General features: G+C 37.7%; 4 protein-coding genes across 9 annotated transcripts; 2 read left to right on the top strand and 2 right to left on the bottom strand.

Moving 5' to 3' along the window:
* The first annotated feature begins 5,299 nt into the window (after nucleotides 1–5,299).
* Nucleotides 5,300–22,813, top strand: degs1 (delta(4)-desaturase, sphingolipid 1). The gene is made up of 3 exons (XM_065249742.2): nucleotides 5,300–5,517; nucleotides 15,538–16,280; nucleotides 21,932–22,813. Exons 1-3 carry the CDS (start codon nucleotides 5,436–5,438, stop codon nucleotides 22,076–22,078), a joined length of 972 nt encoding a protein of 323 aa, XP_065105814.1. The 5' UTR covers nucleotides 5,300–5,435; the 3' UTR covers nucleotides 22,079–22,813.
* A 2,545-nt stretch (nucleotides 22,814–25,358) lies between these two features.
* Nucleotides 25,359–40,144, bottom strand: nvl (nuclear VCP like). 2 transcript variants are annotated; one of them, XM_065249732.1, is made up of 23 exons: nucleotides 39,937–40,144; nucleotides 38,874–38,944; nucleotides 38,740–38,792; nucleotides 38,554–38,641; nucleotides 38,396–38,456; nucleotides 38,104–38,277; nucleotides 37,911–38,031; nucleotides 37,537–37,613; nucleotides 37,312–37,446; nucleotides 34,451–34,552; nucleotides 31,507–31,624; nucleotides 31,270–31,414; nucleotides 28,818–29,001; nucleotides 27,992–28,210; nucleotides 27,756–27,860; nucleotides 27,607–27,669; nucleotides 27,391–27,510; nucleotides 27,193–27,292; nucleotides 27,006–27,112; nucleotides 26,851–26,927; nucleotides 26,671–26,759; nucleotides 26,506–26,585; nucleotides 25,359–25,474 (listed from the first exon to the last, which is right to left on the bottom strand). In XM_065249732.1, exons 1-23 carry the CDS (start codon nucleotides 39,994–39,996, stop codon nucleotides 25,430–25,432), a joined length of 2,394 nt encoding a protein of 797 aa, XP_065105804.1. In that variant the 5' UTR covers nucleotides 39,997–40,144; the 3' UTR covers nucleotides 25,359–25,429. The 2 variants fall into 2 exon arrangements, with proteins under 2 accessions (XP_065105804.1, XP_065105802.1); XM_065249730.1 differs by having other exon boundaries at nucleotides 27,992–28,213.
* Nucleotides 40,145–43,184: 3,040 nt separating this feature from the next.
* On the top strand, nucleotides 43,185–60,769 carry LOC135731808 (uncharacterized). Of its 5 annotated transcripts, none has more exons than XM_065249709.2 (7): nucleotides 43,185–43,317; nucleotides 45,518–45,583; nucleotides 50,325–50,404; nucleotides 53,589–53,721; nucleotides 54,695–54,979; nucleotides 55,062–55,164; nucleotides 55,282–60,769. In XM_065249709.2, exons 1-7 carry the CDS (start codon nucleotides 43,221–43,223, stop codon nucleotides 59,510–59,512), a joined length of 4,995 nt encoding a protein of 1,664 aa, XP_065105781.1. In that variant the 5' UTR covers nucleotides 43,185–43,220; the 3' UTR covers nucleotides 59,513–60,769. The 5 variants fall into 5 exon arrangements, with proteins under 5 accessions (XP_065105781.1, XP_065105787.1, XP_065105783.1 ...); XM_065249715.2 differs by having other exon boundaries at nucleotides 43,215–43,313; nucleotides 54,808–54,979; XM_065249711.2 differs by lacking the exon at nucleotides 50,325–50,404 and having other exon boundaries at nucleotides 43,215–43,313.
* Nucleotides 60,770–60,846: 77 nt separating this feature from the next.
* Nucleotides 60,847–121,120, bottom strand: slit1a (slit homolog 1a (Drosophila)). The gene is made up of 37 exons (XM_065249725.2): nucleotides 120,707–121,120; nucleotides 110,970–111,041; nucleotides 110,481–110,552; nucleotides 110,065–110,136; nucleotides 92,501–92,572; nucleotides 92,341–92,412; nucleotides 92,146–92,217; nucleotides 90,989–91,152; nucleotides 90,683–90,830; nucleotides 87,898–87,969; nucleotides 87,181–87,252; nucleotides 86,845–86,916; nucleotides 86,570–86,713; nucleotides 84,114–84,277; nucleotides 83,623–83,646; nucleotides 82,899–83,043; nucleotides 80,941–81,015; nucleotides 80,247–80,390; nucleotides 80,017–80,160; nucleotides 76,435–76,601; nucleotides 76,225–76,357; nucleotides 74,724–74,792; nucleotides 74,574–74,645; nucleotides 74,418–74,489; nucleotides 71,450–71,521; nucleotides 70,921–71,084; nucleotides 67,534–67,658; nucleotides 67,355–67,452; nucleotides 67,031–67,170; nucleotides 66,863–66,956; nucleotides 66,591–66,728; nucleotides 65,926–66,154; nucleotides 64,172–64,302; nucleotides 63,894–64,048; nucleotides 63,531–63,819; nucleotides 63,237–63,448; nucleotides 60,847–63,077 (listed from the first exon to the last, which is right to left on the bottom strand). Exons 1-37 carry the CDS (start codon nucleotides 120,886–120,888, stop codon nucleotides 62,839–62,841), a joined length of 4,581 nt encoding a protein of 1,526 aa, XP_065105797.1. The 5' UTR covers nucleotides 120,889–121,120; the 3' UTR covers nucleotides 60,847–62,838.
* Between the last annotated feature and the right edge of the window lie 12,248 nt (nucleotides 121,121–133,368).

Genomic DNA, 133,368 nt, shown 5'->3' on the forward strand with positions numbered 1-133,368 from the left:
TAAAGGAGACATGCGATACAACAGATGCAGAGCTGTGGATCCACTGGGACAAGATTGAAAACCACTGATCTAAAGAAATAAAGAAGGGCCAAGACGATCCCCTCCACTCTTTGTTGACCTTAAATAGACAAGAATGCAAGCATGCCCTCCACTGAAGCTGCATTCTTCATGCTTTTTGTGGTTGTCTTTCTCTACAGTGGAAAAATGCATAAATGTTTACAGATCATTGTGGAAAAAAAATTCTACTATGAGTATGTTGCTTCTTAAGCACCGAAAAGATTCTTTACCCTAAGTTAATCTTGCATATTTAAAAACCCTTAGTGGCGCAAATCCCTTATGTGGTGCAAATAGCCTATAATTTGAAGGTGATGTAACTCTGGCATTTTTTGGTCTAGAAGCCTAATCTTGGTCTTGTTTTAAAGATGACACTTTAGGGTTATTCATAGAAGTGTCTGGAGGTAATTTTTTTTAAAAAATCTCTTTTAAAATCACTAAAAATTTGGTTTGTGTCATACTTTTATTGGTTTTACCAACAACTGCCAACGGGATGCCGCATGCTCTTGTTACAAATGAATAAATTACTCTCACTGCATTATTATTATTGCAAAAAGGTTTTAAAATATGAAAACTACATTCTTAGAGCTTTCCGATGATAGATAGTTTGTCAACATTTTTGAAGAGTTATAATAGGATATAATGTTATGGATAAAATAATAATTAATATGCATTCTTATGGGGAGGAGGTTGTTTAACAAAAAACTGTCACTACATAATTTCTATCATCAGATGACCTTGAATATGAAAACTACTTTCTAAGGGCTTTTCGGTGATATATAGTTTGTCGTGATTTTTTAGATTTAGAGTAGGGTCTTCGTGTTATATATTTAGGGGTGGTTTTCCTTGCAGACTAAAGTAAATGTAAGAGCTGCCCAAACTGAAAACAACTTGCACTGACATATCTTCAAATACATCAGTGCCCTTTGTTTTGCCTCAAACTGCACACAAGTTATGTTTATAGTAATGCATGTTTGTTAAAACTAGTTATATTTCATAATTAAACTAAGGCCTAGTCCTGGCTTAAGGAAGCCACCCCCTAGTGTTAAACAAATGTGGCCTACCTGTGGGCCTGTTACCTTTTTGAAACTGACTCTGACTACGTCATAATTCTCCCAAAATGGGGATGCAATAAGAAAACTGCACTCTTCGAGCTCTTAAATTATATATAGTTTGTAGATTTTTAGGTTTGGTATAGTGTTACAAATGTATAATAACAAAGTGAGCCCACCCATGGCATTTTAGAAAATGGCTCTTCCTGTGTCATTCCTTTACCAAACTGGTGATGATAAATGAAATCTACACTCTTAGAGCTTTCAAACGATATACAGTTTGTCATGATTGTGTAGAATTCACAGGCAAAACACTGAAGTAAACGCAGGTGTCCTGCTGGCAAGACAGTGACATTTCGCAGGATATAAATGTTTTGAGGGTCACTCTTTTTAAAATAAATGATCCAATTTCCCTCCCTATTCTAGAGGCTTAGACCTTTCCAATACATAGTTATATAGATAAAAATTTACATGCAAAATATTGAAGTAAACTCAGGTGTCCCGCTTAGGGGACAGCGTCACTCAAACTTTTTGTTGCAAGTGTTATCAGAAGTGATTATTTACACAGACACACACACAACCTATGAAGATGATGATGATATTAGGGTTATTTTAGGAGTTAATTCCATATGGGGCAGCCCCTTTAAAATGAAAACAGTGCTTTAATGATCTTAAACAACATATGAATGAAACTATGAGCTAATCAGCCCTTCATTCAATCAGCATAACATAGCACTCAAAACACTTCATTATCATAAATATAAAGAAGACTTCAGGCTTGGCATTTACACTTAAATTAAGTCACTCACAGCGGGCATCAAGATCCATCACGACAAACTGATGTCATGTTTAGTCTCAATGCCAAAACGTACACATGTAGGTTACGGTTATGTCATAACTACTGGGTGTACAACAGCTCTCCAGGGTCATGTGTCTTTAGGGGCCCTGTAACAGGAGTGGTTTAGGATGATTGTTTACATTAGTGCATTTTCGTTTTAAAACCCATTACTTCTGCTATGGTTACACCTGGCATCCACACTACTTTGCAACTTTGTGGACCCTGTCGAAAACTCTGGGGTTGCACTGCAGTGTAGAGATTTTTGTTTTAGCTGCAGTGTAGGCTGTTACTATATCAGGTTAAGTATACCACATATGGGTACAATTAATGATTGACAGAATGACTTTTATCTTCAGATTAAAATTCATGATTTCTCTGATAATGTAAATCTATTTTAGGCTCTCTGACAGATGATATAGATCAGAGTTGGATAGTTCCAAGGTGCAGTTACTGTTTCTTAAGTTATGAACAAAGACATCGCCAGGACCTGATGGCATTTCTGATGGGAGTATATAAACTCTTTCAACATTCACTGAAAGCATACAGAGTCCCTGCACTTTGAAAAACATCTGTCATCTGTCATTTCTCCACTTTCAAAAAAGCCCCATCTGTCTGAGGAAAAAAAATTATAGTATCACCTATTTAGTCTCTAAACATTTGAAGGACTGAAAGGAATATGCACACCTTTTTATTGATTTAACACTTTACAATCATATTGATTATGGTATAAAATGAAACAGATGGATGTTAATCATTTTATTATAAAATCTTACATTTCTTATTTAATGGATAAGCAGGTTAAAGTTATAAAGATGATGTCTGTTTCTCATCAGTAGCCTACAGAAGCCAGTGTTGATAACTTGTGTACATGGTTACAACAGAGATTGTATTTCAGGGGCCGTATTCACAAAGCATTTTATCTTATTACTAAGAGTACTCCTAAATCGCACTAAAAGATTTTAGCTAGGAGTTTTCTCTTAAAAGTTATTCACAACGCCTTTCAGACCTACTTTTAGTAAGGAAAAATGATAACTCCTAAACTAAGAGTGAGTCTTCGTTGCTACGGATGACGTCAATTCTCATGCACGAGCTGCCTCGCAATGACCACGGTGATTGGTTGTTAGATGACAGGGCTGTCATGCGGAACATAACACAGACGCACCAAATCATGGAATTACAATATCGAAATATGTCTGTGTCCTATACAAAATAATAATTATAGTAATGCCATCGAAATGCATATATAAAAGAAAAGTCGTGAATTAAATTAAATTTAATCAAGCCTAATACAAATGAAAACCGCCAATTGCCTAATAATAAAACGACATTACATGAACACTTGCTTGATTAATGTACATCCTATTAGCCTAAATAGACTACTTAAAGCAAGGAAATGTTGCCCATATTAAAGAAGCCTGCCTAATGTAATAAATAAATGATGGTGGAACTCGCCAAAACGAAAAAGAAAGCCCAAATGGATGCAGGATCAGTTACTGCTACTGGCCCAGTTGGTGCTGGAAAAAGAAACATAATAAAAGGGAAATTCGGCACTGAGATATCAAGCAAAACTAAGCGTGAGACATGCAAGAAAGTGATGCGCGGGTCAATGTACAAAACAACTGGCACCCGACCAACGTTTTCAACTAACCCGCCCGCAACTCGGACCGCAAAAAATAAAAAATAAATAGTGTACCCGACCCGCTCCCTGGCCAGCATTTTTTTTGCAAATATACATTGTTTAATAGTTAATTGCCATCTTTATTTTAAACGACCCGACCGAACGCGACCCGAATATCAGAAAAAATATTTTTGGATGACTCGTGACCGCGGGTGACCGCATGCATCCGCTCATTTCGGATCAACCCGGGGAGAGGATTTGTTGCAGATCAATGCAGCATTCCCGCTTATGTCGCGGACCCCGGACGAATGCGAGAGGTGGTATGCATTACAATCGCAGTAGAGGGTTGAGATTGCAGCCTTTAAACAGACTAGCATGGCAACAGGTATGTCTATAATATTAAATATTTAATATCATTATTGTTTCATGTAATTCTAAAAAACTTCCTGCTTGTCATGAATGTAATGAATTATGAAACAAATGTTATAAACAATATGCTTACATTAAAGTGTGCTTTTAAGTATGTGCAATGCTTTTGAGTTGGTGAAACTGTCCATGTTAAGGAGGATCAGCACCTAAGACATTTTAAGATCTTTTGTGAATAGGTCTTAGTGAGTTAGGAGTCCTCTCGACTTCTTTTAAGCTGTCCCAGACTTAGGTGCTACTTTTAGGGCTAAAATGCTTTGTGAATTACTTTTAGTGAAAAAAATTAGGAGTCCTAAATTTAGGAGTGACACGCCCATTATTTTTAGGAGTTGCTCCTAAATTCGCCAGTTAGGAGCTACTTTTAGCCTTAAAATTCTTTGTGAATACGGCCCCAGATGTTATATGATTATGATGTTGTTTTATTAAGCTGTAAGCCTACAGGGGAATGTGATTAGATACCAAATATAGTGGAAAGCTTGCACATATATAGGCCATAAAAATGATTGGCAGAAAATAACCTTTAAATGTCCACACCTTGTATATAAATTTTATGCTAAAGGAGGCATGTAAGATTCTGAATGACACAACACACATCTTCAATTTTGAGTTTAAAACATTACCATCAGGTTAAGAATGCCTTGAGTTTTGATTAGATTTAAGGGTTTTGGCAGAGCGCCCCCTGGAGGATTTAATATTGATAGTATTTTCCCACTTTTCTGTTTATTATTTCCCTATCAGTTTGACCTGCCAATCGGTACATTGTGGTTTAGTAGTTCATTGTACAGTTTTCAGAAATGTATCTTTGTTATGTTAAAAATGTATTGTTTGGCATAGCATGTTCCACGCGTACGTTTTCCTTAACACTTATTATTTGTTAATATCTATCCATTTGTCTGCACGATTCCAGCATAATGCACCAAAATTTTTACTGTACTGTCCATATCAGCGAGAAACTATTATTTATATAGACCGGCACATATAATAGAGCTCAAATAAGATTACCATTTTTACAGTTATATACATTGCCTTTTTAGCACTTCTCCCCTGTCAATCTGTCGACAGAAATTTGAAACTCTTTTCCACACATTGTAACAATGACAAAACATGTAAACAATATGAATCACAAACGGCAAATAATTGTGTCAAATGATGTGTTTGTTGTGAATACAAGTCTTCAATTTTTCGTTTTTAATGGTGAAAGCTAATCTAATAAGCTAAAAGAATTTCTGTTTTAAAATAATAAAAAAAATCCCACGCTGCGTCGTGCGCAGTGACGTAGCCACACTGGCCCCGCCCATGTTTGCGTCGCGTCAGTCTTTGGAAACCGAAAGATCAGTTCACTATCGGAAGCTGCGATCGCTGACAGAAGATGTGGGAGAGTCGTGCGAAATAACCGCTGTCGTTCCCACACTCACATCCCGACGAATTTAGGTAAAGATCAAATAAAATGGGCAATCGAGTAGCGCGCGAAGACTTCGAGTGGGTTTATACAGACCAGCCCCACGCGGACCGGAGGAAAGAAATTTTGGGTGAGTCTTTTACTGCGCCACGGAAAATGTCTCTCTTTCTCTCTGATTAATAATTATCATAATATAACCATATATATAACGTGCACATATCCGCGTAATGTGTTGTTTTCGGTTTATGCAAGTTACTTTTGTTTGGGATTCTGTTATGTAAAATTTTTCCTACCGAGAGTTAAAGTTTAGTGGTTATTTATTTTCACTAATGCATGTTTAATGTGTAACGTTGCTGTCCGCGATCGAATAAAACATTATAATTTTATAATTTAAAGGTTTTGTCTCCATAGATTTTGAGTAGGAGTAAAGCATGACCGTTATATGTGAGCCACTCCCAGACATTTCCTTAACTGACCTGTACTGTACCATACTACACGACAAAAACACTCCACATGACCCTAAATACTTACTGGTACATGCGTTTTATGTCATAGTATGTCGGAAATTAAAACATATTAAGATATATCAGCTAATTATTAACGTTAGCCGGCTAACTGTCCCGTTTTAGCATTTACTGCTAACTATTTTCCCGACGCTTTACCCTAGTAGAAATACGTCCAACTTCGTTGTTAAATAGATTGATTTTAATGATTATTTATTGATAATCTGTATTATAGTGGTCTATAAATGGTAAAATGGTGAGACTGGTGGTAACGTGAGAGTCCGCGTCACATGAGAAGGGTTACGTAGGTTATCTCGCGATCTGTCTGTCTTCACAATGGATCTCTTCATCCGTTCTGAAAGATCGCCTTTAAAGTGCAGAAATCTGAATCTGTGTGCAGGAGTAATAGTGTGGACCTACCAAAGTTTAAATGCCATCCTCTAAAACAGATAAAATACGGCAGTGGGGATTTACACAATCGCATTGTGTAAGTTATATAAGGGCCTTGCTTTGCATAGAGCAACAATAGAAGATGCAAATCCAGAGCACGGAGGCAATACAGCAATAGAATACAAGCTGAAATGTTTTTCTGATGTGAATAAATGAAGATATAGGGGTGGTTTCCTGGACAGGGATTAGTTTAAGACAGGACTAGGTCTTAGTTTAATTAGGAAATATAACTAGTTTTAACAAACATGCCTTACTTAAAACATTACCTGTGTGCATTTTGAGGCAAAACAAAGGGCACTGATGTATTTTAAGATATGTCTGTGCAAGTTGTTTTCAGTTTGAACAGCTCTTACATTTATTTTAGTCTAGGACTAATCTAATCCCTGTCCGCAAAACTGCCCCATAAAATGAATCATGATCAAATAATGAAATCGCTGATGAATCAGTATATGCAAATTTTATTTCTGTAAACTTTACATTTGGGGTGTCAAACTCATCTTAGGCCACATCAGCATTGCGGTTGCTCTCAAAGGGCCTGTTGTATTTGTAAGACGCATGTGAGTTTTAACTCTCTTACTACTTTGCATAATTACTTCTGCAATTCTTTACTACTGGTGATTAACTCAATTAAAGGGGACATATCATAAAAATCTGACTTTTTCCATGTTTAAGTGCTATAATTGGGTCCCCAGCAGAGGTCGACCGATGTGGTTTTTCTCTAGTCGATGCCGATTCCGATATTTAGACATCAGGGCAGCTGATGGCCGATATATGATGCCGATTTTCTGGACCGATATGTTTGGTGAAGTTGTGTGCTAATCCAGGTTGAGCAGCGCAAAACTGTAAACAAAGTGTTACTGTAACAACATAAAAAACATTTCCTCGCTGGATCTGATTTGGTCTTCTGACCTTTCGCAATCGACCTATTAATCGGCCTAATTTTGCAGCAAAAACGGCCAAAGCCAATGTTTTTAAATATGCCACAAATCAGCCAAATTATCGTCCCAGCCGATAAACCGGTCCACCTCTAGTCCCCAGTGCTTCTAAAATGTAAAAAAGAACAACCCAGTAACTTAGTTTTGGTAAACCATTCTCGGCAAGCATTTTAAAAAATAGGTCATTGAAATTTGGCTCCCCTTGTGATGTCAGAAGGAGATAATACAGCCCCTTAATGTGCACTATCTAACCATGACACTGTCATTTAGTGCAGAGATCAGCTCATTTGCATTTAAAAGGACACATTCAAAACAGCACATTTTTGCTCACACCTACAAAGTGGGAATTTTAACATGCTGTAATAAATGATCTATATGATATTTTGAGCTAAAACTTCACAATCGTACTCTGGAGACAACAAAGATTTATTTGACATCTTAAAAAGTCTTGTGAAATCTCCCTTTAATACCTACCATTAAAAGTATAAGTCCAGGACAAACCATTTCAAAGTGTATTCAAGTGTACAACTACTGTATAGATTAAAAACAATTGGTAATGTGTTGTATGTGAGCACACGTTAAGATTTCGATATGAACCTTTCATTGGTCTAACTATGGTCTTTCTGATGGGTTTTACAACCTCCTCAACATTATCGGCCATGCAGTTATCAGACACAGATACCGGTCAATCTTACAGTCATCATTTCTTACCCTCTGTAATTTTTTACCTAGCTTTCATTGCTTTGTGGGATAAACTCCTTAATTGGTAGACCCAGGCTTTGAAATGAACTTTTTTAGTTTGTAGCACTGGGCCCGGTTGGCATCTTTAGGGCGCACTCACACTAACCAAACCGCGCTTGGGCGCGTTTGACCCCCAAAGCCTGGTTTGTTTGACTAGTGTGATCGCTCTGTTGGTTAATCGCGCCGCGGCCGGGTTGCAGAGGTGGGCCGGAGCACGGTTCACTTGGGCTCAGGCGCGGAAGGCTGTGGTGTGAGCACAATCGCGCCTGAGCGCGATTCAAAAGGTGAAGACTTAAAGGAACAGTATGTAAGAAGTTTATATCAATTACTCATAAAATGACCCTGATATGTCACTAGACATTAAGAAAACATTTTCATTTCAAATACTTATATCACTGACAACAGCAGTCCGGCCAGGATATTGTCATTTAAAAAGTAGAGTTGCAGCCCTCAACTGATGTTTATGTTGTCATGTTGTGTATTGGCCACCAGTTGGGTGATTGCAGTACCAGTTTTAGCCACAAGTTTTGTTGTTGCAATACCAATTTTGGCCACAATCCTACATACTGTTCCTTTAAGTTGCGCGACCACTCACGTTCATCTGCCTCCGTATAAACCTTTTGATGCGAGCAGCGGGGTTACATAAATGTCCAAGCTGCACATGTGACAGATCAACTAAGCAATATGATGACATATGAGAGGGCTGTCTGTAATCGCGCACCAAACGACTCCAAATAAAAAACACAGACTTATCATTACGGTGGGTTCCAGTGTTAAGAGAGCACTTTACTAAATCCTGCTTTTTTCAAAACAATCACATCTTAATGACGAAAGCGCGCCCGGACTCGGATCGTTAAAAAGTACAGTGTGAGTGCGTGCACCTGGGGGAGTAGGGAGAGGTGACAATCGCGCTGGGGCATGGTTTGGATAATGTGAGTGCGCCCTTAGTGTAATTTTCCCCCTTTAAGTTCACCCTTATGTGCCCGTTAAACTTAAGGGTGTTGCAGAAAAAACTTGTTTATTCTGTTGCATCTCCATGGCAACAATGTTTCAGTTTACATCAGACCGCTAGATAGCATTCTTCTAATCTCTAAACTTGGAAGTAAAGAAGAAGGGGAAGAAAGAACAACATACTTAATGTGAGCCATGCCTCACCAAAAAGAGCTTTCAGAGGAGCTACGATCAAGAATTGTTAATTTACGTAAAGCTGAAAAAGGTTCAAAAAAATGTACTTCAAAGACTTTAGAAATTCGCTAGTCTACAAATTCAACAATCTACAAATGGAGACGCTTTGGGACTGTTGCTACTCTACCAAGAAGTGGGCGCCCAGTCAAAATGACACCAAGAGCACAACGAAGCCTCATCAATGAGGGAAAGACACAACCCCGAATGAAAGCCAAAGATTTAAAGCGTCATTTGAACTTGCTAACATCTCTGTTTATGAGTCTACAATATGTAAAACACTGAACAAGCAGGGTATCCATGGCAGGACACCATAAAGGCTTACTAAAAAGAAGATTGCTACAGACCTGAAGTTTGTAGAAGAGCATATTGACACTCCATGGCATTATTGCCTATGTAAATAAAGTTATTTACACATTTAAAAATAAAACAAACGATTTTTCAGTTGGCGAGCTTCAGAAAAGGTCACGTGATTTCTGATAAGGGAACATAGGAGCATCACTGCTTACTGGTTTTTGCGTTGCACTGTGGGAATTTTTAGGGAATAAACGTTAGGGCTGGGCCGGTTTGGATTTTTTCTTACCGTGGTCGGTAATCAACAAATTCCCGCGGTTTTTCGGTTTATTGGCAAGACAACCAGTTAAATAACATGCATGATTTATTTATCTTCAATACAAAACACGTGCAAATTACTTAAGGAACATGTAAAGTGAATATTATTTCCTTCCACATTTCTTCAATTTCAACATTCAACAACTTGAACAATTAATTATTATCAGTTAAAAAAATTGTTGCAGTCCGCGTCTGTCCTACCATAAACATCGAGAAAGAAGACGCAAAAGCAAAACTTTTTGAAATGTGTCCTGCTCTAGACATGGCTACTATGGTAAGCTAGATGAAAAAGAGAAATCTAACCTCTTTGGATATTAATCCTCGGACTGATCGCGTGCTCTTTATGTTGCGTGACAATTTAATAATGTATGAAACCTGATTCTGTTGTTGATCTGTTGCGGCTGTTTGCACGTTCAAATTAAATAAAAAGTTTGTATTGCTTTTACGGAGTCATAGACAACGTCATCTGTAATTCTACTCAAAGACAATTTAATATTAAAAATCATATCAGTTAACTATTAATGTTCAGTTAACAAGCTGTGGTTGTTTACAAGCTGCGTGTTTAACATCCCCACATATACACAAGTGCAAGCCAATGTTTCAAGTGTTATTTTTTGTTTTGTTTTTTTTGCGGTTATGATGGTGAGGAGCTCAGACCCGCGGCATGGGGTCACGTGACCGCGGTATGGCGGTAATTCGGTTACCGCCCCAGGCCTAATAAACGTTCCAGTGCACTGAAAGGATTTTGCGATTGAGACAGCCCTTAAAATGGTAGACTCCCCAATCAGTGCCCTTACTACTGAACAAGGGAGCTGATTGAGACCCAGCCTTAGTGTCCTTCTGTAGAGTTCAACTCCAACCCAAATCAAACACACCTGAATCAGCTAATCAAGATCTTTAGGATCACTGTGTGTGAACTAAACTTTGCAGGACAGTAGCAAGGTTAAAGATCTCTGTTCTAGTATACAGTACTGTTATCTAGGATATTAGTGTTGAGCAAAATCTCTATTCATGCTTGTTCATGTTTGTCTGCTTTGAAGATGTTACAGTGCACATACCTGTACAGACATGTATCCAATCACTGTCATATAAACCCAGCATGCGGAAGAAATCATCAGGTTCAGATTGGGTCCTTTTGAAACTGGCTGCAAACATTTGTTTGTTTGCATTTGTTTTTATTAAACAAAGGGACCAATGAGAGATGATCTTTTAGTAATGTTTATTGTACTGCTGTTGCTCAGTCCAACATGCTGGTTTTGCTGACATTGTCTAAGGTTACAAATACATTTTTAGGATTGTGTTAATAAGTAAGCTAAGATTGTGAATTTGCCTAAGAGCCTGTGGATACAGTCAGCAAAACCTTGGGTAATGATTGCTAAATTGGAGGTATAGTTTTATCAACATTAGTAATTTGTGGACACAAACTGTTCAAATGAAAAAAAAAAGTTGACAAATCTAGATAAATAAAGATAAAGTAAAATAAGTTAATCTGTGAGCAGAGTTTATAAACTGATGAAAAACTGATAACCAAATGGATGCAGTTGCATTAGAAATTAATTAATTAGAATTTTGATGGACAGGGTTGTAAAATATGTGTCATAATGAATTATTACCACTAATTTCATATTTGAATGACAAAGACATGTAATAGCTTTTGTTTCTGTTCAAATGTTCATTTTTAATCATGAACTTACCTGACAAGCATATAAGCTTGAAGATGTGTTCGTATATTTATACAGAGGAACACAGACTGTTATGTCACTTCACATGTTCAACAACACATGAATCAAATAAAAAATGTTTGTTTTTCAGCAGTGTCCGAGTAAAACACGCTACCTTTGCCCCTGAACAGGCAAATATAAAGAACACAATATGACGAAATATGATTTAAAAAGTGAACACCTATGATATTTATAAGCATGTGTAGATGTTACTATTTAACACTTTGTTAAAGATTAAGTTCCACAGCTTGGGACTATAATAAATAAAAACATACTCAACGTTTAACCAGGTGGTTACAGCAGGAGAATATTAACGTATTGCATAGGTAAGTTGAAGTAACACCACCGTGACATTGCAGAATAAAGAAGTATTATTTAAATTTTTGTGGTGGTGAAATCATTTGAACTGAAACAGGAAGTCAGTACGGAACTATCAAGAAGACCCTCCCTCTTTTTTAAATGACCAACAGCATTAAGTTTATGGCACAGTCCAGAAAAGACAGCTTGTGAGCGCCACAGTTGTATTAAAGTAAAGTCTAATAGAGAAGCAGTATAATTTGAAACTGTTATTACAAGATAAATAATGATAATAGCATTGATGTGTAATTTATTTATTTATTTTGTGTTTGCAGCTGTGTTTGTCTTCTCTTCTACTTGTCGGCTGTGTTCTTAACGTAAAATCATACATATATATATATATATATATATATATATATATATCCTTAAGCCTGTTTAGTATGGGTTTTGTGGACTTATTTCATTGACTTTTTCAATAACTAACCATTTTTCTCTTAAAAATACAAACATGTACATACATGTTGCTCAGATATTATGGTAGCCCAGTTTGTGCTGAATAGTGTAGAGATTTTTGCCATCATTATGTTTCTAAGCAACTGAACAAAGGACAAATGTCAAAAATTCTTCAGGGCACCAAAACCCGTTCAGACCTAAGAGGGTTAAGACGTGGAGGAGTTTTGGTATAAATAGCATTCATATAGCTGTGTCTTTAACTTTTTTGTAAATGTTTAATGAGGCTCCTAGTAAACCAGCCAGAACAGTACTGCAATAGGCAAGGATGCGTAACAGACATGTAAATGAGTTTCTCACTTTCAGTAGGTTAAAAATGCATTAGAGCATCCAGGATTTAAAGTTAAGGATTTTTTCTGCTGGGCCGGTGATTCAGATTTTTCTTTCCACTGTCCACATTTTCACTGACTCAAACACAAAAAGTATAAATAAAATAAATTAGGACTAATTATTAGGAATGCTCCGATCAAGATTTTTTGATATCTTGTCAATTTTTTTGATGTCTTGACCGATTTCTTGTCGCCATAATCAGCCAATATCAATCCAGATTCTTCAAGATGATGTTTGTATGTGTTTTTGTGCAGGCGCCGCACACATGTGCATGACCTTGCTTTTTCGACCATCATTAAGTTTTATCTATTTAATTCTTATCGACAATTAATTGAAGATATATTAATTGTTAACATCCCTAATGGATACTGTCAACTGTGTGCTTAAAGGAAAACACCATCGTTTTACAATATTTTACTATGTTATTACCTCAGCTTAAGCACTATTCGGACGGGATTAGTTTTCCAAACGACGTTTGAGTTTCAGCGTGTCCCCCAGGACGTCTGTGATTTTATGTACCGATTCGGACGGGATTAAAATGATGCAGTCTATTCCAGAGATGGGAGTGTCTGTTTCTTCATTTGGGCGTTGCAGTAGCACGTGCTCTGGATACGCGTGTTTGTAATGTTTAATATTTTGCTTTAAATGTAAAATCATGACAGAACATGTAATTTATTAATTTAATTTTAACAAATCAAAATAAAATATACAAATCCTACTAAAGTAACATTAGCCTACGTGTTTTATATAACTGTCTGCTTATAACAAACACAAAATAATGAAGAAATAATGATTAATACAATTTAATATATTTATTAATTAACATTACCATTCCGGAGTTAAACAACTTTGAACGGAGTTTCTTATAATGTTAATGATATATCAGTGTTTAGTCTTAACAGTGTTTGATATTCAGCTCGTTTTGATTTAATTATTTTATTTTGCCGAATGCGAAAAAACATTCATATCTGAATGAATGGGACTCAGGAAATACAATATACGCGCATTAGTAAGACCTTACGGCAGATCAAGTTGGCCAAAACACGAAATGAACCGCGTTTTCAAAAGATATTGCGGGCAAACACAGACATTTGCATCCGGACGGGATTAAATTTCTCAGAGGACCTCTGAGTTCGGCGAAAAACAGTAGGTAAATTGCTCTGGAATTTTTACGGAGGTCGTCAGAGAAAAACACAGACATGGCCGATTCGGACGGGATTAAAAACACAGAGGACCTCTGAGAAGCACGATTTTCTCAGAGGTCCCCCTGTAAAACTAATCCCGTCCGAATAGGGCTTTAGATGAATTAAAACATACCTATCTTTTTTCAATGCATGCACTTAAAATTTTTTACAGCGCTTTAGCATTCAGCCCAGACCCATTCATTCATATGGCTCCAAACAAAAGTTTTATTTTGTGCCAACATACTTACTCGTGTTACTACTCATGTAACAGTCTTTAAATAGGGAAAACATAAAAGTCTTTGGTGGAATAGTCCTGCAACGAGTCGGGTACCCGCGGATACCCGCATAAAGTGTCTAAAATGGGTGGATTGTGACATTCCTAAAATTCACGGGCAGGGATGCAAGGGGATAATTTACTCCGTGCGGGCGAGTAATGAGTAATAGCCGGGTGTGCCTCATAAATCTTGAAAAGTGAAGCCTCTGGCTCTTTGATCGCCCCTGGTGGCTGGCTGCAGTACAAGTCATAAACCCCGCCCCCTCCATTCAAACGAATGGGAGTAAAATTATTTACTCTTCCAATAAAAAAGATGGTTTTGGTCCTTTCAGGTAGTTGTTATTACGCTGACATATGTTCAAGTGTTCATTTTTGTGCTAAGTTTCATTTTAGCTAGTAATTTAATGCTATAGAAATATGGCGTGTTGTTATGATTGGCGTGGTTGAATTGGGCGTGCAAGCGTTTGGGCGAAAGTTTGATACCGCCTCTGGCTCCACGGATGATTCCTTCTGCGCATGCCTTGGCTCCAGACTGACGTTTTTACGTAACATGGCGGCGACCATGGTCGGACATTTTTGGCTTCAATTCATTACAATGAAGGGAGGCGACGTTGCATCATCCATCTTTTTTACAGTCTATGGTAGTAGCACGAATGAAAATATGTGCAATATTTTATGTGGAAAAAGTGACCATGCCGCTTTCCTCCTTCTTTTCGAAGCGCTTGGGTGCTCCAGAGCATCTATAGTTGCTAAGTTACCCAAGCATTGCTTGATGTTGTGACGAGCACCCACCGGGGGAAAAAGAAATTGGCGCCTATGAACATGCATGTGTGTTAAGAAACGTAAATCTGATCCTCGCTTACATTAACAAAATATATGTATACATTGTATATAAGCCTATATGCCTCAATGCACGTGTGCATATACACGCATGCACACGTACGCACCCACACAGTCTTTAACCACTGCGGTGAATTGGTGCATTACCATTGCGGTGTGAAACAGTACTGCCACAGTCACAGCCCTAGCAGAAGAAGCACAGCTTTGTTTAATACTGCCTCAGTGGAATGCAGCAAGTTCACCTGGGTAGCTCTGGGATATTCAGTTACCTTTAGTTCTGTTACCAACCTCCAGTAGAGCGGTTTGTCAATGTAGTGTGGAGAGGGCAGAATGTTCTGTGGCAAAAAAGCTGGCAAAACCTCTACAAAAAGATGGCTCTCCACAACCACGCCACAGAGAAAACTCAATGTTTACATCAAGTGTTTAATATTAAGGTTCCCTATCAAATTGTACTGTGAATTTAGCTAAGTTTTTCAGTTAAAAAATGTCTTAATCATCCCTGACACTGAATTGGTGCTGGACATCAGAATAGTAATGTATGATATAACATCTGTCTTTTTTGTTTCGACAGCTAAATATCCAGAGATCAAGTCCCTAATGGGACCGGACCCCAGGTTAAAATGGATAGTCTCTACGATGGTTGCCATCCAGTTTTTGGCCTTCTACTTGGTGAAGGACCTGCCTTGGAAATGGGTGATGTTTTGGACGTATGCATTTGGGAGTTGCGTAAACCATTCAATGACACTAGCCATTCACGAGATCTCACACAACACCGCTTTCGGTAACAACCGTGCGAAATGGAACCGCTGGTTTGCCATTTTCGCAAATCTTCCGGTTGGGTTGCCTTATTCTGCATCTTTTAAGCGTTATCACCTGGACCACCATCGCTACCTGGGCGGAGATGGTGTGGATGTTGACATACCCACCGATTTTGAGGGATGGTTCTTTTGCACTCGTTTCCGCAAGCTTATCTGGATAATTTTTCAGCCGCTGTTCTACGCCATTCGTCCGCTGTGCATCAACCCCAAACCAATCAGCCAACTGGAGCTTCTAAACGTGGCAGTTCAGTTGACCTTTAATGCTCTCCTCTATTGGATCTGGGGAGTCAAGCCCGTGGTCTACATGATGATGGGGTCAATGTTAGGGATGGGTCTCCATCCCATCTCTGGACACTTTATTGCCGAGCATTATATGTTCCTCAAAGGCCATGAGACCTATTCTTACTATGGATCACTCAACTTGCTCACGTTCAATGTTGGGTACCACAATGAGCACCATGACTTCCCCAGCATTCCAGGATGCCGACTACCAATGGTAAGATGTCTAGTTTTTATTAACATTTAGTTTAACGTATGCACTGATAGAATTTAAAAAAAGTTTTTTTCCAGGGATCAAAATTGTAACTCTGGGTCAATGACGTGACGTTCATTATTTTGTGTCCGTATGGTTCAATTAAATGTAAAAGGGTAAAATTTCAAAATAAATTAGCAGATTACTTGCATTCATTCTCTTTTTTGAGGACCAAGTCTAAAATTTCTGTTTTATTTCATTTTGAAAGAATATTTTGGGGATAATTGCAAAAATGCCAATGTGGTGTAACCAGTCTGTGTCAATTGGTGTAAATAATATTTTTTTAAATGAAAATATAAATATATTATTCATAAATAAATGTGGATTAAAATATAATCATCTAGTTTAGTGTAATATGATTTTTTTAGTTACGTTTTTACATCATTTGTCAAAGATTATTAAGAAAACAGAGCTGTTTTCAGCATATGTCCGGACAAATATTCTAAAAACGCATTAAAATTTACATTTAGATATAACTAATAAAATTATATTTTAAAATGATTTTTTAGGATTACGCTTACATGTCATCAAGGTGGATAAAATATTTAATATTCCTCATTCTTTGGGGCAATTGGCGGTTACATCATTTGACATTTTCAGGTCCATTCAGTCTTAACTTTCATAAAAATGGTGCAAATGTAATTTTTTATTGCATAAAATAAACATAAATACAATATATGCATTGAAATAAACCTGATGCAGGAAGTAAAGGGCTGTAGTCCAAACCGGCCCTTCGCTGTAGGTTTTGAAAGGCGAATTCTGTTAAAGAAAATACATCGCCTGGCAGTGAAGTTTTATCATTTTACAGGTATTATTTATGCTATTATAGCAACATTACACACTAACTAGGGTTTAAAAATGGAATCAGAAAGAACCAGAAAGTTAATGAATCCCCCCTTTTGAGACACAGCAAGATCTTATTTCCTTTTAATCCTGCCCAGACTAAACCTTAACTCTTTCGCCGCCAGCGTTTTTAAAAAAAGTTGCCAGACAGCGCCAGCGTTTTTCATGATTTTCACAAAAGTTTAATGTCTTCCAGAAAATGTTCTTCTTTAAATATATAAACATACAATATAACAAATGAAAGAACAGACCCTCTGCTTTCAAACAAAAAAAACCTTTCATCTACCTTCAGTGGTTCTTTTGTAATCAGCTTTTGAATATGGGTAGGTTTCTGCAAAAACACCACATTTTGAGCAAAAAGCAGAGATAATTCCATTTTTGTGACGGACTTTTCATAGAGATCCCATTCAGAGCGATCTTTAAAACAGACACGGACATGCAGCTGCTTGACATAGGCCAATACTTCCGGGTTTAAAAAGTTGCGAAAGGATAATAGCGGTATTGCGGAAAGCCGGAAATACTCGTCATTGGCAGGGAAGCGTTTTCTATTGATTGACGAGATATCTCGTCAATGGCGGCGAAAGAGTTAAAATTAAAACTTGCCTTATTTCTTTGATTTAAATTAGTTACTGGTTATTCATTTGGTTACTAACATGTACTAATTTTAAACGCGTGTTTTGACAAATATCAGTTAGAAATGTTTTTCTTGATTATCCTACATTGACAAAAACAGAAACCGAGGTCAGGTTTGCCATGATTTAATACTTGTCATAATTTATCATTCTTTTTTGTAACCATTTTTAATTGATACTATCACACCATTTAAGCCCAAAACGCCAATGTTTTTGGGTGTCTTGTGTGAGGTCTACTGAGACAGCATGCACATGAATGGGTCTAACTCAACAATTTGGCTGTTTACACTTGGCATTAACATGCGTTTTCATCGATCGGATCACAAGTGGACAAGAGAGACACATTACGTTTACACCTGGTATTTAAATCCGTCTCTTTTGTCCACTTTCGACCGCATCTGTCCTGAATACTGTGAGGGGACGGTCTGTGAGACGGTGGGCGAGTCTCTCTGCTGTCATTCAAACCCGAGCGGGAGTAATTATGAGTTTATATGGACGCAAACTATATTATGTCGGAGTCCACTGCTTGTTTAGCAAGTATACATGCTGCATAGTGTTTTGTACGTTTATATGTTGGAGCTTTCTCTGAATTTTCAGCGCAATTGATGAAATAGGATCGCGCAACTTTCACACGCTTTCAAAACGAAACTACGGAGATCAGCCGCTTTAGTTGTATCAATGAAAGGCTAAAAATAGCGCTGTTCACCGTATGTTCACACCAGAAGTCGAAAAAAGACGTAAAACTTGGAGGCTGTTTACACTTGGCATTAACATGCGTTTTCGTCGATCGGATCACAAGTGGACGACGTTAATGCCAGGTGTAAACGGTGTTCAAAACGTTTTGAGCTCGTCCACTTTCGAAAACTTTCAACCACATTCAGAGGTAGTCGAAACCACTTTCGATCGGATAGCTTTGGAGTTGCGGAACGCATATGTGATTGAATGCGTTCGAACAGCCACACGCGACCGCCTTCTCTCCGCCCATTTATTTAATCTGAGGTATTAAACACAAGTTTTACGTCTTTTTTTGACTTCTGGCGTAAACATACGGTGAACAGCGCTATTTTTAGCCTTTCATTGATAAAACTAAAGCGGCTGATCTCCGTAGTTTCGTTTTGAAAGCGTGTGAAAGTTGCGCGATCGTATTTCATCAATTGCGCTGAAAATTGAGAGAAAGCTCCAACATATAAACGTACAAAACACTATGCAGCATGTATACTTGCTAAACAAGCAGTGGACTCCGACATAATATAGTTTGCGTCCATATAAACTCATAATTACTCCCGCTCGGGTTTGAATGACAGCAGAGAGACTCGCCCACCGTCTCACAGACCACCCCCTCACAGTATTCAGGACAGATGCGGTCGAAAGTGGATAAAAGAGACGGATTTAAATACCAGGTGTAAACGTAATGTGTCTCTCTCGTCCACTTGTGATCCGATCGATGAAAACGCATGTTAATGCCAAGTGTAAACAGCCTCTGGATGTGGTTGAAAGTGGTCGAAAGTGGACGAGCTCAAAACGTTTTGAACACCGTTTACACCTGGCATTAACGTTGTCCACTTGTGATCCGATCGACGAAAACGCATGTTAATGCCAAGTGTAAACAGCCTCAATGAGTCTAACACATGTGGTGTCTTGTTATGAGGAGCCAGGTGTGAGTATTTAACAAGCATTAAGAGACCCAAGCTGCCATATGCGTCAAGTTTTATTTAAGCCTCAATCGGCCCCAGGGCCTTTTGCTGACTTGAGCCCTTGTCTGTTTATAAGTGCCATTTTTTTATATTTGTAGAAAAGGCTCAAATACATTGCATGGGTCAAAATAATAAACTTTTTTATGCCAAAAATCATTATCATGTTGAGATAATGTTCATAAAGATATTTTAGAAATTTCCTACCATAAATATATATATTTTTTGCACCCTCAGATTCCAGATTTTCAAATTGTTGTATCTCAAATTATTTGCCATATCCTAACAAACCATACTTCAATACAAATCTTAATTATTTAGCTTTTGGATTATGTATAAATCTTAATTTTAAAAAAATTACCCTTGCCCTTAGTTTTGTGGTCCAGTGTCAAATATTACAGCCTTTTGCGATTCAATTTCAATTAATCGCTCAACTCCACCTCTGACTAAAATGTCCAGTAAAACATCTGAAAAAAACCCTGACAGGTGTGTATAATTTTCAGCAATTTGTCCCTGGTAAAATTAATTGAGAAAAAAATGACAAAGGTCATGTATAACAAAACAAGGCAGCCATATGTGGTGCCATCTTGACATTACTCCAGAAATTTCTCCTTTTTAAATTGATCAGATGTAGGTGGTGGTGTATAGAGAAAATGTATATATATATTTAAGCAATATCGCTCGAGTAGGAGTGTGATATAGCTCTATATCATCACGGCTGTGATTAGGCCAGAGGCACGAGGCCGTAGGCCGAGTGCCGGAGGCAATCACAGCCGTGATGATATAGAGCTATATCACACGACTCCGAGAGCGATATTGCTTTTATACAACAGTTCGACGGCACACGTTTGAAAAACGAAAACTAAAAAACAACAACGGAGTTATTTTAAAAGCCTCTTTGTTTGAGAACTACTTCTTCCGCCACGGATTTGAGGGCGGCCAGAATGACAGGTAAAACTTTCGGCTGCTTTGAAGCTCATAACAACTCAATGGACGGAAAAGCCGTTTCTTTATATTACCGTTTCTTGGTCACAAAGTGTAGATTTAAGATTAGTTTAGTCGAGAATGTATATGTATTATATTTAAATCTGCAGTCGATTAGTAAAGATAGCGCCTGTTTGAACGAGTGCTTACTGAGATTCGGTACGAATGAGAACCAAAGCATGAGCGGACGTGAGTGTCCACTCGCCCCGCTGACCACCGCCCTCTCTGGGCTACATCTCTGACAGAGATACCCTGGCTCTCATGTTGGCCTTGTTTGTTTATGATCATCAAAATGAGATCAAATCAGCAGTATGTAGTGTCATGATCAAACGATTACTTGTTTTTTTATTCATATTTAGTGTCTTTTGTGTTGTTATTGTTTTGGCGCGAGGTAAAAGTTAATAAAACTATACTTGTATAACGTTACTATTGCTTTCTCATTTATTCTTAACGCGATACGAGCACTCGATTATTATTATTAAACTTTGTTCTTGTCAGTACTATACAAAACGGTTTTTTATAAGTGTCAGAGAGATGTTTTTTGCATGCTGCTTATAAATATACCAGTGGCGATATCTCATAACATGTTTTAATAGTCACATCACGATAAAGTAAATGATCAATGTCCACATTTAAAAGCTGCGGTGCTTACCTGCAGTTCCACGGTGTTTTCGCGTTCTGATAAAAGATATAGCTCCAGAAAAAAACGAGTGTTTATATTCCTCTTTCCAAGTGTTAATCGTCCACACGATGTGACAAGACATTTCTCCCATTAACTTTAACGTAACATCCAAGAGCGCTGATCTTTGACAGAATAATTACTTCCGATTCGGGATTCACAGACTGATTTATGAGCTAGTAAACTAATGAGACACACGGAGAGTGATTCAAAACAGCGCGTCTGTGTTTTTCCATTCAGAGATGAGCCTGCTTAGGACCTCCATTCACTAGGTGGCGGAATAATACGAAAGGTGATGCGGTTACAGTGCCGTTATCAGCACAATATCGCATAGCTCTTAGCCAATCAGATTCGAGAACCAGAAAGAACTGTTGTATAAAAAAGTTTATCAAACAAACAGACCAGTCAAGAGACACATTTATAACAGTTTAATTAAAGTGTGGTGCAACAAATAATACAACTACAAACTTTTATATTTTATAAAAAAAAAATAGAAATTTAAACCGGTTCATACTTAGGGGTGACCAGTTCACTTTTGTCTCACAGTCAACCACATCTGTCTGTGTAGTGTATATAAATGTTAATTTCTCATGTTTACATTATGCCTCTGCATGTTTACTCATCTTCCTATACTTTAAATTTAGTATTGTGTACTACGAATACCGTATGATCTTCTGATATATTGCTTGTAATGTTCCTCCTTTGTGAGATGCTTCTTCAAAATGAATAAATGGAACAGAGAGAAAACTTATTTTCTAAAATCGTGTATCCCGTTTCTTTCATCAGGTAAAGAAAATAGCAGCAGAATACTACAAAGATCTTCCATGTTACACATCATGGGTGAAGGTTCTGTATGACTTCATTATGGATGATGAACTGAGCCCATATTCCCGTGTGAAGAGAAGACTCACAGGAGATATAAAGCAGGAGTAACACATCACAGATGACTCATCACTGATGAGCACACCTGGGAAATATTTCTGTTCATTCACACCATACCGCTGATTGTGTGTTAGTATAAAAGAACATAGACATAGGATTTAGTTTCAGTTTCAATGACAGAAAGGCAATGTGGCAATGTAACTTTTTGTTTTTAACAAATGTGCTGACGAATTTTAAGTATAAACCAAAGTTTTTAAGATATTTTATTCTATTTCTCTGGACTCCAAGCCAGAGCGCTATTTCATCATCACTGCTTAATTTTCATGTTTTGAAATGTGTGCACCAAATTGGCCCATTGCATTAAAATGCATTTGTTTCTTAACTCTTTAACATATTTTGAAATATTTGTGTAATTGAAGATCTTCACAGTGACCGATATAAAAGACTGATAATTGTTATTACAAGAAGTGTCATAAATGTTTTGGCTGATCATTACTAACAGTAATCTTTCTGAACATGACTGCTGTGTAGGTGCGGGCCGAGTATAAAGTGCTATAAAACAGCTCAATGTTTCATTTGAACCATGATCTGAAAAATCTGCTTGTAATCTTGAAGACATTGATTAGTTTATCCCAGTAAACTAAGTTTTTCTTTATTTGATATTGTTTTAAAATGTGTTAAAAATCCTGTTGTAGAACTGCAGTTTCACATTCCACCTGTAACATGGACTTGTAAATACAGGACGCTTAAAATCTTACTTCATATTAAAAGACACAGCAAAGTCCAGCTGTTTGGCCTACATTTTCACAAGTTTGTTTATGGCTCCATCATAGTACATTATTTCATTAAACACCCAAATAAACCAAATATTTTGGCTAACCAAGTCGTGAAGTACTACGTTTTTATACATTTTGAATAACATTAAAATAAACATGCCTTAATAAATGAAAGATTGTCTAATGATGTTGTTGTGCGTTTGCATTTGTGATGTATATTTTCTGATTGTATGTGAAAGTATTACCCTGTATAATGGAATAGCAGCTCAACATTAGTGGTCAAAAGTCCAAACACACCTTTTATTTTGTTCTTTTACATTTTTTATAAAAGACCTATAAAGTAACAGTTGTGGTCACTATATATATAATACTAAGAATGATTTGTAATCTTTTTTTATATTGTCATTTTGCACACACTGGACATGTTATTATCCAGGTGCATTATGGGATTCTTTCTAAACCGTAGTAAAACAATTGTGTATGCTGCACATTTTGTCAATCAGTTTATATTTTAAAATCATTAAAAATGTAATGTTATCATCACCCTTAAAACACCGGGGATTGAGGAAAAATAGTACACTAAAACTTATAGGGATGCTTTTATTTATTTGAGGACCAAGTCTAATTCCTAGCATTAATTTGTTCTGAGAGAATATTTGGTGGATGATTACAAAAATGTATATATATATATATATGTTGTGTAACTGTAAAAATGTGACACCAAATAATGGTCCTTTAAAAAAAAAAGGGTACAATAAAACACAATATCAGCAAGTTTGGCAACTCTTACATTATAACTACGTATTTCCTGAAGTGTCAAGGCCGTTTAACCACCATTCATGGAACCAATTTGTTAATACTGTGCAAGAAGCTCATGTAATAGGATATTAAATACAGAGAAAGACCAACTGTTGCATGCAAATGACGTTCGTCTTTTCATGTACGGTCATGTATTTTTGGTGTAACCCCAGGAATGCAATGATAATTCACCTTTATTACTCTTAAGAATGGCTTCTCTTATCAGATCATCATTACCTTATGCAAAAACTGATCTCAAATAAGCCTATTCGAAATAAGTGGTATGCATTAAAACAAGAATGTCAAATAGACATTACAAAGGAGCTTAATGAAATCTTCTGAGGCATCAATTGGTTCAGTAAGGGCTTCTGAAAGGAGACGATTGAGCTTTGAGACCTCCTCGGGGATGATGAGAGGGAAGTTCTGGTGTTCAGCGGTGGCCGATGACTTTTTTCAAGGGAGCATGATGCAAAGCTTGTCACAACATGTATTTAGCCCGTCATGGGTGTGGTTCATTTTCAAACATATTTTTTGAATTTGCATCCCTCAGAGAAGTCACCAATGCTGGTGTCACTGTTGAATGAACTTGTAATTTGAAGATGAATCTTTTCAATCCTCACATCCAATGTGAGTAGCAGATACAGGTGACACTACACTGGAAAAAATGAATCACTGAATTTAATCAATTTTTTTAAGGTAAGCTACATTTAAACAAAAAAGATTAGTAACGTAAAATAAAATATAAAACTGTTGTTTAAATGTAGCTTAAATAAATTGATTGCAACCACTTACCTTAAAAAAATTGATTAAATTGAATGAATCCAGTACCAGCTGCCGTCAAGCTCATCACACCACTGGTCTTCCTTCAACGTGATGCCCAGACAATGTCTGCCCAGCATCCACCAACCGCTTCCCTTTCATTTATAAATTCTTATTCAATTTTATAGTATTTAAAATATATATTTTGCTACTGCGTGTCATTTATCTTAAAAAGTTAAGTAATTTCCATATATTTTTTTAATATAGTATTTAATAAATAGTATATCCTCTAGAATCAGCCATGTCTCCTAAGAGATTTTTTCAACCTATAGCGAGCTGACATTGGCTTATCTCTCTTCTATATGGTACATTAATCCTCCGCTCACTAGCACGGTTTAATCTGAGCCGCTGTACTTAGCTACTTTTGTTATCCTCTGATTTTTCTGTGTTTTCTTTTTATTAATGTAAAGCTGCTTTGGAACAATTAAACAATTATAAAATGCGCTATATTAATAAAAATTGAAGTGAATAACATACACAACTATATTATCAGTGGCGCACAAAGACCATACATAATGAACTGTATTGTTTTTATCTACATACACCGTGGGTATCCTTTAATTACCGTCATGTTTCTACAGTAGCCCTAAACGGACAAACTGCTCTACAGACTGCATTTCATCAATAGGTTGTCTCAGACGTTGATGTCTTTGTCCTGTGGTGGCTACTGAAGCTTCTCTTTGAGTTTTGAAATTGATGGATGAGCCGTTAGTTGCACTTCCGCTAGATGCCGCTAAAAAAAATAAAAAAATAAGGATAAAAATGTCTACTAAAAGCTTTTTTATGTATGGTTTATACATATATCCTATTTAAATCTCAAATCACAAAAATGTCTTTAATAGGCAGAAAACGTTGCAGTGCCAATGCACATAAAGATCAAGTACAGCATTGTATTCAGTAATTTTCCTGAAAGAAGACAACCAAGTTTTTTTCTGATTTTTTTTCAAAAACATTTAATAAAAAGAATTGAACAAAAATGATCAAGATTTGTTTGTTGGATTGTTGTTTATCATCTGGTGAGGGACTCTTTCAGTTTTTCATACATTAACCGGTCCTGCAGGGAAGAAAAAGAGACAATTCATAATCAACACTTTATTAACAGACTCTTCACAGTGGGTTAAAGGAACAGTATGACTACAAACTACTCATTAACTCACATGTCCTTCCAAACCTTAACCAATCATTGTATCTATGGAGATGAAAATTAAAACCAAAGATTCTGATCAAGACTGTTAAGGAATAAAGGCTGTTTCTCAATAGGAGTTCTTCAGCGATCTTGCGTCCTTGTGTCCTCGCTCTACGTCATCATTAACGTCAAAGTTCAATTCCAATTCTCAAGAACACAACTACGGAAGACGCATGAAAATACCCGGATGAGTTCTTGATATCGAGGATGCATTAAGTGCAGACTTGCACGCTGAAATCACTTTACGCCCCAGAAGTCGCTGCAGCAAAACAATGGCGGAGGTCAGGTGACCAACAGGAAGAACGCACACATCTCAATTCTCACAGGTGCGTTCTGTGTTCTCGCCAACTTCTGAGTTCGATCTTCCAAGGTCACCTTACAAGATCTCCACGAGAACGCAAGTCCTTTCTTTGCATTCTTGGAATTGAAAAACAACCATTGACTTTATGTCCAGACTGAAGGAAATCCAGGAGACACATTTATCATTAGTTTAGTTCTTATTTGCTGCCTGTAACCGTTTATAAACACAGCCAATGGTGCTCTATGCATGTCAGACACTAGAGTTTTCAACACTTAAAACAGTTACACTTCTGTCCAAATCAATTCAAATACAAAAAGTATTCAAACTCAGAACTAAATGAAACGAGTAAAGACAATTAAACCTACTTTTGTATTTTAGACTGATGTTCCAGAAACGCAAGCCATGACTAGAATTTCAGAATTTATTTAAAGGTCTTAAAATCCAAGAACAGTGGCAACTTAATTTCAAAAGAGAAACAATGGACACACGTCCAGTTATCCCAGAGATATCCTTGCGTCAAGTTTGGAAAGACATGAGGATAATGAAGAAACGCTATTTAAATTTTAATTTAATTATTTAAATTATTTTAGTCACTCACTTTCTTGGAGACTGAGGGTCGCACCTTCTTCAATGCATCTTCAAAGTGAACTTTGCTAACACTGATGTCCTTTACTGACTCTGTAAAAGATAAAAGATAGTTTTTTTTGTCTGCTGTAGTGTTGTTCTGATCATGTTCTGGATAAAGGTGAGATGCGTTTAATACCTGTGTGTGTTTGAGACGATCGTGAGGATAAGTGAACTCTCAATGCATTAACGCACGCCTCTCGTACCAACGCCGACAGATCTGCTCCTCTGAAGCACACAATTCAACAGCATATAAAAATCACTTAAAAATGCAATAAATAGTTGTGCAATGACAACCGTGTCAATGAAGCAGTCTTACGTAAAGCTGTCACATCGCACATCATGGGCAATTTCTTCAAGGTTGACATCTGAATCTAGATGAGGTTTAGTGCCGCCCTGACACATGAAAGAATCACAGTTAATATATAAGATATAAGTTCCTATAACACAACAGTGTTTAAGTTGCTTGTTTACCTTTGTAATAGTTAGCAAAATGGCGTGTCTGTCTGTGGGAGGTGGTAAACCCACATAAAGAGTTTTGTCCAAGCGTCCGGGTCTGAGCACAGCAGGATCAATGATATCTACACACACACAAAGTCATTTATAGAAATGCACAACACAAGCAAGCACGTTTGAATAATAACGCTCTTAAAGTCATCACCTGGTCTATTAGTGGCAGCTAAGATAAAAACCTGTTGGCGATTCTCCACCCCGTCCATCTCTGTCAGCAGCTGGTTCACCACACGAATGCTGGCCCCTGACTGACAGAACATTAAAATTACAACTCAAATCGGTCGCTAACTGATCTTCTTATACTGCGTTATTTTATTACTATTTTATTAAAGCATTTTTCTCTCACGTCATGCTCTGAGCGGCGAGGACAAAGTGCATCAATCTCATCGAAAAAGATGACGCATGGAGCCGAGTTTCGACCCCTCTGGAAGACCTGACGCACAGCCCGTTCACTCTCACCAACATACTACAACAAATACACAAACACAAACAAACCATCCCGTGATTCTGCTGACAAAGCATGGGGCTCGCAAGCTTTCCCAGGAAACTGATAGGAACTCACCATATTCAATAACTCTGGACCCTTGACAGAGATAAAGTTTAAACCAGATTCATTGGCCACAGCCTGTAAAGACACACAGAAGCAAGTGTGACGATATCATCATCATGTGCAACAGAAAACATGAGATGTACAGAAGACACAAAACACACTTTAGCTAGCAGCGTCTTCCCACATCCCGGCGGTCCGGCGAGCAGAACTCCTGCAGGGGTGCCGAGACCCAGAGCTTGGAATTGTTCAGGGTTATGGATGGGGGCCTGAAAACAAAAACCCAACAGATCAGACCTTATTCATTAACCTCACCCTGTACTACAAAAATATATTTTTAAATCTGATATGCAATAGTGCTGGACTACAAGTAAGAAGATCAATCCTGTTCAAGCTATACCATGATGGCCATATTGAGCTCCTCGCGGATGTCCTGCAGCGCGCCCACATCTTCCCAGGTGACGTCTGGTACGGTGGCAAAGCCTTCACGTTTGGCCGATGGCTGAACTCTGGTTAATGCTGTCCTGAAGTCTGACATGACAACACAAAGCCCAGCCAGCTGCTCTTCAGTCAGAGACTCGCTCTTCTTTATCAAAGACAACAGCTGCACCAGCTCGCACTTCTGTCCAAAAACATATACTGCCTTCATTTCTACTGAAACACATCTCAAGAGGAGGATGTACGGTACCAGACAAATATCATTTTCAATTGTCTCGCAAGTTAAAACAGTCCTTGCTCATCTTTCAAATCAATTTGACTATTATTTTCAGTGTCAACTAGTAAACATTGTTTGGTATGCCGTGGAAAAACATCACTGTCACAGTATTTAAATAAGCACTTGAAGCTAGCTACCAGGTTGCTGAGTTGGTCACAGCTGCGTGTGTCATTGTCATCAATTTCAGCCAGGATATCATTTGTCTTCATCAAAACAAGATCAAGTTTCACATTAAATGTGAATACTATGTTTAATACAGTATAATATTCCAGTTTAACTAGTCATTTAAGCATCGCAATACAGGTTTGTGCAGATCTGTTAATGCTTATTGTTAAAGTGGTGTGCCGTATGATTTTTTTACTTATCAAAACTGTGCCGTGGCAGGAAAAATGTTGGGAAACAGTGGTTTAGACAACGTTTCCAGCTGTCAACAAAAATCTAGAATGCTATAAAAGCATCATCCCCTATCTGGTCACCTTGACTCTGGATATGAGAGATAGCGTTGTTGTACCTGTGCTGGCATCACATCATCGCTAACGGTTTGCTCCAGCAGGATTCTGTTGACCGTCGTCATGGCTGCCTCCCGGCACAGCGCCATCAAATCTGCACCCACGTAACCCGGCGTGAGACGAGCCAACTGCCTGTAGTCAAAATCCTCGGGCAGCTGGATTTTCCTACAGAGTGTCTTCAGGATCCTGAGACAAAGGACAAACTGAAATGTTTAGCATGACCTGCAGGACACTTTTTAAACACTTTTTAATCTCGTTAAGAAGCTGTATTCACTCAAATTTTAGATACAAACCATTTCCACTCAAGTATTTTAAAATAATTGTATTACAACCCCCATCTTCTACCCACAATCCACTTATATTATACCAAGCACACAGATAACCTTGAGGGTCTGGCAACTTTAGTACAGTGGAGATTTGATTTATATCCATTTATCTGATTGGTTACTTTAAAGGCAGTGTAGTGTTATGGTTAGTTATGCTAGTTGAAAGTCACTGGGCCCTATCATACACCCGGCGCGATGCAGCGTAATGCGCGACACAAGTGTTTTTTGCTAGTTTCAACCCGGCGCAATTATCATTTTCACGTTTACCACCACGTTGTTTAAATAGCAAATGCATTTGCGTCCAATTTTGCACCCATGGGCGTTCTGGTCTGAAAACGAGGTGTGTTCAGGCGCATTGTTGGCGCGTAGCTATTTTGGGGCAACTAAAATAGACTACGCCATTGACCAAGAAAAACCTGGCCTAAAGTCTAAAGTTAATGGCGCAATGTGTTTTATGTTATTTAAAGAGCGCATTAGTAATATGCACCTATCAACGAGATGACAACGCGCGTTTGCTTATCACATACATGAATGCGCAGCAGCACAAAAACGCTTTTAAATATGAAAATCAAAGGATTAAAATGTAAAAGATTATTATTGAGTCTCTTGGACATAAATGAGGACTAATTATGAGACGTTGGAAGGTGTAAAGAGTTGCTTCGCCTGTAGCCTGGTAAGTAAATAAATGCTTTGCTTTAAACAAACACAACTGTTTTAAAATGTTTATTTTATGTTTAAATCTGTGCTACCCCACAGATTTATTGTATATGATGACTCTGTACCTGTGGATATGATGAGAAGAGAAACATTTTTATTTAATGCTTTAAAAAAAAAAAAATCATGGCGCTGTCAGATTGCTGAATCGGCTCTCTGCATGTTTGTAAATTCTTTATCTCCTGTTTGTTACAAATAAAGTATTTTTAGGAGTACAAACCTTTTCTTGCATATGTGTAACTTATTCTTTGAGATTACACTAATTATGCAGGATATCAATACATTTACAGCAAATAAAAGCCTGCTATTGTTACTTCCATGACGGAAAGAAAACGACTTTTAAAAGGTTTTAATCCAATAATAATAATAATAAAAATAATAATTTCAATCCAAATAAAAATAACACATTTTCTTTTACATTATTCTCAAACTGGTGGTCTTCTTCCTCCGCTTAGTTTTACAGTTTACAAATTCTGCTTTCTAAATAGAGCTTATTGCTTTTAAAAGGGGATGAGAGCTGAGACTGTCTTTGGTTTATTGCACGTTACACCCAAAACACACCCATTACTCATTAGGAAATAGGAACAACACTTTAGGCCGTGCGCTTGCCGCATAACCATTTTTCCCATCATTAAATGAGCAAAAGTATATATATATATATATATATATGTCTAAATGTATTTGTATAAATAGATTTCATTTGTGAAAGTGGTAGAATCAAAAAATTAACAACAAATCATTAAACTCAGACCGAATGCAAACTTTGTACTGCAAAGTTTTCTAACTGATGAATGAGACTTGAGATGTGGACATCTGGTCTGTGCGTATTCATGTGTTTTGGAGAAGGCGTGTTTTTGGATGGCGATTTGAATGGAGGGTGGGATTGTGGTTTCAGTGCTAGTAGGCTAAAATTAGCATTTTTTTTTAATCACGCACACTGCCTTTAATTGTCTTATGTTTGTTTTAGGGTACATGACAACAAATGTAACAAAAACTGTCACGTTTTTCAATTTCGAGTACAAACAGTAACATTCCTAAAACAATCCATGTTACGTAGATTTGCTAAAAACATGCCAGTCCAGTATTTGGTAATGTCCCGTGATGTCTGCACATGCAGTTTACACAGAATCAATAACAGTATCAGCTGCGTAAACACCTTGGCTTTGATTTTAGGCCCCCAAAACACCATTGATGTGTAAAGGAATGGCAAAAATGAATAAAACGTTTCTGTAATCTATACTCTTTCTCTTTAGTTTTTACAACAGTTTCACACTGTTTTACTCATTGTATATGATTATTTGGCAAAAGTATTAGTAGGTTAATACTGTAATTCTTGGTTAGGAGGTGAGTTAGTCTAATGTTTGATGTTATTAGTATTCACGGCACACGAGTTCGATCAACATGACAGACGTACTTCAGTCGTGCAGCCTCATCTGGAATCCCGAGACAGATCTCTCGGTCAAACCTTCCCGCTCTACGCAGGGCCGGGTCCAACGAGTCCGGACGGTTAGTAGCTCCGATAACCAACACTTGAGCCGGCTCCGATACGGTATTGAGATCTGAGGAAAACAAGCGACACAAATACAAATATGATATTTTATACACACGGTGTAGAAGTAATACAAATAATCTGAATAAAATCAACCGGCACCATCCATGCAGGTGAGTAACTGTGCAACGATTCGTCTCTCCATGTCTTTAGAGGCGATCTCTCTCTTTGGAGTGATGGCGTCGATCTCATCGATGAAAAGGATGCAGGGAGCACTGCTCTAGTGGAAGAACAATAAAACATACATGAGCAACAGAAACAACACTGGAGAAAAAGCTATTTACACATCAGTCTCAACACTATATACACATACAGGTATGAACAGGTTTTGTGATGAGAACGGACATGATGTCGCATTCTCAAAAAGATTATGTGCTGCCCTGTATGTTTTGGCAATCGTGAGACCAGGTGAGGTCCTCCTCAGTGATATGAACTCCCAAAAATTTGATTCAGCTCACTCTTACCACCTCGGTCTCAATGATGTACAGTGGTGAGGGCTTTACTTTCCTCCTCCTCCTCCTCAGGTCAACAATCACCATCTTAGTTTTGTTGACATTTAGGGAGAGATTGTTATTCTGACACTACAACACTAAGTCGGCTGCTTCTCACTTATATGTTAACTTCGCACTGCATTCCCACCTTGGGTGTGAATTATTTTCAATAATTAAAGGACCTGTCCTCAATTATTCCTTACTTAAATCATAGACATAAGAAATAACTACACCGCTCATTGGTTGCTTTGGTTAACTGGTGCAATGCGTGGCAAGAGTATCCTGCAAACAAATGTAAGTAAATGGAGGCACTGTGAATTTTTAGATATAAAACACAATAACTTTTACTATTTCTTGACTGATTTTAGTGTTTTTGATCTGTCTGAAGGACATAAATGTTTAGTCTTCAAATGCTTTGTGAAGCCCAAAAAAGTGAATTCATCATTCACAGAGGTATTTGGCTGGAGTTTCACTTTTTATTCCCATTGTGAATATCGCTTATTGTACTGTTAAATACTTATTTTTCTCTCAAAATCAGCAAATCCAAATCAAAGAGTGACAGTCAGCATTTGTTTTTAGAGTACTTAAATTTTATCATACATAATAACAACATAAGGATTATTTGTGGAAAACTCTTCTTTCAGCTACCTCCCTATGGATAGCTTTTGGAAACCTTCAATACGTCACTAAATACAGGAACTACAATAAGACAGACTATTTAATATAACTCTAATACATTACAATTTTATATAAAAACATTGTGAATTCTCATTAAGTATCAACATTCATATCTAAATAGCGATATTTCTAGCTATAGATAGTCTACCCTATCAAAATAATGTCATTATGATCTAACACAACCAGAAACCACTAGGGCTGGGTATCACTTTAGATGTTCCAGATTGATTCGATTTCAAATTCAATTTTCGATTACGGTTCTCGGGTCACAAACACTATCGTTGTTTTGAGAAATCTAAAACGCTTCCATCCCTCTGACTTTTTATGTGAAGGTGGCATCAACGTCGATGAATCACCTGAAACCGCCATTTTAAGCACTGAATGAACGAATGACAGGCTCGCCTCTTGCTCCTTGGTAACATTATTAGATTAAAGGTGACATAGAATGATTGAACGGAGTATTTATCCTTGTTCTGTGATGTGACATGTAGACACATTTTTTTAGTTTGGGTCTGTAATGCCTTAGAAGCTTCCTAAAAACCTCTCTCAGATAGCTCTATTAGGGTGGGGGATTTTAAACAAGTGGTTTTGCACCTATTTGGCTCCCCCTACTGGCTTAACTTGCAATCTCATTACTGATTGGCTGACTTTGCTGCCACTCAAAAAATGTAGCCAATTAATTTAAAGTGGAGCGGCAGTTAGATGCCTGTGATGTCATAAGCATCAGTTTTTCAGATTGGGCTGTTTTCTGGCTGACATTTCTAAAAGAGGAATTTCTATGAGACTGAGATGTTTAGCATGTTTAGCACTTTTTGTATGTTTGTGAATGTGTTTTTCATTCTCTGTCCCCTCTAACCTTAATCTTACATTTAAAGGAACAGTATGTAAGAAATTTATATCAATTAATCATTAAATGGCCCTGAAATGTCACTAGACATTAAGAAATCCTTTTCATTTCAAATACTTATATCACTGACAACACCAGTCCGGCCAGGATATTGTCATTTAAAAAGTGGAGTTGCAGCCCTCAACTGATGTTTATGTTGTCGTTTGGTATATTGGCCACCAGCTGTGTGATTGCAGCACCAGTTTCAGCCACACGTTTTGTGATTGCAATACCAGTTTTGGCCACAATCCTACATACTGTTCCTTTAATGTTTGCGGAAAAAAATATGAAAGAAAAAAAAATCGATTTTTTCACGTTTGCTCTTTGAGAATCGATTTTGAATAGAAAAAAACCCGGTAAATCGAAAAAGAGATTTTTTGCCCTGCCCTAGAAACAACTGTTATCCAGTCTTACTTGTGAAAGATAATTCCTCAAGTCTTGTTTTGAGGTGTGTGATTGTTTGTACACCCCAAACTGCACACGACAGAGGCATTTTTACCTTCAGTTTCTATGAGATTAATTGGAGAACTTGCCACCACTAATATGGCGGCCCTGTTGACCGTCGGTCAAGTTATTTCTTTAAAGTCTGTGCTTTAAATGGTCTAGAACCTCTTTGCACGCCCCATCAAAGCACAATCTACTGCGTATGTTGCGATTGCTAAATTTTGCTTGCTTAATAATTCCTAGAACACCAAAATCTTCTATAGGTGGTAAATCTTTCTTCTACTTAGACCTAAACTTTAAATGACTTTCCTATCCATGTTCAGGATTCAGAAATAGCTCTTAAACCAAGCATTCATCTCATTCAGCTACTCAACATATTTATACCACAATAGATAGCTTGACTGGCACCGAACACACACATTCATTGTTCTGTATGGCTTTAACATTACATGAAAACAGCCATTGGTGAAAACGATGTAAATACTAAATGTAATTAAATAACAGGAGGTGTAAGTGTGTATTTAACAGTGAGCGGTGTATTACTCACTATGGCCTGCTCAAAGAGTTCCCGCATTTTCTGTTCTGATTCTCCAGAGACTCCAGACACAAGTTCAGGAGCAGAGACCTTCAGCATCGGCAGACCCGTTTCCTGCAAACGCAAATATACTTTCATTAGTACAGTACTATCCAGACTATAAGCTGCATCATTCAAAAATGCGTCATTAAAGCGACAGCATGTAATTTTTCAACCATCCTAATACATTTTCAAGACCCTTGTGATAGTATATTGACTTTAAAAAGGTTGAATGACATGTCTACCATAGCCTGACGGGGTCTGTATCGCTTTTACTCGTACTTTAAAACTTAGGGTTTCGGGTAGTAACCAGAGCACAAAAAAACTACAAAAATTTGACTGCTTTATGGCATACGTCACACTATTTTTTTAACGTGAATTTTGCTGGAGGATACTTAAGGAGTGTAGAGAGCAACTTCTATTGTGTGACTCTGTGGCACCGTGTTAGTGTCATGGACCTATGACACGGGCGACCCGGGTTTGAATTCCCCTTTAAGGCAATTTTTTATATAAACGATCTTGATTCATACATAAATGCGATCTTCTTTATAAATGACGGCGATTATCTTGCATATAGTTCCCTGTATTCAGATGCTGCATTCACGTGTTTAGGTATTTACCTTTCTTTTACTGTTTATGGTATTTACATTACAATCCAGGATGCCATAGCAGTCAAACTTGCTCAAACTCACACAGTGTAAAACCAAACCCTATTCATTCACCAATCCCTATTCATTCACCAATCAGATCCGAGCGTTTCTCTCTTCTCTCTTCCTCATTTGCTGCGTTATGCTGCCACTCGCGTGACGTATTACAAAGCGGCAGACCTAACCACATCGGTTTACTTGGATTTGGAGTGACAATTTTCACACAAAAGAGAGGAAAAACGAGCGCCATTGCGGAAAATCCTGGTGGCGAGGGAGAGAGGAACGATGCAACAATATTTGTTTTGAAAAAGGCAAGGAAATACTTCTGATCGTTTCTCAATTGGAAGGCTGCAGCCTCCGGAGGTCAAATATGCAGGCTCCATACGTCATCAAGCCTGGTTTATTAAGGTAAACTGAGCATTACATTCGCAAGTCATAAGCATACTGCAACAATTTACGATTAACTAAGTATAATAGTCAACTTTATAATTGTTAATATTCTGAAATAAGACAGTCTTGATGACGTATGCAGCTTAGAATTACGACATCCAGAGGCTGCAACCTTCAGATTGAGAAATGGCTTCTGCCACGAGTTCCTCATCAGAAAGTTGTGACATGACTGCGTTTCTCCCTGATGCCTCAAAATGTTGATCGTTTAACGTTTTGAAGGTTTAGTTTTGAGGTTTAGTTTTAAGGTTGTTCAGTTCTTTTCCTTTGCGACAGTGCTGCGGCGCTTGTGGCCTCTAGGGGCGCTAGGCGTGAAAAATACATGTCTAGCGCCCCCTTGTGGCCAAAAAGTTCTGCGGTGTGCCTTTAAGACGAAATAACATATATAAGTCACAGTGGACTATACGTCGCGTTTATTTTGAAAATGTTTCACAAAATCCAAGCCGCAGAACAGACATTTAATCTGGAAAGGCAAGTTATTCAATTAAACAATAGCAGATAGAACAGCAGGCTGAATAGATGTCTGTACGTTAAAAGTAATATTATCAGTTATTTAAACAATAAACCATAGCATACAGAACTTACCTGGAAGCTTGAATAGTCTAAATTAAAGAGTAACTAAACCCTAAACCAGCTTTTTTAGTTAATGATCTGTAAGAATGATGCTTTATTAGTGCTGTTCATTTGCAATACTACAATATATGGGTGTAAAAACGTCTGAGTGCTGCCCTCTTCAGGTTAAACGGTGGCTACTGCAGTTGAATTTTCCTATTGGATGTTGGGTCCAAAAAATAACTCGTAAGCAGATTCAAGCTCACCACGCCCTTGTTACGATCCCACCACGCACTTAGTTCGTCCCCTCTATCTCTGTTGGGGTCTGCCCACTTTTCTTGCATTTTTCAAATATTGCAGTGGGTGGAGTCAGGCTCTGACCAGGGGTTTAGTTACGCTTTAACCGAACAAGCCAACTAGCGTGAAATTCTCCACATTCCACATTACTGAATCCATTTATTTACATATATACAGAAGCAGCATATGGCGGACTCTCACGGCTGTAGACGGTAATGATGTCTCTTGCCTCATAAATGTCAAAATTAATTCATACTGACTTACAAGGCGCACCTGACTGAATGTAAGATGCAGCACCAGCCAAGTTATGAAAAAAAAACGTGGCTTATAGACCGAAAAATATGGTATTCTGCACAAAATTATGTCAATTTTTCATGATAAGTCGGGTGCAGGAAAAGAGTGAGGGGAGGTGGTGTGTGTGTCATGTCAATAACGGTAAGATTTTTTTAAAACAATGTTACAAAATATATGTTGACGAAACCATGATGGGAAAATTGACATTCCTAGCTACATCAAAAACATCTAACAGGAATAACTGTGTGAGGTAAAATGAAGACCGAATGAAAATGAATCAGACGCAGTATAAATGATTGATGGTTGCAGGACTCGTGTCCTTCCCTACAGCATATAGGGGTGGTTTGCCGGACAGGGATTAGATTAGACTAGTCCTAGACTAAAATAAATGTAAGAGCTGTCCAAACTGAAAACAACTTGCACAGACATATCTTAAAATACATTGTTTTGCCTCAAAATGCATGAAAAAGTAATGTTTTTAGTAAGGCATATTTGTTAAAACTAGTTATATTTCATAATTAAACTAAGGCCTAGTCCTGGCTTCAGCTAATCCCTGTCCGGAAAACCACCCCATAGAGTTATAATGCTGTCACTCACCCCAGCAACGGCCTGAGCTAACAACGTCTTCCCACATCCTGGCGGACCATGAAGGAGGAATCCACGCGGAGGTACGATTCCAAGCCGCTGGTAAACTTCTGGATGTCTCATGTGAATGAGCAGTTTACACACCTCCTAAAGAAGAGACGTCAATATAGAGTTACACATTCATGTGTGTCCAGTACAGAGGAACCAATGTAGAGTTTATCATCACCAGTCACGCACCGCTAAAATGTTGTCACTGCCACCAAAATCCTCAAACTTCAACGTAGAGTAATGAAGTTCAAGGGCCGTTTTTCTACCTTCAATGAAAATGATCAAGACTTCAGCATTTCTGACAAACAGAAACTTAAAAACTTAACAAGAGAATCTAATACTAAATACAGACAAAAACAGGAAACCAACATGGATTACAGAGCAAAGGTGTAATGTGCTTGTACTTCTTGACTCGACTGATAACGCCGGCAGCAGAATTTTGAACATCTAGTAAGTAAATGTTTTAGCAAGCAGCAATTTTAGGCACATTTTGTTAGATTTAAAACTTTTAAAAGACTAAAACACATTTCATGAGGTTTCTGCATGTTCAGGTTTAAACTCACTCTTTTTTGCCAGTATGCCAGCGTTGATTTCTGCGTCCTCGTCTTGAATTTCTCTGTGTTTGTTTTTCTTCACTCTTTTCTTTGATTTCTTCTCTTTTTCCATCTTTGAATCGATCTGTTTCTGTAATTACAACACATTCTGATGACATGCACAGGTAAGCTTACGTTAGAAGGCCAAAATGTTGATATTTACCGGTGTGCTGGTGGATTCCTCCTCACACAGATCGATGAACGCGTTCTCCTGCTCTTTCATTCCAGTCTTATCGATAAACCAGTCATCACTGTCGACCTTCTGCGGCGTTGAGCCGCTCGCCGAGTTTCCTTTCTGATAGAGCGACACCAGCGAGCTGTTCATGTGATTTGTGTGCTATTGTAAAAAAGCCAAATGCAATGTCACCATTTAAAACACACTGCCATTAAATAGATATACAAGTGATATTTCTTGTCAATCCATTTATATTCAAGAAGAATCAAACAATAAATACTTCATGCTCAGGAATATCGTCCTCACTGTCTGTAGTATCTTCTGTGAAATGACTGTCATTCCTAAAACACAATATCAGATGAAAGACCAAAAAAGACTTGAAACTTGATATGGTATAATGTTATTGTTATTGTTGTGGATGCAGTGGGTGTGTCTTACCCATCTTCTTGGCTAAGTCTTGCTCTTTTTGTCAAATGTTTACTTTCCAGGACAGCGATGTCAGACTTGCTGCATAAAGCTGCATGCACTAAATAAAACAAGATTTTATTAATTACAGCTCATGCTTTAGAGTACTCTTTACATATTAAACTAAAATCTACATGAATATCTTAAAGTAATCTATACCTTTCTCCACTTGAATCCTGAAAGCTGTCCTGTTCCTCCGGCCATACTCGGTCCTGCTCAAAATAACAGCTGCACATCAGCTTCAAGTGTTTCTGTTAGTCTGGGACAGTTTCATACAGCAAAATCAGACTTACCTGAACTGCTGCTGAAGGTCAAAGGCCATGGATGAAAGGTCCACGTAAGGATCATTATGTGCTTTCAGATACTAAAACAGACAGAGATTATTTAAACATGCTTCTCTCTTTTTATTTAGCTCATATTTTACTTCATTCATTTGTTTTAAAGATTATTTTATGAATGCAAACAATTAATCGCTATTAATCGTTTGCAGAATAAAAGTTTTTGTTTTATTTTGTTTTAACACTGGTCGGAACACTTCCTGTTTCAGTTTGTAACTGTTTTCTTTATTTCACATATATCTTAAAGATGTTTGTTTAACTTTTTGATTCAGATCTATATGTTCTGTTGGTTGTGTTTTATTTCAACGTTTTTATGTAGTGTTAAAAAACTGAAACATGAAGTGCTTCTGGACCAGTGTTGTTTACATCTTGCAAAACAGTCTATATTTAATATTTACATGTGTATACACATTTTACATTTATATATAATTTATATTATATATAGTTATAAATACGTAATATATAAATAGATTTTACTCTTAAAAATATACATGCATGTGTGTGACGTGTATAAGAATTGGTTGATAAATGCAAACTTTAAAATATGCTTAATTGTCCTTGTGTAAATTGAAATCTATCTTCTTTAGGTAAATAATTTGATGTCACGTTTTGACAGATTCCACAAGATTTTTGATGTTTCTCTGCTTACAAAAAATGTCACATTTATCAGAAGTCAGAAGCAGCCCAACACAGCCACTGTATCACACTGTTTGCTATATACCACGGTATTTACATTAACGTAATTAATAATATGTAGTACTGTTAACAATTCAATGTGTCCAAATAACATCAGTGTGACACTTTGATCATTGTCATGTTTAAAAAACAAACTAACAAACAAGTAAAATAAAAACTGCAATGCCCTAACTAATATAAGGCTTTAATCAAAGATCTGTCTGTGAAACCAGGACTTAAAGACAGGAGCGTTTCTTCTCATGTTATTCACAAAGAGGTTTGTTTTGTTCAAAGTATTCTGAGAACCTCGTTCACTTTTACTAGCGATTAAATGTTGTGTTACCTGCTGCACTCTTTGCTTCAGCCTTTGATCTAAATTACATCCACTGCGGTTCTTCATCATTTACTCCACATAAGCTCTGTATTTCTCTCTCATTCATACGTTAAATTAGGTAAAAACTACAGCTTTCTCTCTCACTCATAAACACATGTGTACAGTTTGATCTTTAGCATCACGCTACTATTTCTTCTGTACATGTGCAGAAACTGACGTTCACTGAACACGCGCGCAGGACAGCGACACCTGGCGCCCTGGAGAAACTGCAGCTCTCTTCTTCTTCTGTGGGTTTACTGGCGGGATGCAATTCAACTGTTATGGTGCATAACGTCATCTACTGTACTGGAGTGTAACAAGGATAATCTGCATGATGCTCATTAAATTTTATTAATTAACGCGGGTATTTTTTAAGGACCCCTATTATTGCTATTATTAACATACCCGTTTTTGTCCATTCATTTAAAATATTACCCATTGTTAATTCTGTGATACCTATGGCATGTACTTCTATAATATATAAGAATAACTTGCTGCTGATGCATCTCACTGTCTTTATTTCCTGACACACCTCACAAAAACCTGTGTTTGCCCATGATATCGCATTGGTTGCATTGAGTTTAGGATGTACATTCTTAATCTTGTATATAGTATATTACTTAGATTATGATTAATGTTATTTTGCTTTAATTTACTTTGTAGCCTATGTTATAAAAATGTCTTCCTTTTATGCATGAGTCCCAAGACATCTGCCCCTTGATATTTACATAGGTAAAATATCAGTGCTGGTGCTACTAGATTAAGTGCTGCCATTGAAACGGTAGATAACACCATACTCTTACATAGACTGGAAAAATATAAATGGTTCAAATCATACCTAAAACGGAGAGGTTACTATGTGAACATAGGTAACCATAAATCTGAGTGGACAGCCATGACATGTGGAGTCCCACAGAGCTCAATCCTTGCACCCCTTCTGTTTAATTTGTATTCATAGAGTGAAAAAGAACCAAATTGCTTACCACAGCTATGCAGATGACACCCAGATATACTCAGCCCTGTCACCCAATGACTCAGCCCCTATGACTTTCTATGTAAGTGCATTGATGAAATTAACAGTGTCACCCCACAATATTGAATTAAATGTATACTCTCGAAGCTTTCCAGCGATATCTAGTTTGTAGTGATATATTAAAATTTGCATCAACAAAATTAATGTAAACTTAGGTGTCCTGTATTCGGGACGGCGGTGCTTAACAGTTTAAACAAAGACAAAACTGAAGTTATTGTATTTGGAAATAAAGATGAAACTGAAGATGAAAGCAGGGTGGATTATTGCAATGGACTCCTTACTGGGATCTCCAAAAACACTGTAGACACAGAATGCTGCTGCCAGAATTCTAACAAGAACCAAAAAAATCTGTGCACATCACTCCAGTGCTCAGGTCCTTACACTGGCTTCCAGTTACATTTACAGGATTTTAAAGTATTATTACTCGTTTATAAATCACTTCTTCATGTATGAAATGTGTAATACAAATAAACTTGCCTTGTCTAAAGGCTGCCATACACAAAGATAATCAGGGGGAATTTGGGCTGATTTTCCACCTTACGACAGTCCCAGGTGAAGTCCAGACCATCTTCATGGTTGAACCGATTACCTTATCAGATTTTGCTGTGGTGTGTGTTGTGTTGAAGTGAATAAGTCTGCTAAATAAGTCTCTGTCGAGTCTTCACATAATATTGGAACAAAATTGGTAAATCATAGATATTTGTCATCATGTCTTTCACATTTTAAAAATCTTTAAGTGTGGCCCAAGCTTAAGACAATGTAAGGACGAAACGTGCTCTGTAAAACTGTTTGGCCACATTTACATTGCATGTTTGAATTGACACTTTTTTTTCCCTCACTTGGCACAGATTGGATATGAGCCACACAAAAAAGCACATCGATTCTCCAGTTGGTTTCAGGCCTCATTCATATATGGAAATGAAATGGATACATGCATTCGTGTCCTCACGAATTTCCATGTAAGCCATGTCAAGATATTTTATGTCTTGTTACAGAAATAAAGCTCTATGATCTTGTGTCCAGACATTTCACTTCCTCTATGGTTTAAGCTGTTCTGGGTCAGTATATTTTTGGCAAGTGTTTAGTATGATATAAGATACGAGTCCCTTTAAAAAGATGATGTAAGCGGGTTGTAAAAAAAAAATCACATACATGCAACAAATTGAAATTTGGCATCAAGATTTGCAGTGTAAATCCAGCCTTTGTCCATTTTGGTTAACCGTAGAAACATATCAGTGATTTCCATGTAGGAGACAAACAGTGTATGTAGATAAAACATCTCATTCTAAGATAATAAAACAATGCAGTTCATTATGAAAGGTCTTTATATTGTAAGCTACACATTGCTCCTTTAAATAGTACACAAAGCAAAAAATATAGCTGAGAATTTTTGTTCCACACTCTTAACTATAGATACTGAAATAAAATACAAATGTTGTACAGTACAAATATTTTGAGTGTCCCTTATACAGTCCCTCATTTTCATTTAAATAAACAAAATTGTCCCTTATTTTCTTCTGCTAAAACTATCTGACGTGCTTACATTTTACGTAGTGTGAGAACGTGAAATAATTAAAAAGCTATGGCAAATCTAAATAGGACTAGAATTTCAAACCACATGTAGCTTGAAAAAGCCTAAATTAGTAAAAATGTTTTGTCATGTGTTTTTTGTCGTTAACATGTACTAAATATGATTGGTTTTCAATATAGAAAAATCAGATTTGGATAGACAGTGTGAACAAGGTCGAAGTTGCTCAAATCAGAATTGAAAAGAACAGATTCCATGTGGTTTGTGCTGTTCAACGTCATGCAAAATAAATAAATAAAGAAAAACATAAAGAAAAACATGATTACTGTAGGGTTAAGCAAAAAGATCTGCTGATCACCTGTAAATATTAGGCTTTTCAATTGACTTTTAATTAATCTTTTATTTTAATAAAAAAGCTTGACTTCTTGATTTTTGAAAAAGGTAATTGATTATTTTTTTGTTATAGAATGGAGGTGGTATTCTCTACGTATTATGTTTATGTTGAACTAGATTAATTTGTGTATGCGTGTAAATTCTCCCGTTAATCAACGAAGAAAAAGCAATATTGGGATAAATGGGGTATTACTTTACGTCCAATAGAACGCGACAACGTCATGTCGTCAGAGGACGAAACGCGTGCCTTTGCCCTGCTGTACGTGCGCGTTCCCGTGAACACTAGCCACAGGAAAAAAAATGGCGAGTTCGTACATGAAGAGGTTATACGCGAATGATAGGTTTATAATTCATCAGGACACCGACTGTTGGACGTCTGAACTCATTCACTGTGTGGGTAAGAACAGCATACGCTCCACGTTTACTTGAGGTGGATGTTTATTGTGCTTGTTCAATGTTACCTTCACATAAATATAAGCTCAAGTCTTGTAGTTAGCATGCTAATGCGCTAACCTCCAAGGTACCATTTAATCTTTGTCTATCAGCAAGCATTACATATTAAACACGCTGATGTTTTAAACTCTTACATAATTTAGCTGTAATGCCTTCAGTTTAATTCTTGCTTTGATATGAGCTTATTGATGTTAATATGGGGTTTTGTCGCCTGTATGCTATTTGCGCGCTCACGTATCTAGTAGTTATTTTTAATACGCGTTCACGTGAGCGTCAAACTGTGGACATATGACAGTACTAAAGTCTGCAAACCCTCTGTTTAAACGTTGATGATTAGTGGGCCTGTATTTCATCCTGTGCATTGTTTTGTAAGTTTTTCGAGCTGTTGCAGCAGTAACAACATAAACAAACGGAACAAACTTCCGGTAAAGTTGCGCATAGAATCAATAACAACAGAGTCCTTTAAGAGTAGACTATTTCTTATAACATGCTAAATAAATATCAAGATTACTCTAGTTCAAATCGTAGATAAAGCATGTTAAAAACTACACGGCACAACCCAGTAACTTAAGTAAAGTTAAACCATTCTCTGCAACCATGGGGAAAAAATAGCTCATTCATATTTCGTAGGTAGCAAGCCTTATTACAATAATAACGGCCCTTAATCCGCACCACTATGACCATTATGGCGATCAGTGTTTGCATTTCATCAGCTCATTTGCATTTTAAAGGACACACCCAAAAAAGACACATTTTCAAACATTTAAAGTGGCAATTTCAACATGCTATTATAAATGTTCTGTGGGGTATTTTGAGCTAAAACTTTGTATGCACTCTGTGGACACCTCATAATATGACCACACCACTTTAACAAAAAATTCAGTGTTTCCTCTAGGATTTTTTCCAGCTGTGGTGGCAGGGGGCGCCTATGATTATTATAAATGTACATTATTTTTTTTAAATGTAGAATATAGGCTACAGTAAACTATTATGTATTTTTTATCATTTTCATGTTGTCATTTTCTTTTCCTTATATTTATAGCATATTGCTTTTCTGTGTTTGATATAAACTGAATTTTCTTAAAAATACTTTACATAGCTTCGTACGGATCATTGTAGTTTTAATGTAGTTTGCAAGTTCGTGCTCATGTTTAGCGATACAGTTCCCTGTTGCAAAGTCACTCACAGTCCTGGTTGATAATCCGCACCGCTGTGATTGACAGAACACTCGACCAGTTATCCGACATCAGCAGTGATTTTATTCCACACCCGACCCGTTTGACATAAAGACTGTGACCCCGACCCGGTCACACCGCAAAATCATGCAGTTAAATAGAAACCTTTAACGGTCTTCAGACAGAGCTTAAACACAAATAAGCACAGGGCCAATTAAAAACTATCGCTAAAACTATTGCTACCTATCAGAATCGAGTCGAATTCTGGTCTTGGGTGTTAGACCCACAGTTCACTCTTGCCTATTGAGTCCCGACCTGCATCTACAACGCAAATGACATGTAAAACATTATTACACCTGTTACATCAAATATTATGCGTTTCACCCGCGGGTACCCTGACCCTGCTGTTCCATCAGAAAACGGATAAAACACAGTCTCTCCATCTTCCTCAAGATTTTATTACCAACATCCTTCTCTTCCCACAGGAATAATATAAGTTTCCTTTCAAACAGATTAATGTAGACTATTAATGTCTTGCAGGCCCATATTAGTAGTATTCAGTATTTAGCCCTACCTTTTGTTTTGGACAAATATCATATCATATAATGTAAAACTTTGTGAGTGTCAACCGGAAGCACAGAAGATTGACAGCTGAGCGGTCAGCTGCGTTTATAGCCTATATTCTGAATAACTAATGGCCTGATAAGTTGATTATATGAGTACAGTGATTCCACATGAATGTCTACAGAAGCTCTAAACTGCTCTATAGTGTGTGTATCGTCACGACTTTGTCTCAGACGATTACATGTTTGTCCTGTGGCAGCTTCCGTAGATGCGTGTTGAAAAGGAGGGGTTAGCTGTGGACTGAGCTTTTGGTTGCACAATCTTATTGCGAGATGCCTCTAAGATCTACACAGTGCACCTTTAATTTCTTTCTGTCAAACTGATTTTTCATCTTCTCTTTAACAGGTCTCGAGTGTATTTTGGAAGTGTTGTATGGGACACAAGTTCTAGAGGATCTCAGGCTATTAAAAGGTATGTTTTCCTGAGGTAATAATTTGAGTTCCTTAAAGCTTAATCTTATTATGCTTGTCATATTTATTGCAATCTTTGTGACTAAATGTTGTATTAAGACGTGTTTCTTTCATATTAATGTCTAAGCTTTCTCGCAACCAAGAAACGTTTTATGTGACTACGAGCTGGGTAGAAACACATGCAAGACTTGCTTGTATTTTGTAGTAGGCATGGGCCGGTATAAGATTCTGGCGGTATGATAACCTTTAGCAAAAATACCACGGTTTCACGGTGTTGCGGTTTTGCCATTGCAACACTAAAATGTGTTATTTTCAAAAGCCAGGTAGCCTACAATAAAGCCTTTAAATTATAATATGCTTTCAACACATATAATATTTTCGTAATGTATATTAAATGTAAACATCAAATCAATCACATGACTTCATGATTTAATGAATTTTGTATAAGCACAGCTCATACCTTGGAGACGGTATCACAGAACATTTTAGTGGTTTTGAAACCTTGACTGTTTTAAACCTCGGTATACCTTGAAACCGGTAATCGGCCCATGCCTATTTTGTAGCATGGCCTTTAAAGAGTAACTAAACCCCAAACCAACTTTTTTTAGTTTATGATTTGTAAGAATGATGCTTTATTAGTGCTGTTCATTGATTTTAGTAAGTTTTTTGACATTTGAATATAAAGTGTTTCAATACTACAATATATGGTGTAAAAACGTCTGAGTGCTGCCCTCTTCAGGTTGAACGGTGGCTACTGCAGTTGAATTTTCCTATTGGATGTTGGGTCCAAGAAATGACTCGTGACGTAAGCAGGTTCAAGCTCACCACGCCCTTGTTACGATCTCACCACACACTTAGTTCGTCCCCTCTATCTCCGTTGGGATCTGCCCACTTTTCTTGCATTTTTCAAATATTGCAGTGGGTGGAGTCACGCTCTGACCAGGGGTTTAGTTACGCTTTAAATAACTATCGCAGCTGATTTTCACAGAACAAGCAGAAACCTTTTGTTTGTCAGCCCCTTCTCTTAACAGTCCCTCACATGCCAGCATGTTCATGTGTTGTAAGTGTACCTGTGAAAAAATGATTGAAATTAAAATGGAGGATGCTTGTAATGGGAGGGTGTCAGTGGCGGCTGGTCACTAGGGGGCGCTGGGGCGCCGCCCCCTTAAAGCTGGCCAGAGAGGAAAGCTACTTTAACATGTTACCAAAAAGTTAAATATATAGTGCAAATTAATACAAAATAAATTCATTTAGTTGTACTATTTCACTGTTAGTCATGTTATAATTTATTTAAAACAATTAAAAATCAAAACTGAGTTCGTTGTGTGTGTGTCATGTTTGTGTGTCTGGGGCGCACCCCTAATGAGTGTCTATGTAGGTCAGGAAAAAGGGTAAAAACATGTGACCTGAGGCTGAGCTCTAAGTGGCTGGTTTCGGATCCGCCCTGGGGCGCAGGACTGTGCGTCCCAAACACTCCCACTTATGTTGAAAGCGAATCAATATTGCTTTTAATGTTTTTTACCTCCTGTGATTGGATGGTTCGAAGAGTCTCATAACCGCGTTGGAGATTGCTGTGTTAACTGATAGCTACAGTACAGATCAGTGAAAGCAAGTAAAATATCTTGAGATGAAGGAAAATATGCTTTTATCCTTACAAAATCACCCTTTACAAGGTATTTAATTGATGAATAAATAAAGGATTAAGAAGCTTGGATTAGATCGACCAACGGAGTCAAATGATGGCAGTCTGTGTTCTCCACCACTTCTCATGGCAAACGGAGTTGGCTAGCTGGATATTATGTAAGTCTTCTTGAGTTTTATTTTTTCCCTGTTTGCTGTTTTAAAGTCTGAATGCGTGATAGACGTGCACGTCACGACATGAACTTTTGTGGCGCGTTTGAGCTTGTGTTGCGTGGACATAATGAGAGCGAGTGCTGCTCATATAATCCGGTATATTCCGTGGCTTGGTCAACTTTGTTGTTAGTTTTGTTGTTGTACAGTGTTGTAGAGTTTAAAAAGCACCCACGAGAAAACCACTGTTTTTAAGGAAACTTCACGAACCGTGCATATTGAGCTGATGGACTGTATGTACTCCCTGTTGTGAGGGAAAAATGTGCTTGTGCTATGGCTATAAAAGCAAAAAGAAACATACGAGCCTGTGATTAGGCAACTTTAGTGTCTCTTTTTGTGTGTATTCGGTCGCGTTAAACGAAAAGTCTTTGACGGAGAAAATTTAAGCAGGATAAAGAAAATATGAGCGCCATTTTGGCAGATGCCCATACAACTCAACTTGAGAATGTAATTCCTATGTATGTCCAGTTGATAGCACTGTGTTGCTCAAATGACGCCCTGGTTTCTAGATATTCTCGCGATATTTTGATGTCATACACTGATTGGTCTGCGCATGGCTGCTGAAGTTAAACACTACAGGTCAGGAGCGCTGCAACAAGACGCCTGTCTAAGGTAAAGATACAAAATCTAATGACAAGAGTCTGCATTAATCTGCCTTCATGCGTTTATTACATAAGATGGTTTCAGATGAGTTTAGTTTAATTAAGATTTTTACATGTTTATTGATATTATAATCGCAGTAGTATTTTGTTATTTGATTTGTTCATATTTGCCTGTTCAGCATAAAGCTCCGTGTTTTATTGCCTCCGCTGTCACTGTGAGAAAAAAAAACATTAATCTGCTTCGTGTGATGGTAAAGTGATGCACGGTCTCCGTTTATCTGTTCTCTAAACAAATGAATAAACACATTGTATGCTCGTCTTGTAAGTTTATGATTAGAAATGGACATGTGAACGAAAATGAAAATAATTAAAACATGAAATGACGGATAATAAATGACTGCGAAGGACTCTTTACAACGCTGTTTTTCAAAAAAAAAAAAATGACGGAGATTGAAAATGTCTCTCTCTCTCTCTCTCTCTCTCTCTCTCTCTCTCTCTCTCTCTCTCTCTCTCTCTCTCTCTCTCTCTCTCGTTGCTCTGTGTGTGTGTGTGTGTGTGTGTGTGTGTGTGTGTGTGTGTGTGTGTGTGTGTGGTTGGTCTATGTGGTTTACGAGGACATGAATAGTGTATAATAACATGTTTATTATGCTATAAAGGTGGTTTACGGGGACATAGAGAGTGTCCTCATAAACGGAAAAGCTAAAAAAACATACTAAATGGTAGTTTTTCATAGATTAAAGACTGGCAACAGGTTTTTGTGACATTGGGGTTAGGGATTGGGGTAGGTAAGGGGAATAGAATATAACAGTTTGGACAGTATAAAATGCATTGCGTCTATGGAGATGTCCCCGTAAACCACATACACCAACATGTGTGTGTGTGTGTGTGTGTGTGTGTGTGTGTGTGTGTGTGTGTGTGTGCGTGCGTGAGTGCGTGCGTGCGTGTGAATGATTACCTTGATATTAGTTAATTACAGATTCATAGTACATTTATTTCGTACGTTTGATTTCAACTGTAACATTTTCAGCATTAAATGCTAATGATACTCATCACTTGATAAATGGCTATTAAGAGTACTGCATTACTAAAGTAAAAGTTTGATTTTCAGTGTGTTTGCGCCCCCCCAAATTTTTTTAGCACCAGCCGCCACTGGAGGGTGTGTGTTTGCATCCGTTTGTGTCATGTATTATGCAGTGCTTCCTTAACCACAGATTGACTAGTCTTTAAAACTTCCCACGACTAGTATGAAAGTGGGTGGACACTGGTGGATAGATGGTTATGTCTGCTTTTGCTCCTAATGCTTGATCTGACTTTCATACAGTGGAGTCAGCAGTCAGCACTCTCTAATGGCATTGTTTCTGCTGTCAAAAGATAATGATGTTATAGTATTGCTGTGTGGCTGTTTCATGGACATAATCTGAGCTGTCTGACTTAAGTTTCAAATAGAAATGAGCAACTAAATCCCACTTGTTGCGTTGTGGCAGGGTGCATTATTTTGCTGGATGAAGCCTCTAGCTTCAAAATACCTTTGCCATGAAGTGTACGTTACATAAAGGGTAGACCGGCATGGGGTTTTCTCTGCCCATTGCACTATTTTTTTTTTAAAATCTGGGCATCTGGGCAAATCCGATTGGTCACATGTAATGCCGATAATGGTTTTCTTTTTTCCCCTTCATCTCATTATCATTTTCATATTTTGTTTAAAATAAGTTTATACTTAAACAAGCAAATAGTGTACATAATCAAAGGGCCCTCATCATGAGCATTTAACAAGCAGTATCAAAGTTTATGTTGTCTTTCCTTGCCATCTACAAAAAAATTCCCAGTTATAACAATTGCATGATTATTTTCAAAATACTGATTAATAATGCTAATTGTCGATGACAACATGTCTTTATTCTCCTTGAGTCATAGGCTATGTATTGTAGCGTAACTGACTATGACAGGTATTTGCCTCGGCCAAAATTGTTCTTTGGTGTTGGCTGACGAACATACACACAGTAAAAAGTACCCCACTCGTGTGAATTGCAAGCCCAAAACATCACTGTTAGAGCCAAAGTATTTTAGAAAATAATTATAGAAACTATGGTAAAGAAACCTCCTCCACAGTATATATCAGTTATCAGACACAGATATTACCTGCTGACACTTCTGCCATTATTCTGTGGGCAAGTAAAAGTGAATTTGACTTTTAACCTGCTAGTAATCCTTTTGTATTGGGTACAGTATATTTCCCTTCCCTTTCCTGCACACACAGTTGAATTTTGCCCTTTTCTTTTGGATCCACAGATTGTAAGCCTGCAAGTGTGTCAAATTGGTCATTTGATGAAAATTGTCATTTCTGCTGCTTAAGACGAGAAAAAGTGAAGGTAGTTTTTGTTTTCTTTACTCTTTTCTTTGATTTGTCAAGACCCAGTGAAGCAGGATTTGTTTTGCTTTAGGGTATCTATTGTTCTTGCGCTAGCTACTATGTGGACCTTACAGTCACTTGAGTAACAGGTTCAAAGGATTAGTATTTATCATTGTAATTTCTTTTGCCATGACATTTCAATCCATTAAAGTACAGTAGAGTGCTGCAGTGATGACGAAATGACCTCAGAAATAAGCTATCTTTAAGCTGTAAATGATTGGCACCATGATCGCTCCCATCAACGTCATCACCACCAAACTACCAAAAAATCATTTCAAAACATTTTCCCTGATAATGATAAATGGTGAATCCTTATCCACATGTTTTCAGCAGTTGTGCCCATGTTGCGTTATTTTTTAGAAAGTCCATTTGTTTATATGTGTGTCCCGTTTCATTTTATTTCGACAGTTTTTCACAAAAAGTTTAAGAAATACCCATTTTTGATAATTGTGGCCCATGGTACTCTAAAACTTATTATTATTAATATAATTAATGACTGAAATACTGGGCATGCACAGCCAGTTTCTATTTAAAATAAAAATACAATGCTTACATTTTCAGAAACTTAAAACTCTGTAATGCCGCTGTGTTAATTTCCAGTCTTAGTCGCCATGAAATGGAAGTAGCTACTAGGTGTGTTCGACTTCATGCGGCGCTATGCAGATCGTTCTGTGGCTTACTTGAAGCAGTGCATGCCGGTTAGTAATTTTGTCCGACTTGAGCTGGCGCTGCAGGCACGTGACTGTGTCATTTGGTTTTAAAGTACCGCGAGAGCGTTTCGAGAGTAGCCGGCTAGCTCACCCGGTTCAGCCTCTCCAGAGCGGCTGCACAGAGTTGTGATGACGACACAGCTCTTCGTGATTGGTCGCCTCACTGATGACAACAATCACGTGCGTTTCAAGTTTAATCCAACCTTCAGTTCCACTAATAAACATTATAAATTTATGTTTTTTAACAGGTAAAACACGTTAATATTCATACATATATTATATTGTGTCGTGTAATAAAATAAAAATGAAAATACCAAACTCTATTGGTATTGCATCAATCCTGTTATTATCGGGCATACAGTATAAGCATCAATTAAAATATTCGATATAAAATATTTCTGGTTGCAACTTTTTAATAAAAGGTTTGTTTTTAACATATTCACCATCTCATTCACTTCATTCGCGATAAAAAAAAGAAGGAAACACGTCGCACACGTCACTACAGCAAGCAGCAGGTGTCCGGCTTGACGGCTCAGTCTTCAGCTCCTCAATCGACTACAAGCGGCAAACCTCGCCGATCGGTCCGCGCAGCGCCGGATGATCTCAAACGCACCTATTGCCTTATTTTCCTCATGGTAACGTATATCCGAGTGAAAACCGCTTTAAAAATGAAATTAGGCATGGCTGGATTTGAATTTGTCCATCGAGATCTGATTGGATCGTTTGAGGTGGGTCGTGTTGCTAATTGCAATCTTCTCCCAGACTCCGCCCACCTGCCATAGAGACAGAGCGCAGTTATGCAAATTTGAAAACACGCCCACCGGGGGGGAAAACAATCCAACCGTCTCCATTGACTTTGTATAGCGAGAGGCCGCCTCCTTGTCATTTCTGGCTTATAAGAAAAAAACGAATAATGCCTAAAAGCTGCTGCGTGACAATATGTATGGCTAACAAGCCAAAGAACCCAGAAATAAGTTTTTATAAGCTGTCGAGCAGTAAAACCCAACCTTTAAGGAGAAAAAGTGGATCGCCGACTACATTTCCCCCTAGTGGACGCAGTTCTACTAATAGTAGTACTATGAAAAGTTGCCTGTTTTCCACTTTTGTGGCTTTAAACGCTTGTTTTTTGAGGTCGACAGCTTATAAAAATTTATTTCTGGGTTCTTTGGCTTGTTAGCTGTACATATTGTCACACAGCAGCTTATTGGCATTATTCTGTTTTTTGTTATAAGCCAGAAATGACAAGGAGGCAGCCTCTCGCAATACAAAGTCAATGGAGACGGTTGGATTGTTTTCCCCCTCGGTGGGCGTGGTTTTCAGGTTATGACACGCTGCGCTCTGTCTCTATACCATATGACCGGAAGTAAAGAGAGATCAGGTGTGTTCGAGATCATCCGGCGCTGCGCAGACCGATCGGCGAGGTTTGCCGCTTGCAGTCGAGGGAGGAACTGAAGACGGAGCCGTCAAGCCGGACACCTGCTGCTTGCCGTAGTGACGTGTGCGCCGTGTTTCCTTGTTTTTAAACGCAAATGAAGTGAATTAGATGCTGAATTTGATAAAAACAAACCTTTGAATAAAAAGTTGCAACCAGAAACATTTTATATTGAATATTTTAATTGCTGCTTATACCGTATACCCGAAAATAACGGGAAACAAGCCTATATTATTAAAATACCAATAGAGTTTGTTATTGTCATTTTTATTTTATTACACGACACAATATAACATATTTTAGCATATTAAAGTGTTTTTCCTGTTTTAAAACATGAATTTATAATGTTTATTAGTGGATCTAAAGGTTGGATTAAACTTGAGACGCATGTGATCGTTGTCATCAGTGAGGCGACCAATCACGAAGAGCTGTGTCGTCATCACAACTTCGTGCAGCCGCTCTGCAGAAGCTGCACCGGCTGAGCTAGCAGGCTACTCTCGAAACGCTCTCGCGGTACTTAAAAACCATATGACACAGTCACGTGCCTGCAGCGCCAGCTCAAGTCGGACAAAAATACTAACTGGAATGCACTGCTTCAAGTCAGCCACCGATCGGTCTGCGCAGCGCCGAATAAAGTCGAACACACCTATCGTTTTGAGGAGGGGAGGAGATTTGCATTTTTGATTAAAGATTATGAGGGCACATGAATAAAAAAATTAAAATAATAAAGCTCACAGAAAAGTAATTTGTGAAAACATTTTCACAGAATTTTTTTCATGCAGACTTTAATAAATTGAATAAGTATAAGGGGGCAAGTGATGTATTCCTACTGTGTTTCATTTCGTAGAGTAAAACGTCAAAGTGTTAACCACAGACAGGTTAACTTTGGGATGAATTTGTCTCTCTGCAGCACTCTTACATTTTATTCCTGTAGTGTGTAAAAGAACACAATGGCTTTTACACCCATCCTATTTTATGGTCTTGTTTTTATCCTTAAACAGGACCATGTAGTTGCACTGAACAAACAAATAGTGGAAAGTGGAGGCAAACCTTTACTAGGTAAAGATTCATCCAATATCAGCAGACTTGAAAGACAGTCGGAGGAGTTTCTGAATGCTGTACTACACAGGAAAGGTAAATATACACAAAACCCTTACCCCAGACTTAGCTACCAATTGCACATGCTGACTTATATTTGTATGTAAAATGACCCCAACTGTTTTGCACTGTTTATGTTGGCAGTATTTAATTTGGACTTCATCATGTTGGACTTCTTCTTTTATGTAGGAGCAGAAGTAAAATATAAATCTTCAATCAGCTGAAGTAACAGTATAAACAAATAGGCAGAAAATCTAACAAAAGAAGGCCAACATAAATACTGCCAACATAAACTGTGGAAAAAAATCTTTACCCTGTATTAGGCAGTATTTATCTTTGACTTAGTTCCTTTAAACTACATAATGCCTTTATAGAATTGATGTGTCATTAATGGTACATGATGTCCTAAAGTGTGCTTTGCATTTTAATTTTGTCTCTAAATTTTAAAATGGGAAATTTGAAGTTGAAGTATTTTTTACAAAATGATTTAAAAGTTTGAAACACTAATGGTAGAATTTGTAGTAATTATTTTTTTGGTAAGTTAGCAAAAGGAGAAAAAAATCATTAGCTGTAGTCCTAATATTAAGGTTATATTTAAATCACAGAATGTTCTTAATATTATGTTGCATGAGTTGATGTAGAAATCTGTAAATCACAAAACGTGACTAGCTGGGTTTTTACAGACTGAGTCACGTATATTATTTGTGGAAATCATTGTGTCATCTTACTGCAGTGCTTTACATACTTTCCTGATTTGTGATCATTCGTGCCCCATTGTTTTGTGGCTGGTAAAAGTGGCTTGTTGTTGGTATTTGTGACAGTGTCTCAAACGCTGTGTCATCCTAAAGTTATCCATCCTTAGATCAACATATTACATCAAGATCCAAAATCAAACTGTGTCTATACATTAAATTCATATGAGCAGATTTGGCGTTCATGTAGGATATTGAGCTGTTAATAATGTTTATATATTTGATGATTCTGATCATGTATATTTCTGATTAAACAGAATACACACCGAGGATTCCAGATCCGCACATTCCTGTGGTGGCTTGTAAAATTGTGCAGCAAATGATAACTCTGTTAACTACATTTTATACCTCAAAAAACCACTGCTCTCAGGACTCTCTTGAAAATGATGAGAACAAGGACCAAAGTCTTCTGAAATCCATCTGTGTTATGTCCGATGCTGCTGCTTCTCAAACGTTGGTCAATGACAAGGTTATCATGACAGACCAGGACGGCCCACTGGACCTCTCAATGAAGAAGATCAAAATAGAGAACACTGAACAAGGTGCAGTTCGGCGTCATAGACTTTTTAAGGGTTGCTAGTTAAAAAAAACATAATTTATTAGTGTTATTTTGTCTCTCATTAGATGGTGTTCTTGACCTTTCAACTAAGAAGAATTGCAACAACGGACACACATCTCTCAGGAATTCTTATGCCAATGTCAGTACGGCTGCTCATTCGGTCAAAAGGTAGAGAAAAATCTGTTTAGTCATACAGAGGTTTATGCATTCTTCACAAACCAGGATTCTATGACATACATGTATTTTATTATTATCCTTTAAAAGTTGTTTTGTATGTTCTTTCAGGGGTTCTGTTGACCTGAGTCTCGCCCGAGTCCGTGATGTTCAGTCAGCCTCTACCTTGGAAGACTTCATGTCTAAACTTTGTATGCATCACCAGCGTCAAATAGTTGATGCATTGGGCTTCTTACAAACCGAAGTCAAGACTGTCGCTTCTTCCAGCCATTCTCAAGCACCTGCTCCAACGCTTTCAGACAGACAGGTGATCACCGGCTGCAGTCGTGTCTCTGAGATTAAGCAGTCTGAGAGAACGTGCTCTGTGGATGCTGCTGGAACTGAAGAACAATATGTTTTTAGGACTGCCAAAAAGGAGAGCGAAGAGGTTTTGAATGCTGATGTTTCCAGTATTGTCCCCGAAAAGCCAGAGGATCTTTGCGAGACAGGTGCTGGAAGTTTACTGCCTTCCACTTGTAGAGCAGGCATTGAGTGTGAAAATGTAAATAGTACTTCTAAATCTCAAAGACATTTAGTCATGAAAAAAACATCATCTGATACCCTGGAAGCGAAGCAATTGTCAGAATCCTGCTTTCAGCAAGTAGGTACTGACAGTGAGAAGACATGCCCCTACAAAGCCGAGAGACGCTTACCAGTGTGTACTGCTGAGCCCGATCTGGGTCCAGAGTACGTTGACAAGCGCTCTCCTGCACAAAACAGAGATGGTGTTTTAAAGCCATCTACAGTTGAAAGGACGTCTGATGTGGTTTTTCCAATATGTCCGAGAACAGCCAGGAAAAGCAGAAAAGCTTCTGGGTCTTTCCTTCGAGAAAAGAACGGCTCTTCAAGTTATGTTGTAATTGATCCAGATAGCCATTGTGACTTGGTGTTTGTTAAAAAAACAATAACCGAATGCCAGCCTCCATCTCGCAATCGGCTACATCCACGACAAAATGCTCGGAAGAGCACAAGGGGGCACAAGTATGTTGAGGAGTACTTGGAGCTAAAAACCGTCCGTACGTTAGCACCTAAATCTGTCAGTGATGCTTGTCTGGCTCGGATACCAGATGTGCATAGCTCAGTCGCTCCGAGGCAGTCCTTTTCCAAGCCTGTGAGTGTTCCTCTCATGAGTGCGCCATTCACAGGTGATTGCGTGAAAGATGTTGTTCAGAAATTATCAACAGACCAGATGATCGACAATGAAATGCAAGGGGATGTTGTAAAAGTAACAAGTCAAGGTTTGATTGTTGAAACCAGCCAGACAGGTAAAACTGAGAGTCATGACCAAATTCCACATGAACCTGCAAGTGAACAGATGGAGTTAAGTGTGCAACAAGATGTAATGATAGAGGATGTCAGTTGTGCTCCCTATACAGTTCAAACATGCAACATGGACAAAGACATGACGGAAGTCAAAAATTCATCGGTGGAATCGGTGGAACTGGTACGGACAGTAGAGTGTGATTCCCAAATTGATCATTCGTTAAAACAACTAATATGTGGTTCGGAAAGTGAGTGTCAGGATAAATCTGTGGACTTGCCATTGCTAAGCTCAGTATCACCTAATACAACCAAAGATGACTCTACTAATGAATTAAATGTAGAACCAAGAAAGGAAGATGCAGTGGAAATGGCGACAAATAATGAAGTGGACAAAAGTCTTCAAGAGCAGGTTCCACGTGACATTGAAGAAAATCATGAAACAGTGAATTGTTTTAATGTACCAGATGAGAATCAAGGGGATTCAGGGGTGTCCGGTGTAAAGGAAGTCTCTACTGTAGAAAAATGTGTGGAGAAGATGGATATGGAGAAGATGAATGTGGCTCCACCAATAAATACCCCAAAAGATTTGCATGCAAAAACGGCGGTGTCCTCAGACAGGTGCTTGCGTAGTAGAGATTCAAAGGGGAGTGTTGATACCACAAAAGACTTCAAGTGTGCTGTTGAACATGTTGACCTGAAGATGACAACACATGCCAATGTAGATAGCCCTGAGCCACATCTGGTAAAACAACCTTTGAAATCAATTGAAACAATTGTGCATCCTGAGGGGGAGCATGATTTAAAACCATCAGACACACTTGAATCGGATTCCAAACCTAGTAGCAGCCATGATGACCATAATCAGGTCAAAACGAGACTGAACCAATCGTCATCTCCAACTGCAGTGGAGAACGATGAGCCTCAAAACCTCCAAAAGAATGGTGAAGAGTTACCTAGCGTTGTCCCACCTGAGGTTGTTCCGGAGGTTTTAGGTATCACCTCCACTAACAAAAGTGAGAAACCACACAAACTGAACAAACAAAACACTGAAAAAATGCCACTTAGAAGTCAGAAGTCAGAAATTGAACTTTCTGTAAATAAAGACGTATGTTCACCCATTAAAAAGTCTTCGCCAAGCTCTGAAAGTATGCTTTTAAGAAGTAGAAGTAATACTGAACGACCCCTAAGAAGCGAATTGAACAATCTGATCCCTGCAGATAATTTGAAGAAGCAAGCGCTTGTGCCTTTCAGAAACCGTAGCAGTACCAGTGAACAAGCAACTAAAAGTGATGTAGTTTCTTCGTCTTCCCCGAGTGTCATGCGTATGCCTTTGAGAAACAAGAGTAGCAGTACGATTAAACAGACCAGCGGTTCCCCTGTAAAACGTTTAATCTGTCAACAACCTATCAGTTTACAATCCAGCGAATCTAGTGGGCACATGCCTTTAAGATCAAGTGCAGAACAACTCCCTTCCAACAAATCTGTTGCGGTAGATGCACCAACGAGTCCTGGACGCATGTCACTAAGAAGAGGGAGCATATCCAGTACCGAAAAGCCTTGTGGATCGGCAACACTGCTTAGCAGGACTATATGCCCTCCGAGGCAACCAAAGGCTTCTGTATCCTCGAGTGTTGAACGTAGCCCCTTGAGATCAAAAATTAAAATTGAGAATGCGGAGGCACAAATACAAGATTCTTTCAATCTGTCTGACCAATTGCTGTCTATAGCAGGTATTCAAATGACTGAACCTGTCCTTTGTAGGCCCCCGAAGTTTTTGGAGGCACTTAGAGCGAGAGAACATCAGCAGTTAATTTCTAATTTAAATACAAAGTTTGACAAAATGCACAAAGGTTGGGTTCAAATGGATAAAGAGGCTCAGCCTGTACCAAAACCAAAAAACAAGGCCGACAGGCTGAAAGAAATCTGGAAAAGCAAACGTAGAATACGCAAGTCGAGACCATCAGAACAACAGAAATTCTCACCTGTGCAAATGCTATTCATGAAGCCCTTTGACCTGCCCAGTATCTGCAGGTGGTTCTTGCAGTCCACTGAAACCCAATCGCTTGTCATTGTTAAAAAGGTCAACACTAGACTTCCTTCTGAAACACAGTTGTGTTTTCACACCTCGACAGCAGGATCGGGGTCCGCTCATGGGATATTTCCCAGTCTGCAGGCCGAACGGCTAAAAAAGCACTTGAAGAAGTTTGCCATTGCGTCACCTGTGAAAAATAACCCCAAGAACCAGAGGCTTATATCAAAAGCTTTAGGTCAGGATATCTCTGTGCTCAGGAGTAAAGAAAAAACGGAACCAAAAACTGCCACACGAATTTCGACGAAGGCACAGAGTCTTGCTGGAGTGACGGCGGCGCAATCCACCGAGAACCTTGGCGCAGTCACAGGCAGTTCGAAAAACCCGGCAAGCGCTAGAATTATCAAAAAATATTCAAACATGCGTGAGAAACTTCAGGTTCAGCAAATCAAGAAACGTAAAGAAAAAACATTCAGAGTTACTCGGTTGAAACCGTCGATAATAACAAAGAAAGCTGCCAAACGAAAATTGCCGACACATAAAGAGTCAAAGTCTGCGATAGTTCAGAGTGTCAAATCCTTGAGCAAAAAAGCAAAAACAAACTCTACAGTTAAAGAACGGACTTTGAAAAAAACCCTGAGTCGCAAAAGTGGTACTTCACCAAAGAAGTCGCAGCCACTCGGCAAAGTGACAAAAGCAGAGGCCGAACGTGTCTCGACAAGTGAAAAAGTAAAGGGCAAAACTGGAACTGATAAAACAAAGCAAACAAAAGCGAGTGGGACTAAAGTTGATGTAAAAAAGTCTGCGCTTCATAGAGGCTCTGATAGTTTAGAAGCACAGTCTCTAGATACTGACATGAAGCCTCTGTCAATGGAAGACCCAGTGTTAACTAGGTCTCAAAGAAAGATGGAATCCACACCTTCGCAGATTGGATCTCCGAAATCCTCTAAAAAGCGAAGCTTGGAACAGTGCGTCACCCCATCCAAACGTACAAGGACCTCAAAGCCATGAGCATAGGTACTAAATCCATCTTGCAAAAGCGAAAGATTACAAAAGGGTGGTGATAATTTTCAAAAAATGCTCCTTTTTGGAAGGACAAATTATTTTTGAAGGTATTTTAATTTATTTTTTTAAGCTTGCCAGTGAATTTACAGAGCTTTGCATATAAGCTGAAAGATTTTTCTTGTTAGCTAGTTCTCAGATGACTGTTATTAATAATAATAACAGTGTCAAACTTTTTAAATGTGCTTTAGAAAGCCTTTTTGGTTGTGGTTGTGATTGTTTTTGAGAAAGCCATTTAATGTAAAAACAAAATAAATAAAGCTTCAGATTCCCATCGTTGGGGAATTTCGAACATGGGTTACAAGTAACCCGACGACCCCCTATTTGTTGAACTATACACTGCACATCTCATTACAACAATTTGTAATGAGATTAAAGATGATCTGAAGGAATTAACCACATTAATAGATGATAAAGGTGTCTCTGTAACCTGAATAATGTGCCTTTTATATTATTGTTAACTTTACTGAGATTGCCGTGATTCATTCCTGTTGCACATGACTGAAGAATCTGTTATAAAATGTGACTTTGAATTTTTTAAATAGCTTATCCTGTAGTGCTTCTTTATTGTATTTGTAATTTATTAGTATTATATTTCGTATCTCAACTCTTTTTATTAATTTTGAGGACTCTTTACCCTATCTACTCCGTTCAAATGTCAAATAGTTCATGTTTTGGTGTAGTATACTGTTTTTAAACTTTCTCATTTATTTTTTTTTAGATGGTAAATATGGATGCAATGAAAGTAATTTATGGATTATGGTCTCAAACGTACTGAATATTTAAGATAACCTAGTTTTAAAATGGGGAGAAATAATTGTCATTTTTGTAAACCTTCAAGGTGCACAGCCTGATGAGCTTTACGTTAGAGTAAAACACAATGAAATGAGACAAGAGAAATTTTTCAAGCATCATACAGGATAAAGTTAAGGATAATCAGTTATCCGTTTCATAATTGCATTGTTTTATTGAATCTTTTAAACCCTGTGGTAGTTTGCTCACGATATACCAGAAGATGATGAATACTTGACCCCAGATTTTTATATTTGCATACGTGAAAAAGTAAACAAATGTTACTGAAATTGATTTAATGTTTTGTTTTGTCAAGTTTTTAATGTCTCTTGTCTTCATTACTGCACATGATGTGAATACTATGTCTCCCAGAGAAGGTCGGTTAAAGAATGAGCATTAAAGTCTTCATATACCCCACTAAAGTATCACAGTCATTGTTCTTTTCACATGCAGAGGCAGAATGGATGACAAGAAGCAGGCAAGGACACGGCTTAAACATTTATATAATCACATATTTTAATGAATGAAAAAGAAGAAAGTTCAGTAAACACGTTTGCGTTCAGAGTAACTGCAGTTAGTCAGTGTAACTTAATGCAACATCAGAAGATAAAGAGTAAAAGTTCATATTCAATAGAGACGATGTCTTTCATGAGTAAAGGATGGTTGTGACTGTGGCATAGGATTAGCTCCTCATACCGTATATAAAACCTTTCCAGTGAACGTAACTGCATTGAAACTATGGCAGTAAAGTAATCTATCATCTGGAGAGTCAGTGAATATTTCAACTATAAATGACTGTAAATAGTTCCTTAACAGTACCACGTTCTTAAAGTTGACCATGCCTAAACCACAACGTGTCTACACGTTTCTTTTTGGCCTATGCATGAGTACAGAAAACTCTAGTAGAGATTAAATGTATAGTCACGAGGAATGCTGTGTATGTGCCCAAATCTCCAAAATGAGCATATGAAGTGCCCCATTCAGATGACTCTTAATAAATCCACATAATCCGAAATGAAAATAAATAATTACAAATCTAAAGATTTTTCAAATGGTCTTCAGGTGGAAAGCTTATACAATATATAAAATGTCTGAAACAATAAACACTGGTTTCTATTACATTAAGGCTAATCATTTTCTATGCTTTGTCCAGTTAAATACCACCGCAGACTGTTCAACAACCAAATAAACGCCACGTCACCAAATTTCACACTGTTTGATAGTAAAGTCCTGAAAACACAAATGTATTCTTTAACATATAAAAATACTATACCAAAATGAAATACAAATATATATTAGAATCTGTTTAGCATTTCCGTATAAAGTGAAGGTGTAGGGAGTTAGGGAAATGAAATAAAAGTTCAAACAAAAGACCCACCAAAACATGTTGAAATAATCCAAACTGCACTTGTCTTTTTTTTTGTGATGTGTTTATATGAAGTTCTTTCTAGCATTACAGCTTCATATTCTGTATTCGTATGTTGTGGACAATAGTAACACATGCTTATGTCAATGGATCAGAGAATTGTCATGTAGGACTGTTTGAAAAGGTCTCAGGATGAAAGCGTATCCCCAGCCCTAATGTAAAAGCGTTGTGGTCAGAACCCTCACTCCTTTCAACACTGACAAATCTGAAGTGGTGTTTTAATATTAGCTGTAGATTTTTGATGAAGGCCATTCTGTTTTCAGTACTAATGATAACCACGATCAAGACGTCAATGAGAATGAGCATGCAATTGTAAAAAAATAAAAAATACTGCGATCTACTGCGTGAACTTAACCTTACACCATGTAGTGTTATGTCTTGAAGGTCATGAAGTGATAGTGAGAAAAAGGTTTAATCTCGTTTGACTTTCATTCATTTCTACTTTCTATAGCTATTGAAAGTCTAAATAATAAAAGAGCTTCCCTTTCAAGATTCGACATTATTGGCACTAGGAGCATCACAGAGCTCCTCATGTTTGGACAGAAGTATTTTGTGTTGTATTTGCAGTGGCAATGAGTTGTGGACACATGCGGAGGTCCACGGAGAAACTCTACACTCTGAATTCGGTCTAAATCTAGTTTTCAAAACGTTTCCATTTCCCTGGTAGGATAGTATGTCTTTATCTGTACCAGGTTCATGTTGCGAGTGCATGTACACGTTCATCACCATTACCGATCCTCATCTGCACAAATACACGTCCCGCACCTCAATGAGGTCCGAAATTCTCTTCTAATACCACTGTCCTGTGTTTGGACTGAAACGAGCCAGAGGCCATCTTCCTCACCTTTCTGTCAGCAGACTTCATAATCTATCTTTCTGAGACCCTATGAATTGACAAAAGTGGTTGAAATTTCTGGCTCTTGTGTGGGGTGTGGTGTTTGTCTCTCTATACCCAATGAAAGATATTGATCGTATCGATATGATGCTGTGTATTTACGATGGCTCTTTCTACAGTTCTTTCAGACTGTGACAGGGTGGTGATGCTAGTGTTTAGATCCTACATGCACCCCACACAGCCACACTTGATGGTCTTTTCAACCTCCTCACTGAAGGATGTGCCGTCGCTACACTCAAAAGTGTATTTTCTGCGTTTCATCCTTTGGCTGGCACAGCATGAGCCTGTGTCACAGGTGCCGCTGCACTCCACCCAAGACACCATGCGTGTCGTCTGACAGATGGCATAGCCGCGCTGGACCTGGTAAAAGTCTCGCACCGGCTTCCCATGACACTCGGACTCTAAAACCAGAAAAAAATTAGTTTCATTTCAATACACAATGCATATACGAGTTTGCTTTTGTTAAAGTTTTTGTCAGCCAAACTCTAGAGCAATGGTCACCCATCCTGTTTCTGGAGATTGCGGTATAATATGTGTAGAAGGTTTTGCAGTGGTCTTACCTTTGTCACACGTGCCTCCACTGTAACCAGCCTCACAATGACAGTAGGCGTCTCCCGCATCAGAGATCTGACAATGACCGTGTTTGCATTGAAGCTTTCTGCATGGATTAAACAGCTCTTCCTGCTGGTTGCACAAGGCACCGTGAAAACCCTCCTGACATTCACAGCGGTACGACTGCGCATCCATCAGAATACATTGCCCGTGGACGCACCTGTTTAAAATGACAATTACACATTAAAGAACTAGGGAAAAAATCACAGTGCATCTTAAATCAATCTTATTTCACTACTCACTTGCTGCCCAGGCAGGGGTTTGTTGCTGGCTGGTCACAGTGTTGCCCGCTCCATCCATGTTGGCAGTGGCAAACAGGGCCTGAGGCTGCATTGGGTTGGCAAATGCCATGCAGGCAATATATCTTTCTGCAAGGCTCACAGCCGGGCACCACACCGGGTTTCATTTGGGTTTTAGTAAAGTCCTGTAGCTCATTGTTGATGTACAGGTTCTGAATACAACCATGGAAACTAGAGCCGTTCTGGATCTGCCATATCCGGGGGACTGTGGGGTGGACATCGACTGGCATGCCTAGTTCATTGAGAAAATGCTATAAGAGCAGGCTCATGAGCATAAACGGTGAGATGCAAGGTCAAACCTCTTACCCCCGACATATAGTGGAGCCTCTCCTGTCAAGGGTTGCACTTTCCCAAAGCTGTCCATTGTTGTTGGTCTGCCACCATCTATGGAAAGGTTCACCATCTGGTCGAAGGTCACCAGTTCTACGGTGTGGAACTCACCATCATTGATGGTTTCAGTACTGCAAAACACCAGAAAACACCAAAAAACGATTATTGCAAAAACATAAATGTATCTCGTTGAAAATAAAGCATTTCTGCATTATTACAATAACAGAAAGGGATAAACAGGGATACATGCCCACCTGTAAATTGCACGGCCAGGGTTGCTGCCAGGATCATAGCTGACTTTCACATGACCCTCATGAAGCTCAACAGCAATGTGATCATTATCTCCATTGTACAGAAGAATGCCATTGTCTTCTGCAGTGGACACCTAACAAAGAAAAAGCAGTAGATGAACAAAACATGTAGATACCTGCCGTTTTAACCATAAAGCATTTATTAAACCCTTCATAAAACACTTCGTATAAACACATTTCCAACTAATTATACTACTCTATTACTGAATAAGTAACACTATATATCACACAACACTCAACTGGACAAGTTTAGCCTGGATACCATTTGTCAGAGAACTATAGTTTGTGTAGGCCTTGCACTATGGAGGACCACGAGAGTCATGCAAAATGTAATAAAGCACTTCAATATTTAATAACTACCTGGACAATAAAAATAGCAATTAATAGATTTGTTTAAAAATTCATTCATTAATCTATAAATAAATAGACAAAGTTACCAAAAAATCATTATGTAAGATTTTATTAGGCAATAAAAAGTGAGATTATAAAAATAACGTAGAAATGAAATATTAATCCATTAATAAATAGTTCAAAGTAATACAACAATTTACAAAAACAACATAAAAACTCAATAAGTTCATCATTTTAAATTGCATTTATAAATTCTTAATTAAATAATAGAATTTCAAAATGTATTTTTAAAAAGCGATTTAAAACGAGAAATAAATAACTGGATTTATAAATTGAACTACAAATACAGGTTTAAATTAGGCATTTAAAAGGGCATTTCCGTTTAACATTTCTGTTTTCATTTCCGGATGGTTCTCATTCTTTTTGCTACTCGATTTGCTTTCCTTTTTAGCCTCTCTATTTAGCTTTTCCGTGACACTTTGGGTCCTTGCAAATGGTCAAATGAGAAATGCAAATTAGCTTTGGCCAGGTGGATGTAACAAGCTCACTGATTGGCTCTGATTGTACGTCATGCGCAGATTTATAGATCTCGGATGAGGACCCAAAGAGTCAGGGAAAAGCTAAATAGAGAGGCTAAAATGAAAAGCAAATCAAATAGCAAAAAGAATAAGGAGAACATCGGGAAAATGAAAACAGAAATGTTAAACGGAAATGCCATTTTAAATGCCTAATTTAAACCTGTATTTATAGTTCAATTTATAAATCCAGTTATTTATTTCTCTTTTTAAATCGCTTTTTGAAATACATTTTGAAATTCCATTATTATATTATTGAGTGTTTTATGTTGTTTTTGTAAATTGTTATATTAATTTGAACTATTTATTAATGGATTAATATTTTATTTCTACATTATTATTATAATCTCACTTTTTATTGCCTAATAAAATGTTACATAATGATTTTTTATTGTAACTTTGACTATTTATTTATTTATAGATTAATTAATTAATTTTTAAACAAATCTATTAATTGTTATTTTTATTGTCCAGGTAGTTATTAAATACTAAAGTTCTTTATAGCATTTTGCATGACTCTTGTGGTCCTCCATATTGCACAGGTAAAGTGTGACGTGCCACAAAGCTCCGTTTTAGGTCACTGTTTTTTTTACTATAGGCACTTATTTACTAACAAATATATATCTTAACCCTGTATACCTCACAGATTTACCATGTTCTGTTCTGATAATGCATAACATAACTTGTAGAGCAACACCGAACCGACAGGATTATTTCTTGTATAAATATTATAAATAATAATTGGTCTCAAATTTAGGCAACGTTAAGTACCTGTAGCGTGATGTTGGCCTGAGGCCAGTTCTTTAGGTCACTCAGGAGCAGGTAGGAGTCTCGATCCACAAAGTTAACACTAACTAACTTTTCACAGCGTGGTCCACCAAACCCAGCCAGGCACTGACACAGCGGATGGCCTCCTCGCTCCACACATGGCGCATTGTTCTGACAGTCAGCAATGTCGCACAGAGAACGCCGAGTAGATGGGATTTCACAAAGCTGTCCGCTACACACAGAACATTTACCGTAAGGCCAACTTTAATCATTGCAAAGCTCATTGTCATTTTTCTTGGTCATGCTTGTTCCTTTGCTGGCTGTAATCGGTGTCTTTAAGTGACACTAGATCAAAATGTTTTGTTAATAATCACAGTTTCAAAATAGTGAATACATACAGGTTGTAAGAACATGCCAACAAAACCAAGACAAACCATTATAAAATGGACCCTAAGCTTACTAATCTGACTTACACTGCATTTAAGGTAAACAGTTTTACAGTTCTGCTGTATCTCTAGGAGGCTCGCAAAACGTATATAGCCAATATGAAGCAAAACTCTACCTTACATGATTTAAGTATTTCAAAAGATGTTAAGTATTGGATGTCAAGTCATTGAACAAGTGGAGTAATAAAATAATCAATGCGATGTTTCCTCTGTAGAACTGACCTGTAGCCTTGAGGACAAACACAGGAGTATCCATTAATTTCATCCAAACACTCTGCTCCGTTCTGGCACTTGTGTTCCTTACAGTCATCGTAGTTCACGCTGCAGTCGTCACCCACGTAACCGGCTGAACATAAACACCTTAACCACACACATGCACAAATTAATGCAACGTTTATGAGACTCTTTGGCGAGCTTCTTTGTTATACGAGTGGATTATTTAGCTAATGAAAAGATGGTAAACTTGGTTACAAGGTTACAGGTGATGTGTTTACTTTGGACCGGTGGGTGTGATAAAGCAGCTGGATTGTTGCTTGCAGGGATTGCGATCAGAAGCACACATATCCTCCAGATCTTCACACATCTCCCCTACAAACACACACATACGGTGTAAAATAACAATGTGTTAGTGTAAGATGTGTTGAGTGAGTAGATACAGGTACCTGTGTAAAAAGGGCCACATAAGCATGTGTAGTTGTTGTGTCCATCTATACACGTCGCTCCATTCTGACACTCATTGTCGTTGCACTCGTCAATGTCAATCTCACAATGTGGACCTTCAAAGCCGACAGGACAGGAGCAGCTGACAAAACAAGAGATTTAGAGCTTCAACTACATGACTACATGAGGGAATCTCAAAAAGACATGCTAGGCTCATATTTCCATATTATCACCCTGTATTATTAATATACTTTTTTATTACTACAATGTCAAATGTAGTTTACAACTAATCAGCAAATGGTCCGATATGATCCGAGCAGACTGACCTGTAGCCTTCATCTCTTTCTTCAGATACGCTGCATGTTCCTCCATGTTGACAGGGTTCCCTGACACAAGCGTTAAGCACTGCATCACAGTTCTTGCCCTGAGGACAACAGCAAACACATACATGTTAATCATGCTGATTTGTCAGCGTTCAGACTGATCACGTGTTGTGTGAACTCACCTTAAAACCCTGAAAACAGTCGCACCTGTAGCCTTCAATTTCATCTGCCTGGCAGGTCCCACGGTTCAAACACGGATTAGAAATGCACGGGTTACATTTCGCTAGTATGGCAGTGTCCACCTCACCTGTATACAAAATCCTCCATTAACATCTCAAGTTGTCTACAGTCACCTGATGGCTTTTATTTCATACTGTCCTTATTACATTTTATGCATTTATTATTTCATTTAATATACTTTCAGTTGCAGTTCAGTTTGGGATTTTTTGCATACTGACAATTTCAACCTCCAACCAAATGAAGTCGTTTTTTAGGATCATTATCTTTAGGACCATGGTTTTTGCCTCGCAGGACAAATCTACAGTAATCTCTTTCTGATTGTAGAAGCACTTTCACACAAACAGTTACAAGATGGGGTCATACCAACACATGGGGCCCTATTTTAACGATCTGAAACGCAAGTGCAAAGCGCAAAGCGAAAGTGAGTTTGTGGGCGGATCCTGGGCGCTGTTGCTATTTTTCCGGCGGGAGAAATAACTCTTGCGCCAGGCGCAAATCAATAAGGGGTTGGTCTGAAGTAGGTTCATTATTCATAGGTGTGGTTTGGGCGTAACGTCAAATAAACCAATCAGAACGTCATCCAACATTCCCTTTAAACGCAAGGGCGCAAGTTCCATGGCGGGTTGCTATAATTATGACGGATTTAACAGGCGTACGCCAGGAGCGGTTTACAGCCGAGGAGACCGACGTTCTTGTAAGAGCAGTCAAAGACAGAGAAGTTGTTTTGTATGGAGATGGGAGAAACCCCCCCAAATCAGCGTCGGTTAAACAGGCGTGAGAGGAAATAGCCACAATTGTCTCATCAGCTGGCATCCCCAGGACGTTGCGCCGCAAGCGCTACAATGATTTCAGGAGACGGGGGAATCCCAAGCTTGCCAGCATAAATCGGGCACGCCGTGTAACGGGAGGTGGATCTGCCTCTACACAGAACCTGACGCCAGCAGGGGACATCGCTGCGTCCACCCTCATCGCTGAAAGCCAAGAAACGCAAGCAGTCCAACCCCAAAGTACACTTAAAAATCAAGTTCTTTCATTAAGGTTTCTTATGAAAACATTTTAATTATTATTTACATAAAATAAACGTAATACAGCCACACAACAAACTTATGAAAATATTTTAATCGTTATTTGCATGAGAATTTGTTAACGCAGCCACACAATAAATAAAAACTATCGCCACAATGCTCACCACTATGATTCCCCTTATCTCGTGCATTAATATTTTTTATTGTAACAATTTATGATTTGCAAAAATAACTGTTGCATCTGTGTAGATTAGATAAGCAAAGTGTGTGCGCGTTGTGCACGCTATACATTATGGTCAAGCATGCGCCCTTAAAATAGCATAATGAACAACGCGCAACGCGCCACTGACTTTAGACTAGTTTTTTTTGGTCAGTGGCGCAATTGTTTTTTGAAACTGCAAAATAGCATCAGGGATGGTTTGCGCCGCAACACGCCTCTTTTGCGCTGAACCGCCCAGGGAGCGCAAGTTCATTCCCTAGTTTGCCGACGTGCGTCTGTGGAGGGAAAAACCCCGCTGTGCGCCGGTGCAAAATACGAACGATACATGCGTCACTGACAAAGTCAATTGCGCTGGGTGCAAGATAGGGCCCATGGTCTGGATTGAAGTTAATTAAATTGTAAAAACGACTACACAACGTCAGTTTCATTTCATTATTGTTCAATTAAGGCTCATTAATAGACACAGTTTCAATAGGGACTACATTTTTGCTTGTCCAAATGCCAAAAACGCAAGGTTCCATGGGGTGTTTTGAATGACGTCTTAAAAGCAGCCAGCAGTCAACAGAAAATGTGGATTAAAGTGGTGGTCCTGTCTCCAGTTGGCCCGGAGGTCCTGTTTCTAGGTTCTCTGCACTTCCTGCACCTTCTTTGGAGATGACCGGTGCTGCTTCCACTCCACCATTCTATAGTTCTGTTCAGTTTTCTGTTTCACTTGTTTATCATTGTGTTCACCTGTGTCTCATGTATTTGTTTCTTTGTGTATTTAAGCCCGAGTGTTGAGGCCTTCATTATGCAGACGCTTTGTTCCATCCAGACCACTAAGCATTAGTTTAAATTGAGTAGTGTTTCAGCACAACAGTGCTATGAGCTCGTGGGCATTTATGGAGATGATCTTGTGTTATATCATCTAATATTTTTATCTAGTGCTTCATTTAAGCACCACTCCATGCACTGTTCCGCCAAAAATGCGGCACTTGACATAGTGTAGTGTCAAACACTTACTTTAACATCTACAAGTAAATATACTGATACTTCTGCTATAATACTGCAGAAAAAGATCATTTTGTGGGATAAAAAATGGTGACAGCATTTTGATTGTTAGATTATGTACATTGTTTGTTGTTAATGATTTTCATTTTAAAATACCTCTGAGGACAGAGGTAAATTTGGAAAGCCCTTCCACTATTGCTTCTTAATTATAAGGCTTTCTATATATAAAATGTAAGAATAATGATGGCCTTATAAAACATCTCATCTTATCTTTTAATAAGCATATCCATCCGTATTCAATTGATGAAATATTTGTTTGTTTGTTTATTTATTTAAGAGAGAAATAAAAAAGTAACCATCCATCATTCGTCAGTTACTGCAGTGAATGATGTAATCTCCAGGCTTCACTCCCATTGGTAGTTGCTCCCGAAAGTCGTTCATTATTTGCGTAATGTTGAAGGTTTTAAATGTGTCGTGTCGCTGGAGCATCAATTGTGTGGTTACCATCATTTATCAAATGTCTTCTTTTGTGTTCAACAGAATAAAGAAAGTCATACAGGTTTGAAACGAGGGGGAGTAAATGATTTTTGGATGAACTATCCCTTTAATAAGATCAAGTCACTCATCACTCACAAGGAACACCTGTTTTCTTTATTTACATTTGACTAGAGCCGTGTTACTGCTTTCTGACATTTTTTAATATGTTGGCGCCCCTCCTTCTTCTTCTTCTTGTTTGTTGGGTGCCTCCTCTCCTGGGGGCTCACAGGATAGTAAAGTTCCCATCGCATGAATACTGAGTTTCGCCTACTATATATTTGTGTGATCATCTAGTTGGACAAAACGTGTGTCATAAACTTTTCTTAAACACTATGGGAAAATAAATGAGTTTCTTGTCGAGGGAAGGCAGGTTGGCGTACAAAAATCCAATTTCTTTATACCTTTCTTCGGTCAATCTAATTCATGAACGTTTTTGATAAATAACAGTGAACCACTTCTTTGCAGTCAATAGCCAATCATATCTCAATTAGAGATCTATTCATAAGTTTTAGCATGAGATGGTCCTCAATTAAAAAAGCAGATGAAAACCATCTTACCTTGACATTCAAACCTCTTGGCTGGAGTGGTTAGCAATAGTTTTCCCTCCATGCCATGCGGGCTGACACAGCGAGCAATGCCTGGCTCCTTATAGCCGGTTTTCACCCAATCAGAAAGCCAGCGCAGTCGGCAATCACAGTACAGCGGGTTTGCCCCTATGGCTCTGGAAATAATCCAACATGGTCCAGGTCAATGAATGCATTTCTTTTAGACAGCAGAAATGAGTTTTATTTGAAGTGTGCTGCTGAAGAACAAAGCCTCATCTGTGTGGCATGTGTTACTTTACCATTACCGCTAGATGGCGCTTCAACACCCTCATTACCAGTAACTTAAGAACAGCTATGATGTGTGCTGAAATAATCACTGCACAGCACAGAGACTTCATTCCTCTCTATCTATATGTTAGAGTCAGATCTGTCATTAGTACACTTATAATATCAAGATATTTAGTGAAGCAGGCCTGTGTGTTGATGCAGACATGTATACTGTTTTTGTGTTGTATTTGTGTTTGTTTGTTTAATTACTCACAGATGTGACAGTGATGTCACGTCATTAAAAATCCCATCAGGCAACTCGGAGATATCATTGCCATGCAGAGACCTTAAAACAACACAAGAGCTTAAACATTAGCAAACGGCACAGATTCATAACATAGATAATAAAGACATGAAACATTCCCATCGTTTTATTTATCCTGAAGCTCAGATATCCACGTATGCAGCGATGTGGCTGTAAAACGATTGCTATGGCAACATAAGTCCTGAAAAATGATTCACACACTCCTAAAAATAAAAGTTTTAAAAGTCTCACAGGAGAACCTTGTCAAGTTTCTTCAGCCTGACTGATGCTTCAAAGAGCCCAGAATTAAAGAAACGACTCTGTATCAACCTACAATATAACATTAACAACTTTATTAAACATATAGAGAACTAAACAGCTCGACTCAAAAGAGTTCCTCATGCAGTGGCGGCCGGTGACTTTTCTTCCGAGGAGCGCAAATTCAAAATATGTGTTCGGTGCATCATGTGAACCTATATGCATCATGTCAAAATAAGTGCCTGCTGCACATGCGTCGAAAGGGTTTATGATAAAAGAGACGCTCACAAAATACTCACAATACACTAACTTAACACTAAACTCTGATTATCCATGAGATTAAGCGAGTGTCTGACAAACATGATCCTCTCTTATCATAAACCCTTTTATGGGTCTGCAGCAGGCACTTATTTTGACATGACGCGTGATGTATATAAGTTTACATGACGTGCTGAATACATATTTTGACATGACGTGCCACAAACATGACGGGCTAAATACATGTTTTGATGAGCTTAGCATCCTGCGCCCTCGAAAAAAGTCACCAGCCGCCACTGCTCATGAGAAGACGAATTTAAGGTGCTGCTAAGACCCTTTAAACCCATTTGAAGCTTATCATAGTACTGTAATGCACTGTCAGAAAAAAAGGTACAAAGTTGTTCCTTTTTCTGTCGCTGGGGTGGTACCCTAAAAGGTACCTTTTTGTACCTGTATGGGTATAAAACACATTGAAATGTTGGACCTTATGGGGTACAATATTATACTCTAAGGACCTATTGTGTACCTTAAGGAACAATTTTGTACCAGTTAAATTTTAGGGGTACAAAACAGTTAACTGTACCTTTAAAGGTACAAAATAGATCCTTAAGGAACCGTAATGTACCCAAAAAAGTACAACATTGTAATATGTTTATATACCTGTAAAGGTACAAAACATACCACCCCAGCGACAAAAATGGTACAGTTTTGTACCTTTTTTTCTGACCTCATTCAACCTGAGCAGAATTTATGGAAATAAGACAATAGGGAAGACCACTGTCCTGGTCCAAAGCCAACTGAATTTTTAATATTTACTGGCTAGAAATGTTTCTTAAAGGTCAATGCATGATAATAAAATGTTGATTTTGTAAAACAACACCTGTTGTTGTGGTTTGTTTTGAAATAAACTTTGTGTGGACAACTGTATCAAGCAGGACCTCAACAAATACCTCCATATCAAATCACATTTCTCACAGTTAATTGTTCAGAGGTTTAAAAAGGGCTTTCATGCGCAGGTAACCCATAATCTCCAGTGAACAGCTACGGACACTGAGGGTTGAATGAAAAGGAAGAGTTTACCAGTCCATCCAACTGCCTGTGAAGCTTTCCCATGTAAATCCATCACATCACCCACAGCCTTCATCTAGATGCTCTTGAGAGCGAGCAGGTTTTACAATGAGATTCTGACCAATATATTTCACTTCTCACCTCATGAAACATCTGCATGAGCACCTGGACATCTCACCAGTCCACAACATCCAAAGACCAGTAGATTAGCTAAAGGAATGAACTCTTCATCGATATAAATCTGACAGGGAAACATCTGGACATCTGTCCAGTTCATCACAGCTGAGGGAATCCATCAAGCTCTATACAATTTGCTCAATAAGTTAGTCAGCGAGAAGGAAAAGAAACAAATCCTCCAATCCATACGACAACATAGTTCATCTGTCAAAGCACTGTGTTAGCGATCACAGGTTCAATCCCAGGAAAACACACATACTGATCAAAAGTAAACCTTCAATCCAAAGCACAGAAAGTGACTGTGTTAAAAGTTCACACATGCCTCTATAAACAAACCCATTTTGATTGGTGGTGACGGTCAAACTCCTTTCATCTGGCCTTTCTAGTTTACAACATAACTATAGCTTATATCAAGCTGCTTGTGACCTGAGGGTGATTTTTGGAGAAGAAAGGCTCTGGGAAAACGGTTACCATTACTCCCTTTCACATATCATTAAACTCCCCAGATATTCACAAGTTGTCATCTGTCCTGTTGGACACCATTCTCAGTTTGGCAGTAAAGCTCCTGAGGAGCTGATGTTGATTTACAATTAACTGATTCACCTGAACACATAAACTACAGGAGAAAAGAAAAGGACGTCACTTTACTTTCCTGTTTATTAGACGACAACACAACTGTTTAAACTTCTTAAAGGGCAGGTCTAGCATTCTGACTTATTAACACAGTTAAAGAGTTGGATTGCTTGTGCTAAACATTGGCAGAAGTTTAAAAAAGCAAATGGACGTGTGACAAACACACTCCTCCTCTTTCCTACAAGTTTCAGAAAATTTATTTGACTTCTGAATCTGTTGTCGTGATACAGTGGAAGTCCTCATATGGGGACTTTACCTGGAATAGCATACACACACCAGCCGAGAGCGGACACAAAATCAACGTCACCCAAGAAGTGTGTTGTTGTTGTTTTTGAGTGAAATAAAATCTTGTTTAGCTTCCCAATGAACCCAGCCTTACGGAAATAGGAAATGGATATAGTTTGTTTATCCGTGTTTATCCGTTTGTTTATCTTTGTTTAACGTTGGATTTCATTGAATTTCTGCTTTGAAACAATGCAAACCTTAGAGAAATAAATTCTATTCATAAATGTATGTTTATTGGATTTAAATGAAAGATACGTACAGCAGTCGGAGAGATCCAAGTCCCCTGAAGGCAAGAGTTGGGATACACTGAAGAGCGTTATAACTGAGAATCCTGGAGGACACAAAACAGATTCCTTAAATTTGTTTCATTTTTCATTGCCGTACAATGGTAAAAGTTTCATGTTAAAACACTTACAGGGTAGTAAGTTGACTCATGTTGGCAAATGAGGAATTGGTTAAGGAGCTTATTTTGTTGTTACTCAGGTCTCTGAAAACAAACAGAAGATATAAAAAACCAATCTGTATCATTTGTATGAGAAAATAACTGAATATAGCAGAGACTTACACCAGCTGTAGATGTTTAAAGGTGGACAGCTCCTTTGGCACAACACTGAACTGGTTTCCATCAAGGTATCTAAAGACAGAGACTCAATGTTAAAGACATTTATCTGAAACAATCTTATTTTAAATAACGTATTTGTTTCAGTGCCAGAATCCAATAAAGTTAACCTATCCTAAAATTATTCGAATCCTGTCACCATTCACTCGCACAAACCGGCAGGGTTCATTGTAATATTTTACATGGTGAAGGGATCTGTGCTTTTCATCTGTTTATCTTACTGTCAGAAGATGATATCCTGCAAATGTGTATAAAGTTTTGATGTTTTTACTAGGATACTGGACAAAGAGTGTTTCTGAAGGCTTGAAAGTAAAATATTTTATGTTTTTGTTTTTTTTTATTTCTGAGCTGGGTATGTAAGTCACCAAATCCAACCTTATATTATTCTAATCACTGTCTTGTTACCTAAAACATATAACCATTTTCAAACATGTCAGCAACTCAATATCAGGGTAAATAATCACAATTATGATCTTTTTCTGTCTTTAATTGTGCAGAACTATCTATCCATATGGACTGATGCATAATCCAAGGGTGGTTTAATGAGGAATCATTGATGGATGGATGGATGGACGATATCCACCTCTAGTATAAACAGAATACTATTACATTTTTTTGTGTTACTTATTTGTGCAAAAACAAAAAAGGGTTAGGTTGTGCCTTGCTACTTCTTGTATGATATGCTTATAGAATTTTTTGTGATGTTTGATGCCTCTTTCTATGGATAAAAACAACATGATTCCCTGAAATGTTTCATCTGTTAGGTATTTAACCTTTACTTTGTGTACCATGAAACAGTGAAAGTTTTTTTCATACAGTTTAACTTCTCCTATATTTAACATGTGTTCTGCAGTTCGCTTTGCCATCAGGATCTTCCTCTATAAGTGTTGATGTTTAAGTGCTGTGTGTGTTATTTTGTGTTTAACCCTGTAGCTTTTTCCTTTTTGTTACACTGTGAATGTGAAACGCTGCCGGTCATCTGACAGAAATCTCAGCAGCTGGTTGTGGGGTTATGGTGAGTCTGGTTGTTAAAGGTAATGATGGTTTAACAACAGAACACACCTGGAAACAGATCTGGGATCAGTGAGAGCAATGTAATAATGAGAGGTTTTACTGCTATGATAGACAACAGGCATCTGGTGACAGTGAATGTGTGTGGGTGTGAGATTTCTGGCACTCCCACTTAAAACAACCATTATTACACAGACACACAGATAAAGAAGACTACAAAACACTGGAACATGATGTCATTACTTTACTATGTGCTCATAGTGATGATGATGATGAAAACAAGATTAAGATGCTATTAGTAGCTCTGCACACAGTGAAACCTCATTGGTCCAGAATCTCACTATATTAACATGTTCTGATTGCCTTTGATTTTGACACTTTGGTTCAATCAAACATTTGAAAAATGAGACTTTTTTGTTGTGTAATGCAGACTCACAGTTCGGTGATGTTTCGAGGAATGCCTTTGGGTAAGACACGTAAATGTTTGTTACTGCAGCGCACCACCGTCTCCAGACAGGTACAGTCACTGGGACACTGGACAGGTGGAGTACAGCTCGATTCATCTTGACCTGCTCATCATGGATAAACACAAAGTCAAGAAATCATAACAAGGAAACCGAATAGATGAAAAACAAAAATCTTTTACCCTCATCACAGCGGAAATCTGGTAGCGCTACATCCTGCAGGGGAATCTCTTTAAGGAAAGCTGGCTGATGGCAGCGTGGGTTTCCCGTCACAATCTTACGGTTCCTCAGCCAGACACTTAGCCATGCCAGCTGGCAGTTACAGTTAAACGGATTGCCAAGCAGATTTCTGCCACACACAAAAAGATGTTAAATAACCCCATTACCCATTACTGAATCTAACTTATCTGACAAATCCCGCAAACAAATGACTCTTTTCATGCCAGACATCTTTTGTTGTTTTTCTTTTGATTTAGTCACAACATTAGGCATTGTGCTTTATTGAGAAATTATTCACAGAAAACTTGATTTGATGTTGGCATACTGATGATGCAACGTCAAAACAGGTACTGAAAATTTAATGCAAAAAAGTTTTTTATATAAAGGCCTCACTACCATCTTATATTATATAATCTTACATCATAATCTTTTATGACAGTTAATAATGCTAATGTACACTAATGTTGTTACCTGCAACTTAACCGTTTCAAATTAAATGTTGAAAATAAATATATTTATTATAATACATTTAATATTGTAATAAATATACTGTTCAGTTTAAGTTTCCTGTAAATGACCCAGTTGATGATGATAAAAAGAAACACACTAAACTCTTTGGGGCAGTTTCCTGGACAGGGCTTATCTAGTCCCAGACTAAAATGCATGTTTGAGCTGCCTTAATTTAAATACATCTTGTACTGACATATCTTAACATATATCTGTGCCATTTTTTGTCTCAAGATGCACAAAAGTATTGTTTTTTTTTGTAAGGTTTTTTGTAAAAAAAAATCCTTAACTAAGGCCTAGTACTGGATGAATCTAAACTCTGTCTGGGAAACCACCCCTTTATCAGGATCTCAGATCAGTTGTGTCAGTGAAAACCCAACTCAAGTCATTTTTGGTGATATACACATGGGCCATTAAATTATTCCAAAATACTTCATAATAATAATAATAATAATAAACACCTAAGTTAGTAATGCGTTTACCACAGACATTGGGTCTCATAAACTAATAATTTCCTCCGTTTTTGAACTTCTCACAAAAACATTTTGCCTAATTCACAAAACGTCTAAGCACATGCATTTGTTCTTATTCTTGTTCTTACATTCGTGAATATAGAGTTGGCAATTTGCATAAAACACGCCCAAACCAACTCCATATAAGGGCTTTCTGCAGCATTTGTCCACAAATTTTTTAGAGCAGTTTGTCACTGAAGCAAAATAGCTTGAAAAGAATATTTATTATTGGTAAAGTTCCCTTTTGCTTTGCATTTTCGATTTGGGAGGTTTTGCTGTCGGTGGAGGAAGCCAGATTTGCTGTGCATCCACCTGAGTAACAGATTATTGGTAAAAATAATAATATGAGATGCGATACGAAAACGTAATATGACTTTACCGAACGATGTTTGGACATCTCATTACATTATATTTACATTTACACTTTCAAGACAGATTTTATAAAGTGAAGAAGCAAAGCGTAAAAATTGTCATTATGCGCATCTTCTTTATGTGTAGGAAAAATAATACAACCCCAAAACAGAAAAAGTTGGGACACTGTAGAAATTGTAAGTAAAAAAGGAATGGAATAATTTACAAATCTCATAAACTTATATTTTATTCACAGTAGAATATAGATAACATATCAAATGCTGAAAGTAAGATATTTTGAAATCTCATGCCAAATATTGGCTCATTTTGGATTTCATGAGAGCTACACATTCCAAAAAAAGTTGGGACAGGTAGCAATAAGAGGCCAGAAAATGTAAATGTACATATAAGGAACAGTTGAAAGACCAATTTGCAACTTATTAGGTCAATTGGCAACATGATTGGGTATAAAAAGAGCCTCTCAGAATGGCAGTGTCTCTAAGAGGTCAAGATGGGCAGAGAATCACCGATTCTCCCAATGCTGCGGCGAAAAATAGTTTTCTGAGTTTCTAAGAGAAAAATTGCAATGAGATTGAAGTTATCATCATCTACAGTGCATAATATCATTCAAAGATTCAGAGAATCGGGAACAATCTCTGTGCGTAAGGGTCAGGACCGGAAAACCATACTTGATGCCCGTGATCTTCGGGCTCTTAGACGGCACTGCATCACATACAGGAATGCTACTGTAATGGAAATCATAACATGGGCTCAGGAATACTTCCAGAACACATTGTCAGTGAACACAATCCACCGTGTCATTCGCTGTTGCCAGCTAAAACTCTGTAGGTCAAAAAAGAAGCCATATCTAAACATGACCCAGAAGCACAGGCGTTTTCTCTGGGCAATGCTCATTTAAAATGGACTTTGGCAAAGTGGAAAACTGTTCTGTGGTCCAACGAATCAAAATTTGAAGTTCTTTTTGAAAAACTGGGATGCCATTTCATCCGGACTAAAGAGGACAATGACAACCCAAGTTGTTATTAGCGCTCTTTTCAGAAGCCTGCATCTCTGATGGTTTGGGGTTGCATGAGTGCGTGTGGCATGGTCAGCTTACACATCTGGAAAGGCACCATCAATGCTGAAAGGTTTATCCAAGTTCTAGATACATATGATCCCATTCAGACGTCGTCTCTTTCAGGGAAGACCTTGCATTTTCCAACATGACAATGCCAGACCACAAAGTGCATCAATTACAACATCAAGACTGCGTAGAAGAATGATCTGAGTACTGAAATGGCCAGCCTGCAGTCCAGATCTTTCACCCAAAGAAAAGATTTGGTGCATCATAAAGCGAAAGATGCGACAAAGAAGACCTAAGACAGTTGAGCAACTAGAAGTCTGTATTAGACAAGAATAGGACAACATTCCCATTCCTAAACATTGGTCCTCCTCCAGTTGTTCCTTGTATGTACATTTAACTTTTCTGGCCTCTTATTGCTACCTGTCCCAACTTTTTTTGGAATGTGTAGCTCTCATGAAATCCAAAATGAGCCAATATTTGGCATGACATTTCAAAATATCTCACTTTCAACATTTGATATGTTATCTATATTCTACTGTGAATAAAATATAAGTTTATGAGATTTGTAAATTATTCCATTCTTTTTTAACTCACAATTTCTACTGTGTCCCAACTTTTTCTGTTTTGGGGTTGTATGATAATAATAATAATTATAATAATAATGTATAATATCCTGTAAATATTATATATCAACATTATTATATGCATTATAATTATTCATTACTTTAGAAGAAAATGTTGGTACGAATCATGATTTGTTCATGAAAACATCCGTACGCACATTTCACGGACGAATTCTTGCATACACATGCTTAGTAGACCCAAAAATGATGCATTCCTGTGAAATATTTCAGAATAAAGCATTCAACAGGCCTGTGTTATAATGATATCCACATAACTTCATCCTACATAAATGTAAATAACATTCTGTGAAAATATAACCTTGATATTTTTAATACTGACTGAAGATTGAAATCAATGACCGAAATCAAACTTTGATGCTCCCCCTCATTAGATTATGAGACTTTAGATTGGATTTCACAGACAGGATGATAAATCTCATCAGCTACAGTAACATCAATCAAACCTACAGGGTTGAGAGACTCTGCAGTGTGTCGAAGGCTCCGGGAGCGATGCTCGTCAATGTGTTGTCATAAAGTGACAGCAGACGGACGTTGTGCAAGCCTGTGAAGCTGTTGTTGTGAATGCAGCTAATGCGATTGTTTCGCAGCATCCTGGAAAATGAACAGAAAATAAAGAAAGTGAATATGATCGTCATAGCATCACATTAGTTTGGATATGCGGTTGAAACTGAGCTCACATCATCCGTAGGCCGTCCAGACCCCTGAACATCCCACTGTGCACTGAATCCAGCTGGTTAGCTGTCAGGTGAAGTTCATTGACTGACGATGATCCCTCAAACGCCCCATCCTCTATCTCAGAGATCTTATTGTTGCTAAGGTTTCTGTAGATCACGTGTCAGAGTCAGTAGAGCGTCATAACCAACAAAAAAACATCTTTTGCATGTGCTGAAGTAACATTCCTGTTTGAGAAACTTAGTCCTGATCTGTGTCCTTACACTAACAGCCGTGTGAGATGAAAGACTGATAACAATGAGTCAAACGTTAACCCTTAACCCAAAGCTTAAATCTGATTGGTTAATAGGAATGCCTTCCACCATTGATTCAGTTGAATGTGATATGTTGGCCCATAATGTGTGAAATGATCTGCTGACTCTGTAGCCGTCTTTAAGAATCGGCTAAAAACCCATCTCTTCCACCAACACCTCACTTATTAATACAGAGCTTAATGTCTTTTTCTGTTTTTCTATCTTTATCTCCTGTGTCATAAAAACTAACCCTTTGCTATATATACAGTGCATTATATATTCCTGTTCTTGTGTTGCTCTAATTGCTTCTATTGTTTATCTCATTTGTATGTCCCTTTGGACAAACTGTCTGCTTAATGACTTAATGTAAATGATAATGACATGAAATGATGTAAACAGCTCTTACATTTTCTTCAGGTGTGTAAGTGTCTTGAATACACCTGTGGCTTCTATGGTTGTGATCTCATTATTGTTCAGGCGGCTTGTAAGAAAAATAAAACAAAGGAAAGTTAGAAAATGAAAACATAAGTTATAAAGAACAGCATTTGGTTTCATCAGAACAGATACAGACTTTCGTGAAATCTAGGGATGCACTGAAAAGAAATCACATGTTTGAAAATATAATCTGAAAATAATTGGTGCTCTCACTGCAGCTGCTATCACAGCGCTACACAGCAAAGTGCAATCGTGACGAATACTTAAAATAACACACAAGTTTTGTGTGACGCTCTACTGCCTGTGATCTCATTTGATATATAGTTGTTAATGTTCATCAGGTTGATGAAGTGCACAGTAACTGCTGGACTGACATACGGCAGGGGATGACATCACTGAAGTTCATGTTGTGTCTTAGCTGTTGTTTTCATTAAAACTACTGTATATCATAATAAAATGTAGTATAAGCAAGGATACTGAGTTCCTGTATTACTTTTTTTGCATGTAATAGTTTTCTAAAACTTTACATTATTTAAATAAAATGCTGATAAATTTAACTATGTTGCCTATAACTAAATGAAGAATATTTAGTATTGTTTAATTTTTATCTAATTTTGGTGTGTTACATTCAAAAAAGTTTGATTGTTTTATTGGGTTGTGGTCCAACTCAGATTCTTTAAATCAAGGGTGGAGTGGGACCAAAAAATCTACCGGGAAATTTTCGTATACCACCGGCCCTACGTGGTAAAAGAAAGGTCTCATATTTGTAGTAAAACTAGGGTAATACAAATCGTAATCAATCTGCAAAAAAAAAAAAAAAAACATTTTCATAATAATAATAATAAATCATGAAATCATAGCAAATTTTCCTAAATGCTAATTTTCCTTTTTCCACTGTTATAGCTTATTTATTTTAACATGTTTGGCACATTTACCTTATTTATTTCAGTAATATTGCTGTTTTTCCAGTAATAATAATATAATTTACATGCCAATCCTGTTTCCTTGTCTGTTTATTAATTTTATTATTCTGTTAAAGTTATGTGTGGTTATTTATTGCCATGAGACGTTCATTGCTGTCATATGCGGAATAATGTGTGCATCTTTCTACAGTTCCTTTGAAAATTATTTTTGTCAAAGTTTTGAGAAATAATAATGTTGTGAGAATATTTATTGTTATATTGCAGTTGAATACTTTCATCTATAATATGGAAATCACATAGTAGGAAATATATAATGTGATACTGCAAAGTTACCCTTCTAATTTGCATTTATGATATAGCCATATGGAGACAAACCTTTGCAAAAGTGCTGATTTGATCCATTCATGTCCTTAGCACCAGGCTAGAAATTTTACAAATAGTCTATCTGCTTGATGGATCAATCCGACCGCATATGTACTGCAATAAACAGGCATTTGGCAGCTTTTTACATCAAAGGACGGCAGGCTATGCCGTTTGGGGAGGGGCCGTTTACTGATCCCCCTATATTTTTAAAATCCTAGACATGGTTGGACCTGCCGAGCAGGTTGAGCACTTTTATATACTGTGTTGAGCAAAGAGGCTGCACAGTTTGACCAGCGGGAAGCAGCCGCACATCAGGCCGCCAGACGGGGTTGCTATATAACTCGCAATGTATAATATATTATCAGACCGGCCCTCGCGGCCTCAAAACACTACCAGCCCAACGGGAAATGTCCCGACTCTCCCGATGGCCGCTCCGCTACTCCTTTAAATTAATTAAACTAAAAAGTCTAATATTTATACAATTATACAAATACTTAAAAAAATATGCATTGACAGTATAAAGTTGTTTCAGTATCGGTTTTGGCCCAGAGATTTCATTTGAGTGCATCTGGGCCATGTTTGAACGCTTCACATGACTGTGATTGACATGACTGTGTTTAAATGTAAGATTGTGTTGTCTTACAGTTCTGTTGTGGACACTGGGATGTGCTCTGGGATGCGGCTCAGTCGAAGGTTCGAACAGTCAACCACATTCGACTCACAGCGGCATTTGGCCGGACAGACCGGCTCATTATTACAGTCGTTATTCAGCCTGGCGTCCTCAGTTCCTATAACACAGAATTAAACACTCAGACAAAAACATCTGGAGTGTAGAGACAAAGCTGTTATACTGCATACGTGAACATTAAATTATACAAAGACTCATAATGTCACACACAAATACGCACGCACGAGTTAAATATCACTTCATGTTTCCATTTACTGGAAGTGTAAAGTTTTTTGTTTTGTAAAACTGAGCCCTGTTACATAAGCTGAAGAGAAGACATCTCTTAAGGTTGATGTGAAATCCTGTTCATTATTAAAGTTTTCTAACGTCCAGCATACAGTAAAGATGAGACTCTTCAAAATAAAGTCTTTGTGTCTCAGGATTTCTTGTGTTGTGTAAGAGATTATAAATGACAGACAAAGGGCAGACGAGAGCAAAGCCACATGTTTAAATGGTCTGGGTTTAATTTGAAACTTCCTATAATTTATTGAATAAAACAGTGAACTCCAGAACAAGAACAAGCAGTTTTTCATGACATCCAGAATTCTCCAGCAAAACCATTTCTCCCCATTTTATGTATAGTTTTTCTTTTTCAATAGCACTATGAAACATTTAGCTTCATGTTCAGTGCAGTTCTCACCTGGGATGATGTACTGCTCATTGGCTGTTATGGAGACACAAAAAGAAAGCAAGTTTTCAGGATTGTTTATATGATGTTGAACATTGAATGATATTTTCTCACAGCTGAATAACGTGTTAAAAAGTTGACCAAATAGACCACCTTTAGCTGTTTTTTTTTGTGGTAGACCCAACCCAAACTAAACCAAACCATGGGGTACTATGCAATGGAAAAGCGCCATAGTTATAGGTTTTAGCTAAGGTGCTGTAACAGCTCTAAAAAGTGATGGTTTACCAGGTTGACCTCAGCTTCACCAACTGATGAACCACCTGCTCATGCTATAACCATACAGCTGAAAGCTTGAGAAACAAATGTGTCCCAATAACTAATGTCTTTCATATGCATTTGAAACAGTGTTTATGCGCTAATGTTTAAAGAAAACTGACGTAAAAGTACTCCTGTGATCAATTCCTGTTATATCAGCACTAAACCGAACGGCAGAGATGTTTTACCAGAGCAGCGAAACTTCTTGCTCTTGATTTGACCGATGCGTTTGTTGGCGAGGCGGCGAGGACTGGTGCAGCGGGCGCCGCTGGTCTCAATGGGGTTCGAGCGAAGATAATCAGCCAACCACTTCAGATTACAGTCACAGATGAACGGATTCTGTGCTAAATGACTGCAGTGACACAGAAAAGAAAACTCCTTCAAAAGCACAGAACAGACAAAACTTTATGCCAAACTGTAGACCAGTGGTTCTCAAACTGGGGTCCGGGGCCCCCAGGGGGGCCGCGAGACGGTGCCAGGGGGGCACCAGTTTTATGACATTTGATAAAATACATTCATTTATCATAAATTTTGTGTAATTGAACCAAAAAAATAAGCCTACTATCCTACTTTGTATAATTTAATATGTTTTGTTTAATTAAAATGTTACATTTTAGAACTGTTTTTGTCATAAATTTTCTTTGGGGGGGGGGCGCGAAGGAATGCACTGTATACAAGGAGGGCCACACACAGAAAAAGTTTGAGAACCACTGCTGTAGACCATTTGGGCCCTGAAACAAAAGTCAAACATTATGAAAGTCTGTGTATTAACAGCTCATTGATTCATACGTATCTTTTAAACAGTTACACACTGATACAAAAACAGTAAAAAGTAAATCGACTGTGTGTACATGATGTGAACAAAGATTTTTTATAATACAGATATGCAGGATGCTTTAGGTACTTTGCCCAAACAAAGTTAATCACAAATGACAGTGACTTAAAACTGAAGCAAACATAAATGAGGGTTTGAATATCTCCTGAACATCCCGCTCTGTTTTATGACTGCTTGTATTTCATTGTTTGTTTGTATTATACTTTTGGTCAACATTTGCACACAAAATGCAAAAAAAAAGATTGGACGGTATCACTTTTGAGCACTGATATTAAATTAAAGCAACACTATGTAGTTTCCATGTAAAAATGACTTACAGCTCCCCCATGTGGTTGAAAAGCGCAACAGTGCCTGGTATCAGACACTCTTCTGCAGGCAGGGGGAGGGGCGGGGCTGTGTTTCCTACCCTCCACCGCCACTTTCAGAGTGTGCTTGTAGCAGCTAGGAGGCTGCTCAGGTTGCAGCAACAGTAAAATTTGTCCAGTTAAAAGTTGTTCTATCACTGAAATAATTTTAGAGACATTATTTAAAGGTAAAAAAAACTACATAGTGTTGCTTAAAGCACAATAATAATAAAAAAAATTTTAAAGGGCACATAATATGCCCATTTTTACAAGATGTAATATAAGTCTCAGAGGTGTGTCCATTTATTTTAGCATATCCCTAAGTGTCCCAATTTTGTTTTGTGTGTGTACCTTTAAATGCAAATGAGCTATTGCTCTTCGCTCCCTTACCAAATGAGATGCATTGGATCTGATTTAGATCTGAATTTAACAGAGAATCACAGAAGGACAACAGACAACATCCAACTCACTAAGGGCAAAACTATGGTAAAACAGGGCTGTCAGTCAGCAGCCGTGGGCGGGGTTTAGCAGTGTGACATCACATTGCTAAGAGAATCAAACAGCATGTCTAATGAGACTTCTTTGGTTTAATGGGGATCTAAAAAGAAGGGGTGAATATTTTTTTCCATTGTGGTGGTTGTGTTCACACACTGGCAACACACATTTATGTCCAAACACCTTGTACAAGTGGATTTTGTATAATAGGTGCCCTTTAATTGAACGCATGTCCTGTCGCTTTGTTACTCAAGTCATTATTCAGTGCAAGCTACTTCAGATGTGATATTTTTCAATGACACACTGATTAATAAAGTTATTGTGTGGGACACTCCATGGTTTTGTCTCAGTCTGATCTTACAAAATACGTAAAATAGTCACGCATTATTTTGCTCAGTTTGCGTGACATTGCCAGTTATTTTCACCATTTTACGTGCCCCTGCCACGAATTTCTTTTCCGTGTCAGTTTCATGTATTGGTTATTCAACTGTTTTTTCTATTTTCTTACAATTGCCGCTTCGGTTTGGGGTTAGAACAACTTTATGTTACATAAAATGGCATCCTTACCCAAACCCAACTCTAACCCTAACGTCAGCCGACAAAGGTTTAAAAAGCATACGTAAAAATAGTATAAACCAATACTTTAAGTGACAGCAAATCTAACCCCAAACCAAAGTGACAATTGTTTAAAAAGAGGAAAAACAGTTGAGTTACCAATACGTGAAACCGTCACGGAAAAGAAAGTCGTGGCAGGGGCACGTAAAATGGTGGAAATACGTGACAAAACTGAGCAAACTAATGCATGACTATTTCACGGAAATTTGTGAGATCATGTTGCAGTGTCTTGTTCATTTACATGCAGCACTTTCTTTTATATGCTAATATTCCACAATAACAGCTGGATTATGATATGTTGCTGTATAATAAATGATTGTGATGTCTGTATGTCTGTGGATTGGTTTGTACTCACAGTGTCTGAATTGCACGCAGGGAGGTGAAGGTGCCCTTGGCCAGCGTTTGGATTTTGTTGTCATATAAAGACAGCAGTGAGAGATTTTGCAGGTCCTGAAACGTGTTGGCTCGGAGGCAGTGGATCTTGTTTGCATTTAAAAGGCTGAACACAAGAGCAGGGACAAAAGAGAAAGTAAAGTTTATGACAAAGTCACATTGCACACTTACTGATATTCAAACAATAATCTTGTGATCTTATAAACACTTCTAGACATTTCTTTCAGATACACTTACAGCAGCTGAAGGGCGTAGAGTCCATCAAACACTCCTCTGGGTAGATCAGTGATCTTATTGCCATACAGAACCCTGGACATCAGAGACAGACAGACATTCAGTATAACACACAAATGTGGTTTACAGGAACAATTACATAGACGCAATGAATTTGATACTGTACAAAATTCTATTCCCTTAACCTACACCAGTCCCAAACCACTTCCTCTGTCCCCTTAAACCATGTTTATAGCATAATAAACATGTCATTATACACTATTCATGTCTCCATAAACCACATATACCAACCCACACCCAACCACACAAACACACACACACAGACAAACATGCACTCACAGTGAGTTTAAGGAGCGTAGGCCATGGAAAGCATCGGGTGCAATCTCAGAAATCTGGTTGTTGCTGAGATCTCTGTGAAAAGAGAGCAAAAGAGAGAGAGAGAGAGAGAGAGAGAGAGAGAGAGACTGTGTTAGTAGATGCACGTGTACTCTGGTGGTTCTGGTCTGTTTTAGGCTCATGTGGTTGTAGGTATATAAATGTGTAGCTTTTAACCTCGAGGCCCGCTGTGGTGAGGGCTATTAGTAAACGGCAAGAAATCTGGACCTCAGAGAAGACTTTAATAAGCCTGTGGTCTTGCCATCAAACCACACTTCAGTACAACACTACACACTAGCCAGACTGAAAACATTTCCCAACAAGATGAATTGTGAATTGTGTACGCAGTATGTGTTTTTATGAGCGGTTGACATGGTTAAAAATCAAATCTGTTTCTTTAAAGCATCTGTAAGCTGGTTTAACGAGCTGGCAAACAAACAGACTGGTTTTGTGGTGTGTAGCAGCGCTAACCAGCTTACTTTTACTCTACCGCACAAATGTCAGTGCCGTCTTGTCCCATCATCTATCATTTAAGCCAAAGTACAACTCGTTTAGATTTCCACTGCAAAGTGATGTCTGAATCTTACAGTACTGGTTAGTTAGTGTTGGTCTCCTGAACCATTGACAAATGTAATCTTGTACCTTACATAACATCAAGCATTGTCTTATCTCTTTCCTTACATTCGGCGAAGTTTCTTGTATGGAGAGAACGCTCCAGGAGGGATCGACTTAATGCCGTTCTGTTCCAGACGTCTACAGAAAACAAAAATGGATAAGAGATATGAAAACAATACGGCAACAAAAAGTAAACATGACTACTTTCACACTTGATTCAATGTCTCAAAGTTACACCAGCAAGAATCAGAAATGATCTGCTAGATCTGGTCTAGATCCGGTCTTCATCTCCCTCTCTCTCTATTTTTTGGTGTACTGAATGAGTTTTAGTATAACAGTTTTGGACTATGATCATAAGAAATCATGTGCCATACTCATGATTATGTTAAGTTATGTAAGAAAAGTCTATTTGTTAGTATGGAAACAAAGTATCTGAAGTGATGTTCATATCTCTGATGTTCAGTAGCGGCTGCAGAAAGCAGTAAAATACTGCCACAGTCATCTCACATCATCCATCATCCAGTACATAATGTGCTTATGTCTAGAAACAAAATAACATTGAGTTGTGTTTAAAGGAAGTCATGTTTTTCCACTGAAAACCTTTACATAGATTTTGTGGTTTTGTTATGGGTTAAATAATTGATAGCTGATGCACAGTCCTTTCAGTGACCACAAGGATTTAATCAATAAAGTTAAATACTTATAATAAATAATAAATCTTATCCTAATACATTGTCATACTGTATATTTATTTAATTGTGTAATACTTTTCTTTACACTTACACAGCTTCTGTTACAGCTACTTCTGTGTAACAATACTGCCTTACACACTTCTGAGTGAATACTACATAGTGATGGTACATATAGGACTAGTAATGTCTTATTGTGCTTTGCCCAGAAAAATGTTCAAATGTCTTAACACTTAACAATTTTTGTAAAAAATTAACTAAACAAAGACAGACACACATATATAACAACAACAACAACAGAAAGCCATTCAAATCTTAATGCAAAAATCACATTTACTGCAAAAATTAGACGGACAATGACAGCTTCTGTTGTTATGATAAAATAAAAAAATATTAATTTGACAATTTGTGACATCTGTACACATCATGTCAGATTAGATATTGAGTTACTCTTATAAAAACTGTTTGAAAATTGTGATGTTTGTGATTATTTTCGTGGCCTGGCTGGGATAACACGCCAATGTTTTTGGCAGAAACATCAGGTAGCGGTGCATCTTCCTGTTACGGTACTTTCACAGGAGGTGTTAGCGACAGCGTTAACGCTTAACGGATGGCGTGAATAGAGCGTGGCTAACAGCCAATCACAGTGGCCGCAACACATGCTCCTCTGTGCTCCAGTTTTGCATAAACGTAATCGTCTGGCTCTTCACTAGGTTATTTGCATAAGGCAATCTGATTGGCTGAAGCCAGCATTGTCGCTTGAACAGAAATGTTTAAAGGTCCCTCTTTTTCCTGTGTTTTTAAAACCTTAATTGTGTTTATGCTACGCAATATAATATGCAAATGTTTTGTGTGTAAAAAAACACAGTATTTTTCACAAATTTACTCTATCTATACTGTTTTCACAACCCAGTCTCACCCCATGGTGTCAATATTTGACGACACTTGACCATGCGTCAATATGTTGACGCGGAGGGTATACCTTTCGCGTCATTTTTTGACGAACTGGGGACTTCAATACTATTAAGTCCGTTGCATTCTCTTTCCTATTTTCTTACCATTTTCGCGTCGGTTTAGGGTTAGATTTACATAATGACATCCCTACCCAAACCTAACTCTAACCCCAACGCCAGGTGACAACTGTTTAATTTCGCGTACCTAACTCTAACCCAACGCCAGGTGACAACTGATTAATTTCGCGTCCACTGTTTAATTTTGCCTAATATAACCCTAAACCGACGCGAAAATGGTAAGAAAATAGGAAAGAGAATGCAACCGACTTAATAGTATTGAAGTCCCCAGTTCGTCAAAAAATGACGCGAAAGGTATACCCTCCGAGTCAACATATTGACGCATGGTCAAGTGTCGTCAAATATTGACGCCATGGGGTGAGACTGGGCTTGATCATTTTGCAGTTATTATAAAAAAAAGAAAAAAAAATGAAGTCACCAAAAACGTGACCTTTAACTTTTGCAGCGAGCAATGCCAGTGACATGACGCTGACGGATCCACAATTCAGTTCGGCAACGCAAAGTAAATGAGAAGCGTTAACGCTGACGCCCCGTGTAAATGTACCGTTAGACTTGAAATGTCACGATGGGGTCTGGTTGTGCTTTTAGGGGTCTGGTTTAATGGCACAGCCTGTGGGTTTAGTCAACAATACAGTGAAGAAAGCGTCTCTGTTCATAGTGGCTCATTTAAAACAGGAAAAGTCATTTGTCGGGGTCATTTAGTGCCCAGCCAGCAACCGTTTCGACTTAAACACTTACAGAATTTCCCTTCTGTTCAAAAGCCGAGCACCCAGTGGGAAACAGAGCAACACAATTTACATTCCTCAGATTGCAGTGATTCCAGACAGCACATTCCTGTGGGCTCCTGTTCCCGGCTCTTCTGTTCGGCCTATTTATATATGTGTTCAAATAAATCTACTGGAGATGGGACTATAATCAACAGATCACGAGTTTCATGTTTAGTGCATACTGATTTATTTGTGTTCTGTTGTATGAATGTGAGCTCGGGCTTTTAACATTCATTGGTCACACCTCAGGACTGCAAAAACCTCTTATTTGCCATAATGTTTTCTCTTTAGAAAAACCCATTGATAAATTTATGGATGTTATGACAAAGCGTTATAATAATGTTATACTGGCGAGTACACTCACATCTCTGTCATACTGTCAGGCAGATTGGCTGGGATCGCTGTCAGTCCCTTCCCTCGACAGTCCACAATATTATTACTGCAGGTGCAGACGGCCGGACACGAACCCGCAGCAAAACTACACAGCTGAACAGCGGTGTCTTCAGTCTGACCTACAGAGTCAAGAGGAATTTACAGATTATTGTATGTTAATCAGTTGCAAACTAGCAATTAGATGCAAACTTTGGTATGCATGGTCCCTGTTGAATAAATAATAAAAATGATTCCCTGCCATTGTGTGCAGAAAAAAAACTTAGTCTTGTTGTCTTACCTGAACATGTGAACTCATGTTTTTGAACCTCGGCTACATTGAGTCCTCGCAGCGGAGCCGGAGAGGTGCATTGGGTGAACAGACCGATGGTCGGTCGTTCCCGCAGCCACTGGGATAACCAGGCAAGATGACAGTCACAGTTCAGGTTGTTGGAATGCAAACGGCTGAAGATGAGCACATAAACATTGAGTTAAGCTGTAACCTGATCTTAACCATCACGTCACACCATCCTCAAAATATTACTAAGCATCTCCTTAATATTTCTTTTAGTTATTAATCTTTTCATTTGGTAAAGATCAAGCTTAAAGGTGAAACTGGTCTAAAGAAATGCCTGTATTTTGCTTCCTTACTGTAACTTACTCTTTCCAAATACACGGTAAAAAAAAGAACTGCTATACATTCAATTCAATCATATCGTTTTCATTCTCTAAGTACATTAAGATTCTTTAATGTTTATTTCAGAACATACATCTGTTGTTGTATCCCATCATCTAAAAGAATAAATAACAACCAAACATGAAAGTCAATAAAAGCGTTCAGAGAAGAACCCAAAGCATCTAGATGTTTCATAAATACATTGTTCGGATGTTTATAAAGATGACAGTGTTTATGTCTGTGGTGATATGTTGTGTGTGTTTGTGGTTTGAGGCGGTTGGCGTCACACCAACACTTCATGGAATGAGTCTGTATACGGTACGTTTACTGCCTTTGTGCTCTTCATCTTCACTGCACTCTTCAATAAACTACTCTACACTTTACTTTTATCTCTAAAAGATATATAAAATATGTAGAAATAACACATGTACATTTGCAATGCAAGGCTCCGTCTTAGCTTAACTGGCAGATTGAATGCCATAAAACTCATCACAACCACAAAAAGTTTGTAATTATTTGCAGTGTTTGTTTAAATCTGTTTAGAAGTTATAAATATAAATAAAAGAGTCATTTTATTTGAGTTTGTGGAAATTAAAATGATAAGCTTGTTGAAAAAACTTTTTGAGTATGTTTTACTGTTCGTATTTACAATGAAATTATGAAAGAAGATATCTCAATGAAATCTCATATGGAGATTTAGGTCATTTCCCCTTAACTCCATCAGAAACCACTGGATATAGTTTAACACTTGTGTATGTTGTTTATATGTGTGTGCTACTCACAAGGTCCTGAGTTTGGGCATATGGTTGAAACTGGACACTGGAATACTGCTGATGTTGTTGTTGTTCAGAGTTCTGCCAAATATAAACAATCAAACAGTTTAAATGTAATGTTTGATCAACATTGAACATTGAGTAACATTTCCATGTCCCCACACAAGTGTAATGATGGAGGATAAAGTGAAACGAGATACTAACAAAACTTCAAGGCCACGTAACGCACGAAATGCTCCATCCTCAATACAGCTGATGTGATTCTTGTCCAGCTGACTGTAAAATACACAGTCAAACAACTGTTAAACAAATACTTCACATATGTTTACTCCTTTACTGTAGTATTGTCAGGAGGTCTGCTTACAGGTTCTTGATATCTGTGGCTCCACGGAAAGCCTTTCGAGGAATCGCCTGGATGAAATTCTCGCTCAGGTCTCTGTAAACATAGAAAACACAATGCATAGACATAACATTATATCAAAACTGCAGCCAATATAATCATAAACTAAATGTAATATCAAAACAGACAAAAAAAAGATATGCATTAATAAAACCCTATAATGCTCACATCAGACAATGATGTTTCTTACATTCCATTCATGTATGTTTAGGTTTCAATCTTATTCTTTTATCATTCAAGATAGGGCTGCACGATTTGGGTAATTTTTCCGATTGCGGTTATTCATGCTAATATTGCGATGTGCGATTGCGATTATAATAAGTAAAACTAGAAATGTTTTCGTATTGCCACGTGATGTAGCAACTGCTCAGTGTCAGTAATCCTAAATCCAAAATACTGCCATACAACAGACGTAGAGTTTTTTTTTTAGCTACCAGATCACTGTCAACCTCCTCTGCATCCATCTTCGCTCTGGTATAAGTGACGACGCACACCACACAGGTGCATGTCACACATGCACGGCCTTTTTTGTTCTTTTTTCTTTCTTTTTTTTAAACAGCAAGGAAAATCCTCAAACTGTTATCAGAAAGTTTGTGTTAACAAGTCCACACATGGATTTATTTAATATAATTGCAACATTTTGCTGTCATATAATTGCACAGGCTGACATTGCGATTGCGATTGCTATGCGATTAATTGTGCAGCACTAATTCAAGATATCTTAAAGGAATATTCCATTTTCTTTAAAAAAATCCAGATAATTTACTCACCAACATGTCATCCAAAATGTTGATGTCTTTCTTTGTTCAGTCGAGAAGAAATTATGTTTTTTGAGGAAAACATTGCAGGATTTTTCTCATTTTAATGGACTTTAATGGAGCCCAACATTTAATACTTAACTCAACACTTAACAGTTTTTTCAACGGAGTTTCAAAGGACTATAAACGATCCCAAACGAGGCATAAGGGTCTTATCTAGCGAAACGATTTTCATTTTTGACAAGAAAAATAACAAATATACACTTTAAAGCACAACTTTTCATCTAGATCCGGTCCAGCGCGACCTAACGTAAATGCGTAGTGACGTAGGGAGGTCACGTGTTACATATAAAACGCACATTTGCGGACCATTGTAAACAATAAACTGACACAAACACATGAATTAGTATCAGTTGACATACAACAACGTAGGAACGGTCCTCTTTCAACACACTTGTAAACACTGGGGCGGAGTTTCGCGTTCGTCCTCTGTGATCTCTTGACGTCATGACGTATTGCGTGGGGTCACGCTGACGCATCACGACCGGATTTAAACAAGAAGTTGTGCTTTAAAAGTGTATATTTGTTATTTTTCTTGTCAAAAATGACAATCGTTTTGCTAGATAAGACTCTTATGCCTTGTTTGGGATGGTTTATAGTCCTTTGAAACTCAGTTGAAAAAAACTGTTAAGTGTTGAGTTAAGTGTTAAGTGTTGGGGTCCATTAAAGTCTATTAAAATTAGAAAAATCCTGCAATGTTTTCCTCAAAAAACATAATTTCTTCTTGACTGAACAAAGAAAGACATCAACATTTTGGATGACATGGTGGTGAGTAAATTATCTGGATTTTTCTTTTAAGAAAATGGACTATTCCTTTAAGAGTTACATACAGATAACTGACACAAAAAACAACAACAATACTGGCCATAACATTTGCATTTGGTCTGGTCTTCTAATAACGTAAGCAACCAATGTTATATTTTTGTCCCTGAACAACCAATCTTAGGATGCCGTCTCAATGAAAAGGTCAAAGCTTTCTTGTCTCAACAATTTCTTAGCTGGAAGATCTTCCTTGAGCCATTTCTTAGGTATTGTTTTTGTTAATGGCTGCAATTAACATATTGAAATATATCTTTCTTTCTTTCTTTCTTTGTATTTCTGTTGAAGAAATATCCAAATTCAATCTTTTAAAACTGCAAACAAGGTTTAATTATTGAGGCTTGTATTAGGATGCGTTTTGTTCAATCGGATCACAAGTGGACGAGTAAGCTAAGCAACTTATGTTTGCAAAATGAAACAGAAACGAAAGAGTCGGAGAGCAGCTGCCTGCTTTAGTTTTCTTAATGAAAGCCTTAAGACCCCGCTGAACACTGTGGGTTTGTGCTAGAAGTCAGGACCGGTGTAAAAGATTGTGCTCGGTACATCACACATTAGATCAATAGGTGGAGAGTAGGCGGTCTTTTGTGGCTGCTCGAACACATTCGACTACCTCTGAATGTGGTTGAAAGTGGGCGAGCTCAAAACGCTGTTTACACTTGTGTTTAGTGTCATCCACTAACAACCAGAACCCATCTTTATATCAGGTGTACAGCCTAATTATGGCATTTATTGTGAAGGTGTAAAGTCCTTGACAAAAGCTTTTGGCTGAACATTGGTGAACTAAGTGAGTGAAGTTATGAAGTACATGTAGGTGTATGTAGTGGGGTCAATGTGTGCTACATATCATATGATATGTGAATGCATTGTGTGTGAAGTCAAGTAAAGTGAGTATGAATATGTTATCTTTTGCCTGCACCTCCGACGGTGTGTGTTTGCTTTAATGTTTTATTAAAGGACAGCAGAAGTTTGTCAATCTAAGAAATGCATCATTAGAATAAAGACGTTTAATAATTCAGAAATCATTGCATGCTGATGAGCAGAGTTTAAATCAGATGTTTAAATGACTTCTGTCTCCAGCGCTTCAGTGTTAATAACACATGACCGGTATTCATCTATTATCTGTAATGAATATCCACATGAGGTCTTCACGGCGTCTGCTCTCACGAAATTAAACTGAACCCAGCAATAATTCAACTGCTTAGATGAATAATCTAATTCTTATTATTTTTTTTTATAGTTCTAAATTAAACGTCCAACCTAAAACAGTGAAAGTGAAGCACAATGCTTATAGAGAGAAAAACAGCTGTAATAAAATGAAGACATGTCTAGCAGTAAAAGCCTGGAAATGATGGGATGAAGATCAGCGTCCTAAATCCTGTTAGTATGCTCTAAAGAGATCATCTACTAAACACTAAAGCTCTTTGACTAATGGAAAGCGGATTACACGTCTGTGAATGCACTAATAAGAGTTACATGATAATAATATTCACTTTTCAAACATAACAGAAAAATTAAATACAAAGAGCTAAACGGTATAAACTAAAATGAGATTTATAGGGAAGTGTTGCATTTGTGTATATAAATAGTTTTAGAAACATTTATTTTCCTATCCCAGTGTAAAGAAATATCTCTGATAAAAGCCGCTTACATCAGACTGTGTTTGCAGTATTTATTTAAACTGGTCTTGAAATCTCTGACTGGTTACTGGTTTTTGAAACCCCAGTGCAAATGACAGTAACAATACTCATGTGGGCTGCTGCCAAACAACTGATCTTTATATTACTTTATAATAACTTAATAATATAACACAAATCATTGCCTTTATCAAATCTTCCTCTGAGAGTTGGAAACATGCTGGGAATGATCTGGAATCCTTCCAAGAAAGTCCAGTAAGCACAGAGACTAAAAACATCGCTGTGCTGAGTTCTTCATAATGATTTCAATTATATCTCCAAAAATAATCTAGAGTTCTTTTGCAAAAAATTGTCAATTTTATTTATATAGCCCTTTTCATGCTTGTTTAATAGTTATAAATAATTATTAGTAAGTTAAAATGGTGAAAGTGCTAGGCTATTTAAGGCTTTATAGGTGATTAGCAATATTTTAAAGCAACACTATGTAGTTTTTTTACCTTTAAATAATGTCTCTAAAATTATTTCAGTGATAGAACAACTTTTAACTGGACAAATTGTACTGTTGCTGCAACCTGAGCAGCCTCCTAGCTGCTAAAAGCACACTCTGAAAGTGGCGGTGGAGGGTAGGAAACACAGCCCCGCCCCTCCCCCTGCCTGCAGAAGAGTGTCTGATACCAGGCACTGTTGCGCTTTTCAACCACATGGGGGAGCTGTAAGTCATTTTTACATGGAAACTACATAGTGTTGCTTTAAAATGTATGCAATATTTAAATGGTAGCCAGCCATGTTTTTAGATGCCATAATTGGCTTATGTGGTCATAAGTCTTAGATTGAGTAAGCACTCTTGCGGCGGCGTTTTGAACTAGCCGAAGCCTGTTTACCTGATTTGCGTGACATCCCCCGAGTAATGAGTTACAATAGTCTATTCTAGACGTCATAAAAGTGTGGATAAGCTTATCTGCATCCATCTGATGCAGACAGCATATGGTGTATTTTTTAGATATATCTAAGATGGAAGAATGCTGTGCGGCAGATGTTAGAGATATGACTATGATAGATTGAACGTCACACCTTGGTTCTTGAATGTGGAAGATGGAACAGCAGTGCAGCCGTCTATGGGCAACTTGTAATCTGATTCGGTTCAATAATAATGATCTCTGTCTTATTAGAGTTTAGCATAAGGAAATTATTTGCCATCCAGTCACTGATATCGCTAATATAGTCTGTTAACTTAGAAAACTGGTTTCGCTAGGATGTGAGGAGATTTAAAGCTGCATGTGAAAACTTATCTTATGTTTCCTGTTGTATTTTCAAAGTCCTATTATTTTACAAGAAAACAACAGTATTAGCAACATAAGATAACCGTTAGTCACTTAAAGAGGCTTTTATTTTGACTGTTTATTACGCGTCTCTCTGATTGATTCTGATTGGCCAGTCACGACATTCCAAGATTTGTAATTCCCAGACAACAGCCGCCTGAAACTAATAACACATGGCTGCAAATCATTTTGATAGGTACAGTTAAATATTGCACAAAAATGAAACATGTCTTTTAATGACATATATGAGATTTTGTTTACAAATGATTAAACCAAATAGTTTATTCATGTCAGGTCTAGGCATGGGCTGGTATACGTTTCTGGCAGTATGATAACCTTGAGCAAAAATACCACGATGTCACAGTGTTGTGGTATTGCCATTGCAACACAAAAATGTGTTACTTTCAAATGCCGGGTAAAAATAAAGCATTTAAATTATAATATGCTTTCAAAACATATATAATATTTTCGTGTAAACATCAAACCAATCACATGACTTCATGATTTAATGAATTTTGTATAAACACAGCTCATACCTTGAAGACGGTATCACCATGGCCGGACTTACCATTGGGCTTGATTGGGCTTGAGCCCAGGGGCCCCGGCCAATAGGGGCCTCCGTGCCGGCTTGCGTTCGTTTGATTTGTTCAGTCGTTTTCATTTATTATTTTACAGCCTATTGGTTGGTGCAGAATTGTTTGGTGCTGCATTTAATTCGTTAATATATATATGTCAGTCATCTTGGTGCTGAATATGACGCCCTGCGTTTACTGCTTTTGAAACCCATAGATGCTAGTATAATAGCGAATACGCGAAATGAGAGTCATAAATAAGCTTTACAGATAACGAGAAAGAGCAACGCGAAAATGAAGCGCTCCGTATGAAAGATTACTAGAGTAGGTCTTGTAACTCTGTTTTTTCTTGTTTGTTTGTAATCTAACGTGATACGCAGCAGGTATACGCAGTATATCCACTAGTAATGGTCAAGGATTTCCGTATACCCATTTAAAAAAGCGTGAAAATACTTAACAGTGTGTGACAAACCCTTAACACTTTCATTCATAAATTGACATCTGAATCACTCACCATTCGCATGCTCCACTTGCTACTTTGGCGGGTTGAACCTCATATACAGTCCGCTATTTGATATTTGGTACATTTAACTTCAATCGGCACTGCGCGATCCGATCATTATATGAAATCAAATTATCACGGCGCAAAAGTGATTGTAAAGCAGACGGGTGTATTCACGTGGTTCAACAACAGCCAAAAAATTACATCAGAGTACCGCGAGAGCTCACACGGAAAAGTCTGCTTTCTAATCGCTCTCGCGGTACTTCGACATCATCACCAAGCGGTCTGCGTAGCGCCAAATGAAATACAATCTGCTCGAAGTCTGCAGCTCACACGACCCTGTAACCAAACAGTTTCTGTGGAAAAGTGAACGAGTGGAGCAGGGCTACGAAACATAACAAAATCCGGAGAGTTAACAACGCACATATGATTATGTCAACATTTAAATCATCAGTCCAGTTTATTACTTCATCTGGAGGTGAGGATTCACTAAATTATGGCCATGTTGATGTCCTGATGCTTTTTGATATAATCCACTAGCTAGCTAGACTAACTTTCCTGTAGTTTCTCTTTCAGCATGTTTGCTAACAGAATCACAGTTTAAACTTCTGAAAAGTGTTCATTTTTATATCTACGTTCAAAGTATTAATGTATTACGTTCATATCAGACGCAAAATTAATTAATGATCATCTTCTCCATTTTGGTTTTTGGTGTCTAATATTACATGATGGTCTTGTCATAATTATTAAATTACATCCTAAAATATTTTCTTTTCACTGCACCACTTAGGCTATATGCACAAAATACGCTTGTTGATTATGTTTATAACATTATATGGTGTGTAATAAGGTGAATGTTAATCAAAACATATCATTCTCTTCTTAAGCTAAGTCTAACATAATGATTTTAAATGTTGTTATGGGGTATTTTTTTAATGTGCAGGATTAATGTGGATTTGTGACATCCCTAAAATACATTATTTAATTTTAGACTGGGCTTATGTTCTGCTTTAGAGATATAGGGGCAGTTTCCTAGTCAGGTCTTATCCTAGTCCAAGACTAAAAATGCATGTTTGATCTGTCTTAATTTAAACACATTTTGCACTGATATATCTTAACATATATCATTGCCATTGTTTTGTCTCAAGACGCACACCAGTGATGTTTTTGTAAGGTTTGTTTGTAAAAACTACTTGAATGCCCTAATATAACCTAGCAATAGGCCTAGTGCTGGATTAATCTAAACCCTGTCGGGAAACTTCCCTAAAATATAGTTCTATGATATATTTTTTATTTTAGGTTGTTTACTGTATGTGTGCACTCTCAGAAGATAATTTACACAAACTGTCACTGGGGTGGTACCCTTTCAAATAGTACACCTTTGTACCTAAAGAGTGCATATAATGGGTACAAATTTACCTATATCTGTACCTAAATGGTAAATATTAGGACCCATTTAAAGGGTACCGTCCCAGTGACAGCTTTTGTACCTTTTGTTCTGATAATGTAGGGCCCAAAATTTATTCAAGCCCAGGGGCCTCCACCCTGTTAAGTCCTGCCCTGGGTATCACAGAACATTTTAGTGGTTTTGACTGTTTAAAACCTTGGTATACCTTGAAAGCAGTAATCGGCCCATGCCTAGTCAGGTCCTGATCACACTCTCAGGGCTTATTTCTGTGATAACAACCTATACATTATCCCTTACATAAACTCCACATAATTACATTATTGTCTTGTTTTGTGTTTTATTTTTTACACTTAAGCATAATTTAAAAATGCTGACAAATGCTCCTTCATTCAGTCTTATATTTTAATAGGAGATCAAATGCTATCATTATTGTGTAGTCAGAGTGACAAACAGTCAAGCACATAATGTGATGTTAGTCTAAAATAACAGCAGTGATATATCTAAAGCTCTTATCTATTGCTCTCTAATAGAAATGTCCTGAGGATTTGTGAATCAATGATTCTTCACCAGAGGTGACACCAGTCAAATTACTCAAGTCAAGGTTGCTAAGAGACAAAGATGTACCCAGCTGGAACTGTGTGTGTGTGTGTGTGTGTGTGTGTGTGTGTGTGTGTGTGTGTGTGTGTGTGTGTGTGTGTGTGTGTGTGTGTGTGTGTGTGTGTGTGTGTGTGTGTGTGTGTGTGTGTGTGTGTGTGTGTGTGTGCGTGCATGCATGCATGTGTGTGTGTGTGTGTGTGTGTTCATGCATATGTTTATGTGTGTGTGTGTGTGTGTGTGTGTGTGTGGGTTGGTCTATGTGGTTTACGAGGACATGAATAGTGTATATTAACATGTTTATTATGCTATAAAGGTGGTTTACGGGGACATAGAGAGTGTCCTCATAAACGGAAAAGCTAAAAAAACATACTAAATGGTAGTTTTTCATAGATTAAAGACTGGCAACAGGTTTTTGTGACATTGGGGTTAGGGATTGGGGTAGGTAAGGGGAATAGAATATAACAGTTTGGACAGTATAAAATGCATTGCGTCTATGGAGATGTCCCCGTAAACCACATACACCAACATGTGTGTGTGTGTGTGTGTGTGTGTGTGTGTGTGTGTGTGTGTGTGTGTGTGTGTGTGTGTGTGTGTGTGTGTGTGTGTGTGTGTGTGTGTGTGTGTGTGTGTGTGTGTGTGTGTGTGTGTGTGTGTGTGTGTGTGTGTGTGTGTGTGTGTGTGTGTGTGTGTGTGTGTATGCCTGTCTAGACATTTTTTTGCGGCATAAAAAATAATTAATAAATACTTTTAAACCCATGACACATTTTTACTTTTTTACTTGGTACTTTATCCTTTAGCCTGTATCGATGAAGTCATGGACACTACATATTCTGCAGAAAGCATTACAACTTTATAACCCAATGTTTCTGCTTTCTTTTTGGATACATATGGTAATCTGTTTATTGCCACGTATCTTTCTATTGAAGTAAACATTCAGTTTCACACTTAACAGGTTTAAAGTAGCTCCATCTTAATAGAAAACACTAAGATCAAGAGTAATGAGTAAGAAGGGCTAAATACAGGACACAATCAATACAACAATCTCACTCAGCACCCTGCTGATAGGGAAAAGGCTTTCCCCTTATCATTTTGTCAGACATTTACAAACTTCAGTTGAAATGTTATTGCTGGTGGTGTGTGAATAAGCTGCTAGAGGACATCATCATCATCATCATCATCATACTGACCCCTACACCTCAGAGTTTCCTCAGGCAAACACACACAGAGATCTCACACTGACCAATCCATCTTCACATCATGACAACAATAGGAACGGCATTTTAACCCGAGGCCAAGGGTTAGAGACAGATGAAATAAAAAGGGTGAACCTCGTAGCTGTTGGTTTGGGTCTATTTTACAATAGCAGCGGGCTCCTTACTAGGAAGAGTAAATGAAATCACTGCCAGTAAAAAGATTATATAATTCTTTCAGATAAGTTTTCAGATCTCGGATGGCAAAGTTTTAACACACAAATCATGCAAACCAATGAATGAGAGAGAGTAGAAAGGATTTGTTCAGATGATTCAGGAAGAGCGGGCGAGAGTGTCTGGAATTCCTTTGTTTCGCTCGGCTAATATTTGCACATGGATTTGGCTTTTTCCTCTTTAACATTCACTGTTTAAAAAGCTGAACAAAACAGGGTTACCAGGCAGCGTGAGGCCAGTGTAATGAGTCAAAGAGCAGATATGGTGGCACGTCTGACTATTTGTTTGGCACGTAAGGTGCCCATTACCTGGACAGACAGACAGAAGCCCATATACAGCATACAGATCATATTTCTCATCTGTTTCACAGCCCACGCTGTAACGCTTTCTGATCATGAATTAGGATGCCGACGGCAAGGCAATGTTTGAAGTGTAGCTCAGACACTAGAAAGTACTTCACATGAATTCGAGAAGATGCCATTTGTGGCAAAAAATGCAGAAATCACAGCAGTAAAGCCCGAGCATTACTAAAAGTAGTCAATGCTAATGCAATTGTGTAAGCCAGACCTGTGATTCCTACAGTACAGAGCCATTCTGGGTGTCTGTATAACATCAGACATGATGGACATCATCAAAACCTTTTACTGAAAGCTTTAACATCTCTCTCTCGCTCTCTACTAATGGTTTAAGAGAAATGCAGTTCAGTCCGGAGATGACGGCAATGCTCTCCTCTCTCGTCTGGCTCTCGTGTCTCACTGGAATCCCTCAGCTTTAATATTACAAACAGAAGACTGATCTTACCCCTAAATATTTAAAGACTTTGCTTTCTGTGTAATTAATCACACTGGAGTATACGTCACCTGTTTAAAGTGTGTTTGTGGATGTGGAACATTAGGCAGAAGTTCCTCATGTCCTCTATTTGACACTTCAGAAGTAGGACAGAATGAGACATAGATCTGCAGAGGACTCTGTGTGTGTGCACACGCTTACAAACATACATCAAATCATACACGACTCCTAACATTAACCGGTGAAAAGCTTGTTTTTGTGAGTGAACAAAGAGAGGAGAATGTGTGTTTAATAATAAGAATAAAAATCTTCAGCCCTAAATTCTCAAAGCCGTCCTACAGAGATCTGCTCTCATTTCAGTATACACTTCATTTATGAACAGCTTTCTTAATTCAGATGAGAGATGATTAAACATCAAGCACATCAACACTGCAGGATCCAGCTTTCTGCACAGTCTCTGTGCCCGTTATAAAATAAACCGTACAGTTAAAAACATGTGCTTTAGATAAGACATGACTCTTATTCACACAAAAATGATTTCTTTTATTCTAGTTGCTAATAATCGTGAGTACATTTGGTATTATTAACACTTGAAAGAATGAAGAACTAAGATTTGTAAGACGCCACAATAATAAAGAGTCTGGGATCAGTTTGTGCTATGATTCACAAGCCCACGAAGCTGCAATAAAATCGCGTAGTGCAGGACTGTCACCCGTATGGTCGTCCTGTTTGTATGAATGTGGCGCTCTGAGCAATCTTCTGCTTACACGCTGTGAGTCTGACAGGGCTTCGCTTAAGTCTTTATTATAGAGGACGTGAGAGGCTGATAAATGGTCCGCTAAATGGCGTAGGAGTTTCAGGACATGTCAGGCCCCATTGTGCCGTTCTTTATCACGCCTGACCCAAAATCAAACACGCAGGTCGCCCATCTCCTTGGTGACACCGCGGAGCCTCGCTATCGCTTAGCGACTGTTGGGAACAATAGCAGCCTGGAAAAGCACACGATACAAGTAAAGGTCAATCTGAGATGAGGGATGACTGAATACATCCATGGGAAGGCTTGAATGGTGAATTCCTCTAAAATACAAAAGAGCCAACCGACTCCTAAGTCTCTGTTAATAACAATCCACATGAACATGAGATGAATTTATTCAGCCTGAAATTCATTTCTGAAAACAGTGGGAATTTTTTTCTTTAGAAGGAATTCATTAACAGACAGGACTGCAAAATTATCTGGGGGAAATCTAATTGGGATTTTTCTAATCCAAATTCTGAATGTGATTATTATTATTATTATTAAAGAGCTAAAGCTTTGTTGTAGTGGTTTGCACAGCATCAGAAAAACCAAACATAATTCCAGACTAAAATAAACCAATAAAAGAAAACAGCATTACACTATATTTAAAATACAACCCATTCTCATGATTTGCATATAAATAGTCTGCAGTGTGAAAGTCGTGCAATACATACGCCAAATTCAATTTTGTGTGCATGTAATACGCCAGTCCTACCTGTTCACATAACACTGCGCATCTTTTCGTATTGGTTACTTATTTTTTGTTTGTTTTTTAAAACCCACTTCTGAAATACAACCTGTAAGTAGTCTATGTTTTCATATTTAAATAATTTACTAGTGACTATGACTCAAACACAAGTTTTGTGCAATGTAGTGTAGCGCTTGTTGTGTCTATGATGATAAATGCAGACGTGCATTTGTGAATGTTTAGTATCATAATAACCATACTAATCTGTTACGTCCTGCCCAAGCCATGCTGGTAAAGTTGATCGATCAGCTTGCTCATCTGTATTTTACGGATCAGATTCGGCTCGTATTGATAAGGTAGTAAAGACTATGTTAACTTCTGTTAGCATTGCATTGTGAGCTAATCTTCAAAACATGGTAAGGAGCGGCACATTTCCGGCTGAGGTCAGAGGTATTCTATCTTACAGAATGTACTATTTTATACCATTTATTATTAACCTTGGTTTTGTTGTTGGTAAAATACATTTTATATGATTAAAGGTGACTTTGGCATCTTAAAATGACTTTAATTTGAGTAATTTTACTTGATTTAACTGGATTAGATGCAGATTGACTTTCAAATTAAGACTACAATTATTAGCTGGTATATAGGCTACCAGCTGTGTCAGTATCCACCCGTTTCTTGAACGCGTAAGTAAGATGTGACGTATTTCCTTTCCGGTCCGAGATTTCTGTTTTAATTGCCAGCCGGTAGAGGGGTGTAGTGGGAGCACACATAAAACATGATTTAAACAGTTAATATTTACTACACCTGCCATGTATGAACCAGCGTGAGGATGAAATTAAGAAGTGGCTTAATATATGAAGATATATTCAATCATTTCGTGTTATTGATCGGAGGTGACGGGTCTTCAATGAGCAAATATAAAAGCACAGAGACATACCAGTATCTTTACAATGGGAAAGTCAATCGAGTGTTTGTACATGGATTTTACCAAGACTTCGTGTTTTTACCTTTTCAGGGTATGGTTTAAAACAGGGGCGGCGTTTGCGTATGGCAGGGTATGGCAGTTGCCATACCCTAGCATTCAGACAAAACACCAGAAATCAACAGGCTATAATGAAGCTCATTAAAAATAATGTTAAATATTTTCAGTAGAACATATCTGAACATTGGTACATCACTAATATGGATAATTTACGCGTGTGCGCGACTTCATGCTATAATATAGGAACCGACATGTGGATGACATCAACGTGCCGCGAGAGCGGTTTGAAAGCAAACTCTTCCGATGATTTCTCGCCTCACCCTCGCGGTACTTTGATGTCATCAACCTGTCGTTCTTGCAGCGCAGCTTGAATTGTGCAGGAGGTCTCATAATGACCGCTGTTGTTATAATCTTTATTTTCGCAAGTAAACTCCTTTTTTTTTTAACATTCAAACAGACTCATGGTTCTCCCCCACACTCGCGCAATGCATATTGCATACATTATTCCAGAAGTAAAATGATTTGTTCTCTGTGGATAAATAAACATGTTCTCTTACACTGGGAAATTGTATCGCAGTCGAAGTGAATTGTATTAATTATTTGCGCGCGTTTTTGAATATGGCGACTTGTGGAATAAAAACTGCACGACGACAAAAGGTAAGACTTGTTTTTGCATTTAGCCCTGTTTTACTAAGTTTTATTTAGTGTTTTAGTCTTAGTTGGTTGGCTGGGTTAACTACGTGTGCTCTGTCACATCATTAAAAGTCTTTATTGTGTTTTTATAAGTGTTTATTGGCGGCTGTAATGACAAGATTTGTGAAGGGATGTTACAGTATGTTTTGATATTATCTTGTTTTAGTTTATCTGTTGCTGAGTTGCACTTAGTTAAGAATGACAACATTTGAAAATCATTTTAAACAACCATGATTTCTATTTTTGTTTTTCATTTGTATTGCTTCCGTATTGTTGTCAGTATGTGTACATCCGTGCAATAATAGTATGATTTTATACAGGTTGGTGGAGTATGTACACATATGGATATAATGTGGTTTCATAGATTCGTTATTTGAATGGCCTTCTTGTATGAAGAATTTTTGCCATACCCTAGGTTTTCGTGAAACGCCGCCACTGGTTTAAAATGTCACAACTGTCCCTCTGGTGTGAGCTTTTTTTAAATGGCAATTTTTAATGGACTTTTTATTGCGACACGTCAAGCTTCACGCGGCCGACACAGTCAGCAGTATCTTTCTCATTCAACACATTGTAAGTTATTTGAACAAACCATAATAAACATATTAAACTACAACATGTATTAAGTATTGTTTTCGTTTTATGAAAATATTATTACATCGCTTCTTACGCAGGTGGAGACATGAATTTATGAAATTATTTGCTTACTTTTTAAAGTATTTGCTTTTTGATTTAAAACATAACAAAAGTACACGAAAAAACATTACAAATTATTATAAACATTAACTAAGCAGATTATGTCGTATATATTCTGTACTCTAATCGCATTTTTATAATAATATACTGTATAATCAGCATAACCAGCTAAATCAGCATATTTTATCAACATAATATTAGTTGTTTTAAAACAATTGTTGTAATTATTGTTTACTGGTAGTTTCTAGAGATTTCCTGCGTTTGTATTAGCTATTATGGCAACCCCTAACTGCACAAATTATGTCGGTCTTCAATGTTGTTGTACTGATGTGTTTAAGGGACGCTTAACTCGTCATCATGGCAACAGTTTGGGATCAGTCAACTTACAACAGGGTTTGTGTTAGGACTCTGTGAAATAGCAAGTCAGCAGGACAAACTTTATTTTAAAGATGAACGTCTCTCTTGCTCTTATCACTATTTTATTCAGCCCAAGCAGTGTTAAAATGTTTCATTTCTGTGTCAGAAGAAAAAAGTTCAAACAGTCTAGGTGGACACTTTAATCACACCCTTTAAAATCAAGATTTCTTAGGAGGGCATCATAAAATGTGACAGGTGCTATAAAGTTTTAAGTAGGTTTATCCCCTGTCACTTTCTATTTGACTGCTCACACTTTATACGTAACATAACATCAAGCAAGCTATGATTGGTTGCTTTGCATGTCACTCAAACAGCTCCTTCCCAATAGAATGCTGCAGAAATGAAGTATTTTTGTAGGCCAACCTAAAAAGTTAGCGTGACACTGGTTCACTCGACATAAAAACAGTCAATATTTCTGTAGATTTTTGGACTATCAAAAAAATAAGCTTTGTCTAAAAAGGCTTGTTAAAGCACTTCGTTCTTCTTTACAAAGTGCATGAGAGGTTGTGCATCTTCCGTTGCTATGCAACTATGAGCCGCGCTCTCCTTGACATAACGGAATGCGTGATCGGATTTTAATTGCTCATCTGCACCTCAGGTCAATCATATCATTGTCACCATGCGATCAGTTGATCTGATCATCCGGAGAAGATCTGTACCTCTGTGGGGTTACTCTGGTGTTACTCAAAGACAGGGTTGGGTTAGTTCACGCCAAGTCATAGTTTCAATGGCAACACCTCATAAAGGGAGGGAGAGGTGGAGATGTAATGCAACACATATTGAACTATGGATAAGAAAAGGAGTCATCAAGGGCCCAGGTTAAGAAAAGAGGAAAGATTTGGAGAAACATACAAAAGATAAAAAGACTGTATGCTATGGAGCTCATCTCAATATAAGTATAGTGCAAAGTATTATGTTGCTTGCTATGCAGTTACATAACATATATGTTAAATAACAGAAAAACTGGATATTTACAGAAATATTGTCTCAGCAATGGCCCCAAGCCGGTTCGAGACCCCTGTATTAAAGGAACAGTATGTAGGATTGTGGCCAAAACTGATATTGCAATCACAAAACTTGTGGCTAAAACTGGTACTGCAATCACACAGCTGGTGGCCAATACACAACATGACAACACAAACATCAGTTGAGGACTGCCACTCCACTTTTTAAATGACAATATCATGGCCAGACCACTGTTGTCAGTGATATAAGGATTTGAAATGAAAATGATTTCTTAATGTGTAGTGACATATCAGGGCCATTTTATGATTCATTGATATACATTTTTTACATACTGCTCATTTAAACATGTTAAACTGATACTTTGTGGAAAAATGTTTCTTCATGCGTGATGATGATGTTTAAAGTACCAGACAAAGTCTGTAGTCCCATGCAGCAACTTGTCACATGAATAAAAAAAAAACTAAGCGAACTCCTATTATTGCAAAACTGAAATTTAAGCAACTTTCAATTTAAGACCATTTATTCCAGAAGAACCTTTTCAGTAGAATGGAAATGATTGTAATAATTAAAAACCAGCAACAGTTTGATCCAGGGCACTTCACAGATTTCCCAACAGGGCCAAAATGAAAGTGCACTGAATGTTTTACCTTGTTCTCATACTGGATACATTCCAGGTCTATATGAAGAGGTCTGTGGTGGTCCATGGTAACCGGGTTTGAATAGCACATCTCCTAACCTCTATATACACTCACAGAACAAACACTCACAAAAACTTTCTTTTTTTTTTTTGCTTAATGCAGCCTCGTGAGAACCAAATTCTTCTTAGGGTTTCAGAGACAGGGCCCACAAATAAAACAAACAGACAGCCAACTTTTATGAAAGATATTTCAGAAAAAAACTTTGTTTGCCTGAAGACACAGCTTCTAGAGTATTCATCACAGACTGCAGCACACACTCGACATAAAATATAAACCAGTGCATTGAAAGACAGACAACACATTCCTGTTCAAGAACTGAGCCGAAAACAAGAGTAGAGTACAGTAGGGTTATTTCAGCATGTGCTTGTGTTTCTAACACCTGTAGTCACTGTCAGTGCCTCAACAAAACACCGAGAGCTCAGACATGAACAGAATATGAATAATGCGCTGACATCCAACATAACAATTACAGTGACACAAACACCTTACATACTAAATACAGCAGCGTTATCACATAAAGCAGACAAACCAGTGTGTTTAACAGAGCTGTTTATAATGATAAAGTTACACATGTTGATTCATCTCCATCAATCCTGCCGCCCGGAGACTGAAGCTCCTCTATTGTGAATATTTACACAGTGAATCCTGTCTATGAATAATTAAAGAGAGTGAAATATAGAAACTGTTGTACATACACAGATAACCCTGTCTGTGTTTGCCCTCTTTTATCTCTCGCTCTCTCGCTCTCTGTCCCACTTGTTCTGAATATTTCACAATGTTTTTCTCTTTGGTTTTAAGTACATTCAGATGGGTTTAAAGTGTTCCTGTGCAATTAACATCAGAAACTAATCTTGAAATCTTTTGCCCTCTAATAGCATATTTCCAACATTAAACAACAGATTCTCTGTTTCTATAAAGTCCTGATAACTGACATGTTTCAGTGGAGCTACTGTGTTTTATATCTGTGCACATTTGGTTAACCATACTGTGATCCATGACATGAAATCTATCAGAGATCTTTCTAGTTACATGTAGGTGTTGTAGCCTGGTTTATATAACTAGAATTACCACCTTTTACGCAAATTAACCATGGTTTTAATGTGGTAAAAATGTAGTAACCATGTTTTTTTGGTGTATACTATCAGCAAAATTATGGTTTTACTACACTAACCATGGTTTAACTGTGGTTTTTGAAAACCATGTTTGTCAAAACCATGGTTATTTTGTGGTAACCATGGTTTTACGACACTAACCATGGTTTTTTGGTTTTAACTGTAGTAAAACCATGGTTAATTTTCGTAAGGGACAAACAACTGTTGGTGCAAAAAGTTGTGACATTAAGGAGCTATGTTATCTGATATAACCATTAAAGTTACTTATATTGGTGCAGGTTACTTCAATCATATTAAATCTTTCAAATGAAACAAGTTCACGTTTATATGTTGTGGCATTACGCAGATGTTTAGATGCCCTGAAACCACATGAAATCATGAAAGCAGCCAACAACAGATGAATCAGCCAAAACAAACGTGAGAAATGTTTCAAAACTTATTTTGTTGATATGAACCACCATCTTGAAGCAATTGTAAACCAGCAAGCATCATCTATAATTCGCCCGCAGGGTCGTATCTACTGAACTAAAATGATCATCAGGTCATACCAAACACGTGAACACCAAGCCAGAATATAAAGAAACCAAAGACTTACAGTCTGGACAGAGCCTCGTTCTTCTGAAACAAAAGTTCAGGAAACTGCTGAAGTTGGTTCTTGTTCAGACGCCTTTGAGAAAAATAGAGACAAACACAGACTGAGCAAACATTGTGTGAATGCATTAAGATGAGAATAGACAGCAGTCAGGAAACTCAGATTTACAATCACAGCATTATTTTGGGATAAGAGCTCAGAATTTGACCGGTTCTGACCTAATGAACTAAAGATAACCACACAGAATAAAGAATATGGATCGTTTCACCCTATTTATACTCATGATACGTGTGAACAATAATGTGAATATTATTACTTTTAAAACATGTATATAACCTCAGAACATCTGTCCCTAAGGTTTTCTATTGTATCTCAGTAAAAGCCCAAACACAACAGGAACACCTCCTCATAACACTTACAGTCTCTCCAGCTCTCTCATGTCATCAAACGCCCCACGCTCCACACTAATGATCTGATTCTCCATCAGCTGCCTGTTTAAAGAAGAGACGTCTGATCAGAAAACTCCAACAGGTGAAATATGAGGAAAAAAAGAGTCTCCTGCATCTCAGACGTTTCTGTCGGGAGGAATCATCAATCAACCTGAATCTGTCTCACATACAGTACAGTACAGTACAGTGTGTCTCCTCAAGTGTTTTACAAGAGATCTCAACATCGTCAAAGCTCAGAGATTTTAATAAAACTTAACTATATCGTGAACTTGATTATAAATGTATTAACAACTGTCACATGCACATTAAATGTCCTTGTGAGGACAAAACATCTAATGATTTAAAACGAAACATCCGTCTCTAAATGAAAGAGTAATACCTGAGCGATAAAGTTTTCCTCTAGGTCCAAAATCATGTCATTCAGAAGAAATGTCATTCAATAAGAAAGATGAAACTTACAGAACCCTGAGGTACTTGAGTCCAGAAAAGTCATTTCTGTTGATGCGTGTCAGGTTGTTCCCATTCAGTTCCCTGGAAAAGAAACGCACAGTTATGGCTAAATGTATTGTTTTATCTCTATCCAGGTCAAGATATAACAGTAATGATTTTAACATTAATGACAGTGTGGTAACATTTACATTTAGTATGTGAAGTCACTGAGCACTTTATCACAGATCGCCTGTACATCTCCTTATGTGTGGGTTTACCACGACAATGCTGCAATTCATCAATTCAGAGCTTTATTTAATGAAAAACAGATTATAGCCAGGGTAGTTGGTATATTTCTGTAATAATATTCCAAGTAAAAGTATTCCGATTAACACAAATAATACACATTGTTGAACCTGGAGGCAGATGATCTATAACCACAGAAGAACACAGAAAGCAAAGCAGGACAGCTGGAGATTAAATAAACATAAAGTCTGGTCTGATGAATCTGAGTTTCTGCAGAGGCACACAGATTGAAGGCTCACAGACCCAACAGTTTAAGCTGGTAGTGATCATATAAGGATGTAAAGAATTATTTCTTGATGTGCTTTCAGCCTGTTTGAACACAAAAAACTTCCCACAGCTGGATGCACACCTTCATGGATACAAGTGACCCATCTTCCAGAAAAATGTCACCAATTAAACATTGTCTCAAACTTTTCTTCACTATTCTTCTTATTCTGGATAATTTCCGGAGATTTCTGACACATGATGTGACTAAAGACTGAAACCATGATGTAAACATGCAACAATGGCTATGATAACACTGACTTAACTGTCTTATATGTAGACATTATGTGAACATAAAGCATCTGATTTTTGTGGCAAGATTGCACATCATTTTTTAAATTCCTGCAAGTTCATGATCTGCAGAACTGTATTCACTATAATACGTACATTTACATTTATGCATTTGGCAGAGGCTTTCATCCTAAGCGACTTATACTGAAAAATGTATACCTAGAAATGAGCTATGTGTGTTCCCTTGGATTGAACCCTTGACCTTTTTATGCTGTTAACACAACGCTCTACCACTGAGGTATACAGAAGCATGTCGGTACAATTAACAAATGAATCCAGAAAACGGCCTTATAACACGCAACAGTGAATGCACATTCAGCAGAATGACTGGTCTGCTGGTGAAATCTGACTGTTTGTGAGATAAAGACACAGAGAAAGACCTGACAGCGGCCTTCACAGCTTATGAACCAATCAGAAGACATCTCAGCAGGAGTGAAATGTACAACACCAACTGTTAGTTTATAATAATCACCCACTTTTTCCAAAATCCTGCTTACAGACACACTAAAGCCCTTTTCACATTCAGATTACGGAAAATAGATGCGTCTGGGATTTTTCCGAGATCATTGATTTTTGGTTCTTTCACACTGCCAATGATTTTCAGAAATCTGTGCGTGCATTCACACACATACAATTTTCTCTTAAGAAAGCATGCGCGTGCATTTTTGTTTATGACAAGATCATAAGGAGCGCGTGATGCGCTGTTCTGTCATGCTGGTGAATGATCTAAACTTCAGTGTCAAACGTTACAATAAGAGGTCTTCCAGGGTCCACTTAGATCCGAAAACCAGAGGTCTGACACGAGACCCGATCGGTTCGAGTCTAAGGGTGTTTTCACATCTGTAGTTAGAATCATTTGGTCGGGACAAAAAGCAAAAAATGATACATTGTAGCTTTTTAGCAGTTTTGGTTCCTTTTTACACCACACTGATTGCTCTGGTCCGCACCAATTGAAATGAACCAAAATTCTGTCATGTGATAAGATCAACATCACTCATTGGCCATATGTATTTGAACGTATTTCCTAAACTGCTTCTCGATTGGTCAGAATCAACGTGCTTGGAATTCCAATGGAACCCCGGAAGTAAACAAAAAGGAGGCAAATACAGCAGACACCATGGACATACGACTGCGTGCTGTAATTATGTCCATGGTTGTTAAAGTTTGTATACAGCGCTCTAGACAAACTGTTCATTTTCAGAATGAATCGCGGATGCGGCTTGAAAACAACGTTTTAATGCACTACAAACGGCGAAGACACCAAATTTCTGAGGCTCCACCCGCACCTCTTTGCATTTACGGCAACTGGTTAAGTCCAAAATGTACAGTACTTTTGCAGTTAGGTCGGTTCAATCTACGATCATGTTGTCACCACAAACTAATCACTCTAGAGTTCGTTTGAAAGCGTAACAAGACCACCTCTTCAAGGAGGTCTCGGTCCGTTTGTTTGGTCCACCTTTGGTGCGCACCAGAGTTGGATTGCTGCATTCTTACTTGCCCAAATGAACCGCACCAATCGAACTGTTCAACTGAACTGTTCAACTGAACTAAATGAGGCAGGTCGGAAAACACCCAATTTTCACGTGTGCCTCAGACACGGGTTGGGTATAATAATAGTGGCATCGTGTCTCGGGTAATTTAAAAATGAATGTGTTTGTGCCGAACAGACCCGAGACGACCCAAACTTAGGGGGTGCGTCGATGTCCTTTTCCCACCCCTCCTCCATTTGCCAAGAGCGCTTGCGACATTGTGTGGGTGGCGGTAGGTTAATTGCATTACCTATGAAAATAAATGGATCAGTGGGTCAACTTGGTTGCAAGGCCAACGGGGTTGCAGACTGCACACACGTCGGTGTGTTACATTCGGGTCCAGTCATGTAAAAAAAATTGCCAATACTTTGTGGACAGAATCGGGTCTAATCTTCTTGGGTTTGCCTCGGGTCTTTCTTAAATTTTGGGTTGGGTACATTTCTTTGGACACGAGAAGACCACTAGTGACGATCTCTCTGATCTCTGCTTCAGTCCAGTTTGCTGAAATTTCTTCTTGTGAATGTTGATCTGCGTTTTAATCCCTGTGTCAAAGAGCTGAACCATAACTTCTTGTTGCGATGACACCCGCGTCCTCACTACGGCACGCCCCTTACCACATTGTTTCTACCTCTTGTTCAAACAGAATGCTTTCCGTAAATGGTACATCAATGTTACTAAGTCCTCTTCACGGGAGCGATCCCAGAACATTTACAGAACTATCTGTGTTCACACAGAAGCCTCTCTGACAATTTTACGGAAAATATTCAGGGACCAAAGTGCTGTGTGAATGGGATTTAAGTCCTTTATCTGTAAATCCAACATCAGCATCTCTTTCATTCTCTACAGTCATTAGTATCTATAACCCTCTGAGGTCCATTATATCCTCTATGAATCAGAGTATTTCATTTCTGTTAGCATGAGTTTTATCTACACTAGTTAACATTTAAAGTTGATCAAAACCTTATATTAAAGTCTTAATTCCAATACCCATTCTTGTCTTAGGACAACTTTGATGAATGTTTTTGATGCACTTCAAATGCTGACTAGTGTACATTCAGTAGGTAAATGTACTTGTATGTAAATCTCTCTCAGTTTAACTCATCAGACCTGAGGAATCTGGGTAGCACCAAACACCGACCCGTCCATTGACGGCTGTTTGTCAAATATCCTTTGTTATTATTAACCTTCCCATCACACCTGGCAGAAAACGCTCAAAATAAGATCCACACGTCATCGTTCCAACAGATCCAACAAAACACTTGTGTACCGTTTTTGCTTTGTAAGTTATATTTCATTATTCTTAATTTGATTATGGATCTCTAAAATGTATTTTGAAATGTAAATTGGTTTTATGAATGTTAGTTATATATATATATATGCTTTTGTTTGTGAATGTGAAACAGCTTAAGCATTTGTGAATGAGATTTTGTGAAAGTATTTATTAAGTGACTCTGACTCTGTGATTTATACACACACACGCAGTATTGCTGCCCAAAAACACTGTGGGTTACTCGCAAATGTCTGCTCATTACTGTAGACTAAACATATGTTTCTTTTTTGTTGTAAAGCTCTTGTCCAATCACTAAGAGAAACACACATACCCAAATCTCTCATGAATACTGAATCCAAAGTCATGAACTTTCTATTGGGTCTAATGACCACTCATGGGACCACAGCAGAACAGAGAGATTGTAGACAGATGTATACACAGATGCGCAGGCAGACGGGAATAAATAACTGGCTGCTACGAGTTAGCCAAGAACATAACCGGATTAAAAAAATGAAATGAAAATATTTACAGAGTGAGCAGCAAAAGACAGACGTCTATGATTTCAACATATGAGAAAATCAAGAATGAGAAAAGAATAAGCAAAATAAAACTTAGTGAAGTCGTGCCGCATTACCACCTTAGTGTGCATTATTTTCAAACATCCGTCGATTATTCCTTACATAACATCTTTTGTTCAATAGACTTTAAAACCTTGTATTTGATTTGAGTGATTCTTTAGTGCAGTATTGAATATGGATGTTATATTAACACACATACAGGTAAAGCTATCAGGTGCTCATTATTACTGTGATGTTATATCACTTGTTAGTCTCTGTCATCATCATATTCACACAATGTGCAGTCTCTTGTGTTTCAGATGTTTTGTCAATTAGAAATGAGAGGAATAATTTGTTTTCAAGAAACAGAAGCAATGTTACATCATTCATTTAAGTCATTCTCTCATCCAATCATAACACAGCTTGAAATCTCTAACATCTGTTATTCATTGTATCCATGTGCCAGAGTTTAAAATTAGAAGCTAATTCTAAAAGAAAAGTATTTCATCACACAAAGAAAAGTAATTACAACAATTAACTAAGGAAAGTAAGAACAAATCAGGTCTGCAAAAAGGCCAGAACAGATCTGAAAGCAAAAGAGGGTTGCAAATCCACTATGGTAACATGGTGTCCTTGTAGAAAAGTTAACAAGGTGACAATGTATTGATGTTTTAAATAACTGAACAAGTTTTTAAAGCTCCCGTTCTTCCTGTGTTTTTGAAGCTTTGATTGTGTTTACTGTGCACAATATAACATGATGTGTTCATGTTTCACGTGTAAAAAACACATTTTTTTCACACAATTTACTTATCTGTATACCGCTGTTTTCACTGTCCTAAAAACAGGCTGATGTCTTTCTTGTGATCTAACACAATTGATCACTGATCTAACACAAGTAATCTAATCTAACACAAGTGATCAAGGATCTAACACAAGTGATCTTCTTCTTCGTCCTTTATTTCTTAACGCCATTCCAGCATGTACGGCTATATTCATGGCGAGAACCAGGTAATCCATACACAAGTTTATTCAGACAAGTTGATTTATACACAAGTTGGGGGAGGGACAATTTGGTATCTCCAATTTGCCTAACTTGCGTGTTTTTGGCCTGTGGGAGGAACCCGGAGTGCCTGGAGTAAACCCACGCTGACACAGGGAGAACATGCAGCACAAGTGATCTAACACAACTGATCACTGATCTAACACAAGTGATCTAACACAAGTGATTTAACCCAACGGATCACTGATCTAACACAAGTGATCTAACACAAGTGATCACGGATCTAACACAAGTGATCTAACACAACTGATCACTGATATAACACAACTGATCATTGATCTAACACAGCTGATCACTGATCAAACACAGCTGATCACTGATCAAACACAGCTGATCACTGATCAAACACAGCTGATCACTGATTAAACATAACTGATCACTGATCTAACCCAACGGATCACTGATCTAACACAAGTGATCACGGATCTAACACAAGTGATCTAACACAACTGATCACTGATCTAACACAAGTGATCTAACACAAGTGATTTAACCCAACGGATCACTGATCTAACACAAGTGATCTAACACAAGTGATCACGGATCTAACACAAGTGATCTAACACAACTGATCACTGATATAACACAACTGATCATTGATCTAACACAGCTGATCACTGATCAAACACAGCTGATCACTGATCAAACACAGCTGATCACTGATCAAACACAGCTGATCACTGATTAAACATAACTGATCACTGATCTAACCCAACGGATCACTGATCTAACACAAGTGATCACGGATCTAACACAAGTGATCTAACACAACTGATCACTGATCTAACACAAGTGATCTAACACAAGTGATTTAACCCAACGGATCACTGATCTAACACAAGTGATCTAACACAAGTGATCACGAATCTAACACAAGTGATCTAACACAACTGATCACTGATCTAACACAACTGATCACTGATATAACACAACTGATCACTGATCTAACACAGCTGATCACTGATCAAACACAGCTGATCACTGATCAAACACAACTGATCACTGATCTAACCCAACGGATCACTGATCTAACACAAGTGATCACGGATCTAACACAACTGATCACTGATATAACACAACTGATCACTGATCTAACACAGCTGATCACTGATCAAACACAGCTGATCACTGATCAAACATAACTGATCACTGATTTAACCCAACGGATCACTGATCTAACACAAGTGATCACGGATCTAACACAAGTGATCTAACACAACTGATCACTGATCTAACACAAGTGATCTAACACAAGTGATTTAACCCAACGGATCACTGATCTAACACAAGTGACCTAACACAAGTGATCACGGATCTAACACAAGTGATCTAACACAACTGATCACTGATCTAACACAACTGATCTCTGATATAACACAACTGATCACTGATCTAACACAGCTGATCACTGATCAAACACAGCTGATCACTGATCAAACACAACTGATCACTGATCTAACACAACTTATCACTGATATAACACAACTGATCACTGATCTAACACAACTGATCACTGATCAAACACAACTGATCACTGATATAACACAACTGATCACTAATCTAAGACAAGTGATCTAACACAATTGATCTAACACAACTTATCACTGATATAACACAACTGATCACTGATCTAACACAACTGATCACTGATCTAACACAACTGATCACTGATCAAACACAACTGATCACTGATCAAACACAACTGATCACTGATATAACACAAGTGATCTAACACAAGTGATCTAACACAACGTATCACTGATATAACACAACTGATCACTGATCTAACACAACTGATCACTGATCAAACACAACTGATCACTGATATAACACAACTGATCACAGATCTAACACAAGTGATCTAACACAAGTTACTATGCCTGCAAAACCGTGAGCGATGCATATGTGGGGCATGACTGTATGAAGAGATTGTCCTTGCTAAAGGTGAGTGTTCCCTGTGTGATGTACCTGTGCAGATAAAACCTCCTTGCAGAAGGGTGAACCCTACATGTGGGACGTGTGTCTGTGCTAACAGATCATTGTTTGTATGTAATGTGCTTGCAATACATAAATAAATAGTTGAGCAGATCCAGTACAGCGATATAGGCCCATAAACACAGAACTGTATAACAGCATGCTTATCTTTCACACTGACATATGAAATAAAAACAAGATCACATGAGAGATAAGCTACATCACACTTACCACATTACTGAGTGAATGTTACTGTATTTTATCAGATGTTTGTATTTAAATAATCACAATATTTCCTATTGAACATTTATTGAAAAAAAATATAGTATATTTCATCATCTGTTGAGTTTAGTTTAGTTATACTGAAATTATCATTAAAGTGTTGATTAGCTTTTTTCAAACACAATGTTTATCAAAGTGTAATGTTTGGGCATTCTGAATCTTCAACTTTCTTCAAACTCCAAAGTGCGCATTTACAATATTGAATACCAATGCATTTGGCAATGGCTTATTATTTGCCAAATAAATAAATAAAATCAATGCATTGACATCCCATTTATGATTTATATGTTAAGAAATGTATGTAAATCATCAAGCACTGTACAACTGAACAAATTGAATGTCTGCTTTGCATCTGCCATGAGTAAAACATAAAGCGTGCTCATTATAACTCTGAGTTTAAAGTCTGCTGCTGGAAAAGTGCCATGTCTGTTTCTGTCAGAAGAACACAAGCACTTATTATCCAGCTGATGAATTAAACTAGAAAGCAGAGCTTTATGGAATGTCTTTGATACCCTAACACAGGACTTTAACACAATTATTGAGCTTTAATTGGTCTGCATCCATCAGGACTCATAGGAACAAATGGGCGCAGAAATCATCTTGAGACAGGATTCACGTGTGATTCATTAACCATCAATTCCATCAAGTGAATGATCGCATGTAAATAAATCTGTCTGATGAAAACATTCATCATATGTAAAGAGTCACAGGGAGTGCACCTATCCTAGCATATCTCCAGCACGTCCTGTATGCCATTCCCATTAACTGTAGTGGAGTAAACTTCAACTGAAGTAAACATTTTCCAAAATAAAATCCTTTTGACAGAGAACAGATATTTGAAAAAAATGTACTTTAGTACAGTAACAAATACTGTTCACCACTGCCCATAAAAGTTAAAGGAGGACACGCGTCCATCTTAAACAATTTTCTGCAATGTGATGGAGCAGCACAAATAACTCTCACCCGATAAAAGCCCTACAATCTAATTTTATATCGGTTATGAGATTTATTAGCGAGATCCAGCAGTAAAGCCTATAATGTTTCTCGCTCGCCAAGCCTCACTTCACTTTCAAGACAATCAATAAGCAATCAGTGAGAAGGACTTTTGGCCAGCATGGAGAATTCTTGAGTACATCGGTGCCGGAGTTCAGAGCGCTCCGGGCGATCGCTCCAGTTTAAAGAGAATTCTCGATCAGATCACTCGCGCTGGACACATCGGCACTGTTTGATCTCAAGCACTGCAGTTTCCTAAGTGTATATAAATAGATGCATTAGCAAAGATGAAACGAGCAGAACTGAATCTCTGGACATCTGCTTCAGAACTCAGAAGCTGGGACATGAAATTAATTCAGCACACATAGAAAAAGATTGAGACTGATGTGTGTCACCGAGCAAGCATGAAAATATTCATCTTCTGTACGCTGTTTTTGTCACCTGACCTTTTCTGCTCTATTCTTGCTCAGAAAACAAAAGGTGAAGGTCAGGGTCTATAATGGAAAAGAGCTTCGCTGTGTGTTTGGATGGGACAGGAATGTCAATAAATTGTAATCTAATGTCATCCTTATCACAGTTACCATTGGAACAATGCTTTTGAATCACCCCACCATCTAACGGCTTTGCAAAATAAAGCATACGTTTACAAAGCCCATGGGGATATATGTGTTGAAGTGGCTAGAATAGTTCTGTTGTGTCAAACTTCACCTCCACATGATGAACACCTCATATCTGAATACTGATCTAGCTCACTGACACATGATGTATTTGAGTAATGTAGGTCTGATGTGTGATCACTGCTTGGACTTTGACACAATTTAAAAGGACAATTTCCTAAAATGTAGTGTTTTCCCACCCACCTAAACGACAAGGGTTCTGAATGCACGACAAGGGTAATGAATAACATGAATCAGATATGGACAGGTTCCTTCAGTGTGTTTCTTAAAGATAAGATCGTGTATATGATTCATCATGACATTATCAGAGCAAGTACAGAATTTTGAAGTCCTTACATTAGCCAGATGAGTTCTGAGCAGATGAAAGAGTTCACAGTGAAACACAAAGTTTATCACCTTGGGTAAATCACGAGTGCCCATACAGTGTGCCGCGTGCTAAGTGTACCTGTCCGGGATGGCAGAATCTCACTGAGCTATTGTTCTCATTCAAATCGTACCGACGCAGCCAACCGCCCCCCAACACACAGCCACTCATTTTCAGATGTACTGAGAGTGTCTACTCACAGCCTCTCTGTGTTTCTGGGTATATTCCTGGGCACGGTTTTGAGCCCGAGCCCGTGGCAGTCCACCGTGGTACCGCTGCACGCGCAGAGCGCCGGGCACGCCGTGGCGCAACCGCTGAGCGCAGCCGCGCACAGCAGCAGTGTGTGGACGTGTGCCAGTCTGCCTCCACCTTTCGCGGGCATGATCGCCTTCAAGCTTGTCTCCTCTCTCAAGATCCTCAAAAACTCTCCTGTTCTCGGCGGAGTTGCGTTGCGTTCCTGGCTCCGCGTAACGCGCCTGCGTCTCCTCGGTGGCGCACTGTCGTCTGACTGAAGAACGGGGGAAATGGAACACTAACAAAAAATCTCTCTGCTTCCCTCTTACACACGCACAGCAGTAATCCATCACAAGCATCTACAAATAGCAGTTCCAGGACTCCTCCCACCCCCCTACTCTCTCTCTCTCTCTCTCTCACACACACACACCCCTCCCCATCAAAGAGCAGCCCGTCTCCCCCACCCCACCCCTCCGAAAACCTTAAACTCCCCTTATTCCCTGTGTCGGGCTCACGGGAACGATCGTCTCCCCGCATGGCACAGCGCGGCCCCGTCCTCCGGCGACGGCTCCTTTCAAGAGACCAACCGGCCTGCCTAGACAGAAGATTGTCCATCGGGGAAGGGCAGTGTGCCCACAGCACCCCCATCTCTCCCCTCCCCAAAAGAGCGGTGTATAATCATGTTTTTGGGATGGGGGAAGGTTGGAAACGCAGACAGCAAAATGACAGAGCCTTTGTGGGAGGAACAGAGGAGGTGAACATTTTTTGCTGGACTCCATTGAAAATGAAACACTGGAGGAAATCATGGATGCGTTAAAATCCAAATTCATGAGGAGATCAGACAAAAGCCTTTGTTTAACAGCAAAAATCACTGAAGAGCAGTTTTTCCATACAGGGTTTGATTGTATTAGCATTTGAATTCGATTTAAAGCCTTTTTAATTCATAATTATTTATTCTTAAAAGAAAAAACAGATTCAAGAGATACATTTCTGCATAAACTGTCTATGGGAAAAAAGCAAAAGGGAAAATTCAAGTTATATTTTGCTTAATGATGCTGCAAGATGTCCAACCAACTAAAATGACAGGCCCGTGTTTTAGGCTTAATGAAATGTTAAAGACATTGCCAGTGTCTAAGCCATACAGCTCAAACAAAACATTAACATTTCACTAGAGATTCTCAGTTAAAGAGACTCATGCAATATTTACAGAAGCTAAACACAGAAATAAATGTGCACAGGAGAGGAGCACGTCAAAAAGTACTCTAGTTTAGTGTTTTTGCATTGGCTATTACACGAATGTCAACCAAAACATGCCATTATGACACAACACTGTCATCTTTCATGATAGTTCAGGAAATGTTTTCTGGATGAACAAAAGCATTAGAGACGCCTCTCCATACAAGCATCTGATCCTCATCACACTCTTCACCACTGCTCCCTCATGTGGATTTAAGGTAACATAACAATTGTGACAAAAGTATTACATACATTATGATCTTGTTAATATAATCCTTTAATTTCTTCTTGTACGCTTTTTCAAAACTACTTACACAGTTTTGACACAACACCAGTAAATATTTCCTACATATCAAAGACTTAAATGTCAACTTAACACTGGTAACAGGATTATTGATGTTTTTTAAAGTCATTTCACGAGTTTGCATCAATAGATAATTAAATATGAAATGAAGCATATTTATCTTGTGATCTGAGGGGAGGGCTCCGAGCCCAAACCCAGAGTACTCCCCCCCTTAACAGGGATAGATAAACCAGCAGAAGGAGAGGCGATAGGGTGGAGCAGGGATGCTGCAAAAACTGTCACTGGACAGATGTGAGGGACAGCAATATATAGAGACCCCCATGGCTGGATTACATGACGAAGCTACTCCCAAACTTATAGTTAAATAAACTCCATGTTTGTTTTTTATATCCCAGAAAATAACAGAAGTGAGGTCATTTGCATTTGTTTATGGAGTAATAATTGCTTTCTGTTTGCTCTGCAGTCTTGTCCATCACCTCTTAAAATTCTGTAATATCAGAGAAATCTCGACATTCCACAATGAATCAAACAGTCATGTTCATCGATCTTTTGCAATAGTATACATTCCCCGAGCAAGAATATCCAGAACAGTCACATATCTATTTACATGTCATTAAATGTCTGCATCTTCTATTATCCAACAATATTTCTGCATCATCTTTCATCAAACACTACCATTACTGCAGAGTAAGTAAGGAAGCAAGTTCATCTATCAACTCAAAGACAAAGCAGACCCGACAGAGCATGGATAAAGATGTTGGAGGATCTAATGGTAGGTTGTCCTACTGTTTGCACACATGACACTTGACACACCCAGGGGCGCCGCTAAGGATTTTGGGCCCCATGAAAATAATCTTGACAGGGCCCCCAACACAGCTGAGACTTTTTTCATATTAATTTACATAAAACCATGCGCTTTTATGGTATTTTGAGTACCAATGGGGTGAGAAAATTTTACTTGAATTAAGTGTTTAACAAAAAAGAAATCTTATTTCACAAATTTTTCACCCCATTGGCAGATCATTTTGCTTGTTTTGAGGAACATTTCACTTAAATTGTATATTAATTTGTCTTAAAACTAGATTCCTTTACTTAGGTCATTTTGCTCATCAAGAAAAGGCATCTTAATTTAAGAATTTTTAGATATTTCTACTGAAAACAAGACAAAAAATACTAAGTAAGAAAGTCAATTTTTGCAGTGTTGAACGTTTAACTAAAACTGTGTATTGTTATTTTTTCCAGCGTTTTCTTGACCTAACATGGGGAGAAAATTGAGTTCCCTTATCAAGCACTTTTAACACTAGAACGGCCCCCAGCAGTCATTTTAACCGTAACATTTAAACTTATGCATTGTAAAAAAATATTTTCAAGAAAAGAAATTCTTAATATTTTTTTCTTGTTTTCAGTAAAATATCTACAAATTCTTAAATTAGGATGTTTTTTCTTGATGAGCAAAACAACCCAAGAAAATAAGTCTAGTTTTTAGACCAAAAATATTACATTTAAGGGATTTTGTGCATAAAACAAGCAAAACAAATCTGCTAATGGGGTAAGCAATTTTTTCTTGAATTTTTCTTGAATTTAGTGTTTAAGAAAAATGTTCAAGATTTTTTTGCTTACCCCATTGGCAGATTTTTTGTGCTTGTTTTATGCACAAAATCACTTAAATTAAATATTTTTGGTCTAAAAACTAGATTAATTTTCTTGGGTCATTTTGCTCATCATGAAAAAACATCTTTATTTAAGAAATGTTAGATATTTTTACTGAAAACAAGACAAAACTACTAAGAATTTTTTTCTTGAAAATAATTTTTTGCAGTGTGGTAATTATCTTTAACACTAGAACAAACAAGGCATAATTTTGACCGTTTTGAAATTTGCATAGTCAATAACTTTGTCTAAATAAATCATAAAGCCTTGCTGCTCCCTGACTTTTCCTAAAACTACATGCATTTTCATTAAAACTAGTTTAAAGGAGCATTTCACCCATAGAAACATTAATCTTTATTGAAAGTGTGTCATATTTGTAGTCGAAATGTAACATACATTTAGAATTTGGTGCCTATTTGACCGAGAAAAGGGGTGTTTGTAGTCTCACCCCCTCAACAAAGACATTGCACTTCCTTCTTTCAATGATGCAAAATGATGATTTTTACATAATTGAAAGAAGGAAGTGCAACACTGAAATCTGTATTTCTCCTGTCTCAGCGGCCACTGAGGAAATGATGCACGACCATTCAAAAACATGACTGGGGTTCTAACTATACAAAGCTTAAAGGGGACATATTATGAAAATCTGACTTTTTCCATTTTTAAATGCTATAATTGTGTCCCCAGTGCTTCTATCAACCTAGAAAATGTGAAAAAGATCAACCCAGTAACTTAGTTTTGGTAAACCATTTTCTGCAAGCATGTGAAAAAATAGGTCATTGTAAATTGGCTCCTATTGTGATGTCAGAATAAGGTAATACCGCCCCCTTTATCTGCACTATCCAACCACAGCACAACCATTTAGTGCAAAGAGAAAGAGAGAGGGAGAAAATAATTCACAGCACAATTGAGTTTCAATTGCAACAAACCACCATCATTGTGATCAGTGTTTGCACTACATCCGCTCATTTGCATTTTAAAGGACACACCCAAAACGGCACACTTTTGCTCAGACCTAGATTAAGGGTTAGTTTACATCTTAAAAAAAATCTCATAATATGTCCCCTTTAAACAGCGCAAAATGACTGCCTGTGGACGTTATAGATAGAAATGATTAATTGAGTTTTGCCAAGTTGATATTCTGCAGAGGCTATAAGTGAAGTCAAGCTGTGTTGCCTGGATTATAAAATTTGGGCAGACTGAACCATTTTATGTTAATTGAGAGGGGGGAAAGGGGCCCACAGATGTTTGTGTTTCCTAAACCAGTGGTTCTTAACGTTATTCCTGGAGGCCCACTGCCCTGCACATTTTGAATGTCTCCCTTATTTAACACACCTGATTCAAATCATCAGCTCATTCGAAGAGATCTCAATGAACTGAACTGAGTCTGCCAGATAAAAGAGACATACAAAACATGCAGGGCAGTGGGCCTCCAGGAATAACGTTAAGAACCACTGTCCTAAACAACCCAGCTAACAGAAAAAAGTTCTAAGAACGTTCCCTGAAAGTTCCCAAGGTTCCCAAAAACGTTCTGCCAACGGAAAAAGTGTCCAGTTTTCTTGACGTTCTAAGAACGTTTTTGTGTTGTCTCAACGTTAGAGGAATGTTACATTTTACCATTTTAAACGTTATGACAATGTCATGTTTTAATGTTCACACAATGTTTAAAACAACAACTGTTTATTATGCTGACTTGTTTGACTGTTATGTAAATGATAGAGAAACATTGCATTTTATTTTTTTATAAAACATTATTTCTGAATGTTCAGTAAATATATTGCTGTAGAAAACACAATTCACTTATTAGGTTTAGATGTTGATGTTTTGTTTAGTTTTAAGTCACCATTATTGTGATTAGTGTTTGTTTTAGTTGGACTCAACATCTAAGCCTAATAAGTGAATTGTGTTTTCTACAGCAATATATTTACTGAACATTCAGAAATAATGTTTTATAAAATAATAAAATGCAATGTTTCTCTATCATTTACATAACAGTCAAACAAGTCAATATAATAAACAGTTGTTGTTTTAACTTTCAGGGAACGTTCTTAGAACTTTTTTCTGTTAGCTGGGAAATTATTATTTTTTTGATACCAGGAAACAGCAAATAGAATAATTTAAAGTTAATAATTTTTACTATTAAATATTTTTAGCACCAGAATTTTGGGGGCTTCTCTGGGCCCCCTCTTTTACTCGTGGGCCCCGAGAATCGTCATTGTTTACCCCCCCTTTACAGCGCCCCTGGACACACCCATCAGATGAAACACACAATTATTAACACAGATGACATTTCAGACAAATCAAAGAACTCTTATACAGAACAACATAATCCATCTGTCCAGTTCCACACGGGCATCACCGCTCATTCAGAAACGATGGAGAATTAAGATTATTTATCGATTACTGTAAGGTAAACTCCAAAACATACTGAGATGCTTTTCACATTGCACAGATTAAAAAATTTCAAAGATACTCCATGAAGCAACTGTTTTAGCACCATCAATCTAAGGGTCGGGAATGTTATGGGAATGTTACATGTCCTCTTTCCGGAGCGATCCCAGAACATTTATGGGACGTGTTTGTGTTCACACAGTAGCCTGTCTGCCAATCTGATGGGTATTTTCTGGGACCAAAGTGCTGTGTGAATGACAGGTTACAGTTTTTCTTGATTGCTTTGACCTGGTTAAAGAAACCAGGATCTGCTCACTTTTCATCACTATCTCAGCAAAGCAGAAGACACGTCTTGTGAATGTGTTAACCCTTTCTCATTGGATTGACACATTTTCCCCACCCTTTTGCAAAACAGTTAACACGGGTGTCATTTAAGCAGTCCAAACTCCGTTGTTTTAGCCAAAAAGAAACCATCTATTCCTAACTTTTAGAAACTACCTAGATCAGTATGAAATCACTGAAGCACCTGTTTGACACTCCTTCACACTAATCTTCAAATAGCAATCAGTCTGCACGCCTTATAAAGAAGGTGCCACGTCTGTGTTGTTCTTTGCCAGCATGGATAGAGGAGGTCTAAGGCTAAGTGGTTTGAGGTACACCTCATATCATCGCTGTCATTCCGAAAGCTTGTATGTCCAAATTCATTATTTTTCAAGAAACAGAATAAACACTGTATTTTTTAATGATAACACACCGTGTTGTCTAAATTGACAAGCACTTTTTATTGATGGAATATTTGCAAAACCCACTGACAATCATAAAGAGTGACCAATAATAATGAGTTATGACATAAAAAATGAAATTCACAAAATATGGAGATACAAGGTTTCAGAAGACAGAGGCGATATGATGATGCTGTTCCCCCCAGCATATTCTCCATCTTTGAATCCCATAGAGGAGTTCTTCAGTGCTTGGAGGTGGAAGGTTTATGATCCCTATGAGCAAATGCCCTTGCATTGACTGCTGCTGCCCAAGAAATAGGTGCAGAGGAATGTCAAGGTTGGATAAGGCATACAAGAAGATTTTTCCCTTGGTGCATTACAAGAGAGGATCTTAAATGTTGATGTGGATGAGGCCATGTGGCCCATTGTCAAGACAGAAGAGACTGAGTATCAATAGTGGTTATGTCTTATACTTCAATAGATTTTACTGTGTTTTGGATTAGATGTATTCTCTGTAATATTTACAGTTTTTCATTTTTTTAGATATGGTTTGACAAAAATGTAAGTCATGTAATCAATAAAAAATGCATCAAAGCATTTCTTATTCTGGATCCAATTTTTTGCAAAAAGGCAATCTCACACAGCCTACACACTTCTCCTCTTCTCTGAACCACCTCAACAAAGCCTTGCTCCCTTTATTGCATATTCGTGGAGGGCGGAGTTTATTCAAATATCAGGGTTTGTGAGATCACCAATCTGGGAAAAACCTCGCTGTAGTCCAAACCAATTGTTGTAGTTCTTAAAAAACGATTTCTGTTCAAGAGAATATCTCACTTTGCAGTGAACTTTGTAACTTTACAGATCTTTTTAATGCTTAAACAGCAACATTTCACAATAAGTCAAGTTAAAAAAGTAAAAACACATAATAGGGCACCTTTACAATGGATAACATTATTCACCTCTCTCATAGTGAATCAGCTGTCTGACAGATCAAAGGTCATGGGCTTTGTTGTTAATACAACGGATGTAAAACATTCTGTTGCTTTTAAATAACAATAAATATCATGATATTAAAAATATTTACTAAAAAGTCTTAATATTTTTACCTCAGAAATGGCCAAACCATAGATATTACCTGAAAAGTAAATATGCTAGAAACCCATTCATGGATTTGCATTTTTTTGCATGAACTGAGACAAAACATAATGCAAATGTCAAAATAGATGTGTATAGTTCATTTGAATGATAAAGTTTACCCTATTTCACCCAATGCTGTTAAAGTGAAGGTGAAAACTAAACGTTTACAACATATAAGACTGGTAGGTTTATCTGTCGATGAGATGCGTGTAAAGGTTGCGTGTGTTACTTGCGTTCATACCAAGTACACACAGGGCCTCACACCTTTTCCAACAGGCCTGATTGAGACTGAACATGTTGAAGCTCCAACCACGTATACATTCATCATAAAAGTAATCCAAGCCAGACCAGTTTAATACAGTAAATGTTGTTTAAGTGAAAGGATAGGTGTGTGACAAAATGCCTTTGAACAGTGCAGCGCAGGTAAAACAGTCTGTGGAGAAACAGACCAGAGCGGGTCAGGGGCATGAGCACACCAGCAGTGAAGTTATACAAAACAAGACACGTAAATGAGGTCAGTTTACTTGACTCACTAGTTAACTGGGGGCTCCTTTATTCTGGCTGATTTTGTCAGTGACAGACAAATCCAACATGATGCCACACGACTTTAAAGAAAATAATCTTTTCAATAAAAACTATAAACAACACAAAACAGGGAAAAATCTAGCATGGTTTGGAAAAACCTAAAGGGTAAAAGATTAAAACAAACCAAAAGTTGTGGATCAGTAATAGTAAAAACACAGCTTCACTGCAAAGCTACGGTGGCCCTGAGGTGCAATTTTATTTACAAGATTTAAAACAAATTTACAAGTTTTTTAACAAATTTACAAGTTTTTTTTTAACAAATTTACAATTTTTTAAATAAATGTACAAGTTTTTCAACAAATTTACAATGAGTGAACACATTTACAAGTTTAACAAATTTACAAGTGTTTAAACAAATTTACAATGAGTGAATAAATGTACAAGTTTTTTAAACAAATTTACAATGAGCAAACAAAATGACAAGTTTTTTTAACAAATTTACAATTTTTTAAATAAATGTACAAGTTTTTCAACAAATTTACAAGTGTTTAAACAAATTTACAATGAGCAAACAAAATTACATGTTGTAAAACAAATTTACGTTTATTACGGAAAGGGTAGGTACAATACGCTGACGTCACGCATCCGAGACTCCGGCACGTGGGAAGAAACCCGGAAGTATCGCCGGGAATCACATGAGAGTTGCAAATGCGATGTTGTATATTAGGCTGTACATCCTATTAACGTAAAGAGAGTGATAATATATATCCTTTCATCTATTCCCGAGTGACTAAAAGGGATATTGGACCTTATTTTCAGGTAAGTGAAATAGCTTTAGTTAGCTAACGCTAGCTTTCCAAGTTGCACACGTTTCGGATGGCAGTTATCAAAATAATTCACTGACTTTCTCATTAGATTACAGACAACACGAGAGGGTGCTCCAAACTTTTAAATCAGGACTGCATTGTTTGTTCGCTCCCGGGGTTACATAGACTGAAAAGGGGAAGCGTGACGAGTTTGTTTACATGGTGCTGTAAACTCCAGGAGGACACTTCAGAGGAATCACAGGGATAACATGGTGTGATTTTTTTTGTCAAAACCAGAACTGACTTCCGAATCCACCTGGAACGCATTTACTTTGATGGAGACAAATGGAAGTCAGTAAAAATTAAGTTGGACTTGTTTTTTTTAACTAATGGCTGCCCAACAGCTTATAAAGCCAGGAACAACACACACACACACTTCTAACAAACATGTAACGCACACATTAGAGACGTGTTAAGTAAATAACTGTACATTAAAGAAACTGCATTTCACTCATTGTTCAAAATATAGTTTTATTTATAAATGAAGTATGAAAAAAATATATGTACATTTTTAGAACCAATCATATTTACATTAAAAGCCAATGGGTACTAATACACTTTTTTTACACAGGGCCATGTAGTTTAGATTTTTTTCCCTTAATAATAAAAGCCTTCATTTAAAAACTGCATGATGTGTTCACTTGTGTTATCTTCTTTGACTAATATTTAAATTTGTTTGATGATCTGAAACATAAAAGTGTGACATAAATATGCAATAACATGAGAAATCTGGATGGGGCTAACACTTTTTCACACCACTGTTTATAAATTTGTTCCAATGTATATTTTCTATCTACTGTACAAATTGTAATAGTAAAGCAAAGTAAAAACATTTAAATGAAAAAAGTCTGTTTTTGGGATTAAAGGAATTTTTCACCCAATATATAGATGCATTTGCTTTTTCATTGGAACAGATTTGGAGAAATTCAGCATTACATTGCTTACAATTGGATCCTCTGCAGTGAATGGGTGCCGTGAGAATGAGAGTCCAAACTTTGCACCTCTTGTGAAGTGAAAAGATGTTTGGACATCAGCCCATGTTATACATATTCGACTGACTGTTGCCTTGGACAGATTAAAAGTCCTGTTTTTCCTGTGTTTTTAAACTATGATTGTGTTTATGGTGTGCAATATAGCGTGTGTTCATGTTTTGTGTGTAAAAAAACACAGTATTTTTCACATAATTACTTATCTCTATAGCACTGTTTTCACTGTCCTAAAATCGGGCTGATTTCTTCCTTGTTCTATGAAGTCCCTCCTTCAGAAATATATATCGAGTTTTGATTGTGTAGTAGTTTGTTTAGTGTGTTGTGATTTAACAGCAACTTAGCTTAGCAGAGCCATTTGAGCTTTGCTTGCGACTGACGTATTCCTGTGGGTGAGAGTTAGTAAAAAAAACTCTTCTTTGGATGTCATTCAATCGGGAAGTAGAGGGCTGTAGTCCAAACCGTCCGTTTGCTGTATGCTTTAAAAGGGAAATTCTATTAAAGAAAATATATCGCTTGGCATTGAATTTTGAGCTTTATAATTTACAGGTATTATTTATGCTCTAACAGCAACATTACACACTAAATAAAGTTTAAAAAATGGGATCAGGAAAAACGGGACCTTGAAACCTTACAGCTAAATCTGCGGAAAGAAGCCCCTGCCTCATACAGCAGAGAAACAAGAAAAACTGATCCAGGACACAAATGTTGCGAGCATGATGTTGTGCTCTTCCATAATAGGAGATGTTTCCAGGTAATCATGGTCTTGCAATGCCCCCAAACCACTGTTAGATCTGTGTATTGAGAAAGAGGAGAAAATTGCATGTAAAAAAAGAAAGATCAAGGAGGTCATAAGATTTATTTACATGTTTTAATTTTCATCAATGAATTGCTTAATTTTTTTCTCACTCTTCTCTTGAGTTCTGATCAGGAAACAAATGGTGGTCCTCCTCTTCTTCCTTTAGTGTTTCAACATCACAGACACTGGAAATTAACATAATCATGATTTCAGTCTTGGCTATCTATCTATCTATCTATCTATCTATCTATCTGACATAAATGTCAGTTTGCTTAGGCACCATTCGAGTATTTGTAATATGATAAAACATTACAGTACTATCACATTTAGAGAGGATTAAATGAAAATATAATTCATAGTATAAATTTTGGTAATTTTAACAAATCGTCTCATTACATAAAATCTTAATCTTTTAAAGATTATTCAGATGATATCATCGAACAAGTTAACGCACCCTTGATTCCTCTGAAGTGTCCTCCTGTCCTCCTGTAGTTGGAGTTTACAGCACCATGTAAACAAACTCGTCACGCTTCCCCGTTTCAGTCTATGTAACCCCGGGAGCGAACAAACAATGCAGTCCTGATTAAAAAGTTTGGAGCACCCTCTCGTGTTGTCTGTAATCTAATGAGAAAGTCAGTGAATTATTTTGATAACTGCCATCCGAAACGTGTGCAACTTGGAAAGCTAGCGTTAGCTAACTAAAGCTATTTCACTTACCTGAAAATAAGGTCCAATATCCCTTTGAGTCACTCGGGAATAGATGAAAGGATATATATTATCACTCTCTTTACGTTAATAGGATGTACAGCCTATACACAACATCGCATTTGCAACTCTCATGTGATTCCCGGCGATACTTCCGGGTTTCTTCCCACGTGACCGCAGTCTCGGATGCGTGACGTCAGCGTATTGTACCTACCCTTTCCGTAATAAACGTAAATTTGTTTTACAACATGTAATTTTGTTCGCTCATTGTAAATTTGTTTAAACACATGTAAATTTGTTGAAAAACTTGTACATTTATTTAAAAAATTGTAAATTTGTTAAAAAAACTTGTAAATTTGTTAAAAAAAACTTGTAAATTTGTTTAAAAAACTTGTACATTTATTCACTCATTGTAAATTTGTTTAAACACTTGTAAATTTGTTAAACTTGTAAATGTGTTCACTCATTGTAAATTTGTTGAAAAACTTGTACATTTATTTAAAAAATTGTAAATTTGTTAAAAAAAAACTTGTAAATTTGTTAAAAAACTTGTAAATTTGTTTTAAATCTTGTAAATAAAATTGCACCTCAGGGCCACCGTACAAAGCAGTCACAGTGAAAACAACAATGAATCAGCACAGGTCAGCAGACACAATGGGATTAAACAGGGAAAGAAATATGGAGAGTAACAAGGTAGAGCTAACTGGATTAACAAGGACCTTGAGTCAGGAGGGCACATGGCATGCAGATACAAACCAAAAACATGAAGAGCACATGGCAAACAAACACTTTGCTAATTTCATTTATTTTAAAAAACCAAACAAATGTTACTTTAATGCAAAAAAGAAACTTGTAGAAGTTACCTTTCTAACTGATTGACTTTGGTGAAATATTATACATGCATGCAGCCTCCTCTATTTTAAAGAGCCTTGATTCAGTGTATCAGCCTTGCTTTATTGTGTTTTATTACAAATAGAAAATCCTGTATTCATCATTTCATTCTTTATAAGATGTTGGGTTGGACATTGCTAATCATAAATAGAAAACAGCTTTAGTATAGTTTTATTATAAAGTAATGCTAGTTAAATTTTCAGCTTATCTTTGTAAGCTGTTTTAGTTTGGGCATTTATCAGCTAAGTGTTTGCTTCTAAATGTACCTCGAGTCTTTGCTGAACTTGGGCAAACTGCATTGTCCTTTCACACACTGTGGGCATGAAATAATTTACAAAATGTTGCAAAACTAGATATATTTGTGTCTATTGGTGAGTTTTATAAAGGCATTATAAAGAGAGTGGTAGAGGCTTGTG

The sequence above is a fragment of the Paramisgurnus dabryanus genome, chromosome 20 (assembly GCF_030506205.2).
Source record: "Paramisgurnus dabryanus chromosome 20, PD_genome_1.1, whole genome shotgun sequence".
In the NCBI taxonomy this organism is placed as follows: Eukaryota; Metazoa; Chordata; class Actinopteri; order Cypriniformes; family Cobitidae; genus Paramisgurnus; species Paramisgurnus dabryanus.

Excerpts from the sequence above, each read along its gene's own strand:
- LOC135731808 (XM_065249709.2), top strand. The coding sequence starts at position 43,221 with ATGGCGAGTTCGTACATGAAGAGGTTATACGCGAATGATAGGTTTATA. Across the intron at positions 53,722-54,694 it reads TGCTGTACTACACAGGAAAG|AATACACACCGAGGATTCCA; the intron begins GTAAATATACAC and ends CTGATTAAACAG. Across the intron at positions 55,165-55,281 it reads GCTGCTCATTCGGTCAAAAG|GGGTTCTGTTGACCTGAGTC; the intron begins GTAGAGAAAAAT and ends ATGTTCTTTCAG.
- degs1 (XM_065249742.2), top strand. The coding sequence starts at position 5,436 with ATGGGCAATCGAGTAGCGCGCGAAGACTTCGAGTGGGTTTATACAGAC. Across the intron at positions 5,518-15,537 it reads CCGGAGGAAAGAAATTTTGG|CTAAATATCCAGAGATCAAG; the intron begins GTGAGTCTTTTA and ends TTGTTTCGACAG. Across the intron at positions 16,281-21,931 it reads CAGGATGCCGACTACCAATG|GTAAAGAAAATAGCAGCAGA; the intron begins GTAAGATGTCTA and ends TTCTTTCATCAG.
- slit1a (XM_065249725.2), bottom strand. The coding sequence starts at position 120,888 with ATGCCCGCGAAAGGTGGAGGCAGACTGGCACACGTCCACACACTGCTG. Across the intron at positions 67,453-67,533 it reads ACTGTTTTCAGGGTTTTAAG|GGCAAGAACTGTGATGCAGT; the intron begins GTGAGTTCACAC and ends TGTTGTCCTCAG. Across the intron at positions 64,049-64,171 it reads CCTGGCCGTGCAATTTACAG|TACTGAAACCATCAATGATG; the intron begins GTGGGCATGTAT and ends GGTGTTTTGCAG.
- nvl (XM_065249730.1), bottom strand. The coding sequence starts at position 39,996 with ATGATGAAGAACCGCAGTGGATGTAATTTAGATCAAAGGCTGAAGCAA. Across the intron at positions 38,642-38,739 it reads CAGGATTCAAGTGGAGAAAG|TGCATGCAGCTTTATGCAGC; the intron begins GTATAGATTACT and ends TGTTTTATTTAG. Across the intron at positions 31,625-34,450 it reads AACTCTTTGAGCAGGCCATA|AGCAGTGCTCCCTGCATCCT; the intron begins GTGAGTAATACA and ends TTCTTCCACTAG.